Genomic DNA, 144,179 nt, shown 5'->3' on the forward strand with positions numbered 1-144,179 from the left:
TCAGGCTGTACTCTTTGTTGACCGATGTATGAAGAAGTCACATTAGGTGTGACTAAATCTAACTTTCTTCGATAACGTTCTCACATCCCCACAAAACAGGAAAATGATTTGAACCTCTTAAGCCCTAAGAGGTCAGGTTTGTCTAAAAAATATTCCCAAAATAAATGAAGAGCAACTGATCCCAGACTTTGGGCAATATTCTGTCTTTATTTTTAACCTCACTTATTTATTTTTTCTAGATTAAAGAGTGCAAGATACCATGATAGTGATGACCCCATCCACAGAAATACCAGTGAGTCACTTCCTTGACTACAACTGTACCAAACAACAGGAACAATTCAGCGCACTTGGACATTCCAAATGTTTTGGGTTTTTAATTTTAAACTGTTTTACTGCACCTGAGGGTTTTAAAGGTTAAGTCTCATTAATAATGCATTTCAATTTAACTAACTGCTGAGGCGCTTTTTGTTTTTCCAAGTAATTCTTTTTGCTATTCTTTACAAATGCCACACAGAACGGCTATGTAGCTGTCATACAGCAGAGATGCAGTGGGTCGTACTCTGACCCGACAGTTGGCATGTTTGTATATATTTGAATATGTGTGTGTGTGTCTCTCTCTCTCTGTGCGAGTGTCAGTCCGGGGAGTGGTGGCTATCTTCAAGGTAATGAAAATGCAAATAGTCTTCTGGTGTCGAGCTGTGCTGTCAGTCAGCATCACAATACCTCTGCCAGAATGGCCTACAATCAACCTGGGTGTGACTGGGACAAAGCACTCCACCAGGCCATTTCCCTCATTCATTACGGATAAATCAATTTCTTGTATTGCTATGTTCTCTCCTCATGTTCATTCTCTGTTCCTCCATCGATTTCTGTCATTCCTCTATTTGTCTGAGCTGTTTTTGCCTTGTCTGATATTCTGAGCCAGCATTTCTAAGTGGTATAAAACCATTGGGAGGAAAAAAGAAAATCTTACATGTTGCTACGGATGAATGAGACGATTAGTGATTAGTAATTAGCATGCTTTAATTACATTTCAGACACAATTGTTTGTTTTGTTTGTGACCATTTCAAGCTTTCCGATTAGCCAGTCTTTGTGACTCTGGACTGGATGTGAGAGAAAAATCCAACTGGGTCTAAATTGACAAAAGAAGTCAGCGATCAATGGCTGGTCTCGTTTCGTCATCTGTCTTCCTCCTACTGTGTCTTCTGTGCTGCAGTCCAACACGAGCTGCATGTGTAGCCTGTAGAGGTGACAGCTAGTAACACTTGGTCTGCTCGACTCTCAAGAGAAAGCTGGAGTCTGTCACGCAACCAGTTCAGTTTTAGTAATATGATACATATTCGACGCTAAGTGTACTTCCCAAAGAGTTGGCGTGTTAAGGCAGAGTTTTCTTTATGAAATTTTCCTTTTATTTATTTCTTCTTATAAGAGCCGGCGATGTCACATTTTATAACTCCAGAACCAACCAGGAAGAGACAGCTCAAATGAAACTGCAATCTTTTACTGAAAGGAATGAACATTTGCAAGTAACGTCGGCACTCTGGCATCATGAGGGAGACAAGGGGGCGATGACGCGACTCAAAACAGTAAAGGATGTAGCCGTTCGTTCAGTAAGCTGTCAGGAATCATGCTACCCTCTCTTCAGTCCCACTTTGCCCTTTTACATTCAGTTGGAGCATCGGCTGCTAAATCCCGTCCTGGGCTGCAGCCAGCAACCAGGCTTTAAGATTACAGCCCACATGTTGCTTTATGTAATTCAGTAAATTTACTCTTTAAAATAATGAGATGTCGGGACAGATGTTTTTTTAGTCCTTTCACTGAATCCTGGTGTTGCGTGACTTTCGCCATCACGTTACCTTATGCCATACCCTAAGAAATGGAACACGATTGCCCTTTTTTTTCTATTTTTTCCTTTTTCAGTCTCCGCAAGAGAAAACACACGAGACAGCTACCACAGGTACGCGACGCTGATATGCGATTTTTTGTCGTGATCCGAGTTTGGAATTTGATCTCACTCCGATGTCCCCATTTCCACTCCTCCCACCTCCTTGTGGTAGAAACGCACCTGTATAAATAACAGCGTGAATCACTCGATGAGAATCACGTTTTGTTTGGTTGAATGCTTCTCATAGCCAGTGTTCTAGTGAGATGCACTGAGAAATGAGGCCCTTTGGTGGCTCCAAAATCAGAAAATCCATTCATGCTGCAGTCCAATGAACAGCTTCTTCATCGGCTCCAAAAGTGGATCAGCAGCTTTTTGCATTTAGAGGCTTTTTAGATCCACTCTCACTTAGGGGACTGCTAAGTAATGCTACTTTAGCATTATGCCAAATGATTTGAATCACAACTTTAAAAGTTAAATAAGCCTGACTGTCCGACCATATAAGAGTCACCTCTGATCAACTGCATTACAACACAAATTGTGTTTTTCTTGCATAAAAACATCCAGTTGTCAGATTTGTGTGTCTGGTGTTCTCAATATTGTTTAGATATTTCAAAACCAATCACGCTCAAGATAATCCTGTGTGCTTGCATGTACAAACAGATTCCTTAACCCTGATGGACAACATCCTTAGAACCAATCCTGCCGTACATGTGGGGCCTTCATGACCAGCTACAGAAGCTACAGTCCAGCTGTGTAGTTTAATATTGATCAGACACGTGTTAAACGAAATACATGGATCAAGAGCCCTGGAAGTAAAGTTATCGTGTTCTAATAAAGACCAACACACTGGGGCATAAGAACAAAATCTCATATTTTCACGCTACTTATTTTAATTCCTTCTGCACTGTAAGACTTTAGTGATGGGAAGCTCCCGTCTGTCTTTATAGCAAGGCTCTTTATCCAGTTGGAGACCACAGAACTATTTTGCTAACGTTACCTACTTTTCACGAGAAGTTTTGAGGCAGACACCATCTTGCACTTCACGTAGTGCCACACAGTTCTCCCATCTTCAGTCCCAAGCCTCCGTGTGAGATGCTGGAATAGAATCAGTCATGCTGCTGTCTTTGGTTGCCAGAGACTTTCAACAAATGTTTCAGCAGATAATGGTTTGTGTGACAAAACTGAACCAGTTCCACATAACTGATGAGCCTTTGCCTCATTTGGGAACAACATCTTTATTATTAGCTCATGCTGCTGTGTTGATATTTTCCTGTGTTTGAAGAGAACACTTGGGGATTGGATGGAGTCCACTCAGCAGGGGTGTATCACCAAATCCAGGGTCCTTGGTGTTCAGACTGTGACACAAGCTTTCATTCCAGGATTTTTGAGGGCCCTCTGCCACTGGAGTGTTTCTGGATGGACAGCATGGGGAACAGATACGCACACAATAATAATCTTATATCGGTGAATAGCATGCAACAATGAAGTTAAAAACAGATTTCACAAGCTTGTTTTCTTTGCACTTGAATACGAAAGTATTTCAATCAACTTTTAAGCTTTTCAAGGTGCACTTTCATCACCATCTGCCTCGATGATATTCAGTTATAGACTCACAATGTGAGACTGCATCTGAAGATGGATTGGTGCATCATTACAGAAATTACCCTTCAGTTATTTCCCTGCATAGTCAGGGACCTGATAAAAGTTGAGGAGATATGAGATTCAACACGTCACTTATCCTTTTGTTCCTGTCTGCTTCTAGTTGAACTGTGTGGGTTTTTGTTTTAATTCTAGTGTAGTCACTATCCCCCTAGAAAAGTTGTCTCTTGATCTTTATTTCCTGTTTGTGAGAGTTTTTGCCTCATCGTGTGCAGCTCCCTTTGTGTCCTACAGAGCCATCGCTGCATATTCCTCAGTCTGTCTGTTGTGGAGCAGAGCACTTTCCCAGATTTCTCACATGGTTTTATTTTATTTGTGTTTCATTTCCAATTCCACTTGTAATTCTGTAGCTAAACGTTCAGTCTAAAAAGAGTCAGACAAATTTCAAAGAAAGAAAATGGCACGATTATGTGACTACTCAAGAAATTCTTCTTCATCTACGTTCAGTCATGAAAGTAAATTACATTTATCCATTACTGAGTATAGCTCCTCAAACTTGTAGAAGATATTTTGCCAAAATATAAGCTGACTGATCAGAAAACATTTCCATATAAGATATTTGTGAAATCCTTCAGGTCTGCTGGACCTGCCGCTGTCCACGTTACACTCCACTGGTAAACAACAAATGAACATTGTCACATTGCTCCGCTCACCCTCAACTCCAGTGAGCCAGATTACAAGTGACCAACCCCCCAATAAATAAAGCCCATAAACCCATTTAGTAAGATGTACAAGTCAACAGCCTTCTGTCCCTGCAGTGGCTCTACAGATGCTTGTCTGAGGCTGGATGATGTCAGAATGGTGACAACTGCTGCCGGGGGAGGATGACTGGACCTGCTGAAGTAAAAGCTGCATATTACAGCACTAACAGACCTTGTGACACTTCCTCCACTCAAGGGCTGGACTTAACACCTCTGTTGATTCAAGTGAAATAATACCACTCTCTCATGCGGTGCTTGCCATTTCATAAAGACATTTACAATTGCAAAGATGGAGCAACATTTTATAAATGATTCCTTAAAAGTGAGCTAGGGATAATGTCTATATTTGCTTGGTAAGACTGTGAAGTGAGGTAAAGCCTTGTGCCTTTGGGTATTCTGCACCTCTGACAGAATGCTTTTTAGGCTTCAGTGATTTTTTTTCTACTGTGTGTGTGTGTGTGTGTGTCTGTTTATGCATTTTTTTTTTATGGACAAGAATACACCCTGCGCACACACATTCACAAACAAAAAAGGTGTAAAAACCCAATGTTTGCCTCATGGATTCCTGCTGATGGAGCAAAACTATTCCCACAACCAGAGAGGGACAGCTTGCGTGGGCGGTGGGCTGTCAGTCAAATCTGAACATAGCAGGGCAGGCGATGCATGAGGGGAGTTTGAGATTTCACTGTCATCCTCAGTCTGGTGCATGCAGATCTTCCCCTTCTGACTCCATTTCTGCTCTGGCCACAAAGACTGTATAATCAATGCCACAACTGAGTGCAAATCATTTAACTGCACAAATAAGGAGGTACCTGGGTTCCTCTTCCTCCCTTTTCAAGCCATTACTCACTATAATGTTATATTTTGTATTAGGCTAGAAGATGTTTTTTGTGCCAACTGAGGAAGGAAAGAGGTGCTGCACTATATTTAGGCCCACTTCTATGCATCCATCTCCAAAATTACAGTATTTTCAGCTCAGAACATGCAGAAAGGTATCCTCCTCATCCATAAACAGTCTGATAAAACCGTTTAGTCTTGTGACAAATCATAACAAAAATCCTTGTGCCCTCCCTCTTTTCTAGCGAGTCATTCCACCACTGACAGACAGTGAAAAGGGCAAAGAAAATAACAGAACTCACTTACCCAGCACATCATGTTTTCCAGCTTTACCCTCTGGGACACGCCACAGTTCACTGCCCTCAAGTTACTTTTAAAAACGTCTTCCTCCCAACTGCCATATGAGCTCCCACGATACCTTTGTGCTTGTTACATCCATCGCTTTTTATGTATTCAATGTAGTGTTGTGTGTTTTTATTGGATCCTGTGTTGCACCTTTTAAACTTGTATATTAAGTTAGTGTAGCATTTGCGAGCCAGGCTGTGTTGTCATATAACAGCTAATTTAATCTTTACCATCACTGCAAGTGTCCACTACAGTTCCCCTGAAGGCCGCTGGGTGCCGCTGCTGCATCCTGATTACTGAAGCGGATCACAATCGTTGTCCATGGTGCTGAAATCATCAACCTCACTTAAATTGCTCGACCTCAGGTTTCCCACTATTTCCAGTGCACTATAGTTCATAGTTTGTAACAACACACGAAATAGTCCACAATGGTTGGGTGTCCTCTTAACTCAGAGTGTTCACTGATTCCACTTCTAAAGGGTGAAAATGGTTCAATTCTTGTTTTCAGGGGACCCGCTGGGGCCAACCCGGACCCCCCACAAAAGAAGCCCCTTTCACCTGGGACCCAGAGCCCCGTGGAAATAGAAAAGGTCTTTCACTAAGCTGCAAGATAGGTTTACGGTGGAGTACATAGATCCATTTTTTCATTTTGAAATCTGAATATTTATACTTCAAGACTTCTCTCGCCTTAATAGGGACTGGATGATGTGCCATGCGGAGGTTAATGTGACTGCAGAGACTACGGAACCCATCCGGACTCCTGAGCACTCAATCATTTTGCAGCTGGACCGGCGTCAAGACACCCGGAGGAAGGTACAGCCATACAGGGAATGATGGTATTTTGGCTTCCACAATAAAAGCATGCAATGTGCTCGCGGTAGTAGGAGTGTTAGCTTTGTAGCGCTACGATGATAGGCTACAACTGATTTTTTTTTATTTTGTAGACTGTGTCCTGTTGGCAAATTATAATAAAAGAATGTCTTAAATTAACATGATTTACCACTATTTGATGTGATATTTGTAAACTTACCTCATTTAGACATGAATAAAACGCTAAGGTTTTATCACTATTTTGAAAGGACTAACCGGATGCAACCTGCTTTGAAACGTTACCTTGACCATTGAAAGGGAACGGGTGACTGGTTTGAGTTCCCACATTCGCGCTGGCTCCGCTACGAAGTTAAAACGTCCATTAAACCGCTTCTCCTCTGAGTGAAACCGTCCACAGTCTAAACTCAGATGTCACACGACTCGTAACTGAGCCACATGTTTGACAACAGCGACATTTTTTTTTTGTAAATAATTTACGACGGAAATGACTCTTAACGACGCAAACAACCTGCGGAGACTTCACCACAGATGCGGCATGTGTCTTATTGTGGAATAATTTTAAATGTAACGTACCAGCTAGGAGACTTGGTGAAGGAAACTTTCTGCTTTTCCGGAGAACGCTGGTGCAGTGTTCGGGATTGACAGCCGCTGTGGTTACTGGATGGGACGCAGATTAAAAATAAATTAAAAAAAAAAATGATTGGTCTCCTCAAGTTCCAGGTTAGGAGGTTAACAGCGATGTCAGGGGTCGCCCGTTTTGGAAAATGATTACTGGCAGCACCGACGGTAAAATAATGGTCAGAAGATGTCTAGTGACGTTCAAACCGTTCAGGTAAGATGTTTTCTTTTTAGCCTCAAGTATTATTTTTGACAAAATATCATGTAAACGCCTTAAAACTGACAGTGGTGCTGTTTTTTGTGTGTGCGTTGAGCTTTAAAACTGTGCTTTGCACGCTTCCCTGCTGCAACACACCTGATTCAGATTAATCCTAATTTAGAGCAGGTGTTGGAGGAGGAGGAGGAGGAGGAGGAGGAGGAGGGATTGGGTGGGGGGCATCTAAAACATGGGTGGTTCTCCGGGAGTTCTAGGCTCCTCTACAGTATGTCCAACCATAAACACAAACATGCCCCCCACATTTCAGATGTTAATTTACCAGATTAATTGGATTTAGATTAAATCCATACAGATGAAGGGATGACACGCAGCGAGTCATGAAAGAGCCTTTCACTGTGCTGTGAGCCGAGTTCTAACTTAGTTTCTTGCTGCATGGATAGCTTCATTATCCTCATCCGGCTGAGCATTGTTTGTGAAGATATAAAAAGGGGGAACCAGAGGGGATTTATTACACATTTTAACTGCCTGAACTTTTACAGTCCGTTGAGCCGTGTTGTGCCTGCCAACCTGCTTCATTAGAATTTCTCTAAATGGTAAAGATGAATTGCAGATGATTAAAGAGCAGCATCTATCTCCAAATTCAACTTTTATCCACTTTAAAGCTGCAGATATCGCTGGACTTGATAGTTTCTCTCCTAACACGACCATCCGAAGCCTTCAAGCTCAGGTCTACATCACCTTCTCTATCTCAACTCTAGTGTTTATTCCTTTATTTTCATTTCGCCCGATGGCAAAACCCACAAGCTGTGTGACAACTGCTTACAAGTGGGTTGTTTTTTTTTTGCGTGCGCATCTCTGTCTGAGGGCTTGGTTTTCACATTGCTCCCATGAATATTAAGAGGCATGATTTTTAGATCATTCTAAGGTTTTTTTTGATTGGAATATCCTGTTGGTTATCAACAACATTCTTATTATTTCTTTAAGCTCTATGAGATCCAAAGCATCTTCTCAAGTACTCACTAATAGGTGCCATGAGCTCACAAAAGGTTGTGTTTTTACCTCCTGCATCACTTCTTTGTGAGTCCACTATGCAGAAAGAGCCAGCTATGTATGTATTTAGCTTGAGGCTAATGGTGACTGACAGATAACAACAGCTGCAGCAACAAAACAACAGCACAACTGCCTAGAAACAGATGTTTACCACCTCTCAAGTGCACAGTCAGGTATAATCTGTCTTCTCTATCCAGTGGCTCAGTAAACTATTTGATTTAAGCTTAAAAAAACAGAAAAAAAGCTTGAAAAGCTATAACACTTCCTGCCAAGCGCTCTTTCCAATTTCCACATATTTGTCTGTGGTGGAAGCGCTGAACTGGAAGCGCTATTGTTTGTTTGTTTTTAGCTCAAATCAAAGTGTTTGTGGATTACTCATCATAAGGCTGGATAAATCAGATGTGGATTATACTGGATGATGTGTTTGGGAGTTGGTAAACACTTTTTTTGGGGGGGGGGAGTTAGCTGCTTTTAGCTGTAAGACTTTGCTTTAAATTAAATACATGTGGCCAGCTCTTTCCGCATCCTGGAGTCCCAAAGAAGTATTGCGGGGGTGGGGGTGGGTTGGTGCGGGGGCTCTTCCTGAGCTCATCCCACGTATTTGCGAGTACCTGAAAGGCAAGTAAGACTTTTTGAGTGAAGTATTGCTTTAAGTCTTGTCCAGGTGCCAGGAAAAGTTTCTTGGAAAACACCCAAACTACCATCAACACACATGCTCCTCCATGGCTGGCTCAACTCCTCTAGCTTCAAATGATCTACCTCGAGGCAAAATCTGATAAGTCTATATGTGCGAGGAAGCCAATTAGCTGATAGCAGATCTCTCCTTCTGATCCAATTAGAGGGAGCAGAGCATTTACTTTAAGCCTGTTAATTAAAGACTTGTCAGGCAGGACCAAGGCCTAATCCTCTCATATCACCCACCTAACGCCACTTTGGAAAACGACTAAGAGGGGAAACGATCGCCCTAGGACAGCATCGGAGCAGCTTCTGTACACCCACATGAGCTGAATATATTTTCTGCCTCTTTTCTCATTCTATTAACCCCTGTGCTGCTCTTGAATGTTTCCTGTCTATGCCCCCCCCCCCCACACACACACACACACACACTTTTAAACATAACGTGTCGTGAAGATCATTGGTGGACGTGTAGGTAAAGCGGGTGAGGCAACTCGTGGGTTAACTGTCAAATGTGTTCATTTTGCTGTGTGTGTCGTCTATGTGACTGACCTCCGTCTCTGCAGTTAACTGTAGTAATACAAGACCAAAATTGGTGAGGAGAAAAGGGAAAACACTTGTTCTAAATGAGCTCAGAGGTTGTTTTTTTTCATAGCTTCAACCTTCATTGCAGGCTCACCAGGTGGTTGCATATTAAATGCATAATCCATAACTGTATGTTTATCTCTGGATCAAGGCCTCATGGTAAATAATCCCTTTGATGATAATCATCGTTATACTATATCACTGCTCTGTGGTGCTCTGACAATGATTGAGCTATTCCGAGGCACAATATGCCTGGAACAGATGGGGATAGTACATTTTTATTTGATAGTATTGGAGCGTCAGAGGAGAGGTGTAGAGGTACAGTAAATGAGGAAAAATGTGCTAGCTGCATGGATGGTGTGATCCCCATATGATTGCAGGGTTACATTTTAGTTTTCAACTTAAATCCATGAAGAAATAAATCACACAGGAGCAGCCATTGACATGCTGGCATTTCCCTTTGAAGCCTTTTGTTCTACCCCAGCGCTCATCTCCCATACTCTGATGATCATAGTGATCGTCACATGAAAGTGTTTAATCTGCTTCTAACACCAGCATGACGGGAAATAGATCATCAAGAGTCGGAAAGGCTAATTTGAACATGTATTTATGTACAAAGGACTCTTTTTCTTGCCATAAGTGTCAGAAGTGTTATCGTTCATCAGAGTTAGATCGAGCTCACCTTGTAATCGCACTCGTTTGCCCACAATCTGATAGGAATATCAGGAAAATTGACCAATTTAACTGGAATACAGAGATACAGGGATGTATTTTTGGAGGCCAATCCGCAAGTTGGTTTTGCTTTTGGATCCCCCGACCAAGAGCCAATGGAATTCCTACAGTGGAATTTCGACCACTGCTGAAAATAAACTGTGTCGCAAACAAAGGATTGGGAGACTTTAGAATGTAAACGTAAACAGTATAGGTACGAAGCTTTTGTTATGCTACGCACAGACTTCACCGCAGGTGCAGGACTTCATCATCGCCACACCCAGCCTTGAGTCTTGTTTAGCCACTTGTTAGCAGCTGCTGCTTTAAGACACTTTTAAATTATTTACTGATGTGTTTATTCTCCAAAACCAAACCTTTAAATATATTAAGCTAGTGTTGACCACAGACTGCATTTAAAGTACTTAATTGAAAACCTATTGGCTTTGAGGCAAGAGAACCAGTGTTCAACAATGCTAAATTACTTCCACAGTGTAGGACTCATCAATATGCCTCTTTCTAAGTCTAGGTGCTGTACTTTTTGACATGCCCAGGCAGCTTTAATCATGTCCAGTGCCACTTGTTCGACCCATGTCTTGGTAATGCTGAATATTCAACATTCATTTGTGGTCTATGAGTAACAAAAGCAAACTCAAATTACTACATTTCTATTTGTCCTTGTAACCATTTGAGGTTACTACAACAGTCCTGCTTCTGTCTTGAATATAAAGTCAGCTTGGGAGGTTGCCAAACCACCACGCTTGGTATCATCTTGATCTCTGTGGGTCAGTCGGATCAGCCAGGGAAAATTTTCTTCATTGCCATTCTTCATTGTTAATAGAAACTTGTTCCTTAGAGCCTCATCAATATTAAACAGGATTTGTTCCGAACTTTGCGTGACTGCTGCTACTTAGCAATTCCAGCAAGAGCCGTCAGATTCCACGAAGGGCCAAGCACTCAAGCAAACATCTCTGGCCTGCCTTTAAAGAGAAAGCAATAACTATGAATAATTCATTTATTTGTCATGTTGGGATTGATTTTTCTGACCCCTGATGCAGAAGTTTAAAATTTATCTTAAATTATGAATTGTGCTAACTTTACATCCAATAGGTTGCAGTGGGAGCTCTTTACTGTTTGAGAATGCAACAATGCTTTCGCTCATACAGCTGCATATGAATGAAAAGAAATGTATTGTGCAGTGGCCTCTGTTCTTCACAAGTCGTGAAAGTCTTCCAAGAAACTTGTCTGGGGGTTAGCCGTTGTGCTCCCAGCACTTCTGAAGTGGGCCCTGACTAAGGCTGACTGGTATTTTGTCCAAGTGGATGAGAATCACAGACTGCTTTTCTTCTGTAGTTCTCCAGAGAGTTTTTGGGCATAATAAGATAACCTTTGATCCATATCCTGGCACCAGGAGCTTAAGTAGGGCAGGATTTACCCTCACAGATAAATACCTGATTTTGAACACTGATTCTCTCATGGCTGTCTGAGCGGGGAAAACCCACACAGGGTGTCGTTTTATTTTCCCTCCTGAGGTTTGTGAGCGTTTCAAACGTCAAATCTGTGCCACAATGTGTGGTAAAGCAGTTGATGTTTGAGAGCCTGGAGCGTCTTTACGGAGATCACTACGTCTTGTCAGCTAGCTGTATTTGTAAAACAAAAAAAAGAAAAGAAAAAGAAGAAGCAATGACCAGAGAATGATCTTAAATCTGGATGTAATTCATAACCCAGGCTTTCCTTCACAGTAACAGATGCAGCGATGTTTGTATTGTAGAGCCAACTGTTGACCTAGTTTTGTGTGGTTCAGAAAGAAGGGCGTGTGAGTCCAGTGTGTATGTTCAGAGACTTTTAGTAGAAGCATCATCTCGCTCTCATCTTGAAAGATGAGATGCCAGTAGAATATATCCAGGCAGGTCACAGTGCAACACAACAAAACAAACAAATGACAGAGAAACAGTTGAGTACGGGTTCAGGCTAACATTCTCTTCACAGCAACATTCTGTGGATTATATGATATTGTTTCAGACAGAGTGCTGAGGTTTTAGCTGCTTCTGGTCCCTAATATTTCAATGATAATGAGAATAATTGCCTATAAAAGCACCTCCCGAATAGACTGACGCGATGGGAAGGAATGGTCATTCAGGTTGAGAGGGTTGGTGTGACCTATCCAATACGCACTCAAATACGAGGTACAAGCCAAGAACGTATCTGTACTTGCAGGAACACTTTTGAAGATGCTCCCCTGGAGAGAACACAAGTTTCCTCCAAAGGCCCAGATTGGTCTTCCAGAGACCAGAAGGGCATCTTTAGAAAGACTACATTATTGTCTTTCAACTGGCTTGGGTCAATGACAAGTGGCCTAACATGAGTGAGTGACATTGATCTAAACAGATGGGTTACCTAAGCAACCCTGGAACATCCACGAGAGACCAACTTTGGTTCACCGAGTTTTGGGCAACAAGGCAATCTTTGTATATGCAGCTTTACGTTCATCATTAAGAGCCTTGTTTTTGTGCCCCTCTCCCTCCTCTTTACCCCTGCTTCCTTCTGATATGACATGAATAATCATACCTATTTTGCTTGTGCTTAGAGACAAAATCTGCACCCTTGTTTTTGGCATTTGTCCTAGATGTGTGCTAAGCGATAACATCACACTAACACAGACTAAAATCTTCCAACTGAAGTGCCCTTTGGCTTCCACTCTTCTATGTGTGATCATTGCTCTATTTATGCTCTGCCTTCTGGAAGCACTGCCTACTGTTTCTTGACTGTGTCTTTGTTCCTCTCCTCTTTTGCTCTCCTGCACATTTTACCTCATTCCCATTACTTCTATTCTCTCTTCTATTTTTTTCGTGCCTCTCAATGTTTTGTTTTTTCCCATTGGCTGTCACGTTGATCATTTCTTTCAGCCAACTTGACTTTATAACTGTCTTTCCGTTCATCTTCTTCCTTTGTCTGCTTCCAATTTCTCTCTTTCTGCCTCTTTCTACCTCATGTCACCATTCTACTTCCCAAATGATAACCCAAAACACGCTATTTGCTCGCCCTTCCCTGTAAATATGCCCATCTGTCCCAACTCTCTTTTATCTGTTCCCTCCCTCTCTCCTCTGTGTTGCAGGATATTCGTGGTGGGAATAGGCTTCTTCAGCCTATGCTTTCTAATGACCTCTCTGGGGGGGCAGTTTTCAGCCAAGAGACTGGGGGACTCCCCCTTCACCATCCGCACAGAAGGTACTGACATGTGCTTTGTGTGTGTGTGTGTATGTGTGACTGCATGTGCGTATTTGTGTAGAAAAGCTGTAATGCCACAGCATATTGCGACACTCTCTGGTCCTGCTGGTACTCCACTTCCATGTGCTACTTGGTCAAAGCTGCACCACCAGTCACTGAGACCCACATGGACGATTGGGATGATGGGTTGAAAAGTACATTTTAATTTCAGGACTAAGAATGATCATTGGGTTTTGAATGTATTCCATTTGTAGACATGAAAAAAACGATCATTTTCTAATTTTCTGTTCTTGGGGTAAAGTGGTCAGTATAAACCAACGTACCTGCCAGGGATTGGTCTGATCCTGATCACTGATGGAAGGTGACACAAGCACATGGGGCCTCTTTATACGACACAGGCTGATATGTTGTAGGTGAAAAAACATGTGAATAACAGGTAATATTGACTGAGCTGCCAGCGCTTTATAACAAGAGGAAACACAGTAGCCCCCACTGAATTTCTGCTTCTTTGACAAAAACATTTCAGAGCACCGCCGAACCCACTCAAGGTTCTTGGTGACTTTTCCTGTTTTCCAAAATTATGTTTGCCTTCCATTCGCATCGATTTCAGTGAGTTTGTAGCTAAGACTCAACAACAGAAGCAGGATGTGGTTTAGGATGTCTGTGGGACAGCTGAAGTCTTGGGAAGCGAGCGCCGCATCTCATGAGGAAACTGACCACATTTACCATTTTTGTGTTCTTAATGGATGAAAACAGGCTGATTAGAAACATGACTATTAGCAGGTCCACAATTGTCATGAGGGTTTATGATGTCTGCTCTGCTCATTGGTTGTATTTTTTTTTTTTTTGTCATTGCAAAAGAATGGACCACATTTTGAAAAATGAATATGGTACTTTTTCTGTGTGAACGTACTCGTGACGAGTGTAGACCTTCAGACTGTTTTCTAGCGGGGTTCGTTTAGCGACACACACTGTAAACATGACTGCTCATTCTTTGCTGTACCTGTTCCATCTGTGAACCATCAATCACGAGTGAGCTGGTGAGAAGGCTGACTGATTATTGTCGTCTTCAACACAAGGCTTTATTATTGAACGTGGAAACACTGCCAGCTGCTGCTAGAGTTGAAGGAAGATGTCGTGCTCTGAGGGCCATCCCATGTACGTGTTACATGGTGCGCTGCCACCATTTCAGCTTGTGATAGTGTTTGAAAAACAAAGCAGTTGTCACTGTAATTTTAAAGTTGTCTTGTCGTGTGTGCTGACTGAGAAAATGTTAAGCCAGTGAATCTGGAAATAAGGGACAAAGTCGTGGACTTAACAAAGCACAGGGTTGCAGAATCCTATTACAAACCAGGTGCAGTGTGTGAGAGAGATAATGGGGCTGCAAGGATGACTTTTGGATTTACAGTGTTTGTGTGATAAATTGGGATTTGAATGTATAGTACATGCCAGTGTTTCTTGATTAATCAACTACTCACGCGCTGCCACTTGGGAAGAAATTTGGAGCACGCTCATTAAAATTGTATATTGTCCAACCCTTCGTGCCCATAGGAATTGAATATGTGTGTGTTTTTGCTTGTTTGTGCACAAAACATGCATGCAACAGTATCCTCTACTGTGCGCCTGGGTGCATTTGTTAGTGTGCATGCCCTGCCATTTCACCCTCTGTTCTCCCTTTATGCCTATCTCTGTGTTTTACAACCTCACACTGTTTTTGCTACTTTTTCCCTTTGTGTGTGTGTGTGTGTGTGGTGTGTATATGTGTGTGTTCATCTGTGTTTGTGATGAGCTGGCAGGAAACTGGCTGTTAAATGGGGCGACAGCAGCAATGTGGGACAAGATTGAGACCAGAGAGTCTGAGAGACCGTTCCATCTGCTCTCTGCAAATCAGCCCATCAAAACAACTGGCCCTTTCATTAAGCCTCCACTCACCACCTGCAGAGTCTCACACACAGTTGGACTCTTGTGTTTCATTAGGCACTCCTCATCTCTAGCAGACTGAAGAGAAAAGGTCCCCACATCTTTGTGTCTTTCCTCACCTTTGCTGTTTAATTTTGAGGTGACTTGTCATTTTAATTTGACCTGGAGCCAGTTCATTTTGCTTATCTACTATGATATTGCGTACTTGTTGGCATGCTTGTGTGTGTGTGTGTGTGTGTGTGTGTGTGTGTGTGTGTGTGTGTGTGTGTGTGTGTGTGTTTGTTTGTTTTCTGGGCAGTTTTAGACTTTTGTCTCTTTGTAGCCATCTAACAGCTGCCTAGAAACATCTGATTTTTGGTATATTTTCAGAGTAAAGGTCTAAAGAACTGACAGATAATTTGACTGACTATTATCTGTAGATAATGAACGCTAACTCTGTAGTTACGTTGGATGACATACAGAAATTCTTGGCTTTTTGGCTACATATGCTCTATTTTTGTGTATACCCTTGGTGAAAAATGGTTTTACAGCACTTGCTGAGCTGGTAGATAGTTGTGTCAATATAATTTCTTTTACTGATACCATATTTTTGCTTTCGCTTTTTTCCAGACCTTCAGGATTTAGGGTTTTTGAAGCTGTCTTTGTGGTTCGCTGAATAGAGTGCAGAATGTCAGCGTTATGTGTTGAAAAGCATCAAAATCGAAATGCTGAAAATGAACATTTCTTTGACAGCATGACAACCTAAAAGGTATTTGTAACTATCATGAGAATCTGTTGGGCTGTTAATTAACTTCTTGAGTTATGTCCACTGGTGTCCTGTTCTTTTGTTCAGAGGCTGATTTTCCATTTAAATACTGCAAGCCTTTGATTAGAAAAGAAACACATCCTACATCTGAATTAGAAAAATGTCTGTAAGATGTGTTGCCGCTCCAAAATTCCCCTGTATCCGTGTTTAGCTGTCATTGTAGAATAGGACTTGACTTGGCTGAGGATGTCTGATTCATAAGCTGTCTCAGGCTAATCGTAATCCTTGACAGCGAGGTCATCAGGAGACAGTCACACAAGTTGTTTTCCTGTATATACATCAAATTCACAGGATGACAGCTTGTATTATGCCAGAGTTGTTTTTATTCACAAATTCTAACTTGCTGTTTGTACACAATAACAGCCAAATTTGTGTCGAGCTTTGTCACCTCAGTGGGAGTGATACGCTGACAGACCCACCAATTGTCTGGGTATTAACTGAATTTCATCACCACCTCTCGCTTCCTTGGATTATCGGCTTCTATCAGCCTAGCTCGAGTCCCTGCCTCTCCTTAGTGACTCACAAACTCATCAACGGCTGTGAGCCGGAGATGGAGAGGTAGGGGCTCAATGGTGTAAATGAGAAAGTGGAGGAGGAAGCAGGAGGTGGAAGTAGAAAATAGATTGTATGTGTGTTTGTATCTGTGATTAAGCAAGAGGAAGAATTGGATTTCTAGAGGTTACATTTCTCACAAAGAAGACAGATGAAAACCCAAGATAAAAGGTACATAGCTAGATTTTTTATCTTAAGATTAAAGTAAGTCTGACAGACAAGAGATGTTAGCTGATCAAAAGCGCTCCCTATGGAGCTTGATCACACACACACAATTGATAACATTAACAAGGACCTGTGACAGCCCCTTCACCCTAAACATGATTTTCTCTACACGGTTTGTTCTCGCTCAATCTCTAGGTGGGTCCCTGATGCCAAAGACAATATTATTTTATAGTTCTTAGCCCTTTATTTTGCATTTCTAAAAGCCAGTGGCATAAAGTTACTGTCAGAGTGTAATGTATAAAATGGTAAATTCATAATCGCCAAGAGGAGCACATTCTGTTTGTAAAAGCTGCTGTGCTCAGACCCAAGGAACGGCTGTGACAAATGCTGGTTTGACTCACATTAAACTCTGTTCGGTGATGTTTCATCCCAACTTTCCCAAAGACTCATGCCCATGTGTCACACTCCCAAAAGACATTTTCCCTCATGTCCTAGGAGGACCTCAGCCGAGGGTTTACACATATGAATATAGCAGAAATGTCTAATTATGATGCGCGATTCAACACATTCACATCCGTACGTAGCTACCATCTGAGCACACACACCCCTGATCTGTGGCCCCATTTAATGTTTTTTTTATTTCCTCACACTGACTTTTCATCTCTATCATAGATTCCCTGCAGTTATGTTTCCTCCCCATCGCTCCATGCTGAGCAAATGTGCCATGACAATCTTCTCCATGTCACTGGTGCTAGGTGCATCACTCCAGGAGTGCACTTCATTAGTGCACTTACAGCCTTGGGAATTCCAATGGCCTCTGTGTGTGTATGTGTGTCTGGGTGTGCATGTGCATTTGCACTTGTGTGGGTTTATAGGTTTTTTTTAATTGTCGTTGGACAAAAAGCACTGTTTACATGTTTGAATTTGTGTGTTTGTGTGATAGTGTTCTTGATTAAGTGTAATGTACATAAATGACAGAGAGGTGGATAAAAAAAAAGCTCAATTTAGGGTGATTTTGTCAATTTACCAAATTCTTTCTCAGCACATACAGTTTTTAAACATCAACATTTCTCATTTTACAAAATGCAGTGATGGTCGGATCAATTTGACAGCAAAGTTAAGAGGACATCCTTAAGTTGCCTCTAACTTCCTCTTTAATTGTTGATTTTAAAGGTCAGTATAACATTTTATTTGCAGTGTGGAGGGTTGCAGATGATCGCTGAGTCATAGGTTGTTAACTCTCACACTCACTCCATTGCGTGTATTTATGTATGTACATGATGGGTTGAACGGGCTGATGATGAGCAGATGCTGGCAGTGCTGCGTGGCACCACAGATGACGGCAGTTAGCTAATGGTACTCTGAATAATAGTGATGAATCTGCAGGAGAGAAACCGGCTTAAGATTATAACTAACAGACTTTTGACTCATGCCGTCTGACAGAGATGGATTTTTACTCCAAAACGAAAAATAATTGAAACCGACTGAGGTGAGGTTGTTCGCTACCTGTGAGCCCCTCTCACCCATGACTCATTACTGGGTTGCTCAGCAATGCTACAGTAGCTTACCTTTGCACGACTTGTGCCTCTTTGTGAAGTCTTAAAGTGTTCCAATATTTAGACTCATTTCTCTCCTAGTGGCTAGTCTAGCTGCATCTGTTATTGTTCGAATGCCTGCACCCAAAGGAAAACAACATAATTTTCCTGTAATTCCTGACAACAGCAACACAAGGCAGCATTGGCCTGGCTTTAGCCATGGTGTTGTAACAGCGCGCACTGTGCACAGTCCCAACTGATTAGTTGTTGCAGCCCTAAAAAGCACCAAGCATGACATGAAATTATTTCTTTCCTCCAGCCACCTCTTTTCCCACCTCTCCCCCTCTCTTCATTCTCTCTCATTTCATTCTACGTGTGAGATAATATATACACCTCCACCAATTATATATGGTTTTTTTTATGTGCATTCATACATACAGCATATATAAATAGAACACTTGATCTGATGTATTGGTTTTTTTGCATTGATATAAGCACATAATAGGAAACTCACAGGACCGGTGCCAAATTTAAATACAAGATATAAGAGGGAAAGAGAAAGCAAAGCAAAGAGTTTCAGGACTTAATGCGACAAAGGTTGCACATTCATGGAAGGGAAGGATGATTTAATTCGTATTAGAATAATTTATTTTGCATTCTTTACTTTCTTCTCGTCTGCACTTAGAGACATGTCACTTCCCCCTCGAAGCATTTCCTGAAATAGCACCAGTAACCACAAAGGAATTCCATTGCTACATAAGCATCGAATGCAGCAAAGCTCTTCACATACACTGCTTACAATACGTGGAATTAGTTGTGCTATTAATCTAAAAACACTCATGGTAACATCATTTATTTATGTCTGCCCTTGCATGCATTTCTCAAATCAGCTTCTTCTAAAAAAAGAGAGGAGGGAGTCAGCAAATTGTAAGATTTTCTCGGTAATGTTTACTACCTCTGGGTTTATTGCATGTGAAATCAAAATAAATATTACAGTGCGCTGACTCTTTCCTCTTTTTCAGATGCTGATCTTTTGTTCGTCCTGCACCTGTTAACTGGAATGGATGTGCATGCTCCACTTTTCTAGTGAGAGAAAGCCACTACTCATACCTCGAGGCTTATTTATTTTATTTTTGTATTTCAAATAACCAAAGCGTGACATGTCGAATGCCAATTTTATTGAAGTCCCTCCTATAAGACTCACTTTAATGCCTCCCACTTAGACAATGATTGTTGTTTTTAGGGGCTGAAATCATTCATTGACTTTCAGATTCTAGCACACTTTAGTCCGGCAACAGATGTAATTAAATGTAACTGGCAGTTCATATAAATCGTTGTGATTTATTGTGCCTGTATATGAAAAAAAAAAATTATATATATATATTATATAATAATATATATTATTATATTATATATATATATATATATTTATATATATAATAATATGTATTATTATATTATACATATTATATATATTTTTTATATATATATAATATAATAATATATATTATTATATTATATATATATTATATATATATATATATATATATATATATATATATATTTTATATATATATATATATATAAAGCAAGACCATGATTGATGGTATAATTAATGTTAAACTGCAAACTTGAGGCCTTTCTATTTCCTGTAAAGTGGCATTTCAACGCAGTGCTCTGTGTGTAGCCCTGTCCATCAGTCCTTCATTCCGCCATGCGCTATTAACTAAACACTTTATTCATAATGGGAAGATAACTCACATTTTGTTTTGTTGTTTTCCCACAGCTGTTTTCTGATGTCTAAATAAATACAGGTGGGATCTCTACCTGATAAAAGCACTGACTTTATTTGTAGGAAAAAGTGCTCTACAGTTGAATAATACATCATAAGTCCATCACTCCTGTGAGAGCCTCTGCGATCTCCAAACTCTGCAGAACTCCTCCTTATTTTCTTTTTTTTTCATCCTGGAACATGCATGTGATATGTAAAAAAAAGTAAAAATAAAAAATTGAAATTTTTCTTTGGATTTTGGAGACAATGAATGAGTGAACTGTTAAAAACAAAGGTTAATTACGTGCTGGAAAAGCACACAGGCTATCATGTGGAATTGGTTGTGTTTGCCTGTATTGCACCATGTGCATATGGCTGATTGGTGACAGACACTTAAAATTAGTCTCACACCCATGGCTAACAGCTGCATGTGATCTTTCCTCCATCCATTAATAAATGCGGTACCTTGCGTAAAAAATACATCATCGGTATATTTTGCAGATTTATTCACATATGACAAAAGTGTGGCAATGAATGTTTATATTTATCATTGTTATTATTCGTAGTGGTAGTCGTTGTCGTATTTCTTCAAAGAGAACTGGGCTGTAAAGGTACATTCAGAGGAAGGGAACTCTTTTTTTTTTTTTTAAGAGTTCAAGAGAGAAAGAGTAAGCACAGTTCAGGGCAGCAGAGATTTCCTCTGGTTAAGAAGCTAAATGGAGATGTTTGTGCACCCCACAATACAAATGCTTCACACTGTCTCGTGAGCACTTGTCGTGCAGTCAGTTGAAATTACACTCAGCCTCTCTGCATCATTTTTCATCTCTTCGATTCTCTTGATCTGCCAGACTGACACACACAGGCGTCAATTCCTCCAGCGCTTCCAATTACTATGTAATAGCAGTACCAGTAACATTTACATTAGCCGTATGTTACACATCTGCTGGTGCGTGTTGATGTTAACAATTTAATACCAGTCTATCACAAATCTCACTGCCAGTGGTGATTATTATCAATATCAGCGTCCAAATTCTGATTTCTGTTTTCAGCCCTTTGAGTTGAGGAGGGTCTCCTCAAGAAAGCACAACGCAAGAACTCACTGTTTTTCACTTACTGAATTTAAATAAGCTGTATTTTAGGATACCACATGTTCATTGTGTGTGTGTTGACAGTGATTTATACATTGCTTCATCATTTGAGTGCAATCATACCTCAAACACCCTTGTACGTCATGGCCTCATACTGAATAATACATGTAACAGGCACCATGTAGTATTATACAGACATACATGCTACCTGCTTTCACTTATTGTACTATACTGGGGCATTAAGTGTAACAGCTCACTGTGCTAACTAATCTTGAAAGGCGTGTGTTGCACTGTCAAGTGGTGGGCCCTTCCTCTCTCTCTGGGAAAGTTAAAGTGACATTACCTGTCTGCTGCTATGATATGGCCCATCTGTTTTCTGTAAATACGAGATATGCTAAACACAACAAAATGAGCTATATCTCTCATTCCTCTGTCGTGTAACATTTGCTAGATTGTCTGCTGAGAAATGTATCTCGTGTAAATGAGGAGAGCTTTAACTCACTGGCCTTACAATCGATGGTACTGCAGAACATCGGCACTTTCCTGGGATTTACAGGTGATAGCCTGAGTTTAATCTGCTAAATTCCAGTCATTCAAGCTCAGCATGAAACGCATAATAACACACAATAATATGCTTTATCTGAATTTATGCTAACATGTATCTGCACCTGCGTGCTGCATGTAGGTATGATACAATTAAATTTCTTCATCAGTCTTTCGGAGATCAAGTTAGATTAATGTGTTTTGATTGATTACTTCTATTTCATTAATGGACTTGCTCAAGCCAGCGTCAGTCTCTGTGCCTCCCACCAGGCTGTCAGTCTGTGAGGAATGAATCAGACTCAGTCAACCAAAGGGAGGGAACTGGGAATACAGCATTGGACCCATACAAACCAGTGGTCTGATCATATCTAACCATATCTAGGACATCGTGTATGTACAGTAAATTCACCAACAACCACCACGCGCACACACGCATACACACGCACTCAAGCCAAGCTAACTACTGAACACCCACCGGCTTCAGAAACAGCTGAGCTCAGTTTATCAAGTCGATGGAGAAAATTGCCTCAAATCCCTCAGCACAGCTTTGTGCGAATAAAATCCATGCTACACTCAGATCTAGAAATAAGATGTTCACAGCAATTAAAAGTATTTTACATCTACGTGTAAATGTAACCAGCTGTAAAGCAGTTGGCATATGCTTCTGTAATACCGCAAGATTATTTTACCCGTCTAAATTATGGATCTGTTCATGTGCAACCCACCCCCTTCCTTCCATTGAGCTTATTGTTGTATTCCTGCAAGTTAACAGACGCCTCTTAGATTATGAATGTGTGGTTCCGTCTGCAGCCAGGCTACATTTGTCCTCTCTTATAGGAGCAGTGGGGTGCTGCTGTGTTCCAAAATGGTTTCTGTTACCACTGTCGTCCTGGGGAGCTCCTTACCCTCCCCAACCATTTTTGTCAGTACTTTTGTCTCTCCGTGAAGGAAAACCAGCTGTCAGAAAACATGAACCGCTGCGCATACCTTAAATTAAATGTCAGCCGTCTGCAGATGGACTCATTGATGTCGATTGTATGCAGTCATTACTCAACCAATCAGTGCTGTTGGTGTCCAGGCTCGGACAAAATCTGTTGAGGTTAAGCTGCGTTTCAGTGAGCAACATCGGACAAAGGTGGAGGGAACACTCAATGCCAATATATCGACTGCTATTCTCTGAGGCTTTCCTGCTGCACTTTATGGCATTTCTAATGTGTTGGAGCAGAAAGTAAAGGACAACGGCATCACAATCCATTTTGCTTACCCATGCTTTTAAAGAGTCATTTAATACCAGGCTGGAAAGCAGCATTTCACTACGCTCGCGTTTCATAGTGTGGAGCACTTCCATGCAAATCAATATTATAGAAACAATATCAACGGAGTCCATTTGGAACCTTTGTTGTGGTGGATACACCAATGCCATGGTTCAACGATGACATGTAATGGGTGGGGCCTAAAATAGTTGAAATGAGAGAGTGCAGTATGTGCCCGGAGGTTGCTTGGGGTGTTTTAGTCTTTCTTTTTAGTTCACTCTCTCTCTTACTGTAATCTTAATCTGCTCCAGAGCAGGTTCCGTGTACAGCATAAATTACGTATTACGCCGAGAAATAAAACCACCTTCGTTGCACTAGAGCCTGAACCTGCTGCTCCCTTGTTTTAACCTGAACGGTCAATAAAGGAAATACGCTTTGAAGCTGCTTTACTGAACTTCTGGAGTACAGAGCAATACATCCAGCACAGCCATAGCAGCACATCTACTGGTCTGAGCAGGAACCAGGATTTACTCAATAAATGTTCCAGGTGCAGCACATGACAAATGTGGCACTATTTCACTCCAACCCCCCCCCACCCCTGAACCAGCTGTAACTGCATGACATTTCATTTAAAAAAACCTGTTTTGATAGTCTGTGTTTTCTGTGAATGAAGTCAAATCACAATTAAAGGAAGAATAAATTAAAACTGCTGATAAATTGTCTAAACTAGACAAGTCCATCCATCCATCCATCCGTCCATTTCTTCCACTTATTCCTGTTAAGGGTCTCCAGGGGCTGGAGCCTATCCCAGCAGCCTTCAGGCGAGAGGTGGGGTTCACCCTGGACAGGTCACCAGTCCATCACAGGGCCAACACATAGAGACAGACAACCATTCACACTTACAGTCACACCTACGGTCAATTTAGAGTATCCAATTAACCTAGTCCCCTCTTGCATGTCATGAACCTTCTTGCTGTGAGGTGACAGTGCTAACCACTGCACCACTGTGCCACCCAACTATACGAGTCAATTACTGCAAATTGTGTGGCTTTGAGCAGGTTTGCGTATCTACCACAGAAGACGAGCTTCTCTGTGACATAACCCACATTGGACACCCCAGCTTGGTAAACATGCATGACAGCATTTTATCATTATGTAAATGAAAATATCCTTTCCTAACTAGGGGGCTTGATCATTGAAAACCAAGTGTCATAAAGTTCATTTACATTCATATCATCTTTGATGGACACCTCTCACAAATACCGAATTGACAATGTAAGCAAGAATGTTGTAAACTGCCTCATTATAACAAAAGTCAATGGCGACTGGGAAAGTGTTTTTTTTAAACATGTAAAAATTGACAAAAACAAGTCACAAAGCTTTTTTTTCAATGTCTGCCAGAGCAAAATGCCTAAAAAATGGAGAGAGCAGACAACATGCACATATAATTCAGTATAACAGACAAAACTGGTAATATGATTATATATTTATTGGCCTTCACTTTTACACACACTCAGGGACACAGACAAACTACAAGACAAACACTTGGCACTGTCTAGCAGCTTTCATCAATATTTAATAAGAACATCATCCTGAGCATAGGGGAATTAATAAATAATTGATTCACCATTCGCTGTTTTAATAAGCATGTTCTTTTTTGTGCGGGGTGCTGCAATTTGCATGTTATTCATCTGTGTATGTTGGTTTTCCACCAGGTCAACGGTGATTATCAAACTCTCCAAACTTTGAAATGGCAAATACAGAACAAACTTTGAACATGAGCTAACCAACATCTCATCATAAGAAGAATGAAACACAGCAGTCGTGTCTGAGATACCTGAAAGTCCACAGAGCCTAAGCTGTAAACCAGAGGCTCATTGAAGCTGACATCGCTGTCAGATTGAGCTCAGAGGGAGACGAATCAGTCGGAGATTGTTGATGTGTATGTGAGATGTAGTCAGAGCAGGCTGGTGCAGATTAGACCACCGAGCGTCAATTGGAAACAGAGGTCACTTTTGTCTTATTCTCTTGAACACAAACCTATCGGACATTTGGCCTAGTTTCTGTTTCTGTCTCTCTGCTTCGGTTTCAGTGTTGTTGTTTTTTTTTTAATTTCCTGATTCCATTCAGCTGTCGTTATTTTTCAAATCTTTGTGGAATATTAATTTCTCTTTCTAACGAGTTATCATTTCTAAGATTTCAACAGGTTTTCTGTAGGTTAGACGATCAGGTTTTGAAGTGTCATGTGTCAGTATGCACCTTGGTTTTGAAATCACTCCACTTATTATTTCAGTCCAGAAACAGAAGTTAAATCGCTTTTCCTCTTGTTTTTTTATCGCACAGTGGTTTATTTACAGTTCTTCTTCAGTGTGATTCTGAGGATATTGCCGCAGACAGTGAAAACCTAAATATACCTGAAATAAAATTTCCAGCAAAGTTAATATTCTGTCTAGAAAAATACAGTAAAACCGGAGTAATGTTACAAGCAAAAATCCTGTAATTTTGTCACCATACTTAAAGATGATGCCAGATGCTGCACAGAATCCTGCTATCTGACAGCAATCACAGTATTGGAGGAGATATTCAACACGAATTTAGACTGAAATGAAATGAAAAAAAATCATTCAAGGAATTTTCTAAGAGCAATTTTGAGAAAATTGACCAAAACATTGAGCTATCATGTGGATGTTTTCACCTGACTCAGAGTTGGCAAATTAAGAATTGTATCATACCGTTTTCTTCCTAGTGGCTTGTGGTCTCCCTGTGTTTAGCATGTCAGTCATATTAGCTGAGCTAGCTGTCTGCTGCCAATTGTGTTTTCTTATTTACACATCTTGAGTGAAAAAAAAATTGGTACTTTAAAATTTGATCAGCAGCTGAAAGCTTGGCTGTTGCAGGACGACGCTGTTGTTTATCCCTATTCTAGGAGCTGCATAGATGCTGCTCTGACAACAGCTACGCTAGCTACAATACATTTCTTTGACATATGGTGAAATAGTCCTAGTCTGAATAAACTGAACTATTATTCAGACAAATAAAACCCAGTGTTTTCCTGCTAACTGATGTTTTGTTCCTCTAAAGTGCGTTGTTCACATTCTATTTAGCTCTGTAAAACACATGGCACAGTTGTTGCAATTGGCCACAAGCCTTCAGATAAACACCGTTTGCACACCTTAACTGCTTCCAGCCTAGCTGCTCATTTCATCTGTAAACATTTGTACATCCCCAGTTTGCCATATTCAGCCTCCCAGTATCACAATGCCAGATGTCCATGCTGGCTCCAACAGCGGAATGTCATTCCTTTCTCATTTACTGTTTCACCGGCGGTCCGCTTCATTACCTGTGAGTCCGAGTAAATAACAGGATGAGTGAGGGGGCCACTGAGCAGAAAAGATAGCAGCTTCTGGAAAGCTGTCATCGCAGATCGAACCTTGACAGAAGTTAATTTATCTGCAGAGAGCTGAATTATAGAGACAAACACTTGTGGGTTCATAAGGAAAATGAAGGGAAGACGATTAGATAAGATTCCAAGTGAAATATGGCAGCAGGTAAAGTATAAAGAGGTCGGTAATAGACAGGAGAAAGAATCTGTAAGCGCATGAGAGGTGAGAGAGGGAAAATGGAGACAAAGAAAGGACAAAACGATTATTGAGAGGTCACAGAACGGATTGATTTATTCTGAGTGAATGTTCTAAAAGTCCAAATAGCTGCTAGAGTATTTATAGTCAAACATCCAGGATGGATGTGCAGTGTAATAGCTGAAGGAGAGGCACATTGCACACAATGGCCATTAACAGTTTGTCTCCAATTCCTTTGACTCTTTCTTTTCATAATCGTCTTGACATTCCCTGATTGCTATTGCTACAACTTTTTCATGGGATATCACAACAGCGAAACATCCAACTCGCGCTTCAAAAACCTTAAAAATGTGTCTGGCAGAAAGCTTGTGTGAAGCTTACACACTAAGAAGTACCCTATACATAGAATGAGGTTTTAGCATTTGTAACAAGAAGCTGACAGTAAGTGGCTGTTCTTTTGCGCAAAGCTAGCAAGTTCATTGTTTAATCAGCACATTAACCTTCACATGATGAAGTGCAAGTGTGCAGTGGAGGAGATGAGGAGGCAAAAGATAGTGTGGCACTACATTTACATTAATGGCAATTTCAATTATCAGATTGTCTGTCTCTTCTCTGATGCATTGCTATCTGCTAACAGTGGACGTGACGCTGTCCTCTTGGATTTCTTAAGTACAGCAACGGAGGACCGCTAAAAGACACTTGTTTAAACCCAGTTTTACCGCTGTCCTTCTCCTTCTCTTCCCATGTGTCCTTCTCCGTCCCTCGGGGCTGCGGTGCAACCGTGCTTCATTGTGAGGTTGATTGATAGGGGGATCTTGTGGTGATAGATAACAAAGAGGGAAAGAAGATACAGCACATGGGAGGGAGCTCCAGGCTAGACCTTTAACTCACACGTGCACATCAATCTATCCTTGCCACGCGTGTTCAAAGAGGGAGCACCCGCAGAAACATTTTGATAACATTGTTTTTAATAACAAAGTAGCACATGACACAGCGCATGAATATCAGAGGTGTCACTCACGCTGATGAAATCTCAGAGAATGATCACCTGTTTTGCCCTGTGTCTCACTGGGTTGTTTTATGGAGGCTTCTTAAACATGGACTGGCAGCCAAACACGACTCCCTTCAAACGTTGAATCCCAATGACTATGATTGTCGGGAAATAATTGTGAAGTTAATGCCAGATAGGCATCACCTTAGGCCTAAAAAGCTAGATAACACTATTCTTGAGTTTTTAAAAATGTCAGATTTAAAACTTCAGGTTGAAATGTGATCTTCACTTTGATGTTTTTAAAGTAGCAGGGGAACATTCATGGTAAGCCCATGTGTTTGACTTGCTTTTGCACCGTTACCTCCCTGTTACACCAGAGGTCTTTGGTCCACTTCCACCGAACCCCGGTGCGTTCCGGTGAATGGTTTGGTTCTTTATAGTGGTGTAAAAGCTCATCTGTACAATCCGGCCGCACCAAAACCAAAAACAGGCAGCCTACGTCATTGAAGTAGTGCCTGTTGAGTTCACGAGTGATATTTGTTTTGGATGTTGTACATGAATGAAAGCGAACGGGACCGAACTGAAACGGCAAATGTGTTGCAACTTCTCCAACAAACTTAAGGTGTGAAAGCTAGTCTGGTGAAATAGCTCGGTGACTGGGAAGACACAGGCTAGCAATCGCCTGTTAGCCCTGTAGCTTGTATTGTTGGATGCCTTTTTCTAGCGAGCCGCATTTAAGGTTTTTAGAATTGCCAGAACTGTTGTATTCATTCATCGCATTCATTGTCAGAACGTTCCCGAACTAAAAGATACATCATGTGTTAATTACAGTGATTCTTCTTCAAAAATGTTGTTGCCACTCGGCCCTCACTGTAATTGACTGTTCGTGATGCTCATACCTAATGACGATGTTTTTGTCATAGAAAAAGGAACAAACAGTTTGTCTCTTCGTATTGAAAGGCAGAATCAGAAAGTTAGATTGGAAGTCGGTTACAGCGCTTCAAAAAGAAAGGTCCTTGTGTCAATCCAGTGTTAATTGTGTAGTTTTAGTGTGGAAATTAGTGTTTATTTCAGCATAAAATGACAGGGAAATATTTTTTTTTTTGTTAAAAGTTCTGACAAATCCAGCCTGGCACCTTAATTCTGAAGTGCTTGAAAACCAAACAAATACTGACGCCTCATGGCATCACCTTTCCCATTGATCTGCAGCTGAAGCCACAGTTATTTTCTCCCCATTAGCCTGAACCCCATCCGCAGTCTGCTGTAGCTAAAGCTGCGTGCTCATTCAGTCAGGGTGGTGAAAAGGTTATGTCGTGAAATCTAAGGTCTTAACACTACCATTCAGCCCCCACACAAACACACTTTTTAGCCAACCTCTCCATCTTTGCCTGTCACAAACGCAACACAACGCTCCGTCACACTAACGTACATTGATGTGGTTTGTGATGAAAGCGCCCTGCAGCTCTGTCCGTCTGGTCGAGAAAGCAGAGCACAGCTGAACCAGTGAAAGTCAACAGAACAGTAAAAGATGATGACCGCGCTAGATGGTCGAAATAGTGGTGAAGGTCAAGGCTTGTGTCTGTCAAGCTTAAGAAGGATATTTTATGTTTTGCCTTCAAAACTAGCACAGCGTTGCTCCTGTGATCGACTGAGAAATACTAACCGAAACACCCCTTTGTTTTGTATTCTATTTGAAGCGGCGGTTGAACCAGCAGTGGTTATCAGCCCATTTCATCACAGTTTCATCAAGAAACAAACACACCCACTCCTGAAGACACACCACGCTTGTCAACAGATTAGCCTTTCATATATCCAATTTAGTCTCTACTCAAATATTGTTTTTATTTGTCCATCCCAAGTGCTTTGAGTTTATGTGTCTGTACTCTGATACCATTTCTGCATCCTCGGTCATCATCAAAAAACCTACAGTAAAAATGACATTGAGGGAAATTGTAAAAATAACATTTGAATGTAGAGTGTAATATAATACAGATGGAAGAAGGGTCAAACTGTCAAAAGAAGAATGTGAATGTTAAAAGAAGAGAAAGATATAAAAAGATTACTGGATTACTAGTCCTGTGGGATCAAGCCAATCGCTATTACAATCGCCAGAAAATGCCACAGTTGTTCCAAAATATCATCGACACTTCATTGGTAAGAGCAGTTCCAATTTTTTTAATATACTGTATCAGTGTAGCCTCAGTTATACTCAGTCCTCTTCTTTTTTTTATCATCCTCTGTTTACAATGGGGAAACGATGCAGTAAATATAAGATTAATGAGCCCTTCCAAATATTTTACAAATAAAGAAAAACTTAAATTTCTTGAAAGTAACGATGTATATATGAGTTTTCCAGTGTGTGAAAGGAATAAAAAATGTGTTTGTATCGGAGCAATTGCAGTAATTTCTGCGCATTTATGTTGATAACAAGCAAACATACTCATAAATGTAATGTTTTATCATTTAATTCTGAAATGTTGTACATAATGTTGCAAAATGACTTTTTCTCCAAATCGTGCAGCACGACTGTCGACTGTGCCTGACATCTTCAAACTGAAAAACGTGGATCGAATCAATTTTTTGGGGGGGGGGGGGGGGGAATTAGTGGAAATGAAGCAAAAGGGATGCCACGCTAGATAACCGTGGTTTTCCTTCATCCCTTCAATCTCTTTGAAAGAGACGAGGACTCAAAAGACAAGTGAAACTGTCGGTGGAGCTGTACCTCTTTGTGTGGTGATATGCTCTAATCTGTGCCATCTCCCCTTGTGAAATCCCATTTGACTTGTCATCACTGGATGAATGGCGAGAAAATGTCAATCATATGAACAATATACATTTAAAAAGCTTGACTAAGAGGGAGAATTAAGATAGGCTGGAGTCCTTTCTCATTCATCGCCAGCTGCTTCTGTTATATTTTATTCTGTGCGGTACAAAAGTATCAAATATTCCAGCATCCTCTTACTTCTTCTGTTACATCATTGATATTCATTGCATTTACTTTTATTGTCGGCACAATATGTCACTGCCTTCATGCTTCATTTGCTGCGTTTTCATTTCCCTAAAACATGTTCCCTCTGTATACATCCATTCCCCGTGTGCAGCTTTGAAAAAAAGCCACTCCATTCTTTTCTGTGTGTACTCATTCCTGCCGTTCCTTTGCTAATGAACAGCAGAGCTCCTGTGCCGTAATAATTAAACTGCATGTAATTTGTAGTAATTGAATGTGGGTGTGGAAATGAGAGGATGAGATGCCCTGGAGAGTCGTAGTGGGTATTAAGAACCTCCCTGTCTGTCTTTCTGTCTGTCTGTCTGTCTGGCCCGTGAGAGATGATGAAGGGGGTTCTGAAGACTGAATTAGGGGGAAGGAGCACGAAGCAGGGAGGAGACCACAGAGAGAAAAGCATGAGGGTGAGGGAGAAGGAGGAAGGAGGGGTGAGGATGATGTGAGGAAGCGAGCGAGCGAGGGGACACTGTCATGTTGGAGCCAGTCCACCTCACCTAGCAAGAAGCTAAGCACGTGTTGGTTTGTTTTGAAGCTAAACTCTCCTTTGAATACTTGAACTGTCCCCCTCTCTCTCTGTCTCACATGCACATGTGCTGCTGCTGTCTTGACCTCCGTATTTTCCACAAAGTGTACACAGACCAAACATACACCTTGGCATGCTTTTCTTAAAAGTGTGAAGGAGTTGGGCTCCCTCACCTCCACATACATCATCACAGTTTCCTGGGAAGAATGTGGAATACTGCACAGCTTAGTTAATTTCCTTTAATAATACAGGCTGTATTGAATGTGTCAACTTGAAAAAAAAATGGTGTCGCTGGCAGTGAATAATGGAAAACAGACAGAACACCATGGCAGGATGCAGCTGCATTCTCCGATTCACAGCTGAAGTCTTTTATTCAGATTAACTGACTGAGATGAGAATATCAATCAAACATTTATGCGTGATCATGCACTCATACTTTAGTGGCATCTTCAGTTTGAGTTTTAATTCTCCTGTTCTAGTGTAGATCGTTTTAGACATTGACTCGACTGCGCAAGAATAGATTATTTTTCGTGTGTGTGCCTGAGTGAGTATGTGTGTGTAGGTGTGCTCCTGTGACAATAGGAGTTGACACAGCTAAATTAACTGGAGACCATTTTGAGAAGGCACTTCTGTCAGTATTCATCAAACCACAAATGGTTTACTTCTCATGAATATGCAGAAACACCTCCCGCCAATCAAAACACCACCTTCTCCTGACACGCAATATTTCAGGAGGCAAATGTGTGTATTTTGTGTGCTCTCTCTCTCTCTCTCTCTCTCTCTCTCTCTCTCTCTCTCTCTCTCTCTCTCTCTCTCTCTCTCTCTCTCTCTCTCTCTCTCTCTCTCTCTCTCACACACACACACACACAAACTAGCAAGTCACTCTATGGTGCAACTTCGCTTGGAAGGATGATAGTTCAGGGTCGTCTCTCAAGCCCTCTGCACAGCAAATGATAGTTTGCTTCAAGACAGTTTCCTTTTCAAAGATAGACCTCAGTCGTGCCTGAGATGTGTAGATGGGGAAGGTTTGCAGGGCTGCAGGTGAACACTCATTCCTCTTTCAACTGAATTTGCTGCATAAAATTCCACAGTTCAAAATGCTGTTTTTATTAGATCATCTGTATTTGACACATAGTTAGAAACATTAATAGTGCAGTAAACTTTGCCTTTTGCCTTTGTAATTAAATGAATGACATGTTTTTGTAGTTACTTTCCCACAGGATTCATCGATTTAAGTCACATTTTGGAGCACCTAGTCATCCTTTTGAAGAGTACCCCCTCCATGACCTCTGTCCTTTATGTACAGACGTGAACACACACACTCACGAAGGCCAGCAGATCACCTCAGGCCACTGTCACACACCTTTAAGAAAGGAAACCCTGGTGAACTCCTGCTGTTTTTGCTCGACATTCAAGCGCCTCTGTCTTAAACGATGTACACACAAAAACATTACCTGTCCCCTGGTGGGGCACCCTGCTGTGCTGAGATCAGCACTGACAGACAAATGCTGTTCTAGCTTTGGTGGCATCATTTGTCACACACAGGGGTTTAAAGAGTCACAAGGATTTTGTATATTTTTTCATGCGACCCTTTCTGTTGTGTACGTTAGCAGATCCAAACTCACACAGTGTTACAATTGATGAATTTTTGTTGCAAGCACAAATTTGGACTCATCCACACAAATAAGACGCCAAGCAAATTATATAATAATAATAATAATATTCTGCAGGCTAAATCAGGATGTGTGTGTGTGTGTGTGTGTGTGTGTGTGCGTGCGTATTTGAAAAACTGATAGCCACCCAAATAGTACAACTATATCTTGTAAATCCCTTGCAGCACGAGCCTAATTGAAATTAACGCGTCTTTGTTTAGTGCCAGGTTAGAAATTTACATATTTCTCTCAAATAATTTCCATTTTATAATACCTTTAGATAAATGGTGAGATTACAACACAATAACAACTGCAGGGCACTGTTGCATCGCTCTGCTCTTTAATGAATTCATTCATTAAAAGGAGCAATTTTAATATAAAAACATTCATTTGATTGGCAGCACTTAGGAGAAACAAACAAAAACACTTCCTACATCATTCTAAGCTGTCATATGGTCTATCCAGTGTTTTTCTCTCCTGCTCCTGCATTCCTGCATATATATATATATATATATATATATATATATATATATATATATATATATATATATATAGTGTCACTGCTTCAATCCCATCTGATTTCAGTGAATGTTTCATTATGAGCCTTCTGCAGAGCTTGATGACGACCATTGAATCAGATGGTTTGGAGAGGGGTGACATCTAAAACGCCACTCGTCTACTGTACAACAGCTTGATCTGGAAGACTTTCAGGCTAGTTTGAACTACATATTGTGTGTACATTTTCGTCTACAGTTAGATGAATCTCCCTCACCTCTAAAATTAAAATGGCCTCTTGCACATGTATATTCCCCAAAGCCAGCAGGTTAGATCGCGATAACGGAGGAGTTTTGTTACCAAACACCACCAGTTGGGTGCCTTAGGAGGCACGGATAACACTGTTTACTGGTTGTTGTAGATTTTCTACCTTTTGAGCAAAGACAAATATATTTTTACAGTTCTTGTGCACAAACTGCCCACTTATCAATGTATACAACATATGTAACATTGAGGAGGGCTTTGGTGTATTTCCATGAATTCCACAATAACAAAATGATTACAGTGATTATACACGCAAAATCCAGAGGTGATAATAACCAAACTCCTCCCTCCCTCATCATCAGCATCATCATTTTTATAACCATAGCCAACATCGGGTGAGGAGAGAGACAGATGCTGCCCAGCTCCCATCATTGCTACTATCATGACGGGGTGTCAAATCCACATCGGCACAGGTTATTTACAACACCAGCGCTGCATGATTGACAACATTTGAAATAGGCAATCACAGGGAAGAGCAGGGCCGACAGAAACAGGTCACCGTATCTCTTACAGCAGTTGTACAGCAGCGCGTGTTGTTATGCTGCTTAAGAGCAGGTTTCCCTTAATGTCCCTGCCACTTGTACTCCTCCCTCTCCTTTCCGCTAAACCAAGTGTTTGTGGTCACAGTCCTTCATGTGCACAAATCAGAGTCCGGTGGGACACAAATGAGGTTGCACTTCACACAAAAAGCAGTCTTTTTCTTTTTAATGGCATGAATTAAGCAAGTTATTGCTGCTCGTCCTTTGAATTGCTATGGCAAATAACATTTGATTTGCTCAGGTTACAAAGACAGGATGTGGCTTGAATTACACAAAGGATGCGTTTCTCATTTCTTACTGCTGGGCATTGAAGCAGAGAGCAATCGGCCCCTTGACTTCTCATGATATCTGATACATGAGATCATGAGACACTGAAAAGCCCTCCACTTCTGGGTTTGCAGGAAGAAAAAAAAACCTCAGATAATGTTAGTATGATGACCATTTTAATTACCATTCCTTCAGTTTGTTCAACCCTCAACATGGATGCCATTCATTATCAGCCAGTTTCAAAGATGTCACCAGTATGACCCAGCGGAACAATCTGACACAGCAATCCATCACAAGCAAAGGACACGACACTGTCAGTTTCAGACGAATGCATCTGTCGCTGAGAAGATAACTTACTGAACTCAGAATTCCTTCAGCTGCAGGAGGAGATTGAGACAGACAACGACCTTGCACCAGAGCTGTTAGGCACTGGTGCCCGGTGGCTATAATTGCCTGTCAGGCAACAAACATGTGCTTTGACTGAGTGGTCGGACGGCCTAATCCAGGTGTTTGCAGTGTCAGTAAGGGCACTGCTAAGTGTTCTGATGAAGAACACACTCTGGCCATTGTGTCCCGTATTTCAAACTCATCGGCTGGACCCATATTCACTGAACTGCATGTAAATGGACAGATTCTCGTCAGCCCTGTTCATCATGCATCCTCCTTCAGTGCCACATTATTAACTGACAATACATCAGCATAGAAGGTGATGTTCATCAATGATGTTTATTTGTTAATGTGAGAGACGATACTTTAAAGGTTGAAGCATTTAATTACTCCTTACTTTCTTGTTCAAAAAGTGATGAATGATAGATGGCGTTATGGTGATGGAGGTAGAGAACACCATCCAGAAGTCCACGTTCCATGAAGGTTTTAATTTGTTTGAGACTGTAATATCATCTTATATACCCAAGATGTGTGAACTTGAACAAACAAAAAAAAATGTAATTAACTGAAGCTTTCCTGGGAACTCGGCTGCATTAAAACACACTGCAAATGTGAAGGTAATGAAAGATGCAACACATTTCTATTTTTCGTCTCACCTCCTTCATTGGCTTCAAATTCAAAATGTTGCAATATCATTTGCTCCCTTGCCAAAAGTGAGTCTTAAGTCTGTACGCTGACTATGCAGCTGGAAGCAACATGCCGTTTTGTATGTCTCATCGGTTTAATGCACAAATCTTACTGTGGTTTTGCACGGATGTTGTGCTCAGTTGTGTCTCGGCTTGGTGTTGGGATCTCTGGGAGTGTATAGAGCATGCAAGTGGTTGCTGTACTCAGTAGCAAAAAAGTGTCTTTTTATCACTCTAATGAGGACGTTTTAGTGTTCATACTTGAGCTACATATATATTTAAAATATTTGACATGTTGTAAATGATTTCTGAGTTTTCCATTTCCATCTTATATCCTGGAGGTCTTTGTACAGGGTCAGTCCTCTAGTGATGTGAATTATAATAGTAGGTGGTATTTCCACTTATCAAAGCTTCATGCATGTCTCTCTTCAGCTGCTGTGTCTCAGTGAGGCCTTGCTGGTTAACTGAGCGAGGAAGAGAACTGTAAACTCATCTGAAAAAGGAAAAGGCTTCTACTCACCAAATACAGCTCAACCTTCTCTGCCTCCTGCTCTAATCTGAGGTTGTTGCATCATAAGATTATTTTGGAGTGTTACTCTTTTAATGAAGCGGAGCTCTGCAGTGACATTAACGCTCTGACCGACCCTTTCACCTCGCTTGTTCTGGGCCACGATGACTGCATTTATAGACTCTCTGACCCTGGAGGTGGCACACACTTGACATCTGGAACAGTGGACATATGGTCCATCTCGCCCAGTCTCTACCTCGTGTGTCAGCACTTTTATATGCTAGGTGAAGAAATGAATTAACTTTCACACACACACACACACACACACACACACACACACACACTCAACATAATTAATTCCTGGCCCTCCATAAGTCAATCTCGGTGAAGTCTCGTCCTTATATCAAAGAGTATCAAAGGATTTCAAGGTAAGCTCATATTCAGATATCAGACTCCAGAGTGTCTGGGCGTCTGGCCTGAACAAAAGTCAGTTTATGACGAAGTGATTAGAATACAGCCACTGAACAAGGTTCCCCGCTGCAGGCAGAGGAAATGAGAAATCAAGTTGTACATTATGCTACAGGTTAAAGGCAGAGATAAAACTGTTGGCTTTTAGACTTCAGAGGAAGGGCAAGAGGAGAGGAGCTGAGGAGCATTCAAGTGGTGCAAGAGTGAGAGGGGACTTGCTGAAGGTGGGTTCTCTGAACACACTCGATGTTCAGTGTGGTGGCAAAAAAAACAGCACAAGCGGGAGAACAGCAACAGTTTGAAAAAAACCCAGCAACAACAGTACAATAATTAAAATGGATATGTTATCAAAAGGTTAAATCACCAATTCAAAACGTAACAAAACTGTTGGGCTTTATAATGATTTCATTTGAAAAACTAATTTTCGTATTTAAAAAGCACTTTTACAAAGTTCATCGCATGAATTTGCGAAGGTGGCACATTGACTGCCCAAAATATGTTTTTTTTACACAATGGCAATCATCTGAAAATGATTTTAATCGATGAGGGAGCTTCATTAAACTGTGACTCATTCTAAAAGAATAATTGCAGTATTGTGTGTAAGAAGCACCAGCAGTGTGTGAGTGGGACTAACTGATTGTTCCTCATGTGTGACAGTAATGAAAGCTTGCATACTAAAATTGCTGCCGCCAATTAATCCATGCATTTATTGAATAATTGAATTGAGTAATGACCTGCAATTTTAACTTTGCTTTAATTTCACTTTTGAGAAAGAATACATAAAAATTGTAATATAACCTGAATATCTCATGTGTCATAAAAACTTCGAGCTTCACAACAGATACCGCGTTTGGGGCAAGACTTGTGTCAGAGCATTGTCTCTCTGCTGTAAAAAAGACATTTTTAAAAAAAACAATTTTTTATATTTATATATAAGTTAAACATAATAAATGGAAAAAGATGTTAAACGGAATAAAGTTAAGCCCCTCTTTGTCATTTAGACAAAGGCTACAAGGGGAAATCTGTTGGTTTTGTGGACAGAATACGACAGCGTTGGAGTTGAAAAACTGTGGATTTTATATGCTTATGGAGAGCCCAACACTACTAGACAACACAGAGGGAAGGACGGTCTCCAGCTTTTCCTCAGGGGGACTGTTTCCGTGTTTGGCTCACTGCGAGGAACGTGATTTGGATCTACATTGCACCGAAATGCATAAAGACAGGTGCCCCAGTAAAGAACACAGCCAAAATCAGCTGTGGAGAGCCAGAACAGCTGCAGGTGGTGACTTTATGTGCTGCTTGTTTGTTATGTACTTGCTTCCCTTCTTTTCATTCAAGCCCTGTCTCTCCCTGTCTCTCCGCTCAGTGCTGGGTGGTGTGGAGTCACGTGGTGTGCTGAGGAAGATCAGTGACATGCTGGAGGTGATTCTGAAGAGGATGGACAGCCTCTCCAAACTTGACAATACCTCCATAGCTGATGCAAGACGCCTGGATGAGCTCAGCTCTGCCATTAACAAGTAGGCCTTTTATTTTTTTTTCTCTTCTTTTGGCATTTGCTTTGACTGATGCTTACAGGGACAACCCCTCTTTATGGAACTGAACTCGAAAAAGGTGGGAAATTACACGAGACAAAGAAGAGCATGACAATATCTGGACGTTTTGTCTTTAGCAGCAGTAAATCTACTGGATCCTATGTTACACTTATAGGTAGATATACCGTTTGTGTTGGGAGACACTGAATCAAAAAAACAAAACAAAAAAACAAGTGAATCTTATAATTTGAATTTAAATGGTTTAACTTAAATAGCTGCACGAAAACATTCAACCTAACGGTGAAATCTAAAATCGATTCTATTTGATTGTGAATGGATCCCAAACTGTATTCACTTCTCACATTGAATTCTTCAGTATTTTTTACTAGATTACTGAGACACAGTTGTTCAGGACGAAGATTCGCAGAGCTCCTTTTCACAAAGCTTTTTGTAACTTTTTTCATCTCAAGAAGATGAAGAACTAGAGGGAGATACACAGTCCTAAAGTGTTTTCTCCATTCAATGCCAACACTGTAGTTTGATGTCTTGCCACTTCAGAGAAATGTGCATTTCTCTTCACGCTGCTGTTCTTTCAAATGGATCGTTCCTTTCACTTCTCTGGGCATGAAACTCCAACCTGAAGCTGTCAGTTTTGCACGGCTGTCACACCAGTGTTTACTACAAACGTGCATATAACTACACTCTGGACTTTAGATGCGGTGTGAAGGACAGATACTGCTGGCCCTTGCTACCTGCTGCTGTCATATTTTACAATCAACACACCTCACGTACGCTCTGCTAGGATACATTTCCCATAATGCAAACCCTCCCTGACATCTCCTCAAAATCCACATTCAGAAATGACTGTTCACCTTTCTCTCTGTTTCCAAACCACAAATGTAGCAAAATAACTGTGATGATCTTATTTTCCATAACCTCTTTAGTCTTTACTTTCCATCACTTTTGGAAATTCCTGGCTGTTTTCTGCTAAATCATCGATGCAAGCAGACACGTCTGTGTGTTGTGTGACCTTGGTGCTACTGATGCTATCAAACTACTCCTCTCCTTGACCTGCGTGTACCAAAACATCCCATCTGTGTTTTCTATCATCCTGACTCCTTCCATTTCCACATAGACAGACTAAAGCCGGTGTAACAGAAGTGATGTGATGCACACGGACATAATTTCCCTCCCTTCCTCCCTTGTTAAATGATCCTGGATAACATTCAGGTTTAGATCTGCTCAGAGGCACTAGAGCGGAAGGATGGCACAATTAATACGGCCTGGCGTTGCTGTTAACTGCAATCAATGTCTAGTAATGGGCTATTTAATGTGGAGGAAGCTATTCTACTCATAGGCCAAGTTCCCTGCTAAGGATGTAACTGTCTGTTGTTAGGGGCCCCGGTGCCTGCATGTGTTACTGAAACAGAAATCAACATCCAGTTATTGCCTGGAAGAGATTATCATCAGGGTCCGAAAGAATCATTTTCACGTGTCTTTTCTGGTTAAAATATGGCTAACTTTCAATATGAAACGTTCGACTAGCTGTTTCCAATCTAATTTAGAAAGGAAATGAGCATCCTCTTCGGGGGTGCGAACTCTTTGGATTATTCAAGATGTTATTTGACATTTTTGTTGTTAGTTTATATGGTTTGGTGGTTAAATTCATCCTCTTGAACTTGTAATCAGCATCAAAATCTATTAAATATGATATTTTGTACTGAATGCAACGAGAGTCAAAGTATTTCAAGTAAGCACAGATTATTAAAAAGCAATCTACAATAAGGCTTATTATTTTACCGTGGAATAGAAGAATGTAGCAGCATTTAAAAGTACCTCTACTGTTGATCTACATTTGCAAAGATGCATGCAATTAGTGGGTTGAGTGTTGTGATTTTTGTTTGACAAGGGGCGGGTGGATCTGTGTCGATCACTTGGTCACACTCGTTTGTAAGGAGCAGTGATGTAGAAATCAACAGCATCCAAACTGGAGGTAAAGTTTTGATGCTGAAAATGAAGAAGTCATCAAAGATGAAATGACCATCGTACAGTAGGTGATCAATTTATGTCCTGTTGGGGATCCTCCAAATAAGCAAGAGCCACCACCGAGTAAACATTGTGTTCATGGTCAAAATAGTATGATAGGAGGGTTTAGTCAGGGTGCCAGAGGAGCGCAGGGGGAAAGCTCTCAGCCACTAACTCACAGACCCAGAGTTAATCCCCTGCAAGCAGTACTTTCAGCCTGGCTGGTCACCTCATCAAACACAACCGGCATTCAACCATTACTGACATTTTTCATTGCTGTGGTGAGTTTGAGAGTAAATTTATCATTTTAGATTGCTTTTATTGAAGCCTTTCAGTTATATTGCTTCCTCCTTATGTGAAAGGGACATTTAAAATTTTTGTTGCACTACCTGAAAAAGTATGACATTATTTTATCTTCAAGAACATGTAAAAAGCGACTAAAATGTCTAAATGAAGAGTTCAAGGATCTTCGAAGATGGTTGTGAAAAGCAATCGAAGGCCTCTAGTCTCATCAGTGCAGACTTGATGAATGCATCATGAGCAATAAACATCAAACTCACACCCGACATCATTCAGCATCCTACAGAAAGCCTTTCCCAACCTGAGAGATTTGCACACACTACGTTCTGCTCCATGAAGTTCGCCTGACTTTGTTTTTCTCCTTGGAAAGTAGTTCACATCCAGTGCAGTACTCTGAGTAATATGAAACCACAACACATACCAAGACGCAAAGAAAACACATCATTTTCATTTCTTAGTAGTGTTTGGTTATGACTGAATAGATTGTTGGAGCAAAGTAGGCGATGAGTGACAATTTTGATTCAGGAAGTGAAATGAAAATGATATTGGTCAAGGGAAACACACCAGCGCGCGCACACAGACACACACACACACACAACCAATATGTTCTTGATGATGCTCCTTTGATGACTCCTCACTGAAAAAGGAGAGTAATCTGTATTTAACGAGTCTGCGTTTGTGTGTAATAGCTGCAAGTGCATGCGTGCATGTCTGTGTGTGTGTGTGTGCGTGTGTGTGTGCGTGTGTGTGTGTGTGTGTGTTAGTTGACTCAAGGCACACTTGTTAAAACCAGTCTGGGCATGAGACCAGGGCACAGGAGCTTGACTGAGCACATAGCCTACAGGATTAATGGACATTGGACACACACACACACACACACACACACACACACACACATACACACACACACACACACACACACACACACACACACAAGGGATGACGTAGCAGTCTCTTCAGTCCAGTTATTTTCATTCCATCACTAGATCCCTCTTCCTTCCTTCTAGCCTCTATGTCTTACCTCGCTGCGCTATGCTTCTTCTTTCTTTATCCCTGTACTCGTCTTTACTGTTTTTTTCTCTGTACTTTTTCTCTCATTTTCTGTGTTTCTCTTCCCCCAAGCTCTGAGAATGGGTCATAGTGTATTCTCTGACATGTATTTCTTGTGTATGAAAAAACAACTTAAAATGACCTAAATTTACACCCCCTCGCCTGCGCGGTGATGGTGCGTTGGTGCTAGTGGAGGAAACTCAAATTACTTCAGTATATTTGCTCTGTTTGTTGAGAGGTCATTGCAATTTATGGATGTTGTACTTTGTTTTACTAGTTCACTGTTATTCATCCTACTGTATGCTATACTTTTGTTTGCGTGTTCTATGTAAGCTAGCTGCATCTGACCATTTATTCAGTGTAACGAACAAAGCGAGTTCGCTTAATATGAGCCTCTCTTTACTTTCCTCACTCAAAACAAGGAGAAAAAAAAAGACAGAAATCTGAGCGATTGGCCGGAGCTGGGGTGGAGATAGAGGGAGTGAAAAATAGAGAGGTGTCCAGGATGTCACTGAATGCCCCTGCTATCTGATTGGCCGCCTGGATTTCATTTGGTGCCAGTTTTAATTTTGTTTTAATGAACATCTTATTGATTGAGACTTTCTTCAAATCCACCAGCCACAGCTTTGCCAGATTGCTCAGGTTTTTTTTTTTTTTTTTTTTTCCCTATTTTGGCTAATTAAGATCACATTTAATCAGAAGGAACAGTTTTGTGCTGTTCCCTTACTTACTTTTTTTTGTGTGTTATTTTGTGTATTTTATTGATTGATTAATTTTCCGGCAATGCATGTTCTGGGGAGGTTTGATCATGTTTGGGCTGGAAATGAGTCAATTTGACTTCATGATTTGAGCACACTGGCTGGTGAGGAGTAACAGACATAGAGGAGGAGTGGAGAGATGAAAGAGTTTAAAATGGACGGGAAAAATGTGGAGACATAATTTAATGTTGGACGCATGTATGGAGAGAGGAATATAGGAGGGAGACAAAGGAACAGAGAAGAAAAGGAAGCTGACCGCAAGGACAGAGGAGAGGCACGTTTATTTATATAGACCACGTCATACACAGAAGTCATTCAAGGTGTGTTCGAGGTGAAAGATGAATAGGCTCAGTTTCAATTTAAAAATGGCTACAGTTGAGACACATTTTAGTTCTAAATCAGGGAGTAGACAGGATAATGGCTAAATACACTTGAAATGATCAAGAAATGCTCATTAATAAACAGTTTTTTTGTTTTCCTTGACATTCTTGCTCTTAGCATTCCATTGAGCCTGTATATTGCAGCTTTAATCTGATTCATATGCATTACTCTCCAGCAGGAAAATAATTTTAATGTGCACTGAAATGGTTCTTGCTAACCCATTTTTGATCTCATAAAAATGCCAAAATAATTGATTCCTTTTTCTAGGGGTTTGGGGCGAATTGACTCTCATAGTCACTGCAATTCCCTCTTAAATATCAGTAATGAGACAAATGTATTACCCAGATCTCAACATTATAATCACCACCAACAAAAGACTTGGCTGTTGGCTCAGTGCTGTGCCAAGTTGACGGTAAATGATGGAAGTTTCAAAGTTAGGCAGCTGGAGTTTACTGAGGACGGATGAGCAACTGCAAACACATACAACCTGACTGGTTCTCTGTGATTTAAAGAATGCAAAGTTGGAGGGGAATACGGCCGCTCTCAGCCAAAATGCTTTTGGAAGACAAGAGACGTGAGAAATCATATTAATGCTTCCACCGGATACAAAAAGGACGAAGCAGATCCCAGACCTATGCTGGTTGTACCTACAAGGATGCTTCTACAAGCACACTTGTGCTTCTGTTCTTGCTGGCCTCCAAGTTGATTCTTTTTCCCCATTTTGAAATAGATATATCTGTTTATTTTGATAAAAGACAAAATATATTTTTAAATTAGGAAAAAGGCAATAGAATTAAAAACAAAGACGGATCTCTTAGTGGGGTCCATAGCTATTTCTACCCCTAAATTTGTCAGAGCCCCATCCCCTCAACACCAAGCTCATTTTTCAATATAACTGAAACCCTTTGTATGCGGCTTTAGCAGGGAAAGGAACAAATGGAAGAAATCCAGCCGAGGTCAAACATGCATTCACAGAAAATCGTGCGCACACACTGGGTGAGAGTCTCATCTCTGCGTGAGCTTCATTGGTGCTGACATACTCCCGTGTAGCGGCGAATGGGACTTGATGTCTGAGGGCCAGCCTGCAATTCGCCCACAGGGCAGCTACTCATTAGAAAGGAAGATGGGGGGATATAACAAGGGAGGGAGGAAGACAGAGGGAAAACAAAGAGCCTGAGAAAATGAGAGAGGGAGTCAAAGCAGAGGAAAAATGATGATAGTTAATTCACTCCATTGTACTTTGCTGTGGACAAGAGGGGAGATTGGTAAGTCACCCCTCGGGCTAATGCTCTCCCACGATCACTGTGCTAGCCTAGCTTTACCTATTTCTCCTCCCTTAAGCACCCATCTGAGCTCTGTCAATAACAACCTTTATGCCAGGAGGCCTCCCCCTCAGAAGCACTCAAGTCAATGTCAAAGCAAGCATGGGTAGTCATTTGATTTCATTTTACATGCTTGCACTCACTCAATCATTATGAGCAAAGATGGCAATGTTCCCCTAACCTATGTTTGTTTTCCTCTCTCGGGACAAATAATGACTCAGTGTGTGCGTGCGTGTGTGTGAAAATTGGCGGTGGCATTAGCACTGTGGAGTGCGATGTTTTAACACCAGGACATGGGTTGGAATAAATGGACATCAGCCAAATACACATGCTGACACCTTGTCAAGAGTCTCCACTGTGTCTGTTGGTGGGACGCTGCCAGAACGCTCCTCCTCCCTCAAGACGATCAGCCACTTAAGATAAGAGAAGGAGAATATAAGAAGACATTTTCATTTTCTACACTTAGATACCCTCCCACTGCATTATTTTTTTTCTGACCACTTCCCTTTTTCTTCCTTGATCTACTAGTTTTGTCTCACATTGTTTCATTTTGTTTTCCTCATTTGTAAAAGGCGTTTTTCTACATTGTTAAAATGTCAAAAGGTTCATGGTGAGCAGCATGCACCAGACCTATCCAACATGTATATTCTTTTATGTTTATCATAATTTGTTCTTACCATGATAGACTTTTGGATTTTTTTAATGTAAAATGGAAACATGATCAGTTTGAAGTTAATTTCCAGCACCAACGTATTTCACCTCCATATCTCTGTGTTGTACTAAATGTTAATCTGTCACGCTTTGGGACCAATGATGTCGCTCTGCTCTCAACCAGCTGGTGTTCCACTGGGGCTGGGCAAAAAAAAATCAATTCATCAATATATAATGCAATTGTTTCCAATTAAATATTGACTTTTGACATTCTGATATCAAGATGTTTCACTCAACTAAACTGTTTTTTTCATACTTGCCCATTACCTTGATCTTCGGGGAAGGAAGGCTGCTAGTATTTTGAGATAAGACACTTATTCTGTATAATTTCCCATATTATCAAGATTTTGGCTAAATGGAAATAAAGGCCAATTTCTAAGCCAAAGCATCTTTTGGGCATTATAATCTGTAAACTGAAGATGTCGCATCAGTGTCTGCCAATTGAGATATATCTGGAAAGACAGTCAAGCTGTGTTGTTGGCCTCCACATGAAGACACAGAGGACCTTGTTTCGTCTCTCTGTTTCTTAACTGAGTGCCCTGTGGCTCTCTTGCTCTGTTTGCTGTGGATAGTTGATCTCCTTCCCGTCATTCCTTGGCTGCTTTTATGGCCCAACACCCTCTGTATTTGTGTTTCTCTCTCATTTCTGTTGCCCTCTGGAGCTTACAGTGCAATGCTTGCCTCTCCTCAGTCTTTTAACAGTTTATTTGCCTTAGTCTTTTCTTTTCATGCCTTGTTTTACATTTCTCTGTCCCTCTGAAGGTGAGATGAGAAGGTCAGCTTTTATGCGAGCTAACTTGCCCTGCTACCGACACAATCGCCCCCCAAGGAGGTTTACATTAACAGTTTTTACCCCCCTTACCAGGGAAAGGTTTTGTCCTGCAGGCTAAATACATTGCATTTGCATAGGTGCAGTTCTATGGCAGCTATAATCCTTTACAGCCTGCTCCATGTACTTACATTAATATTTAATACAATTTTATGTCCTAATATAATGTTGGCTCATTATCAGAGAAAAAAAGGTAATAACTCTCACTAACATGTAGGCTGTTTTGTCTCTCAAAACGGAAATATAATTAGTTCCTTCATCCTCTTTTATTGAGATAACTATTTCAGGGGGCTGCCATGCTGACTGTTAATTTACACTGTCAGAATTTGTTCATTTGTTCCTCTAAATACACACTAATTCAAATGAGAACTGAGGTCCCTGTTGTGTCATGTAGTTATCACATATGAAATGAAGTGGTTCATTTTAGAAAACAAAAGAGAGGTGCGGGGGGGCAAAAAGTAATGCAGTGGTAGTTGAGGGTCACCACCTATAAAAGGCCACAACTCTCAATCAGAAAGCAAGTTTACTGGCCGTGTGAAAGAGTTTGGACATCTTGGGGAAGTATTTCAAAATCAGGGGGATGTGGAACGCGGCACGGTGGTGCAGTGGTCAGCACTGTCGCCTCACAGCAAGAAGGTTCGGGGTTTGAGTCCCGGCTCCATCACAGGGTCTTTCTGTGTGGAGTCTCCATGTTCTCCCTGTTCCTGTGTGGGTTCTCTCTGGTACTCCAGCTTCCTCCCACAGTCCAAAGACATCAAGAGGGGACGAGGCTGATTGATACTCTAAATTGACCGTAGGTGTGACTGTGAGTGTGAATGGTTGTCTGTCTCTATGTGTTGGTCCTGTGATGGACTGGTGACCCGTCCAGGGTGAACCCCGCCTCTCACCTGAAGGCTGCTGGGATAGGCTCCACCCCCCATGACCCTTAATAGGATAAGTGGTAAAAAATGGATGGATGGTGATATGGAACATCAGACTTATCAGCATATTTAAATTCAAGTTTTTAGTTTATGGGTTCATCTACCTGCCGACACTCCACTGTGGTCCCCAATGGTGGGTAATTACATTTCAAACATTCAAACCAATGAAAAGATAAAGGAGTGAAACATGATGAAAGCATCAGTATGAAGAATTAAAAGCTGCTCTATGCTGAGGTTCTGAGGATGAATTTAAACTACTGTAGCGACTTGTAATGAACCACTTAAGGGCGACACACTGTTCTCCAATGGGTCTGAGAGAACAGTGTGTTTGATAGTATCCAAGGTGGAGCTCAGGGTGAGGAAGCCCAGGCTTCAGCTGCTTGAATTGGCAGCCCCAGGAGGTCTTTGGGGGGGTTCCCTTTCTGGTTATTTTGATGGAGAGAGAAGCGAAAACAGTAAAGCACAGGGAGGAGTTCACCCTTAACTCAGTGTCTCTCATTTAAGCGCAGGGCCTGATATATTCAGGTCCAGTATGCTTAATTGAAACCAAGGGACTGAAAAAAGTTTTTTCTTTCAACCAACACCCAACCATGGAATTTTTCTTTTTGATTTGGCAAATCTTAATTTCATGCTAAAAAAACAAAACAAAAAAGCCCATCCACTTCTAAGTTTGGAGACAGCTGTTGGCTGTGAAATGCACATGCCCGGGAGAATGGTGGCTTCCCTGCTGTAGTAAGCATATTAAAGAGGAAACAAACACACTTAGAGATGCTTACAAGTGACACTTACAAAGCTGTTAATGGAGCATGGAGACAGGCTGTGACTTTGATTGCTGTCTCTGTGTACACGTTGTAAAGTATATAAAAAAGGCACCTTCCTGCCATATTTCTTTAGTCTAGCCTTTTTGTCTTATTACAGGCAGCTGCCGTTGATATCATCCTGCAGACCCACATTGAGTGAATAATTCTTATCACATCAATGATGTGTTAATATGCTCCATATGAGGCTTTAATCAGGTTTAATAGCGTTTGCTGTTAATACAAAAGCGAGAGGACACAAAAAAAGCGTACGTTGAAATCGTGTCATTTCAACAGACATCGTGGACCCACTGTGTTATGTGTGGTATGCAAGCTTTGCTTTGCATGATGCAGAACCATCCAATCAGACGCTCTGAAAATATGCAGAGCTACAGCTCACTCATCAACAGATGCAACCTGAGACGGAAACACACAACAACACAATTCCCTCATATCTTTGTCTATGAAGTCTCTCATTTAGCAGAGGAAGTGGCAGTGCAGGTTCTTTTCTATTTCACGCTCCAACCAAGTGTCTACCAATTTGCATCTCTCACTAACACTTCTACATCTGTTGAGATGCAAAAAAAAAAAAGGGAGGGAGGGAGGAAAAGCAGGGAAGGTGTTGCAAGGGACAGACGTAGAAATGTCAGTGAGACAGAAGTGAAAGAGGACAATGTGTAAGTCGAACTGAAATCAAATTCTCTTTTTTCCTACTTCAACATAAACTCTGTTCTGCCAATTACTCATCCTCTGAGAAAATATCAGAAACAAAAAGTGTGAAAAGTATATATTAGATTTAGCTTGAAGATGGGCAGCCTCTTTGAAATCGCTTCAGGAAATTCCATTCTGCTGATGTGGCTGAAGACCATGTACCAATATATAAACTTAATACAATATTTCAGTATGGAAAATTGAAATGTTGCGTTATCTGATGTCTGACAACAAATTCCTAGATTCATCAGTTTGTGTAAAATGACAAACAATCTCGCTCCTCACTATGGTCTGATAAAGGCAGGCAGATAAGTCATGTGACTTTCTCTACTAGAGCAGCAAATCTTTGAAGCACTAAGTTCCACCATCATGAAACACTGTTTAGCATTCTCTAGTATTTAATCACAACTGAAATCTTGGCTGATATCCAATCATGTTAGCCTTAACCGCAAAGTACTAAAATCTGACCACTTTACTTCCACTCTGTCATGATGCAAGGTTTTAGTTTGTGTAAAAATGTAACATTTGAGGACAAAACTGGAGCAGAGGAATCACTATGACTGTTTATCATGGCGCAGTGACTCGTGTTTTGACACACCGCGTCTTCATCAGAGTCCTTTTGACGTTAGTCGTAATAAACTGTCACAGCGGCTCTCCGGCGTCGTCCTTCCCACACAAATGCTCGGTCTTTTTCTGAGAGCGCCAACCTCCGTCTGAGGAGCAGCTGAAGCAGAATAGTTTTTCCAATAACGTATTTATCCTCGAAGGACAATTTGTGAATATTGAGTCAGAGAGCAGCTGCTGCACAACCGGAGAGCCACAGACTCTGAGGAACCTTCCTGTGTGGTCATTGTTCTTCAGTCTTCTTCTGAACTTCAGCACTGATGATCTAATTATATATTGAGGGTGGATTTGAACTGTGTGCCATTTGTAGTTTTAAACCAACACCTGGTCGTGTCACATATCTTTATCTGATGTTGTTTACTCTGTTTATGTTTCGTGTGTCTGCAGGTTTCAACCAGCTGGCCTGGTGGAGAGGATCCAGGCTATTGCCCAGAATGTCTCTAACATGGCAGTCAGGATGGAGCAGATACTACAAAACAGTGTAATGCAAGGAAGAGGTACGGAATTAACCATCATCGCGGTGACATATTGTTACCCTCTTGTGTAAATCTGTCTCTGCATTGTATATGCACTAAATGAGACATAGTGATCATAAATACTCAGAAAAGATGTCACTCTGACAACATCTCATTTCTTTTTTCCCCAGGAAGATGCTTATTTTATATCACGGTGTAGGTCCCTCTTAGGTACAGCAATATGTAAAACTGTACAGTATAATCAAAATACAACAATAAAAACAGGCAGATCTCAAATAAAGAGGAAATGTAAATAAGTATGTGGGGGGAAAAGACTACTGACAAAATGACAGCTCTCCATCCGTAGGGCAATAAGTGTCACTGAGTGGTGTCGTGAATCTGAAATGTATATGGATCATCTATACTATCACCTTTGTAGTCTCTTTCTAAGCATAAGTTGTTTCTATGATGACAAATTCATTGGAAAAATATGTGTACCTGTTAGCAATTGATCCTTGTGTAAATGCGTTCTGGTGACAGAGATATTGGCAGCAGAAATGTTGAAGCCAGGGAACCGAAGCCAGAGTCTATGACGTCCAAATGAGGGAATATCTTTAGAAAGATTGATGGTGGTGCTCGTCAGCTACGGCAATAAGAAAAAGACTCAATAGAATATTGATTTTATATTAATGAATTGAATGCTAACCGCCATGAAAGCACAAACCACATATGCAATGTTCTTCTGAGTTAACAAGCTCAAAGAATCCTCCCCATGGCTCATCAGCAGCCTATCACATCCCTTCATTGGCAGCCTGGTACGCGACACAAAATAAACATCATTTAATAGGGTTGCTGTTTGGTTGGGCCGTCAGCTTGTGATGATGCAGAAAAGTGTAAATGATCCAATGAAAGCCCACAATTGAAATTTTTTGATCTTGAAAGGACAGTGTCAGCAGACCAGGAATGCAGTTTTTAGAAATCTGTCTGATAAAGTTGATAAATTGAAGCCTTTTCTTCATAGCTTTTATTTAAGTAAGTCACGGACAATTATGGATAATTATTGATGCGAACTTAAATAAAATATTCAGTTATGATATTTTTTCCACTATATTTATTGATAAATAGATTCTACACGTTTTTTGTTTCCTTCTGTTTGTCTTTATATGTATCTCTTTAAAGAACCCCCCCACACACACACACACAGTCTCATTACATTTCATTGATTTAACAAATGGTTTCATCCAGTGCATCTCAGGTGATTAATTAAACAATATGCCTACAATAGTAACCTTCCAATATTGAGTAGCCATGTATGTGAACAATCTATCAATGGGACAAAGCTATTTTAGCAAAACAGACATGATTCAGATACGTGTTTTTTCAACCTGAGACTAATGATTGTGTGCTCTGCACTTGAAGGGGTGGGGAGATCTTTGTGTTTGAGGACATGATTACAGGGGCAGCGTGGTGGTTCAGTGGTCAGCACTGTCACCTCACAGCAAGAAGGGTACGGTTTCGAACCCAAACACAGGATCTTTCTGTGTGAGTCTCCATGTTCTCCCTGTTCCTGTGTGGGTTCTCTCTGGTACTCCAGCTTCCTCCCACAGTCCAAAGACATCAAGAGAAAGCAGTAGAAAATGGATGGATGGATGGATATGATTACATATTGTTTGTCAGTGTGTTGGGTTCGAACTATTCCACCTCTGCTCGTGAGATTGGGAGAGCTTAAATGATTAATGTTGGTCTTGAAGTTTAGATGCACCCATGCAGTCTTTCTGGCTGCGTTGGAACGTAACTTCAGTTTTTGCAGCTGCAGCGGAACTGAAAATATGCAAAGCTTATGCTAATGAAGATGCCTCACTCATTTCCCCCCTTACACAAATCATTCTTGACACATTGCAAGTACAGAAATGATTGATTTTGTTTGACATCTTCCTCAAAAAAAAAGCTAAACTTGGAACTAGAGAGATTGCAGTAATGTTAAGAGGACCGCAAACCCAGTCAAGGCAGACCCTGGATATGTGCAAACTGGAATGTGGTGATTAATAATGTACAGCAATAACTGTGTATTATATGTGTACTAGTGTTGTTTGCTGATCACTTTAAGATGACAGCAAATAAAGGGGAAACAGTGGAGAGATGAATTTGATATTGCTGATGCTAATAATGCTTAAACAAACACTACATTACATTCTGAGTTTGAAAGAAGTCTAAAACAGCATTTCATCATTTCTTTTTTGTTGCTTGTTTGTTGATTTGTTATGATGTTTCATCTGTGCTAATTTTATCTAGTTGACACAATTTGCCTACCTCAAGTTACCTGGTTGGCTGTGAACAGTTTGCTTAAACAGGTCACGGCTGCAGGGGAAAAATAACATGGCACAGCATCCAAATTATAAACCTGTATTGACGAAATTATAGTAAGATGTCGGATTCATTATTTAAAAATAACAAAACAAAAAAAAACCTCAAAGTCATACAGGAAAGATAAATGTGAGCTTGCTTGTCTTAGTCAAAACTAATCTAGGTATCAGTAGTCATGTTATGCTAACGCAGCATCACTGGTCATCACTGCATGACTCGTGTTTTATTACTTTCATGCAACCCTGTTCTCTGTTGCCTTGCACATTTTAATTTTCAAAACTTGGAGAGTATTTAGCTCGTCACAGTTTTAACCGCACGCCAGAGAAGCCACCGTGATGATTTCCCTCTCCCTCTTATTCCCTCTCCTCCTTTTTCACTTGTGGGTAATTGGCCGACTCTTTACACGAGAATAAATGACCCCCCCCCCCCCCCACACACACACACACACACACACACACACACACACACACACACACATTTATCTGCAGGGATGCACACCAAAAATGAAAACATGGTCTCTTTCTCAAATCACAGATGAATCGAAACACTGCCGGCAGACTTCATTATCATACAGCTCGGCAGCAGTTTATTCATCTTGCGGTCAGTCGTGTGAGAGGCTGGTGAAGAGAGAGAGAAGAGGACAGGGGTAGAATTTCCTGCCCTTCAATTTCTGATGGGGCTTCTATGTTCTATCTTGCAGGGACAGGAGTTACATTTTTATCCCGTTAGGTGACCACATTATGTTGCCACCGCCGTTGATTTACAACTGCTCATATTTTTCAGCAGTGTGTGTGTGTGTGTGTGTGTGTGTGTGTGTGTGTGTGTGTGTGTGTGTGTGTGTGTGTGTGTGTGTTTGAGTTGATGAAGAGAAGCCCCGGGGAAGACTTATGTGGAGAAATGTCTTTTTTTCATTAGGCAAATGGAAACAGACGGAATCTAGAGGGAAGACAAATTTGTTGGTCCTGTGAGAGAAGGGGGTGGGGGCGGTTCTAAGAGGGGCGCGAAATGAAGCTGCATTGGTTACATTTTCCAACAATATTGATCCTTCTCTCTCTCTCTCTCTCTCTCTCTCTCTCTCTCTCTCTCTCACATCTTCTCTTCTTTTCCTAACATCAGCAGCAGAGAGGCAGTTAACTAAGTCAGTGGAGCAATTAATGCATTGAGTCCAGCCTAAGTGAGCAAATGTGGATGCTAGCATAACCCAAGGATGGTTGGCAGCAGGTGGAGTCAGGCTGTGCTGCTTTGTCAGGCCCAGTGATTAGTGTGCACTGCAGTAGATAAGATATGGTGCCATGTTGCAAATGGAAACCACAGGGATTTACAACACATATGGCACACACTGGAAACGATGATATTGAGGTAAAAAGTTTATATTGCAATAAAACATCCACAGGCGATTGAGTGAGCGATACTTTACAGCCTGCTACTTCTAAACAGTGAGCCTGTAGGTCAAAGAAATCCATTTGCTGCAATCATTTTGTGAAAATCAATGGATTAAAAAGAATAAAGGTAGAATTTGAGAGAGGTTTTAACATGTGCCATATGTTGCTAAATGAGCTGGTAGGAGTTCAATGAGCTACAGTAATATTACACTGCTGCTAGAATCGTTATCGTCACTGAGGAGTAAATATTCACATAAAAGCCAGCAAGCCAACAGAATGATGTAGCAGCAATGATTATAGGTAAAAGCTTTACGCTTTAGTTTATTGTAACCCAAGTGTATTCACAAACCATGTAGCAAGGCTTCGTAGAACTTTGACTTAATAATGTTCTCAGAGATATCACCGGGCTTAAATATACTTTTATCATAAATGAAAAACCCCACTAACTTACATGTCAATAATAGTCTTTTTCTGCACTATTCTGTTATTTTTAGGGTTAAACAATCATCAAATACTTTTTCAAGAAAGACAAAAAGGATGAGAAAGTTAACTAGAATTAAAATGGACGATGGGGGGGGGGGTAAAAATAGATGGCCTCCTGGTGTGTTGTTAAGCTTTTTTTTTTTCCTTTTTCCTGAAAGATCTGTCCTTTGTTTGTAACTCAAGGTTATATTTCACTCTGTGTGTCTTCCCAGCGGTGAGAGATGGGACATCCAGCCAGTGTGAAGTACCCAGAGACCCTCGCTTTCCAGAATGTCCTGGAAAAGTAGATGTGAGTGTCATATTTTCTATTTGGTGAAGGTTTTATTTTAAGTGTGTGGTGTCAAAGTGGCTGTTGTGTCATCAGAGGGTTGTTGGATGATCCCCCTCACATCACCCGGTGTGAATGTGTTCTCAAGTTAGCACCGTGCACCCCCCCCCCCCCCCACACACACACACACACGCACTTTACCGAACACGAAGGGGTAAATGTAAATGTGGTGCCAGCACTTTGAGAGATCGGCTGTCTGCAAAAGTGTTTGGGTGGAAGGATTATAGGAGCTAAATGTTGAGAAGTTAGGATATTAATCTACTTTATTCTCACAAAAGAAACCTTTAAACCCCGACAGGGTGTAATGAGGTGAAATGTGGTACATATAAACCACAGAGCCCCAAAATTACAACAAAGATATATTCTATTTTTATACTTTGTTTTAGCTGTTCGTGTTGTTTATAATGTATGTTTCCACTCCCTGTAAACCCTCCAGTGGATGCGAGCACGCTGGACCTCAGACCCTTGCTATGCCTTCTACGGTGTCGACGGTTCGGACTGCTCCTTCCTCATCTACCTGAGTGAGGTGGAATGGTTCTGCCCCCCACTGGTCTGGAGGAACCACAGCAGCCCCCCCACTCAGCATGTCCAACAGGCAAAGCCCCCCAAGAGACAGGTGAGTGAGGGAGTTCACGTAGACGTGCACCTTGAGGCAAACCACAAAGTTAATGATCATCAGAGATCAGTTTCTGTGTTTGCTAAAATAAACAAAGGAATCTTCCCAGAGAGCAAAAGCTGAAGATAGAGTGCCGCAGGAATGATGCAATTTTGTTGGCTAACACAGAAGTTAGCATCACTGTGGACTCCCTCAATCAAAAAAAAAGAAGAGTCGTGGTAAACAAAAGATGGAGACTTGCACGTTTTGTTCAGCAAGACAAACTTTTCAACTAAACACCACTGTGATGATTTTAAGCATGAAAGCAATTCGAAGGCTAACTTACAGCTACTCACGAACGTCAGTTTCGCACTTCTTCGGCTTTCAATGTCTAATGCCGACGGCCTCCTCTGGAGTCTCCTTTAGCCGTATGTTTGCAGCTGCTGTCTTTAAGACATATGAAAAGCTTTGAAATTCACAGGTATTGTATCTCTGGACCTGTTTTATGTTGCTTGGGTGAACCACAAAGCTGATTCATAAAAGCTATTAACTTTGAGACGAGGCAACCAGACATTCAGTCATGCCCCACTTATTACTTATTTCCGGGTTTTTGGACTCACCACGGTTTACTGCTTACACACACTATGTAAATGGAACTGAAACGACTGTCCTTCAAAATAAGAATTATTCCAACAAATGCTTTGTAAGGTTTCTCATTTGAATCCACATTATTTAGCATTAGATATACACAGTGTAGCTAACTTAATTTGAATAAATAAAATGCATTGTTCTTTATTATTCCTCTTCCAAAATGTATTGATGCAGAAGTAACGACCTTATATACACAAAACTCAGTCATGTGATCAGGCTAAATTAAAAGATAAATTCAATTTAGGTCCATGTATATATTAAGTAGAATCCGTTGCAGGACCTTTGCTTCTGTGTCTTTGAAAAGAATCGTGGCATTTTCATTTTGCGCCATTATCTGACATTTTTTCCCCATGTGACCCACAAACCAGAGTTTAAAGGCCAGCGAGACATTCCTCTTATAACCAGTCCTGTTGAATATCTTTCAAACGTTTAAGACTGTAAAGGGTAGAAATAAAGGCTAAACAAGATATGGAATTATTCCGAGTCGTCCTTGTTGTCCTCGCATTTGCTTTAGCTGGCGGATATTCAAGAATTAATGTATATACTGTCTCCTTTTGGCCACTGTAGATGAATTGTTGAACCTGTATGACAGAGTGATTGTATATTATGACATGAATAAAACATTTCTTCATAATATTTATGCTCGCTCTTCCTTTAAACCCTTTATTGTTGAGCTTTCCTTTGTTGTTGGGCCCAAAGTGGAAGTCAATTCCATGGTCCATGACCTTGCTTCAGTGTTTAATGCTACTAAGAAAAATGACAGCTCCAGTCTTCAGTGCTGTAATAGATACAGTACAGTGTAGAGATCATAAATAATATAAAGTCAGAGTGAAGACGAGATGAGAAAAATATTTTAGACAAGTAATATAGTTTAAGTGGCTGCAAGAACTGATGCATTTGACATTGTTATGGTTTTAATTGCAGTTTAACAACATCCCCTATAAAATTACACCTTCTGTTACTGTCAAAAATGAATCCCTGCTACTTGAATAACAACAAAGGTACGGAATGGAAAAAGGAAGATAGTGATTATCAGTGGACTTAAAGTTTTCAGCTAGCTGACCACAGTACCGATCAAAAGTTGGAGACTATAGAGAACAGTGTTTTTGCTGTGCAGAGGTTGAGAGTGCGAGCCGTCTGCCCCCATTACTTCATAATAGTTCACTTTCATCTGACCCCATTCAATCTCCTCTAATTAAAACAAGCCTGATCCATCCATCATCATCCTTTACCTTCTATTTTTACCTCAACACTGACTCGGAAGTGGTGGTCAGTTCAATCCTTTAATTCCTACGCACATTAATAGGCTGTAGCATATAGAGTTTGTAAAGAATCTGGTGTTTTATAAATCTTCCGTATGCAGCTTGACATGGATACGTGTTTTATTCCAGAGCAATATTCTGTAATCGCTGACTTAATTTTACAGTTAATGTGGATTTCCAAAGGCCTTGCAGTGATTAGCAATTAAAGTTTTCATACTTTTATTCAGCCTTTTACTGTCCTTTTGTGGACGCATCGCCGTTGTAAATGTTTGAGATTCAAACGTGCACCTCTATTAATTCATTTTGCACTTTGCACTACATATTTTGCGTCAGGAAGCCGGTAAAGCAGAATCTCAACATAAATGAAGCCTGATAACCTTCCTCCTTGACCCAGCTATGAATTAGTCTCCCAGCATCTCACATAAACCTCGCTGAGCTAAGACTGTTCTCAGAGGACAATGTGCTCCTTTTCTTTTGTAGCATTAGTAGAGAAAATGGCTGAATGTGATTGAAACTTTTTTCTATAGCTCTCTTTGGGTAGTTGAAGAGGGAATGTTCAACAAGGACAGATGATTTTTCTCATAGACACATTGGCTTTGGCAACACACAAATATCACATCATGTTTTTCATTGATTTATTCAAAACTTGCATTTGCGGAAGAAAAAAAAGAAACCGTAATACCACCACATATAAAAGTTTTAAAATGTGCAGGTTATACAATCTGATCTGTTTAATCTGAACATGACCTACCTCTGCTTTTAGTTTGCCGACCGTGTGCTACTGGTTAAAAGTCAAATCTCGAGTTTTAAGGATTGATCGGCTGGGTACTGGGAGTATCCACCTCAAATTCCACGGTAATCCATTGAGATAGAGATAGACCTCATTATCTGTTTCTGGGTAGTAGACGGGCGGCGTGCATGGCTTGAACAAGAAAGTGTTCTTTTTTTGTCTGTCTGGACTCCACCTCCGCCCTCCTTTGACTATGGGAATGTTGGAAACCCTCCCGATCTCATCTTTATTTGTAACTGCACCATGTGTCACACCAGCGTGGCTAAATTAATGGGATCAGATGGACTGTAAAAATAATTCCATCCATTTTCTACACTGTTTATCCGTTAAGGGTCCTGGGGGGCTGTAGCCTATCCCAGTTGACATTGGGCGAGAGGAGAGGTTCATCCTGGACGGGTTGCCAGTCCATCACAGGGCCATCAGGAGCGATTAGGGGTTCAGTATCTTGCTCAAGGATACTAGGACATGGTCAATGGGGGAAGTGAGGATCAAACCAGCGACCCTTTGGTTGCGAGACAGCCACTCTACTTCGGAGCCATGTTTAAAACTAATTCAAAAGAAAAACTGCTTTTACAAATAAGAACATTGTTCAGCAATATTGTCAGTGAAAACTTCCATACTGATCATTACTAGCAAAAACCACAAGTTTTAAGCGTCGTTTGATGTAGAGATTGTGTTGTTTTGAAAGAACTTTAAGTGACAGCACATCCCGCCTCCACTGATCTGTCATTCAGTAGAGACTGCAGTGGGCGGGGCTTGGATGATATACCAGCGCATAGATTCGTGAGAAGAACATGAATGTGTGCTCGCTCTCCAGTAATGTTAGTGGCTTGAATTTGCTGTGCATCTTTTAAATTATCTGGATAGCAGAGACATCTGTGGGTATCCATGCTCGTCCCAGCTCATATTCAGTTGCAGGTGCATCCCTGCATGTAGAGTACCTGCAGGATGTTTCAGTCTATTGAGCAGAGTGGTAAACCAAACAAAGACCAACGCTGCCATCCATAGCTGTCTATACCTAATTTACACCCTGTCACACTTTCTTTTCCCTTCTTCCCATCTCTCCATTATCCATCCTCTTCCCAGGCTGCCTTCCGCACGGATCTCTCTGTTCTGCTGGACCAGGTCGGGACAGGAAAAGAATCTCTCAGCTTCATGAAGCGCAGAATCCGTCGTCTTGCGCAGCAATGGGCAACAGCCGCAAACCGCCTGGATTCAAAGCTGAAGCAGCGATGGAGGGACCAAAAGAAGGTGGGAGAGATGGATTGATAGAGAAAAAATAAAACTTCTTCTCCTCCATTCTTTTTCAACCATATGATCAGATTGTCAGTAACACTGTACAGTACAAAATAAAATAGAATGATATGCAGCAATTATTGAGATCTTAAGATGATCTCACAGTAGTCTGCAGTATAATGGAGAATTCAAGATAAGCTAAAATCTATTCATTATAAAGCATGAGAGCACATTTTTGACTCAAGTAGTGAGGCATAAAAATCCTTTAGATGTGTCTTGAAGATTCACTGTTTGAATGATAATGCTGGTAGCAAAGGATAATTGAGGAGGTAATGGTAGGTTGTCATCCATTGCCGCAGTCTACATTTTTCTTCTGTAATTAAAGTGTAACTAACTGCCTTTATGTATCAGCTCACAAATCTGCATATTTAAGAATAAAATGTATTGAGGCAGAATCATTGTAAATCGACATCATGTGATATAGTACATGGCAAAAGCTCAGAATGCGAGGAAGACGGGATTTAAAGACAGAGGTGAGGGATGAGATGAAAGGAATAAAGAAGGACGGACGAAGATGCTGAACGACTGGGACCGTGAGGAGATGCCAAGATGAGGGAGCGGGTCATGAGTCGGTACTGAGATGAGTAGCAAAGAAAGGTCAGACTGCCTATAAATCTCGGGTTCATTAAGAATTGGATACAAGTATAAAAACAAGACTGAAATACCAAGTTCTACTTATTCCATACGCTCACACAAAGTGTGTTGGAGTCCAACAAATTTTCTGTTGCTGAACATGACATTTCAAAATGCTAGGGATGCATGATCACGATTTTATGGAAATACAGATATCCAATATTTACCAACACTGATATATGTACAGAAACTTTTTTTAACCCAAAGTATCTGGAAATGTCCATAAACCACACAATTGATGTATTTGTTTCCTCCTCATCTGTTGTCAAGGAAGAGAAGAGAATTATCAACTCATCGGACTGCTAAGAATATGTTAAACATTTCCTGCCTGCTACATTTTTTGGACTATTTATCATTATTTTCTTGACTAAAACATCACGACCGCATGTGAGAAGGCAGATTAAGCACACATTCTGCCTCTTCTCTACAATATGGATCCCGCTGGCCTCATCTCTCTCTAAAATGAGTTAACTAGGGTAGAAATAGGCCCCTGCCACTGTGATTGATGCTCTCCTTTGTTGGTAACACACTGAAAAGATTTGTTATCCTCAGTCTTGGCTCTGTAGCTGCCTTACAACGGGCTGCTGCAGTCTCCGCATCAGTTGTCCTGTTAGTTTATCACAATATGTGCACGTTTGCGCTTGTTAGACAGAGGTGGACTGTTCGTTATGCCTTATATTTTATTTTCAAATATTAGAAAAATGGCCTTTTTCACAGGAAGTCTAATTTTCACTTTCCCTTTTAAAAAAATGACTCACTTCCCCACTGAAAAGAAGGATACTTTTAATTAACTCTGACCTTGGGAAAACAATGTCTGGTGTAGACTGACTTCATCCTTGTACTTGTCTAACCTTTTGTTTTAGACAAAATCCCCACTTCTTAGCTTCCTACTGGAGTGTGCAGTCATTACAATTCCAGCGGGGTTCTGTTGATTTCAGTTCTGCTTCCTTGTTTGGTTTTCTCTTTGATTGTAAGCAGATGATGTTTACTCTGGAAAAAAAAAAGAATAAATTAATAGAGAGAGAGGGAGGAGAAAGGATCAAGGGGAATAGGAAAACAAGAGTGAAAGCATGAGTCTTTAACTGCCAGCGACAAGGATGGGAGAGTGGGAGGTGTGTGTGTGTGTGTGTGTGTGTGTGTGTGTGTGTGTGTGTGTGTGTGTGTGTGTGTGTGTGTGTGCAAGCATGTAGAGGAGTGTAGAAACCTGAAAAATGTACATGAGAGTCACAGCAGAGGAGATTATCTGTCACGACCTGCCACTTAAATCATGACTAAAGAGAGAGAGAGTAGAGAGAGAGAGAGAGAGAGATACAGGCTTAAGGCGAATAATGAATAATTTATTTAATTAAAGGAAGTAATGAACACAGAAAGTAAACGGCAAATAGGATGTAACTATCAGCAGTTGTGTCAGAACACAATTTTGGATGGAATCAAAATGACGAAACATTCATGGGGGCTGGAGTACTCAGCCCCCATGAATGCGAGAACAGAGCAAAGCCGGAGACTGTTGCATTGTCAAATATATTTCAGAGACTCTGCGTGCAGTCTTAGCTGTGTGGTGAATTAGAATCTTCACCTCAATATTAATGAAAATCTCTTTTATTTATACACTAATCTACCTATTTCCTCAGAGTTTGTGGAGTTGACTACATCAACTTTTTGCTGCACTTCCCTTTCAAAGCTGAAGTGTTCATCTCTTTAGTTTTTTTTTTAAGTGCACCTATCAAACGTAACCAAAAGCAAGAGTCTACCAGTCAGACATTATAGCACATGTAATGGAACAAGAAATTGCTTTCCCTTTCTTTTCCCCCCAAGACATCAACTGAGACATTGAAGTTAGCCGTGGCATAAATGTTTAAGAGATGATAGTTCAGGCTCGGAGACGCTGACCTTATCTTGTTAGCTTGCTGCAGAGATTTCTTTACCTTTCTGGAGTTGGACCAGTTACTTTCTTTATGTCTGTTTCGGCCGCATGTGTTGAGCATGCACATTTATTACGTTTGTCAGCATACAGAAAGCCTGTTCATTTGGCATCTCCCTGTGTCTGGCCTCTGGAGAGTTAATTGACTTCTGACTGATGAATTGCACACCGTGTAGAAAAATAATGGGATGTTGAAGATGAGGTGAGCATGCAGGCTGGAGAGTGAAGAAAATAAGAGAAGCGGGGGGAAGAAGGAAGGAATATGACAACAAGAGAGGAGAAATAAAGAGGGACGAGTATTCCACTGGGGCACGGAAGGTGAAATTAAGGTTAGAGCTGTGATGGTTGACAGCGCCAGCTTGTGGTGCCACCTGTGGCCTTCCATCGGGCTGCTGCGACCTTTATAAGGGCCACAATGCATGAGTGAAGGGTCACGCACGCACACACTCAAACACACACGCATTCATGCAAAATCTAACAAATGCTGAGACAGGTATTAGCATTCTCCGTCCGTTAGAACACAGAAGTGACAGAGGACTCAAGCAGAGCGATGGAGTGGCACGGTGTTCTTGAGAGCTGCCGCTTCTACTCGTGTTCACACAGACGCACCAAGGACATTCCAAGGATCACACTTGCACACACGCACTTGCATTGCACAAAATACTTCATTTTAAATTGTGATAAATCCACACATGAGAGAGAGTAAATCCTTTACTGCAGCTCATCCTGGTCATGTAAGCTCGACAAAGTCAGGTGCTGTGGATTGCACGAACCTTCAGGGGCGAGGCACTTCGAGGTGTCGTAAAGGTGATGAGATCATGATGGTTTGAGAGCGATTGCCATCTGTTTCAGTGAATGTGGCAGGTCTCTGTGTTTAACCCCCGTGAGACACTCATAGTAGAGAAAAAGCTGCAGATCCTTTGGAGAATTCCCTGAGCTCACAAGCGAGAGAGTTAGCATCCAGGGTGAACACGAAAAAATCCGCAGAGTTCATTGATGTATGTCAGCGTGAAACAAATGCACAAAAATAAACCAAAACAAACAAAATTCAAAAATTCCTCTCTACACACCATCTGGGATTACCATAAATCTGCAGTAGAAAGCATTTTATTCTCTTGAGCTGCATCAGTTTCTGGAGCTAGACAGTGAAGTCATGATACAGGGATTCAGGAGGAAGTACAGTTTTAACTTCAGAGGTGAATTCTTATTGTAAACCTTTCAAGTGAGTGCAAAACAAAGTGTGTGTTGTTGGAGATAGTGCGTTGTGATCTGCATGATTAAACACAGTGTGAACCCACCTACACTAGTTCCTCTCTCCTCTCCATTCTGGCTATTGATTCCTAGTCTGTGAAATAAAGATTACTTTTCCTGAGTTCAGATGTGTTTCATTGAAATGAAATACTGCCTATTAGAGAGAAAGCAAAATCCCTCCTCAACACTTTGTTGTAAGATGCCAGGTTTTGTGAAGCACCCATACCCTATTAATTTTGCATTTGTGCATGGTTGCCAGTTTTATAGAATCCAATCTTGTATTTCAGTTCTGCTACCACTGATATTCTTCATATTTATTTAGCAGTGCTACTGTGCTGCTGCCAGTAGCAGAAATCCAGCCCTCTCTGTCCCCAAATTTGTGTGGGTGCCAGTGTTTGTATGATACACCCACACCAGCAACACCACCGAGGGAGTGAACAGTATTGGTGCCATGAATTCTCACTCTTGCCATCTGCCACCCAAACTGTAATTAAATTTCACTTATCTTTTTATGAAGCAGAAGTTAATAGAGCAGGCTTATTAAATCAGGGGATTTTTCACGCCAGCTGGAGTCTCGCTGAAGCCTGACTCTGCTGCAAACACACCATTGTCCAAAGTTCTACACACATTTTGTTCATTTTAACCTCACAACAGGAGTTAAATTACTTCAACAGTTGCACAGGATGCCTACAATGAATAACTTTTGGTAAATGGACTGTTTATCGCTGTATCGATGAATGTAAATATGCAAAATTCCTTGATATCCAGATGGCTAATGCGGCTCTCTGTCTCTGTTATTCAGACATAATATGTTTCCGGATTACATGATGTATTACGTGTCAGAGCGGTGTGTACTTATGTGTGCGTGTGTCTGTGTCAGCTCCTACAGTAAACTTCAAACATTAAGAGCGTTGTTGCTAATGTGGCAGGGTGGAGAGGGAAGGAGGGAAAGGAGAAGGAGAGGCTATTGAAAGTGCCGCACACTAAAAAGCACTTGAAAGCTTTTAATCATTACTTTAGAGAGCTGCAGAGGTGCAGACACAGGACTCACACATTCTGCACAGTACTTACACACAAGCTCAGGGAGACACGGGAGATAGGTGACTTAGGCAGCATTAACTAGCATAAGTTTCTGGCAAACTCCACACAGTTGGCCTTAAGCTCATTATATACGATGCACAGTGAAAGTAGTGGGCTCCATTTGCCTGCAAAAAGCAGTGGGAGGTGTTCATGCTGTGCTAGCTAATCAGGATTACTCAGCGGAGCGTCCTTGGACATGGCTCTGTCTAATCCACTGTGAAAAAGCAACGTGTTGCTCATTACTTGCTAGACTGCACTATTTATGTAGTAGCTACAGTAGGTGGACATGCAGGCCTGAGGTGTGTAAATGCAAAATTATATAGTCACGCAATACAAACAACATGATGATTCTGTCACGTTTGGTGTCAGACAGAGGAGATTGCCCTTATCTAGGTTATCTGCTGCGTATGGCTTACTCTAGAAGGATTTCTAGATGTGTATGCTATTCCATCGAAGCATGAGGGGATAGGTCATTGGGGATTTCTAAGAATTACTTTTCAGTTTCCATAATTTCTTTTTGCAAGAGCCTGAAATTCTAATCATTCTAATCCTCAAACTCATTAAAACAGTTTGCACTGCAGCAGCTTAACTTTCAAGGAGCTTAACTTGATTCAGTTTGAATATATATATATATATATATATATTTGTGTGTGTGTGTATATATATATATATATATATGTGTATATATATATGTATGTATGTATGTATGTATGTATATATATATATATGTATGTATATATGTGTGTGTGTGTGTGTGTAAATATGATTAAATATAATGCAATTCAGAATATACTGTACGTTTTTTACAAAAGGTTTATAAATTACCATCAAGAAAGGTAAAGAATGTTGTTCTTAATAGCTGCTTGTTACGGAACAAGCTAAGAACTACATCCGTGTGTGGAATATTTGTCTTACTACTTTAGATGTTTTAAATGCTTTTTAGTTATCCAACAATTACTGTATGATTTAATTGGAAATATCACATATGGATTTATAGCCTAGTGCATGATAAAACCAGGATACCTAACTGGTGCCAAAAAAAACCATCTGTTCTGCCCAACTAAATCACAAACTGAACCAGAGACAGCTGTTTGTGGCAAGGTTACCGTGTGATATTCAAGGTCTTCTGCAGATGCACAAAGAAACAGTTGATGTCCATCGACAGTCCAACAAGATCTAGCTGGACATCTTTATCGAAGAATTGCAGAAAAGACGCTGTTCCTCCAATTCTGCCTGCCGTGAATCTCCATCTCGTCCATCCCTCCGCATTAAAGTAGAGAGCTCTTCAGTGGTGGCTGGCACCATAAAAAAGAGAATGTCATTATTAATCTAAATGAAGTTGTGTAAATAAATCATTGTAAATTGTAAAACAGTGCCGTCTTTTAATTAATGTGGCAAGTTGTCAGCTCGAAGCTCAACCTCATTTCTGAATAAGCAACAACTTCTTAACATGAATCCAGTCTGATGCTGTAAGAACGACGTCCCGTGGCCGTAGTTAGCCACCGGCTAAATAAACAGTCTGCTGACGACTCCGTGAAATACAGCAGTGAGTGAAGAAACACATGAAGGAAAAAATCTTTTTTTTTTCTGTAGAGGGGAGAGGAAGTAATTTCCAGCCTGTGGCAGGGGAAATATAGCGATTATCCATCCATCCATCCATCCATTTTCTATACCGCTTATCTGTTGCGGGTTGTGGAGCCTACTTAACAATTAATGAAATTAAATTAAAATAACATGCCCATGTAATTTTAACAGATTATTCCTGCATATTATTTAAAAGTTAGAGAGGGTCTTTATATTCTGTTATTACATCAGCTGGAAAAAAAGCTCTTTCACGCCTAGCTGGGCATTTTCAAGCTGATTAAAAAAAAAAAAAAAAATTTTGGTAGATTAACCTCTAATTATCATCCAAAACCATCAGGACACATGTGACTGGTTCCTGCAACATTATAAACCTCAGACAAACATCCAGAGTCATAAAATGTCAAATTCAGTGAAAAGAAAGAAGAGTAGCAGATGTTGTAGTTTGGCTCTGATCCTGATATCATCCAGTCAGTCAGGATCTTATGAAGACAAACTTTGTCAAGTCGTCCAAGACTGAACAACCTGCTGTCCAACTACCAGTCTTTTATTTCACCTCCCTGCCTTCATGTGTTTCTGTCTTTTCTCAGATCCTGGTCCATGTTGGTTTCCTAACAGAGGAGTCAGGAGATGTTTTCAGCCCCAAGGTGCTGAAGGGGGGTCCTTTGGGAGAGATGGTCCAATGGGCTGACATCCTCACGGCCCTCCATGTTCTAGGACACAACCTCAAGATCTCCATGTCCGTCAAGGAGCTCCAAGGGTGAGTTTCCGCCTCAAATATGAATATTTCCTACCTTAAATGTCTCATATGATTTGTTTCCTCCTGTCTGCACTTCAGTCCAAACTGGAAGTGTTCATAGTTTGACTTAAGAAGCAGAAAATATGAGTGGTGCCAAGGATTTCTTTCGCTGAGCAGGTACATCACAACAGTATGGGAATTATTCAGCATCAGAAACATGTTTGCTTCAAGGAAAACAGCAACTTTTGGGGGAAATAGGCTTATTGTCCATCATTTATAGTGATAGACAAACAGAGAGCTACCCCTCTCTCCTCTCTACATGCACTACAGAGTTCCAAACCCCCACCAGACAGCTGAGCACTAGTTAGCTTAGCTGTAACAAATGCTAGCAGTGGGGCAGTAGAGAGAAAGCAGTCTCAAAAACCAAACACACTCCACTCTACTCCAAAGCAGTCTTTTTCTGCATTAACAGAGCTAGACTTGTGCTTGCTGTTAAAAAAAAAAATAAGTTGATGTTCATGAGATGTTATTTTATCAGATACACACCTGGAACAGCCCCAGTGCTAGCATACATTGCAGCTAAGCTAGCTAGCAGCAAGGCATCCAGTGGCGGTCTGGAGCTCCATATCGTGTATAGAGAGGACAGAAAGTTATGTATCCGTTTGTGTAGAACTAAAAATAATAAATAAACATATTTCCAAAAGGCGGTTTGTTCCTTTAATGATAGGTACATTAAGGTTTGGTAGGGTCAAATTTCACAGTTTGAAGATAAGAATAAAAGTGTGTTCTACTTGTTGTATACATTATATACATTTCACTGTCATCCTGCTGCAGTTGCGTTTATCTTGCTTAGAAGAAGAGTTACAAATGTCTGGCCAGAACGACCCCTAACAACAGCTGTGACAACAAACCAATGACCTTTTTACTGTCCTCCTGTTATCGTCCCCTACTCCCACATACTGTATTGTGCTCTAATTACACCCTTCCCTATTTAGCCTATGGATTAGGCATGGGGACCGTAAGGTGCTGGTGATTTATTTGTCACCTTATTGATGCTGCCTGTCACTGACAGCGGTGGTGTGTGTCTTTTTAGCCTCTGTGTCAGCATGCTTATGTGTTTCTGCTGACATTTACAGTTGTAGAGCCAACACACACACACACACACACACACACACACACACACACACACACACACACACAGAATGTAAATCTACCTTGTTAGGATAAATCCCTTCAGGCTCGTTCTGTCCGTTCAATTTGATATCTACTCCATGGCCAATAAATCACTCAGGTTGTCATTCTCCTCCAAATGGTGCTTAGCTGTTCTGAAACAATAAAATTAATAATCACATGAGTGCAGGAATACAAATGAATCCCATTATGGATGGATGACTTCTTTGTTCAGCCTTGATTGCTGCAATAGTGCTTCTGCCATTATTGATTATTGCAATGACACAATTATAGATCAATGTGACATCTCCAGAGACACCCCCCACTGTAGTCTGCAATCTGTTCATATGTGCAGGGTCTTCTGTGAGCCTTCACAAGTCATAGAGGTGTTGTATTGACCTCCAGCCGTTGCCACTCAGCCTTAGATAGATCTCTGCAGGGAGCTGGATGAGCTGAGAAATCTAGAGGAACTTCAGACTTTCAAAATGAGTTGAGTTTAAGACCTGCAGAAAGGCTGAGATCAGTTGACAGGAAATTAATGGCCGTATTGTTTTTTACTGTGTGTGCGTCACTGTCTTAACACCTCTAGTCTCTCAACCCGGATTGTTAAATCCATGCAGAATCATCTACCTCACCAGTGTGAATAGTTTTTCTCATCCAGCTTCCTGCCTGCAATGAATTTGATAGAAAAAAAAGAAGGAAGAGAGGGTTTATATAGTTTATTATTTTCAGATCATTCCTCTCCGTTCCTGCCTTTTATAACAAAACGCTGGCTGAACTTTCTTGTCCTTGTACATGTCCATTAATATGTTCACGACTAAACTGCTGACATGTTTACTGATCCTTGGCCCATCATAAAGTTTAGCAAGTCTTACGGTGAAAATTTCTCTCTGGATCTGATGCTGATATGTTAAAGATGGAATTTGAAGAACAGGAAAAGATTTATTTGAATACTTTATCGATGAGATTACATGTTGCCTGAAGGTGGATCGACTGTTTGCAGCTATGACCGATACATGATGTGTCATTCAGAACCCTCTTTACAGCTCCTGCCTCTCCTCAAAGCTGCCGATTCCTCATTGGAAAATCATGAGTATTGATTTTCTGTTTGTTGATGCTATGAAACACACAGGTGAATATAACCATTACAGAAGCAACTAATTGGACTATTAAGCTTAAAACCCATTTTATTACTTTCTTTTCATCTTCAAAAGATTGGGCTTCCACATACGAGCTGTGTGCAAATGCAATCAGCGCTTTTGTCAATAAACACAAAGGAAGGAGTCAGTTTGGAGAAAATACACATTACATTCATCATCATTCATGGGAGCCCGTATTGCTATGGCTCTCATTGTTCTGTCACAGACGGTGATTCATTGTTGTACTTCAGGTTTTGTATGCTTGTACCCCCCCCCCCCAATCATGTCTATCACTTCCTCCTAACATTTCTGGAGCCATACTTTATCTCACAATGCATTACCTCCGGCTGGATCGATTGAGAAGAACAGACAGCAGACACAGATAAAAAAACAAATAGTCTGAGTACCAAGGCAGCACCAGGAAACACAATCCTTTATTTATTTTAATTGGAAATACTGTTCAATCAGTCAGAGGCATTCCATGAAGCTACTCTCCCTCCTCAATTAAAGATAATTCCAAACCCAAACAATATGCGACACACAGAATCCCATCCTTTAAGATGATATACCCGCTGGCCTCAGTAGCACGCCAGGGCTCAGTGGCTGCTGCTGCAGATGGGCGGCTTATTTAAGAGTGTTGGGATGTGAGTCTGACATGACTGGAGCTAACTGCTACGTCTGTGGCTGACTACACCACACACAGCCAGAAAAGACCTGACCAGAAAGACACACATTTACACACACTCTGGCTAACTTTGCATCAGTGGTGAAGAGCTTGTTGGTTACATACTGAAAGGTCATTGGCTGCTGAGACATCGTGGCCAGTTGTTCTTTTGCAATTGTAATATCAAACTTTTTTTTTTTTTTTTTTTTGGACATTATTGCACTGGTGATCTACACTCATACTTTGTGTTCGTCTGGACTGGTGACCCCAGTGATGCTTGAGCTTCCATCTCTGCTGCCCTTACATGGCATTTTCTTTTCTTTTCTTTTTTGTTCTCCTTTTTTTTTGTCTGAGTTTAACGTGACTTGTCAAATTGCAGCGGCTTGTTGGTTTGCACACAGCACTTGAGTCTGTTGCCCTTGGGGCATTTCATTATGCTAATTGCACATTGCCTGGCACGCACATCCAATTTAAGATCAAACGCAATTCATCAACAGACTCAGGTGGGTAAGAACAAACTCAGCTGTCGACACACGTTTCGTGACTCCCACATAGAATTTTTTATAGTTTCTTCTCATTGATTTTTGCAAGAACAAATATAAAAGAAAAATAAGAAAACATTCACACATGAGGCAAAACGTTCTCATGGCCACATCTGAGAATGTGTGATGCGATCAGCTGAGGAAGATGCAGCACGCGTCTCTATCAGTAATTGGCCCCCGAGGGGACGATGAGCCCCTCGGTTGTGTTCCTGCGTATAACATGGACCCTGTGCAGTCAGATGGCTGGACACGATTCACTCAGGATTCATGAAGAGGGACCCGCTCGTCCCGGGCCGACTCCTATACATCAACTGAGACTGAGAACTGTCGAGTTGTCTGAAGAGCTACAGTGCAGAAAGAGAGCACAAAGTCTGCTTAGGCCGAAGTTTTAAAAATTGAGGTTCTCTGTTAAGGAGAACGCATCTCCTGTGCTCCTCCTTTGCCACTGTTACACTCCTGCACCAAGTGTGCTCATACACACGTGTGTCTGTAGAACCATCCCTGACTGAACAGCGCTGTAAAATTGAAGCAGCTGGAGTAGGAAGCGGCAGCAGGCGGGATCCTGGATGGCTATATACTTAATTGAATTTAACTCAGGGCAGAATGAAGCTTGTGAAGCAAACTAATGAGTTAAAGTGACATTACTAAGCATTTATAACACAACGGAGAGACACCCGGGTGGAGCAGACCATTAACAATGAAGGGAAAATGCAACAAGGGCTCAAACAACCTCAAGGGCTGAGCTTTCAAAATAAAACAAGAAATAACAAAAGTCTGAAACAAAAACAAAATTCCATGTGGCTCTTGTCTTTTATCTGATAGTTCTCCTAATCTCTAACTTGATGTGAATGTGATGATGTCATTGGGCTCTTTTTGTGGTAATACCAAGAATCTTTCACTGGTAATCTCCCTTGTTGGTGACGGAGAGGGGAAAGGTCTCAGGTGCAGTGCTTTATTTGTGAAGGTGGAATGAAGAGAAAATGTTTATAGGGAAGACCGTAGGAAGCAAACGTGCTGAGTCAGACTCTGTGAAGCTGAGTCAAGACCTTTGTTATTGAAATAAGCAAAATATGCTACTTTGTATTGGATTTTTTTTCCCCTTCTGATGAATATCCCTTTATTTTGGGTTTTGGAGTGCCTTTAATTTATGCACAGGAATGTAGTCATCTCGCACCACTGACATGCCTCCATACAACAACACACAAGTCCGTTAAATCCACACAGGCATTTGCATTTTCCTCTTTTCTGCTGACTCTGCATTCCTCGCCATGTGGGATAACTGAGTAGCCTGATGGAAATGAAGCTGAATCTGGTGCAAATTAGATTCCGAGACACCTGAGATGTATTAATGTGAGAGTGAGAAAAGACAGGTTGCTGCCTGCTCTACATTATTCTCCTGCTGTAGCCCCCATCACTCAGGGGGGCCGCTGCAGTCGACGAGGACGTGGATGGTCAGCACCTTTGTGCCTTTATTGAAAGACTACCTTAGAGGCAAACCTGTTTATATACTATACAGCACAAGGATGACCGAAATACTGCACAGAATTACGATAACAGCAGGAAAAACCATTCAGACAATGAACACAGTCGACTCTCATCTCGCCACATGTTTGCAATAGAAGTGAATGTCTGGAGTGTAGATTTAAAATACATTTAAAAGTAGAAAATATGCATTTGATTTTATTATATCAATGGAACACAACCGTTGAAATGTATTTCTTCAGCTTCCATTTAAAAACATGCAGCACTATTTCTTGTGTCAGGTCATATCCCCCTGTCTCCCCCTTTTTTTTTTTTGAGATGCACAGTCCCGAAAAGCAGCTTATCCAGGTTTTGGTTTTAATCCCAGGAGCCACAAGAAATCCAGAGTATTGGTTCTGAATAAGTATCTGGGATTTAAACCACTCAACAGTTTGCTACGGTCTTATTGTTTAGTACCAATGGATCCGGGCTGTATTTCTTTATTTAAGTGGGTTTCGTGCAGTTTTCAGTTGTTATGGAAGACAATATAAAATGCTATCTGTAGTACATCTGTTGCCAGACAAATAGAAAAACTTTTGAGGAAGCCTGAGGTAAGCAAACTAAGGCAGCAGTTGGCGAAATTGAAAATCCAAACTATTTCTTGAAAAGTGAAGTAATGCTATCAGGTTTGAGTGCAAATGTGCTGCAGATTTTAACAAAGTTCAACAGAAACAGCGATGGAACATGCAAATGTCTGCATGTTTTGATCCACTACTCTTACTACCGAGACTACTAGGAGCTGGCTTGAGTTCTTCCAGAACCACATACATTTTTGTATTCCCTCATTCATTAAGTGCTTGTATGGTTGGGGATGGGGGTGGGGTGGGGGGAGGGGGCAAGTAGAGGTTTGCTGTCAGAAAAAAGATCCTGACTGGATATTAATTTAAATGTATTTTTTACATGCACATGCACCAAAGGACCCAGACCGGACTTGAACCCTGGCTGCTGCTGCAATAAAAACTCAGCCTGTGTGGTACTTATATGTGCTGTACCAGCTAAGCTACCAAAGCACCCTGGTGCAGGTTTTTAAGTGCATCACACACCGCCAGTGTGTGTTGACCTTTACATAATGACTTCCCAGGGAGTCACAAAGACTCTAAACCTGGCATTACGGGACAGCCAACCAAGCTGATATCTGGAGTTCTTCAACACAAATCAGAAACCGGCCTGTATTCACAGCCTTATCTGTCTTTCCAAGCTTTCTATTTATTTATTACACTTAATTGATTCTTTTTGAACATTGAAGTTTTTTTTCACTTTTCTGTCTGTCCACTGAAGGGTGCAAAACGTTGGAAGCTTACAGGGTTCAGTGTAAAGTTAGTCATCAATATATTATGATTTGTTTGTCAGGATTGTGCTTTAGACAAGTATCAGTGAAAAACGGTTATTTTTCTTCATTATTCCATAATCTATGTAACATTTGTGCTCACAATGATGGGCAAATGAATTGGACATCCACGCTTTGTAAATCTGGAGCTACCTTGCCCCTCCATCACTTCCTTCAACTTTAGATGTCAAATCTCATCAATATTGCAGATACTATTTGTTTTCATGGTAATCAGATTCTGGGCAAGATGAAATTGGGGATGGAAAGACTGAGATTTACAGCTCTAATACACCAGGGAATCTTGAAGCATCGAGTTTCTTTAGCCAGTTAGATGTGATTTTAATTGGATACTGTGACTCATCAGAACTCCAACAGCAGGGAAGCAAATTAACTTTAAACCCCTTTTAAATGTTGTTTTTTTTTTTTTTTTAGGTCCTGATATATAGAATTATCTTGCTCTCATTATCACATGCCAACATTCATCCATCCACGGCTTTCACTGGCACAGAAGCTTTAAAAATGAACAGAACAATTTGCATTTAAGGGAGAAATCAACTACATGAGATCAGTTACGGTAGCTGCAGAGCTGCATTTCTATATGTAGTACCCCCGCCTTTCGCATTGGCCCAAATCACCTCAACAACTGTGAAGCAGCAGGACACTTGGCATAATTGTCACACTTATCATTTCAGACGGGTATTTTACACTGCCCAGTTTGAACTTAACCTTTTTCCTTCAGTCACAGTTTATCACCTTAAACTCTTAAACGCTCATTCACACCGGAAATTGTCATACAATTCAGAGAGCAAAGCCACATAAAACCTACATTTGAGGCCAGACGATCGCTGATGTTAAAAAAGTTCACCATTAAACACACTTCGGTTCTTCTCCTTCACCTTGTTAAATTTGTAGCTTCTGGCGTCTTCCGTGTTTCTTTATGACTCTCATGTCAAATCTGACCGAAGCCTGAGTGAACACGTTAATCCAGTTTGTCTAAGTTCCGCTGTACCCTCCAGTTCCATGATTTATTTACTCAGAACGTTACACCACAGCAGCGCTCGATTGCCTATCGGGGGCCTCAGGTGCTCATTTGGAAGGTGTATGTTCCACTCCACTCCACCCAGTGGCCCATTTCCTCTGCTCAAATGTGGACCTCCGTTTAGCTGCTGTGACATTGGGAATAAAGTGATCACACCAACCCTCAATGTTGTTTGTTGAACCACCTCCCATGCTTCTTTTGCCACTTGTAGAAACATGTATTACATTACTCTTGTGCATATGGTGCACATGCGTCCTAATCTGTGCGTTCACAAGGCAAAGAAAATGTTGTTTTTTTCCTCTACAACAGTGAGGCAGTCCGCTCCCGCCCGCTCTTTTCTTTGCCGGTGGAACTGCTCAAGCCAACCAGGCACAAAATAAGAGGAACCTCAATCAGCGTCGGCCTGTCGTTCCCTGACTTTAATGGCTGTTTGCTTTAAGCTTTCTTTCACGGGGAGGCTAAGCTGTTGAACAAGCATTTGTTTTATCTACTACAATGATTAAGACTCACTGTTGACACCATACACTTCACACTGACATATGGTGTTTTGGTAATAGAGGTTCTGTTTTTCTTCACCTCCTTTCTTACTCCATATGTGCTCACATCCCAGCAGGAATATCAGGCCTTATTCAGGATATGTTCTTACACTCTATTTAATTCTTTAAACCCTCAGTTTAGTTAGTCTAGTCAAGAAGCGAAGCCTGATCATTAATATAGCTCCTGACATCTGCGGTGCTCCTCTTGTAACGTCAAAGTGATTGACAGTTACAAGAACACAATTAATTTAGGAGCTAAAACTAGCCATCAGGCTTCACTTCCTGTCTGTTAGACTAAATGTTGGGTTGGGAACAGATTTCACCAATGAGGCCACGCCTTCTGAAGTATCTCCATCACCACCTCTGCAGGATAGTCTGGACATTGTTGGGTTGAGGTACATTGAAATGCAATGAACAGACTATAGATGGTTTTGTTTGGGGCAAACATAGGAATTGACAGCGCAATGTGCCATGCTTTCCCTGATTATAGCTGATCGATCATGTGATCTGTTTCTCTCTGCTATCAATTTCAAGAAATTGCTATCCAACTAGATCAAGTAGACAAGTTGAAATTACCTTCAGTTTGTTGGAAATATCAGTTAATCGTAAGATAAAATGATAAAAGGTGATCCTTTATCAGGCCCAGATTCACAGTTTACAGCAGCAAAGTGGATAGTTGAGTTAGAAACATGAATAAATACACAGGAATGAAGTAAGCAAGCAGTATAAAAGGGAAGAAAGAGTAAAAGAGATACAAAAGAACAGACATGCAAAGATATGTAAATATGTCAGTTTTCCACAATGTTTGAAATATGTGAAGTTGTGGTCCAGCCAAACCAAATCAAAAAGTTAACATGACATAGAACCTTATTTCATATTTTCAGTCAATTTCAGGATATACATCCTCATGTCACTGGATAAAACAGAGCAAGAGGCGGTGAGCACAGGTGAACCTGAGCTATTTTTGCTTTGCAAATGTTTCAGAAAAAGGTTTAAAAAGTGTCAACCTGACACGCTAGCGACCTTCCACTGAATGACATCAGCCATCTCCATTTTAGTAAGACTACCGATTGGAAAGCTGTCAAAAAAAAAAAAATTAACGTCTGTAATTATAAGGCTGCAGCCAAAATTATATCTGCCCATCCAAAAATGAAATCCTGGCGCTGCGCCTGGTCCCCAGACTATTCAGCCCTTTGAACCAAGGTCAGGGAAGTTTGATTTGATATAAGACAGGCCATCAATCTGAAAAGCCTATGGCGCCTTTTGTCTGTTGTAGAAAGTATTACGTTTGGGCCTTCATCCACTTCAGGGGCGATATCGTACGCGTGTATAAATTCGACAGTGGGAAGAGGGGAAAAAAAGCAGGATTAATTTGCTGTGCTCAATGCCGAGACAAAGTTCTGGTATTGCACGGTCTCATTTATAAGCCAATCAAGTTTTCTTTTGAATCTCACTGTCATCTCAAGAGCTGATTATTTCAGAAAATAAAGATTGGCACAGTGACAGAAAAAAAAAAGAAAAGACAATATTGGGATCTTAAATTAAATCCAACTGAGAGAGACAGAAGGTTATTTCTCAGCTGTTGAATTTAAAAGACGAAGAAAAATCTCATATTGATGTTAAATGTGAAGAAATAGGATGGACAAAAAAAAAAGATGTTCTCTCCCCTGAGGAAGAGAAATATGTTCTTGTTGCGTGCATGTAAGTCACGTACGATGTCTCCCCTGAAGTGGATGAAGCCCAAAAGGTAATACTTTCTAACACGCCCGCTGCAGAGGGAAGTCAAGTTAGTTTGCATCATATAGTCATTGCTCTAAATCTGCTGCTTTGGCCCAAAGATGGCTTGCATAATCCCAAAGATTATTACAACTGAGGTTACATAATATCCTTTTAAAATTGGATTGGCCTTCAGTGTTGCGCAGTTGCTTGTCTCCTAATCTTGTGCGAGCTCCGTTTGACCATCCCAGCATTACAACTCTCTCTGGATACTTGGCCAGGATTTTATCCATCTTTCTTCTCTGCTGTTGCTTTGGTTTACATCTCACTTTCGTCTGTTTCTGAGCACTCGTCTACTTACTGTTCTGACCTTGTTAAATGATTTGTGTGGCCAGAGTACAAAGCTCAGAGACATTATTGGTCAGAGTTGTAGGTTTGATCATGTCTACAGAAGTGCACTTCGAAGAGTATCTGCTCGTAAAAAAAAAAAAAAAATATATATATATATATATATATATACACACACACACACACAAGGACTTGTATTCCCTCTTAGAAATGTTACTCATGCAGCATGCTGAACAAGTGCTTGAGTGTAAAACTGTCTGCTTGTTGGAGATTTTTTTCCTTTTTTTTTGCTATAAAAGTCTCATTCTGCATGCCTCTCGCTGCCTTCTTCCCTCCGTCTCCTCTCCCTCCTTCAGCTCTCTCTGACTCCCTCACCTTGCGCCATCATTAAAGTAAAGCCTGTGGAGAGACCGGAGTCAGTGACCTCAGTTCTCCTCCTTCTTTCTCTACCAGGCTGACAATGAGCCACCTCATTATACCTTCCCTGAGCAGCTAAGACCACACAAATACTGTCCATACATGAATCCTATTGCTTTCTTTATTGCCTTTCCCTTGCAATTACACTGTTCTCACTCCCCTTAAATCAGGGTTTTGTCCTTATTTTTTCTGTACCTTCGAATTTTGTTCTGTAAGTGAAGAAGTATGCAAGTTTTAGTAGGAACTGACTTGGATAGCAGCTGCCTCAAAATATAATTCATTTGGATGTAAGCGTAGTCCTATTAAAACTATCTCGAGCTTTGAAAAGATTCTGAGGTTCTTCATTTGAACCCACTGAGGAGTGTGAAACCTTTAAGGTAGCTCCCTCTTTAAGGGAGGCTGTAGCACAGCGACTTTAATCAGCTTGTCAACTTGTTCCTTTGTTAAAAACTAGTGCGCACCAGTGAGTATAGTTGCTCAGTCTGCATCATTTTGTCTCCTTCAAGTGTCGGAGTAAGCGGAAACAAACCACTAGCAAACTCCTCTCCTCTAATCGTCTCCTGTCTTGTGTCTCCTCACCTCTCTTTCTCTGTCTCTATTTATTGGTCTGGCTCCCATCCTCTTTGATTCTCTCTTTTCTTTCTCTTTGTCTCTCCAGTTGTTTTTCCCTCCAAGCTCAAATCACTGTGCTTGTTAACGTCGCCAATTTTTACAGCATTTCATCACCCCTACCCTCCTTTCTAACCCCTTACAGACACACACCACAGAAGCGTCGGTAATGACTTCCCTTATCCCTTGCTTCAGATTTGAAGAACTGAGGGGGAAAAAAACTGTTGTGGCTCTAGGGTGACTTTCATCTTTTGTTACTGGTTTTGCTTTGACTCATATCTCTGCATGACATTACCTCTAATTGGTTCATGTGACTGTGGAACTCAGAAATACAAATAGAATAGGATGCTGCCTGTGCGTCTGTAGCTGTTCTAGTGCTAGCCGCAGTTCAGATCCATTATTTTATGTCTGTGCTCTTTCCTTATCTTAACATTTTGATTTGATTTCAGTCAAATTCATTGTGCAAGGATTTTTATGACTAGTTTGTAATGTAAATGGCCTTAAGTATGTTCCATATTCCAAATTAATAAATAACAACATCATGTGCATCAGGCGGCACGGTGGTGCAGTGGTCAGCGCTGTCGCCTCACAGCAAGAAGGTTCCGGGTTTGAGTCCCGGCTCAGGCACAGGATCTTTCTGTGTGAGTCTCCATGTTCTCCCTGTTCCTGTGTGGGTTCTCTCTGGTACTCCAGCTTCCTCCCACAGTCCAAAGACATCAAGAGAGGACGAGGCTGATTGATACTCTAAATTGACTGTAGGTGTGACTCTGAGTGTGAATGGTTGTCTGTCTCTATGTGTTGGCCCTGAGATGGACTGGTGACCTGTCCAGGGTGAACCTCTCTTCTCACCTGAAAGCTACTGGGATAGGCTCCAGCCCCCCCGTGACCCTTAACAGGAATAAGCAGAAGAAAATGGAAGGATGGATGGATCGTGTGCATCATATTTTGCATATTTTGATTTACTCCCAACCCTAAAATTCATCATAACATTTGTTGTCCCTGAGCAGAAATCACATTTATCAAACCAGTTAGAGCAGAGAGGGGGAAGCCTGTCCCAAAATCTGCTAGCTGCAGGGCTGAAACAGCTTGCTCTGACCTGATAAAGTAAAAGAAAAGCAAGACAGACAGGTATCACTTCAAAGATGTGCGGTGGCTCTTATCCAGCAATCAGAGGGTTGCTGGTTCAAACCCAAACCCTCCAGTGTCCTAAAGTATTGGACACTGGTCCCCTATGCCTTTGTTATCAGTGTACCACTCTGTGTTGTTGTGTTAACAAGCTAGCGCCCTCCACTACAAAATATATGTGTGTTTGAATGTGTTGCAAAGTGCTTTGATTGTTCGATAGACTGGAGAAGTGCTGTATAAATGCAGTCCATTTCCATTTACCAGTCAAGTGAATGTGTGATTCGTCAATCTTGACCCAGAAGCTGAGGGCTCTTCACTCTCCTCTCACTGTGGAACGGAAGCAGGAGACTTGTAGCGCTGAGTAGGCTCCAGAGCCTGGGGACACATTAAGCTGAGCTCCAGTAAAACCAGTACTATCAGCCATTCATCACCCTCCTCACCCCTCAGCATGCTTTATTTCTCACAAGAAGATGTCTGAGGGTAACTAGACAGGAAATAAGTTGCAGGACAGAAAAGTGAATTTGAAGGTGATATAATCTTACTTAGCAACACATCTGGGTCAGTCTGAAAAAAAAAAGGAGACAAGATCATAACTCTAAGTGTGTATCTTTTCCCAGGTATAAACTGCTTTATCTCAGTTTTACTTCAGTTCACTTCACCGTTCGTAGCTTGTGTAATTATTAAAGCATTATAGATTTCTCTACAACTTTAAATTAAGCTGTATTTGCCAAACCACGCCCCTTATGAGCAATGTAGCACCTTGGCAGCTTCAGCCAATTGACTCATCTTGTCTGGCCATGACCCTGGCTTGTTAAAAAACTGATTCTCACTGCACATTTATGACTGCTGATTAAAGGGTCGCTTCTCTGAGCCCCAGGTATATTCCGATTTAATACACACTACATTCTCTCATAAAAGAAATAGAAAAATATGTTTTGGATATATTTGGCTGTTACAAGGCCTTGAGGCTGCAGCTGTTTTTGAAAGGCGTGTTTGGGTTCTTTAGGTTGGTGAATGCACATGTCTTCCCAGGAGGGTGGCTGGCATGGCTGGGATAGGCTTGAATAGGCTGGGAAAGGCTGGGACAGGGTGAGAAGTTCCATCGTCCACGAGGGCTTCGGACTAAAGCCGCTCCTACATTGAATAGAAAGGAGCCAGTTGAGTTGGTTTGGGAGTCCAGTAAGGACACCCTGCTGGGCATCTCCCAAGGCAAGTGATCTGGTGTGAAGTGTGAGGAGGCCACGGGGCAGACCAAGGTCTGGGGGAGGAATTGAGGTCACTTTTATACCTGCCACACAGGCCAGGGGAGCACTTACACAAATTTGGATTTTTTTTCTATTTTGGTCTGGTTGCTTTCCCATAGTAAATTTTTCATGAGTTTCAAAATTGCAAATGTGTCATGAGGTTAAATAGAGAGCTGGAATCCCACAGGCTGACCCTGGTCCAGGGTGAACCCCACTTCTCGCCCAATGTCAGCTGGGATAGGCTGTGGTGTCATAAAACTGTCCAACTACAACAGTGTTTAATCGCAACTGAGGCTCAAGTTACAAAAGATCTCACTTGCCCCTCTTCCTCCCCTCTCTCCCTTTTGCTGTGCCCCGCTGGAATTGAGCGTGTCTGAGCCAGTGATATTAATTGTTTTTGGTTCACTTCCTATATTTGGTCTGTTTCCGCTCGCACTTCAAACGAGCTGCACGTTCACTTGGATGCGGAGTGAGACTCCTGGTTTCAGATGAGCTGTTAGACTTCCTCATTGCAGAACATCCGCCCAAACACACCAAAGAGCTCGGATGTTAAAGGAAGGTAATTCTCTGTGCTGGCCTGGAAATCCCTCAAGGGCCCCCAGACAGAAGTGGGTGCTGTGGCCAAGAAAATGGAAGTCTTGGGTCCCTTGATGGAACCGCTACCTTCATTACCTGAGTTTGTGTACCATATGTGGTTGAGAACAAATGGAGGATTAGTGGGAAACTGAATCATGTAGCATTGAAAGTGAGTTAACAAGTGAAGCAATATATCTAGCAAAATGCCATGAACACTGTAGGGAGAAACGATGAGTGTTAGAAGATAGTAAAGCTCTGGCTTGAAAGATTAAAAATATCACATAATGGTTATTAATTGGTTCTCTGTGCAATGGTGCATGACCAGTGAATTAGCATGCAGCTACCATAGGGCAAGCACACAGTCATTAATGTTGATGTTGAAAACGATGCATTCATGCATAAAGAGAAAATATCAATAGATACATTATCGTTTAGGTGGAGGGAGCTCACGGTGTGATGTGTGTGGGTTTGCTATCCTTAATATCCGTGCTTGTTACTTTTTTAGACCTTCAACAGTAATTCATCATGACCCCGGTGGTCCAACCTGTGTAATCGGTCAACATCAGCTGCCTATTCTGTATCTTTGAGAGAAGTTAGTTTTATAGTCTTACAATAAGTTAAAAGACATTTAAACCAAACACGCCAGTTCATCATATATCTACTAACCAAAGCTAAAAATGGGGTCAGAAGCTTCCTATTATCCACATTTCACGCGAGCAAGCATGACAGTGCTTGTTAGTTCTATCAGAGCCCTCGTTATCTCTACGTTCATTGAAAAGGAGCAAGTGAAGTGAGCAAAGTCAAACATAATTGGGTTTGGTGCCTCCACAATAGGGGTCCTCGGAGTTGTAAAGAATTAACGTGAGAACCCAAAACATTTTGGACAATGATATTGTCAGTGTTACCTCCCCCTGATGGATTAATAATGACTCTAACTGATGTCATGACGCCTGATGTTTTCCTGCCCTCTCCGGGAGCGAGTCAAGCCATTTTAGTGCAGCCAGCCTTGAAATTAGGCCGGGCAAAGAAAGGTGTTGGTTTCACTAAATCTGAATAGATTAGTGTCTTTCCTCTCACCTTTACTTTTGACTTGCTCCAATTTGTCTAACTTTAGCTCTCTCCTCTATGAGCGCGTCAGTCCTTGCCATCTCACCCTGCCCTTGCTTTGCTGCAGCAAAAGTAAATAACTCATCTCAAAGAAAAGGATGTCGGTAATGAAACACACCGGCAGTTCTTTTGGTGGGTGCCTATCGGCACCGTCACACACTGCAACTCCAACAGCATCTTTATAGCAAACATTGTGTTTCTGCCGCTTTCATCCAACCTATTAAGCATGAGAAGATATGAGTCCATAAAATCCTGATCCCACAAGAATCATATCGCAACCTTAACACCCGCAGTTAATCTGGAGACCTCTTCACAGGACTCAAGTTTGACCACTACTTCCTCCTTCAAGTGCAGAAGTTTACTAAAGGTGTGAGAGGCGCACAGCAGAATGTGTGTAGTGTACGCTATACAATCAAGGTGTCTCTGCAAGGGTCATAAAATAACCCAACATTCCAGACACCACCCTCAGACCCAAAGATTAGCAGCCTCTTACAGGCGAGCAGAAGTCACTGGTTCAGTTGAGTCCTTGCAACGAGCTGCAACGCCAAACACTCACTCTGACTTTTTTTTTTAACTCAGCTACTTGTCATTGTTTAATCTACCTCGTTATATATAAAGTAATTAAACCGATCCCTTGAATCAGTTGACAATCTTTTGTACACATCTATGTGTGTCTATCCATCCATCCATCCTTCCATTTTCTTCCACTTATTCCTGTTAAGGGTCGTGGGGGGGGGGGGGGGGTGGAGCCTATCCCAGCAGCCTTCGGGCGAGAGGAGGGGTTCACCCTCGACAGGTCTCCAGTCCATCATAGGGCCAACATAGAGACAGACAACCATTCACACTCACAGTCACACCTACAGTCAATTTAGAGTATCAATCAGCCCCGTCCTCTCTTGATGTCTTTGGACTGTGGGAGGAAGCTGGAGTACCAGAGAGAACCCACACAGGAACAGGGAGAACATGCAGACTCACACAGAAAGATCCCGTTCCCGAGCCAGGGCTCAAACCCCGAACCTTCTTGCTGTGAGGCAACAGTGCTGACCACTGAACCACCGTGACGCATATCTGTGTCAATTCCCCCAAAAGATACCACTAAATATTACCATTAATTTAAAGACTTTAAATTGATTGATTAATCATGATTAATCACAGGATGTTCATGACTTCTTTTATTTTTGTTAACTCAACACTCTTTTTTTTTCACAGATCCTACCTGAAGGACTGGTCTCTCATGTGTTCCCTCCTTTAAAGCAAAAAAACACCCCAGCGAGGATTAGGGAAACTCCAGAGCCTCGGTTAACATACAGTACAAGCTTTCATGGATCACAAAGGCGTTCTAGTTGGCTCTCTGTTGGAAAGACTTTCTGGCAGAAAGCTTCTGAGACAAACTTATCCCTTGTGCATCAACGTCTGACATTTTGTCATCCCATCCATTAACCCTGGTATCCTCGCTCCTTGCGGCCCTATAATAACACTGCACTATTGCCCTCTTTGCTCCCAGTGGGCAGCAGTCATAATTCCTTTGGCGGCTGTACTGAGTGTCACTTGATTGTCAACATTTTTTTGAAGCATTTTAAACGAAAGCTGTCTTTTTTCTTTGGTGGGAACAAAGTTTCACCTTAATTCGCTCAACATTTCTTTCCAACTCTGCCGATTTTGCTCTCGTGATGCATTTGCACGGCGGCTCCGGAGTCATTCTCAGCCGTGTGTGTGTGAATAGGCAGCTCATTAATTGACACTTGTCAACAGAAGAAGGGATTAAGCTCTGCCGTGTGACTTCCACGGGAAGCCTCTTTTCTCTGGGTTTTAGAGTTCAATTTCAGGTGTGAACCGGAGCTCTATTCAGGCAGCTGAGTGCAGCTTTAGAAGGTTGATGATCTATAACACACGTTGATACAAATTAGTTCTGGGTTGGTGTTCTGCTCCATCAGCAGGGGTAATACTAATGAATTCCCTCGAATAGCCTCTCTCTATGAATGTGCGGTGGCACTTTAGATGACTTGAGATCCTGAGTGTTTATTCCCACACGCTCATCCATATGTGTTCACTCACCCTCAGCAAAAGGCATCTGTTGCTGCTGCATCACTTAACGTGCACGTGTGCTGCCTGAGTGTCGGTGGCAGGTTGCAAAGTGGATTAATGTGATCTGCACCATGTGTGAGAGCATAATGATATGTACTGATGCCAAAGTATCTATTTACACAACCACATTCGGCCATATGCATTAAAGAAAGTGTGTGTGTGTGTGTGTGCGTGTGTGTGTGTGTGTGTGCGTGCGTGCGTGCAGTCCCACTTGTGTGTATGTGAGTGTGATTTCATTCCCCTTGATTTTCCTGTCTCACAACCACTGCTGACTTTCCATCTTGATTTAGTGGGATTGGCTCAAATGTTGCTGATGAAGAGAAAAAAGCAGACTGCCTGATGTCACGGTAAACAAACAGCGGCCGGCTTTATTAGCAAAGAGCATGTAAGGATTGTGTGTGTGTGTGTGTGTGTGTGTGAGTGAGTGGGTGCAACTAAGTCAGAACTTGCGGTTTATTAGTGTTTAGTTTCTGTTGTACTACATCGGTTAACTTTCTCTCCTTTGACATCCTGCCCACCTTTCTCTTTCTTTTTTTGTCATTTTATCTCCATTACAGTTCCTAATCTGTACCTGTTACCTCTTCATACTTCTGTCCAGTGTCTTCCTTTCTCTTCTTTCCTGGTGAATTTTTTTCCTCTCCTTCTCTCTCTCTCTGTCCGTCTGTCTCTCTCTCATTGACTACTTGCTACTTTTTATTTCTTCTTTCACCTTGCTGCCCCATCAGTTTTTTTCTCTCTCTCCTCCTACATCCCTAAATTTCCTTCAATCCACATTAGCTCTCTGTTGGAGAATTTAATTATCTCTGACAGGAGTGTTGAATTTTTTCCTCTTCCCCACTTTCATCTCAGATTCAGCTCTATCTCCCTCTCTCTGTTTCTCTCTCTCTCTATCTTTCTCTCTCTCTGAATTAGTGTTTATGATGCCTTGCAGCTTCCTGATCTAGTACGCCCTGCCTCGTCTGATATCTGCCTGATATCAGCCTGTCAGCTGCTTCTAGTGTGTGTTTGTGTGTGTGTGTGTGTGTGTGTTTGAGAGAGAGAGAGAGAGAGAGAGAGAGAGAGAGAGAGAGAGAGAGAGAAACAGAGATATGGATCTTGCTTGAGCATTTGCCAAGAGAAACTTTGCCAACATGCATACAGATTGCCATCCCCTGCATATAATCAGAGGAAGATCTGGAAATGGATGATTATATAGATATTTGAATGTGTGATTACTGTGTGTGTGTGTGTGTGTGTGTGTGTGTGTGTGTGTGTGTGTGTGTGTGTGTGTGTGTGCACCCAACTATCATTTGGGTTGATGACAATTAACTGTTGTTGATACTGATCACCAGCAATCTTTACTTTTTTGGACAGATATTTTTATTATTATTCAAGGTAAACACACAACACACAACACACACACACACACACGCACACACACATTACTCAAATAACTTCTTGACCTATAAAGTTGTCTCCCTAAAATGGGTGTATTAAACTCCCACCAGCTGCCTCCAGGGTCCCTACATAAGAGGATTAAGCTGCTGTTGCACAATTTTGTCATCATGTCACGCTGATAAACTTTTAAACCACATTCAACGCTACAAGGAAGAAACTTTCTAATGTTGCCTCATGCAACACTAAGGCAATACCTTCAGGATTTTGGAGGACTAATATTTTTGGTCGTACAACTTGATTTCTCTGTATGCCTTCAACATGTACCCATTTTGTAATTTGTCAAAGAATAGACTTTATCAACAATTGCGATATATTGTTGGCATCTATTTCTTCCTCCTGCAGTTCTCTCCTGGTTTGACCGCTCTCCTCCGGTATTGTTGTCAACACTTACTATCTCTACCCGCAGAGAAAGAGCATTTTATTTAACCGAATGATTAATCTCTTTCAGCGAGACGTCAAAACAAAATTTAAAGATTAACTTGACATAGTTCGTTTGTTTTTCCAAAGCTGAAGACACAGCAAACACAATTCAGCTCTTGTAACACAGAGCTCTATGCACTAGAATATATTTTACTCAATTTTGCCTTGGTAGGGCACAAAGCTCGCGGAATGATAAATGGGCCACATTTAAAAAGCACTTTTCTAGTGTACAGATATAGGCAGAGGCTGCTGTGCAAGGTGCCAACTTGCTAATACATTCACAAACATGATAGCACACTCATTTGGAAGGAATCATGAGCAGTCCCAGATTTAATGTGGCTTAAAGGTGTTTCAACACTGCCCCTGAAAGAGCTGGGGTTAGAGGCCCTCTGATTACTGGTGACCCTGATTACAGCTCCCTATGAGTATGAGCCAGCAAAATCTGGATCTGACATAACCAGCAGTGTGTGACCTCTGTGTGGTTGCGCATGCACACTGACATTGACAAACAATGAACACGAACACGCACAGTTCTTGTTGTCACAGTCTCAGCTATGAACCCTCGGTCTGCTGACCCCGTCTCAGCCAGGACAGGAGGGACAGCATTAGCCAACAGCACTGATTGGAATGCCCTTCAACTCTGTTATTTACACACACACACACACACACACACACACACACACACACACACACACACACACACACACTCATACAAAGGATGTTGTAAGAACTGATACTTTTGTACCAAGTTGATTCTGCGCACTTCTTGTTTTACTATGGTACTGAAAGTGGAGAAGTTTCTGGAAATACCAGACAATAACAACACGGAGAATGACAGCGGCAAAAACAACTGCTTGTGAACTCTTGGAGAAAAACAACCTAACAAGACTATGGAGACGGCAGGTTTTTGACCAGCATGCTTCAGTGTTAGTGGGGGTGTCGTCTAGACAGAGCACGTGTGTGTGTGCTGGTATTTCTGAAGCTGACCTCAGAAGAACGGACTAATAAGTGACATCACCACCATATACGGACCTGGATGTTGACTGTTGAGGTCATTTGTCAGTGACTAAATGCTACCCCCCCCCCCTCCAAGATCAAAGGCAAGTACCAGTGTTTAGAGGTAGTACCAGCATCTAATCCAGGCTCCCTAAAAGTGGGCTGATCTTTAATTTTTACATTGTAGATGTTTCATAAATGTGTGATCTTTAAGCTTTTGGCAGCATCGGCCTTGATGCCCTCATTAGCCAGCTTGAAAAGCTGCTGTGATTTCATTTGTTTACTTCCACTAGACCTCTGAAACACAAGGACGGATCAGCTCGAGGAGGAAGTCAGTCATTACCACCTCACCTGTTTTACTATAACCTATTGACAATTTTGGAATAGTGAAATCTGCAATCAGATGGTCTTTTTTCCCCCCCTGGGTTGGCTCCTCTGGCATTTGCCAAAACTACCAGATGGCCAATCTGAGCCTGGACAATTACATCCAACACACAGTCCATCACACAGGTCGCTGTGGCCAATATGGTTCATCTGTTCTGTGTGTGTTGCCAGCAGAGAGGAGTCTATAGCCTCACTGGCAACGTCACATTACAAGTTATACAATGAGACAAACCAAGGACCAGGAGTGAGACTTACTGAAATATTTCTTTTTTTTTTTTTTTATTTCTGCACCACTGGACCAAGACCAATGCAATATACACCACCCATAAAGTAGTAAAACTATGGGCAAAAGGACATTCATTAGCCATCTACCAGCAACACACTGTGCCTTATTGCTCATTGTGTGCTTTTGTGAGTCCAGTAACACCCTGTGAAATTGCTCCTTAAGGGATCAATACAGTCATGTGGTAATGAAAACCACATCCTCCGGAAAGCATTACTTGTAACACACAAGGACATGTACTAAAAAAAAAACAAAAAACCCCACAACACAATTGCTAACACATCCATTTCATTGATTATTTATCTGCTGCATTTGCAGAGTCAGGAGTTAATGAATCTTTTGCTGATGTCTGAGACTGTTGAACAGAATCAACAACAGAATCATTCTTTGAATAAGAATAGAAATTCACGGATAAAATTTATCAAATTGTTGTCAACATTCCACTGAAGACCCGATGTTTCTCACCTAAAAAAAGAAAAAACATCTTGGTTGAAATTATGATACGCATGAAATTATTCATTCATGTGATACCATTTTGTAGAGTCGTTGCTCCAAACGCAAACCCTAAAACTACATTAGTGTCCACACATGTTGATGGTTGCGCGTTGTCCCTGCGAACAGAGATTTAAATTTACTTTCCAGGGCGATGAGGCTCGATGTGAGCTGTCCATGGTGCTGAAATAGCACAACTTAAGCAGTAACAGAAAGTTCAAAATGGCCACATTTATGAAGGCATTTTGTTGTTAATTGAATTATAAATTGTTGCTTCTGCCAAGGAGGTTGTGTTTTCAGAGGTGTTTGTTTGTTCGTATCTGTCAGCAGAATTAATTAAAAACAATGAGGCCAAGAATGAATCTACACGATTTTGGGGCGAATAAGTCAGCACCACCTGGTGGAAAACTAAAATGACTTCCTTTTCTGCATTTCTCCCCCCCCCCCCCCCCATCCATCCATCTCAAAGTTGTTCAAACAACACCTTAAGAACTTGGTGATGGTCCCACCTCTCAGTCAGGAACAGCACACACACCACCGTGCGTGGGCCTGCTCATCGCTCATACGTTCTCGGAGTAGCCTCCAGTTATATTAGGACTTGTCATCCATTCATTTTGCCATTCATATTCATCTTTTTCACCTGTTCTGTCCGAAGATGTGCTCCCAAGGATCCACAAGGTTCTTCTTTAAAAAAAAAAAGGAGTACCATCAAGCAGCCATGAGCAACATAGTGATCTTGTGGGATAGCTGCTTCTCTAAAGAGTCGGAACCTCTGAAATTAAGTGGTACGCTGCTTTCTGACTGTGTGTGTGTGTGTGTGTGTGTGTGTGTGTGTGTGTGTGTGTGTGTGTGTGTGTGTGTGTGTGTGTGTCCGTGCGTGTGTATGAGTTCATGCTGAGGGCTCATTGACTACATGCCAGCCAGCAGACAAGAGAGCCTTGGGTAATTGGACCCCTGTGTGGCCCTGCATGGCACAGGAATTGTGTCTGGGATAGCTGCCATCTTTAAGTGTGTGAGTGCATGCGTGTGTGTTTTTGTGAATTTTTGCATGTCAAGTTGTGTAGCCACAAGAGATAAGATTTCACACAATTCTAACTTTTACACGTGTTTTCAATATGGTTGAAAATTGATCATTTTTGTTCAATGGTGCTAGCTTCCCAGGGCAGTCCAAATGGATCATTGATTTTTAGGCAGTTTTAAATATCTCTTACATGCCTTGATGGTTTTTGTGTGCTTGGAAATTTGTTGAATTGTTGGCATGTTACACTCAGTGGATAACCCTGGCAGTAGCAGACAGATGCTCACGTCTGCAGTCAAAGTTGCTGGCCTTATTGTCCTGCCTCACTCAGTTATGACGGACGCAAACGTGGCGACAGACCGACTGAGCTGTGTAATGACAACCGATTGTACATCATTTTAACGCTGGCTTTCATGATGAATAACTAGATTTTGTAGCCATCTTTGTTAGTTACAGGGTTGTTTTTGTGACCTAGTCTGAGACATGCAGTGTATTTATTGATCAAATGCAGCAGGTTGGAGTTGCAGGTTGTACATGTTGATATTGCAAGCTGCTGTAATTGGCACATCTTTTCTTGCAATTACATTCAAGAGAGTTGCAGAACATTTTTCTGTTAGTTTCCTAGTGGGTCAGAACGTAATTTTGTGTGTCTGGTTGAGTGTATGATCCATTGCAAGGATTGCAGGACTTATTTTTTTTATGTAAGAGAGAGCTTTAGTCTTTTATTGACTCAATAAAGATAACTTATTGTTTAAAAAAAGGGTTCTGTGTTGCTGGGAATAAACACAAGCCCAAAGCCCAAGAGTAACTTCATAAAGTAATTTATAGTTTTTGAGATCGATTTGCTCAGAGCTGCACCAATGTCACGAATCTCATTTGGATCGGAAAGTTGTCATTTTTTGTTTAAATCTTGTATTTTCACACATGGGGAGACTCAAATTTGAATATGGAATTTAATATAATCACCTTAATCAATAAAAATTAAAGTCTGTCAGACTTGCCAGTGCTCTGAAAGTACGTAACATACTGTTTCTAAAATTCTTTTATCAGTGTTTCCTAGTTCACCTTCCACCTCACCCCCCACCAATCCCCACGTTTGAACACTTCCTGCTTCTCCTTTTCCATTTCAGTGCAATCACTGAATTCATGCTTTTATACAAGTGTTTGGTGGTTTTCAGCTGCCAGCAGAGCTCCTATCAAATGGCCCTTTGGATAAGCACACTGTTGCCCAAAAGAACTCCCATGTAAAAACGAGCACAGTGAGAGGAAATTCACTGGGGTATGAATCACATTACATTCTCCATTAGCCTTTGGCCTCATCCTTCATATGAATATGAGCAAACAGAACATTCACAGGTCTGATGTTCAATAGCAGGTCTGTCAGCATGGTAACAGCCCTCAGAGGATGAATGAGCTGAAAGTGAGACAAATGAGGACATGAGACCAGACGTACCTCGCGTCTCCTCTGCTTTGTTCTGTGCGTGTGTGTCTGTGTGTGCCGTTCAGGGGGTCATTGGTCAAAGGTTTGGACTTTGGGGGGACACATGTAATGATTTGGATTCTGTAAGACAAAACATGCACACGCATACACACACACACACACACACACACACACACACACACACACACACACTCTTCAACATATCAGCTTGCTCTGTCTTCTCTTCATTGACCATCTGTTGTCTTGCTGCTGCTGCTGCTGCTGCTGCGAGGTACAATCCAACCAGGTCATTACAAATTCACATCTTTTCATCCTGTTTGTTTGAATTATGCTTAGCCTCCCTGGTTTCCTCTGGCTCCACTTTGGTTGAACTCACTACTACCCGTGTGATACTATCTTGTGAAAAATACCAAAAACAACAGGCTTTATAAATTCAGCTGTCAATCCAAATGCTATTCCAGGTTATCCTCGAATTCAGGGAATAAGATTTGTAACTTTGATAAGAGCAACTCTACACGGGTGATCACTGGAGTTCCCTTGACTGTGAATGCTATTTGTGATATGTTAGCCCAACTATACTGTCTGTTACGCTACAATAGAAATGTGTACTTTTCATGTTTACGCGTGGCACGAGTCTCACTGCTGTACTGTCTTGCACTGCACTTCTCAGAGGTCAGCTGTCTGTCAAACAGGGTTTTCTGCTGATGAAGTTCAGTCTGGTGCTCTTTGTCTACTCAGCTAACACTGGCTAATGCTAACCTCAGTTTTTTTTTTTAAATGCTGGAAATGTATAATTCAGCAGTTCGACGCTCTTTTCCAGATGCTATCAAGCAACGGTTGTGGCGATTGAAGCACTTCAGTTCCACATAGTTACCCCTCTGCTTGTGTAAAATTGCCTTGTCCACCAGAAATGTGCAGTAAAAACAACAAAGTGTGTTCTTGTCTTATTAGTTTCTAACTTAGTAGCTGCTGGTGATGTGATGGTCATCAAATTCCAGAGAAAACTAATTACAGCAGTAAAAGAGGACAAGCTACAGCAGAAAAGTGCAGTTATTAGAACGATAGAGAGGCAAAAGGAGAATATAGGAGTATTACGGTGTTATCCCAGTTATTGTGTAAATACAACTAGGATATATACAGTATATAGAGGTCTGTTTATTAATCCATAAAGCAGTGCCTCACTCTAAGTGTATTTTGCCTTCAAATATTCACAAATGAGTGTCTTGAGCTTATTGTCACTGCTGCATCCCTTCTTTGTGACTCCTGCTAGTCCTGTAGCATACAGCTGAATAAACAAGACGTGCTTTATACCAGACAATGTGCTTGAGGACTTTGTAAATGGACATTAGCTTCATATTAGACATACGTGGCTGGCTGTTCCTGCATTCCGGAGTCGCACAGAAGTGATGCAGTGTTGAGAAAACCTCCTCATAAGCTTAGGACGCATATTTGTGCTTGAAAGGCCAAATAAACTTTTTTTGAATGAGGTGTCACATAAATGTAACATGGTGTAAAAGGTCTTTATGCTCCCCTTCTTTTTTAATACAAGCTGTTGTCAAACCTCATTACAGGAGGTATTACATCCCCATTTCTCCTGATGATGAATGTGCTTGACTTGCTGCTACACAGGGCGGGGGAGTTACCTTCTCTTGACCTTTCCTTTCCGTTACAAAAGCAAAACCAGTTTTTGTCTGGGTTAATAATGAATGCTCGGATGCCCCTGTGGCTGGGTGAGCTGAAGTGCAGTGTGCACGTGCGCTTGTTTTCTGTCCATCATGTTTTTCTCCATGTATAAACTGAATGTTTTATTTGTATGCGTTGCAGCTTCCTTGGTGTGCCCCCAGGCAGAGGCAGTTGCCCACTAACTGGCCCACTGCCTTTTGACCTCATCTACACTGACTACCACGGCCTGCAGCAGATGAAGCAACACATGGGACTCTCACTGAAGAAACACAAGTTAGTGGGTGTGCATTGTGTTTGTGCGCAGCTGTGTTTGTGCATTGGATAGCTTGTGTAGACGATGAAGAATTACTGCGAGTAATCAGATGCCTCCTCCCAGATGTCAGGGACTAACTCATTTAGCTCGTTCTCTCTGCCACACAAAAATGTCCGTGCGCACAAATACTGTATGTATATATATATACACACTTTATCTCTCTTTGTGATGTGGAGCAACCTCATGACACACTCGCATGCACAGTACAAATATTAATTGGCACTGCACCACCTGTCACACATCATTACTCTGCACAGCAAGAATAAGATAAATATCTTATGTCCCCAAACATTCTAGCCATGTGAGATAGTGACACCTCAGCATGCACACTTACGACCCACTCAACCCTCACGCAAATTCACACTTTTCAGTAGTTCATTTATGCACCACTCTCTAATTCTCATTGTTTGGATGCACTCAGAGGTTCACCAGCGATGGGACGGTGGTGTTTAAATAAAGGGGAAAAAAGACAGGAAAACAAGAAGGAAAAAAAACACAAGTTATCATCCCTGACTGTTACAAAAGTGCACCTAATGGATTCTGGCAATGCTACAAAATGGAGCAACTGGGAAAGTAGGCCATGACAGTCATGTGGCCAAGGCAACAAAACACTAATGTAATTCCCAAAACAGGATTTTAAAGTGCCATTGTGCATGTGAAACGATTTCAGCTGCACAAGCCAGCAGAACACAGCAGTAGCAAGCCCTATTATATTTTCAGAAGTCTTCCCTGTTGTAACCTAAGAAACACATTAGATTGAAAGTCCAGTCAGAGTCTTGTCCTTGCCAGATCCTCAAAAAACAGCGTGCAGCCACCCCCCTTTGTCTAAGTTTCATCCTCCCTGGTCCAATAAATAAGAATCTTTGTCCACCGCCTGTATATAATGGCAGCAATTGACATTTTTCTTTCCTTGTTCTGGCTCCCAGCAAAAAGAAGCCACAATAAAAGATTGAAAAAAAGGGGGGCAGATTTGTGAGCAGGAGTGCAAATGAAAGTGAAATAGAGATAAAAAACTATGTGTGCAAAGATGGCCACAAAGGAGCGAAGAGAGGAAGAGAGAATCCACAAAACAGACGAGTGGAAGATATCTGGAATCAACCAACAAGACACATGAAGGGCCACTCCATGTATTTTTAAAATCCTATTATGAGCAAGAGAAAGGCATTATGGGTGGGCTGGGGGAGCTACTCTTAGCTCTCTTTGCACACAACCCATTTTGCTGTTTCTATCTATTTGTCTCTCTCTCACAAAACATGTCAGTCCACCAGCAGTCTGCACCTAATTGCTTGCAGAGGTCAGCAGCCCCCCCCCCCCCCCCCCCCCCCCCGCTTGCTCCATCATTACTATGTGGAGTCTTAATTTCTGCTTTTCCTAACAGGATGTGGCTGCCGCTGTTTGTAAGACATAGCATTTTGTTTGCCAGCAGTTTTCTTAAGGACGGATCAGCACCACTGGTAGAACGATGAACATCTATTCTCACTCCGACAAGCAGATGCTCTTCACTGATTTTAAATACATAAAGAACTCCTGAGGGTTGTTGATTCTTCGTGGACCTGAGAGCTCAGCCAAAGATTTGTGAAAATAAGCAATGAAGAAGGTGTTTATATTTACTGTTGAGAGCGTGATGTGTGACACGTACCATCATTTTCAATCGATCTACTATAAAGCAAAAAAACTATTCCTTTTTTTTAGCTCCTCTCTCTAATGTTTCCCGACCAGGCATTTGGGCCTACTGCTTAATCAATTTCTCTTTACCAACAATTCCACAATCCCCCAAAGGTTCAGGATAGGTCAATGACATACCTTTTCAAACCCCCACCTTGCTCTCTCTCTCTTCTCTCTCTCTCTCTCTCTCTCTTCGTCAGGTTAGACCAGTGCAGCTGAGCCTCGTGTGCTGAAAGGCATCGTTAATCAAGTGCTCTGAGCTTTGGGGCCCTTCGGCTCCCTTTAATTACTTTTGTTTTATGTCCCCAACGACATCCACATTCATTTATTATGTCTGGACAACACAGTGCTGACTGCTCACCCCGTCCAGTGTGTTGTTGTGTTAGCATGTATATATGTGTGCGCGTGTGTGCGTGCGTGTGCGTGTGTGTGAGTGCGTGCTGCGTCAGTGTATGTGTGCTGCTGTTAAGAGTCTGAAAGCTGATAGGATAATAGGGCTTGCATATTGATTTCCTGTGCATACAGATATAGGTGGATATGATATATTCAAGGAAAAGTCTGCAAAATAAGACACAAGCATGGCGGGTCCAGCAATGCTGTGGGGGCACATCGATAACGTAAAAATGTGGATCAATTCCAGTGAAGTCTAAATTTCCCACAGCACAGTTCCATGCCGTTGTGAGTTGAGCTGTGAGCATGATCACAAGCTATCTGGCTGAGTGAGCAAATTAAGTTGGACTATGGGAAAGTGTTAAAATCAGTCAGCACATTCTGCTGCATAATGCTCTCGCTCAAGCTGCATATCACTGCTGTGTTTAGAGTGAGTTGATGTGGGTTTGCATCACTATCCTGCTCACAAGCCTCACCTGAATTTGCGCATCGCCAAAGCCACTTGAGAACTCTTGTGAACCTCTGGATCGGAGGAACCTTGAAAGGCTTTGAAGTGATACTTCACCCTCAAAGTGTTTTTTGCTACTCAAGCATGTTTTCAATTCACAATGTTTTTTTTTTTTTGTTTGTTTTTCTGTATAATTTCTTTTTCAGTTAGAAAGCAGTAACAGCCGGTTGCATACATTTAGCTTCAAGCCAATTGCGATAGCTAACAAAAGCTACAGCAACAAAAAAGGAAAAGCATCTGTTTACAACTCACGAGTTGTAAACAGATGCTTTTGGGCATTTTTTTATACCTACAGTAACAGTTGTTAGGTATAATCCAGGAGGATTGGCATGAATGAGCCCGAGTGAAGTGGCACAAGTGGAATACTGCAGCTGGTCACGCTTAGCATTACCGTAAAAGAACGCCAGACCAGAAGTGGTTGTAGTTTTTTGTTGTTTTTGTTTTGTTTTTTTAGATCAAATCAGATTTTTTTCCCCTGGTCATTCGGCATACAGCTGGATAAAAATAAAATAAATTAAATCCAATGATGCCAAAGAGAGTTTGTAAATGCGCATTTTTACTTTTGTTAGTCATTAGACGACATTAGCTTTGAGCTAATTTTACATGTTTATCTCCCGCCGCTTTTTCAGTCACAAAGAATTATGCAAAACAAACAACAAAAACAAATTAAAGCTGCAAGCAGCGTTGTTAGGACCTGAGCCCCCGCGCGGCCTACGGCCGCGTCCTTCACACCGGCCCGAATCCAACGGTGTAATCGGCAAATCCCTAGGCCTTGTAGTTTAGGAGATACGAGCCTCAGTGCGCTGCACAGTGTGAGTGCAGAGCTGAGAGCCGGCCCTTTAAGAGCCCCTCCCTTCTCTGCTCGCTCTCTGCCATCTGTGTCAGAGTGGAGAGCAGAGCTGAGAGCAGAGCTGCCAGCTGGCCCTTTAAGAACCCCTCCCCCGCTGCACTGTCTCTGATCTGTGCTGGAGTGGAGAGAGTGGAGGATTCAGAGAAATGTAGTGTGGAAAAGCTGAATAAGTCGGCATACGTTGGTCAAAAGTCACACAAAATACCATATTTTTGTAGGGATTTTTGTCAGGAATACAGTGGTGTGTTTTTAAAAGCTGTGGAATGTATGGTGTAGACGTGAGCAGCGTTTGTTTGAGAGTATGTACCCTGAGAGGACACGCTCTCCCCATAGACTACCATTGTAAGGCGAAAAGTGTCTCCCCCACTTTGACGGCTCATAAAATCCAAACCGAGCGCGTAGTATATTAACCTTGAACAACTTTTAATCAGCACAGTTGGGAGAGTAATGTGTGAAAGTTTGGAAGCCCTGGCATTTACGGTTTAGGAGGAGATAGATTTTGTTCGGGGCGCAAAATTGTCCAAAATTAGACATTCGTGTCCAAATTGTGGACATCCTGTTACAGTTAGGTCAGGGGTGTGAGTGTATGATTTATCCGTCTTGATGAGACGAGTTCAATGGTGTTCGTCCCATGTCTGTAGGACATTCCTACAGGCTGTGGCGTGGTTTTTTGTGTATGTAGGTGGCACTATTGAGTAGAGCGCCTCTTTTTTTTTTAATTATCGAATTTTTCGCCGCACCCGATGTGCGTACCAAATTTGGTGAGTTTTCATGCATGTTTAGGGGGTCAAATTTACTTTTGAAGTGGCGAGTGTGCCTTCGAAACATAATAGGGTCTTCGCCAGGGACTGGCTCAGGCCCTAAAAAAACACGAGCAAACACGAGGGTTAACCCAACCCTACATATCAAATAAGGGGCAAGACTTTAAAATAAAATCCCCAAATATTCTTTGCTTCCAAATTGTATTTGTCAATTTGGCATTTTGGTCATGATTCCTTCCACTTCTTAACTGGTCAGGTAAAGCATACTAACAAACACAGCTTTTAATTTAAACGTTTTAAGGAAAGTTTTTTTTTTTAACCTGCCAAAGCCAAGTTCTTCCATCTCTCCACGGTTAAAGACGAAGTCTGTGGGTGACAATGCACCACCCTGCCATATTCCCCTCACCTCAGAGGACTGTTGAGCCTTACTGAGCAGCCGTTTAACCCAGATTAGCCCCATACTCTGATCTCCTGTAAGATATTCAGCTCAGCTACTCCCCGTTCATCCCGTCTTCCTTTACTCTTTGTGTTTCCCTGCCTTTGGGACCTCTTATCTATGAGCAGGAACATTTTCAGTTTCAGAATTGGTGATATGTGATATTGCAGGCCTGAGAAGGAGGCAGAACACAGTATGAGACAAATGAAACATCTCTCATTAATAATTCATTGTTAGCTGCCTGTGACCCTTACAAATAGAAACGCAACGATTTTTTTAAAAACAGAATGTCATCCTTGATGCCTCAGTCAGACTGTGCAGATAAATGTGTTTTTTTCCATCTCTCCTGCAGATAAGCCTGTATTTATAAGCCCTTCTCCAATTCACAGAACTCTGTTTATTGGTTGGCCATGCTGCAGTGACAAAAATATCCGAGTGGCGCCAAACATGATGGGGGCGTCACCTTGTTTCGTATAAAACTGCTACATCCTCTGATTTTATTTCAGGTTTTCTGCAGTAGAAACCTGAATGTTGAAGGTTAGAGAGCCATCAATTTTGACCTTGTTTGTTGCGTACTCGGTAAGCTCACTCTGTTTAGCTTGGTGATTCGCAAAACCAGTAATACAACAAAAACTGCAGAACCTTTTGAGCAAAGTCAAGATGGTATTTCTTATTTGAGTGGATAAGTGCCCACAATCTTATCTTTCCTCGCTGTCAATTTGGTAGAATCAGAGACTTTTTTTTCCTGGAAGAAATACATGAATACTGAAAGTAGTCTAATACAAAAATTCAGGAAGAAATCCATCTCTGAAGAGGCAGGAAAACCAATTTCTCCACTGTGAGCAGCTTCAATAGACCATAAAACAGAATAGCAATAAGATAAGTTGTATTTTTGTAAAGTGTGTGCATTGTTGCAAAAGTGTTTTATCAGCCAACTCTTGAGACATGAAAAGGAAAGTGACAGACACAGTTGAGGACATCAGATTACTTTTTTGTTGTTGCCTATATATACAGATCCTACTTTTACTGCAATACTTGAGCTGTAAAATGTGTATTATTATGTTGCTTATCGTCTTGTTAACACTGATTTTTTTTTTTTCTGTCTAGAGAAGCCTGGGTAAGTCCCAACCAGAATGCGAGAAAAGTGTCTGATCGTGACAGTGTAGACTTGAACTGCAGCCATACTAATATGTTAAAAATTACCACAGTCCACTTTCTACTGCTTATCCTATTACAGGTTGCCGGGGGGGGGGGGGGGGGGGGGCTGGAGCCTATCCCAGCAGCCTTCAGGCTCACACAGCTTTTTGCTTGTAAATGTGATCAGACAGGTGTAACTACAGCTGCTAGTAATTCAGGTTACCATCCTATTAGTTTTTACTTAGCCAGCTTCACCAGCTCCCTTATTCTGCTCACTGGCAGCATGAACTTAGTTGGTGTGGTGGCGTTTCTGTCTCTATAGATGGCTGGAGGAGCTCAGCCTTGTGTGATGAGTGAAGAAAACTGACCAGACATCTGTTGTGCGGTTCCATTCATTAAATAGTCATGGATAATCAATGGAAGCATGTCTAACATGTAAAAACACGCACACACACACACACACACACACACACACACACACACACACACACACACACACACAGAGTTATCTGCCAGTAAAAAAAATCTCAGAGCTGAGGAAGTGGGTTTGTTAATCCCCCTGAGCCCGTACACAGGCAAGACTGAGTGATTTTGCTGTTACAGACAAGGTAGTGAGTTTTCTGTTTTTGTGTGTGTGTGTGTGTGTGTGTGTGTGTGTGTGTGTGTGTGTGTGTGTGTGAGATAACCACTCACATAGACACCATATCAGTGTACATATCTATAACTGTAAACCCCAGAAGTGACTTTTGTTTTTCTACCATTTCCATGTTTCCATTTTGTTTGTGCTGACAATATATGCACACTAACTTTCACAAGTAATTTGAAACTGTTTATGAATTCATTGAATTCATTGAACGGTAGAGAAGAAGAATTAAAAGGGATTACGTCTATGTTACATCATCAGTATTATCCATCAGTCACTGTTGCTGGCATTTACTTCAAATATCCGTATCGCTGCTTCAAATTCCCTTATAAACTTTAACTCCATTTTAAATGTTTCTTCTTACAAGTTAAGGGCAGTGAATTTCACCCTGACATTTTTATTGTATTGAAAAAATAGAATATTATGTGAATATTAAGTGTCCTTACTGTGTTTTTATAGGTGTCATATTCGAGTGATTGACACATTTGGTACGGAGCCAGCCTACAATCACGAGGAGTACGCAACGCTTCATGGCTACCGGACCAACTGGGGCTACTGGAACCTCAACGCCAGGCAGTACATGACCATGTTCCGTAAGACCTGAACCATTTCTTTGAGTTCCACCGTTTCTCCTGTTTTAGCCACTTGAATCATCCATCACTCTGTCAGTCTATTGATTTTGTTGCACAGAGACTTAAACTTAAAATTGGTTAAATCGGATATTTGTCAACATTTATTTGGAATTTCGTAATCCGCCCCATCCTTGAACTTTTGAATTGTTATATAATTATTTGTATTTAACAGCTCAAGCATTTGTGTTTATAACCTCAAAATGTTAGATCTAGAGTACTAAATTTAAAACTCTCTCTTTCTCTTTCGCTCTCCATCTCTCTCTCTCTCTCTCTCTCTCTCTCTCTCTCTCTCTCAAATACACACACGCACACACACAAACAGATCTGACATCAGTTTTGGCAGTTATTCCACAAATGATGAAACGACTCCCAATTCAATGTCTTCACGTTGTCTGACAGGTCTGGCTGCTTGCTCACATTAATTCGGAGTCATGTGTTTAATGCAGCTATTTTCAGCAGCAACACAGTTTGCCAGCTGCATCTGCTCTTCATCTGCTTTTCCTCCTCTATATTTCTTGCTGCACAATATGCCCGATGCCTTCAAAGACCTGATTGTTCTCTTACTCCTTGCAGCTACTGACTGAAACTTTGGTCTGTTCTCACATGCGGTTCTTAACAGTGTCATTCAGCTGTAGAGGAATAACAGGACCATTATAATGTCAATATGAGCCCGAAAATATAGAGGCACGTCATCAATTATAATGACAAACCAACTAATAATGGCTGACTCAACCTTTACCCGCAGATTCATGGTCCTGAGACAAGAGCTGAAAATACGATTTAACACACTTATGAAGATTCATGGTAGGAACGCTGGCAGTAAATGCGAGGAAGCAGTAGATAATTGATTTATTCGAGTAATTATTGTTGCTGAGAAATTATGAGTGTAGTTGATAAAGATAAAATACTGGTCAGCTCTCCATTTCAGTACACCTTCATACCACCAAAGCCAGTTTATAATACTTAGGGATGTAGTATTCCCACTGACCTGCCCATTGCAATGAAGCAAACAAGGATATGGTGCTCTTCAACTGTCTTGCTTCTTTTGCTAACAATGAAACTGTCTTACCTTTCTCTTCTCTTTGTGTATAATTTTTCTCTCTCTTTACTATCTTCCTGCTTTACCGGGCCACACACACACAAACACACAAACACACATTTAGCTCACACACCAGATAACTCCTTTATGGGCTTCGTTTCGGAGGAGCTGAATGAGACAGAGAAAAGGAGCATCCAGCAGAACAAAGTCAACAACATGGCAGTGGTGTATGGGAAAGAGGCCAGCATGTGGAAGGTACAAACGAACACACACACACACACACACACACACACACACACACACACACACACACACACACACACACACACACACACACACACCCTATCATTCAGTAGATGAAGCTACAGATCCAGATCCAGAAGCTTGATTTGGCAGGATCTGTTTAGTCCCCACAGTCATGGCGAAAACAAACTGAAACTGTCCTACAATATCTGTGTTATTGTGTCGTCTGTGTGCTGCTGTTTCCATTCACAGATTAGAAGAAGCCAACAAATTAGAAGAAGCCAACAAATTAGATGAAGCCAACAAATTAGAAGGAGCCAGCAAAGTGCATGCGCTTAAATCCGCAGATATACAATGTATACTCGCTCAAGAGCAACTGCATACGTACAAAAATGAACAAATATCACACTTGCAGGTACATGAAAGTTGCACTTTATCCTGCTTTGTCTGAACTCTGAATTATACATGCATGCATGCTCACACAAACAAACAATCCTCACCCCGCCATGCCAGAGCCCCCCAGACCAGCCAAGTGCAGAAAATGTAATCATTTTTTTCTCCTCTCATTTGCTCTCATCATCCTACCATTTTTGTGGACTACTTTACCTACATGCTCAGCTTCAGGTAGGAACCTCTTACTTTCTTATTCCCATTATGTCCATCTCACAAACTATCCAGCCACTCTCACCTACTAAAGGTTTTATTGGGTTTAGAACATTAATGTAGCAACAGCTATTTTCTAAGTAAGGATATAATGGAATAATGGTGTTCTGAGCAGTGAAGTACGTCACACTCAAGATTCTGAGGTCCACAGATCTGCTGTCCAAATGAAGGTAGCTGCTCCAGAGGTTTCTAGTTCCGAGGGAACGTTTGAGATTGCTGGTATGCGTGGATGTGAGTGCCTCATACTGAAACAGATTGAAACAATCAAACTTCAGCTACCTAAAACATCTTTTATTTGATTTTTATCTCGCCAGCATCAAACTGTTACTTTTTTCTTTTGGGATGAACCAGTGCATCTGTATTTTGCAGACCAAAAAAAACCCCAAAAAAACCTCTCCTGTAACTTCCTCTTTGAATCTGTCGAATGACATTAACTTTATTCTGTTTGCGCTCTAGTTAAACTTCTAATGGCTGTGAATGTCGTATATAGAACCTTTAACATGTCAACAGGTGCACAAACTCATGCCAATACACAATTACAAGCAAGTAAGGGATGTAAGAAAAGGTTATTTATGGGGAGCTGCTTGTCCTAAAGTTCACTCAAGTGCACTCCAGAGGGATGTTTCATCACTCATCAAGAGTTTGTTATGCTTTTATCCTCCAGGAAGCTCAAGGAGAGGTCAACCAATCATTAGAAGAATTTAAGTGTTGTTTTTAACATGGTGGTTGTAAATGAAAAACTTTAAAGGAGACAGCTGGGCTAGAGATGCCAGTGCAGTGCAAACGAACAACGGCAGGGTTCCTAGTAGCACCCACGCATTTTTATGGTCGTCTGATCAGTATGCTCGTCTTATTTCCTTAGATGTTTCACCGATGAGATGTAAATGAGGCTCCCCATCTGTCAGTAGAAAATATTAAGCTTGAATGAGCATTGAAGCCAAATTATTGCAATACACATGATGCCACTGGTAAAGTATGTTCTCATCGTTGCTCTTTAAGAGTTCGTTATTGTCTGCTGGCAAAGTCTCTGGAATACCAGTTAATTAAATAAATGTAAATAAAGCATGCTTTCCTTTTTATCTGCGCTGTGGAAAATTGTAAAGAACACGAATTAGCACAGCAGAGCATGTTATGATTGATTTATGCACACACGTTATGGAATCTTCACTCTTCTGTGTATGTGTGTAATTGTGCGTGCGTGTGTGCGCGCGTGCGTGCGCACACGTGCATGTGTCCCAACCAATCGTGATGTTTGCTACACTTAGCACTTGAGGTAATCTCCTAATTGGCTGGGAAAACCTTTATAGAGGAAGCTATCGATCACTATATCCTCCAATTATGACAGGGGAGGTCACGCTATGGCACAAGGATACAGTAAGCTTCTTAACATCAGGTCGCCTGTCAATACTCTGTCACAGCGTTACGCTCCATTCACAGGATTCAGTTTTTTTGCTGCTAACTGGCAATGGTTTGTTTTCGTGCTCTTGTCATCACGCTGAGCCATGAATTTGAAAGTGTTTTCCAAGCTCTCCTTCAAAACAAAATGTCATTTTGATATTCTTTGGGAGAATTATCTGGGAGCACAGTATGTGACTCCACAGCTTTGTATAAGTGCAATACTTTTGCAACATTTTGCTTCAGCATAATAGTTCAGTAAAACACTCTTCACCTTCCTGGTAAACCCGTCACACTTCATTGATGTTTTAGTCTTGTATTTAAGCAAATGTTCCTAGGATACGCACCCAGGACCACCTACACTGAGGGGATTGTCTTTGCTCAAGCAGTCAGATGCTTTCAAGCATGAATTAGCTTTGGTTCAATCGTATGTATGAGACAGGTCAGATCTCTTATTATTTGTTTGCTGTTCCCCAAACAGAACAGATGTCTACTGTAAGTTTACTGTATCTTTAGTGAAGTAGTATTACTGAAATGCTACAGTCTACATCACCAAAGTGTCATCACCTTGAATGATGACTATATGACAGCAGTTGGTTGTTTTCCAGCTGTAAAAGGAGAAAGTCAAAATGATAAGAATTTCCTGCTGAAATTTCCAGTTGAAAGAAATATTTTAAAATGGTTCTCTTTATTGTGAGGTTTTAGGTTTGCCTTCACATGAGCCAAAGCCTTAAAATGGAAGCATTCTATTTTCAGGCTACACATCCATACATTCATCCTATTCTTGTTAATACAACACCTCTGGAATGCATTGACATTCAAATTTCCCCCAAATGTCCGCTGGGACTCAAGAATGAACTGCAAAGATTTTGGAGGGTCGAAGGTCAAGGTCACTGTGACAAGCACACAGCGCAGAGGGATACCATCATGTAGGCTCAGGGTTCATAACTACTACAACCTACAACTGACAGTGACGCACCAACAGCAGACAGTTCCCTCTGTATAATCCGTGCTGTTCATTTCCTCCACCCTCCTCTTTTAACCTTTCACCTTTGATCTCGCCAACCCGTCTTTTTCTCGTTTTCTCCCAGCAGGGTAAAGAAGGATTCCTGCAGATTCTCCACAAGTACATGGAGGTGCACGGCACAGTGTATTATGAGACCCAGAGACCTCCCGAGGTCCCGCCCTTCGTGAAGAACCACGGCCTCCTACCCCAGCATGAGCTGCAGCAACTGTTACGCAAGGCAAAGGCAAGATACTCAATAAAATATCTGCTGGATTCTCATCTGCCTGCCGCTGGACTTTTGTTTATTGTGGTATTACACATTCTATGTCTCCTCCAATTTACTGAGAGACAGATTTTGATGGAGAATTTAAGTGGAATTTTTTGCAAATTCATACAGTGTTGATTTTAAACACGTACAATAGCTTTTTAAAAACTGGTTCACATTTGCTGTCACAATGAATAACTAACATTCTCAATTTCTTCTCTGCTAGCTTTTCATCGGCTTTGGTTTCCCCTACGAAGGCCCGGCCCCTCTTGAAGCAATAGCAAATGGATGCGTCTTCCTGCAGCCAAAGTTTCACCCACCTCATAGCTCACTCAATCATGAGTTTTTCAGAGGCAAGCCCACGTCTAGAGAGGTAAACACATTAGATTCATTACTTCCCTCCACCTGCCACTGAGCAGAACATTATATAATATCGGTGTAGTTTTCACTGGTAGCCGTGTTGCTAATAACGTCCATCATCAGCTGAGCCTTTTAAAAAAAATCTAGAACACATTTTGGATTAAGACAACTCATACTTGATAAGAAGTTGGAACATGGAGTTCCTGGAGCAGTTTGACCTTTATTGATATGAATAATTATACTTACAATATTGTAGTAATTCCTGCACTGCATTCTCCAGGTCCAGCATGGTCTTAACGGTGCTGAAAACCACACCTCACAAATGTAACAGTCAGTAAATGAGCATCGCTTTTATCATAATGAAATTCCCCAAATAAAGAGGCTTTAATGACAGCGCTGTCATTATGGTGTGTGATCTTTTAGTTAGATCCAACAATTTAACATTGAATGCTTCCAAACCAAAGGAACTGGTTATTGTTTTAGATGTGACAAAGTGTCCCGCCTCATTAACCCCATAAAACAATACCAAGGTTGGGATGGTGAAAGCTTTAAATTTCTTGGTGTCACCGTCACCGATGATCTCAGCTGGCTTCTCAACACCCGTCCTATCAAAAATTACTGCCGCGGTTGGTCTTTCCATGTACATTCAAGGAATTCACCATAATTTGTGTGGTTTTATCAAACTTTCATCTTTCTGGTTTAGAGAGCATTCTCCCCAGCTCGCTCATTGTGTGGTTTGGTAATCCTGAAGTCCAGGACTGTAATTCTCTGTAGAGGATGTGCGCCTTGCTCAGACTATTGTTGATCTTCCAGATCTGGGTGACTTTTCCAGCGCTAGGCTTCTGTCCCGTGCCTTGAATATTATAAAGGACCCTACAGGTCATCCTGCTCCCGTCTGTCTCCCTTCAGGCAGACGATTCTGGTCTATAAAATGCTCTACTTCTCATTTTGCTAACAGCTTCTTTCCTGTGCTGTGTGAAGCTTGAACCACTCAAAATCATCTCGCTATAATCATGCACTTTATAGAAGAACATGCACTCTATATTCTTTCCTCACAATTTTTGCCTCAGGTGACTGTCAGTCTCTCCACGTATGGGCACTTATTTAATCATTTTTCATTTTGTCTAATTACTTCATGTGTTTGTACGTTGTATGTTGAGCTCTTGCGATGTTTTTTTGTTTGTTTTTTTTAACTGCAAACTGTAAATTAAGTGACTCCAACTCTGTCCTCTGCAGGTTTCCTCCCAGCACCCGTACGCAGAGCAGTACATCGGCAGGCCTCATGTCATGACCGTGGACTACAACAACTCGCTGGAGTTTGACTCTGCCATCAAGGAAATTATGAGAACCAAGGTACTCTCAACCCTGTACGGATGTTAGACAGGGGTTGGTAATTGAATCAGGCATCTCTAAGTAGAAAAGTGCTTTCACATTCATTGTATGAATATGAAGCACTGAAATAATTACGCTCAGCGTTGCACACCTTAAAGGTATAATTTGATCTGAACAAGCTAGCACTTCATGTTCCACACTCTAGATTAATACAGGACACTATATTACCTGGTAGCTGAGGTTGCTACATTGGTTTTAACGAACAAGGAAATGCTACCTTCTCCATCAGATGTTGCTACTGCTCCCTCTTGTCCTGTAATGCTAGGTTAGTGCTCCTGAGAGATTACTGGTTATCTAATGTAACTCAGGTTCTATGAGCGCACAGGGTACAGCCGCTCCTCCTTCAGTGAATGAAGCTGAAGCTTGTTAAGGCACATATGATTTATCTCTTTAAATTAAGATGTAACACGAACACAAACCTTTAAGCTGTAAGTACTAAATATAATTTCCAGGTTACAGGTTTGTTTGTTTTTTAATTCTTGGAATTAATGGGATGTTTTGAGTTCAAGTGTCTGTGTTGTTTTAGGGGTTGCAAAAATTAAGAATGTATTCTTTGATCTCAGTACTACATGCAGTATCACAACTCAAAATCCTCTCAGATGGATGCGGCATGTGAGGAAATGGTCATTTTCAGTGTCACCAGTCCTTAAATATCCCAGGTATCATCTTCAAATACAGAACAGGTCCTTAATTTTATTCATCTGGATCTGATGCGTTTTCAAAAAAATGCAGATGCACCCAACTGCAGTGCCTGCATGTCTTCAGATGAGAATGTTCTACGGTGGCGGCACCTTAACAGACTTATATGATGATATTTCAAGCTTGGCAGTGACAGCAAGAAGTGCAGGAGTTGCCTGGAATTTAGTGAACACGTGTCATCACTATTTGGAAGTACGACTCCTGCTTTTCCAATCTCTGCCTGGAACAAACGCTTGTTTAACGCTACCGATGTATCTTGGAGCTCCTCAGCCAGTGTCCTCTTATATCATTACCCATGTATCTCTGGCATCATTCCTGTTCCTGTCTCAGTGTTTTCTCAATCATTTATCAGGACGATACAAATTGTGAAAAACATCACTTTTAAATTTACTAAGAAACTGCAAATGTTAGCTGAGTAATCATAGAACAGTGAGATTAATTACTGAACTATTACAGTGATCTCTTTCCCTCTGTCCTCTACTGAGGAATACAATTGATTAATAATTCTGCACAAGTGCTAAGTAAGCGTAGAGGAGAGCACACATTCCAGCTATCTTAAATATTTTACACGGTTCTTAGTTTTTGTATTGGTTTTGGTTTTCTACGCAGGTGGACTGGAGTACCTGTCTGTGGTTTTTGAACCAGGAAGGTCTCTGGGATCCTCTGGTTCTGCTCTTCTAGATATTCCACAAAGTAGGACAAAAGCAGCTGGTGATGCTGCATTCAGCCGTTATGCTCCAAGACGTGTGAACATCCCTCCAGAGGGGCTGAAAGTATTTATATTTATAAATACAACCTTCCATAGACCCACTATGTAAGGTTGTGCTGCTCCAACAAAAGTTCTTTCATTTGTGACAATGACAATAAGGGATGATTGATTGAAATGCAAACCAAAAACCCATCTGAATATTATGGTTTTAATATAGAGTTTAATCACTTTGTGTTTTTATTGTTTATTTTGTTCCAACAACGCTTAAACTTGATTTATTTGTATCCTGTTTTTATTTTATTAACATTTTAATCTTCACAGTTTTATTATAGCTTGTAAGATCTTAAATTGTTTAACTTTATTATTCCAACTACCCATCTGTTACTGTTCTTTTTAAATTAGCTTTGCTCACTTCGGTCTCTAAAACCACTTTGTATTTTTTGAACCATTCAAACAAGAAAAATCTATATTTATGACATGTTTATGTTCAGCCAGCCCATAACCTTCTCTGGAAAAAGGAGGTGGATGCCACGGCGCTGGAAACACATGATAGTGTCAGCCTTTGACTCTGTGTTCTCGACAGACTGGTTTGAAATATCTCCCTCGACGCGCCCCAGCTGGTGGGAAGCTGGCGATTATTCTTTACTCTCAGTAATGCACATTTCAGGTGAGGATTCATCACACGTGAAAGCATGAGGGAATGAGGGAGCTGCACCGGCACTGTAAATGTGTGTGGTGGCCGCCGCTGTGTGAGGATAAAAACGATGTGTGTGTCTTTGTGGAAGCAGCCACAAAGTACTCAATGAAGGCAAAAGTGGACAGCTGAGATGAAACAGCTCTGCAGAGGAAAGAGGTTGGCTTCTATAATGATGTGAAATATATCATTATAATGTATAAATTATATATATGCATACATACATAGACACACACACACACACACATATATATATATATATATATATATATATATATATATATATAATTTCATTTTGTTACTACGGACTTGAAGGATTATTAAAGATGCTTGTACATCTCTGCTTGAGTTAGTTACACGGACCTCAGGAAGCAAACAGCAGGCTCAATGCTGGGCTTACAGAGCAGGTTTAGCACGAGTGGCAGGTTCACATCACCGGGCCCCGATTCACCTGATGAGTTTCAAGATAGGATGATAACTTATCTCTCTGATCGGAGAGGTTTGACGTATTCTGTTTCTATTTTCCAGTCATTTGTGTTTTTCCCTTTTTCATCTGGAAGCTCACATGACATGCAAGTCATTTTATTTAGGTGTGTTGTGGAGGTGAGCCTGAGCTCAGTAGCTTCACCACGGTGAAGACGTCCACAGACTGTCAGTGTAGGGAGCAGTCTGGTACTGCCGACTACTGAAATAATGCTGGATACATGTGGGCTGATACAGTATGAAGGTGCCAAGAGTGGGAGCGAGTTTAATTAAAGAGTCGATTGAGGAGATTAAAACTGCCTGGAAAGCTTGCAAAAAGTAGAGAGGAGAAATTGGAGAAAGAGAGAGAAAGAATTGAGACATAGAAACGGTCATTAGAGAGGCTCACAGACTGAACTTGCAGCCACAAAGTCTTTCAAATGTTTACAAGTTGGCACATTGTGCACTTGAATATAAACCTTATACTGTATCTCTCAACCAAAGCAATTTTAAACAATGTTAAGATGTAAAATGTATTTTTAAATCTTTATTTCATCCCCTTATCTTCAAAATTGAATGCAACAAGTGCAAACTCACTCTCTGAATTGAAGGGATTGAGCAGTTCATTTTATCTTGCAGTGCCAATCTGATAAAGTTGCATATTTACAGCTAAAAAAAAAAAAATCTGACTGAATAAAATATTGCCTGCAACATTTATGGCACTGACATGAATTTGATTGAGTATCATTTACTTCTTTTCAACCCATCTAATGAATTCATCGTAGTATTTTCCATAGCACCAACAAAGGATCAGTCTCAGACTTCATCGTGGACTTTTAAATATGCTTTAGTAGTTTAGTCCTTCAGCAAACTCTTACAGCAGTGATGATTAAATCCTTTTTCCACTGAAAGCAGGACTATGGGCTTTGTCTTTACATTAATTTGGTGATGATAAAGTATTTCTGTCTTTCACAGCAATGGTCGGGGTGAATTTCTTCAATCACGTTTCCCTCAGTACTCTTAAATTGAGTTTCTTTCAGAGCTGCGGTTTAAACCGGCCCTGCTTAAGTGCATGTTACATTCAGAACGAATGACAGAAGCACATTCAGCTGTTCGGCTCGTCTTTGTAGCTATTTGAGGGTCTCGCTGTTTGCTCTTTATGGGGACACGTTGACTGGATTCTCTGTGGCAGGAACCCACTGTTGCATTCTCAAATCTTGAAAATTGTCCATCATAAGCTGTGGCAGTCATTTACATTTTACGCAGGCTTTATTCTCCGTCCTTCCATCACGTTTGCCTTGACGTACCTTCCACACTGCACCTGGGAGACAGTTGATAACATTTGGTGATGCTACATAAGGATACTGCGTTTTATTCTGAAGGACATTAATCGAACCACGTTGATGCCCCTCCAACTGGGAGACTGGATCGGTCTGGAATGTTACAAATCTGATAGAGAGAGATACCTGAACTGATATCAAAGAAGCTACAGTTCGGCAGCACTGGCTGTCTTTGTCTGTGCTGTCATTGAAAGAGAGTTGATAGACACCTCCATTCCTCACTGCAATCCCAGAAAACACACTAATGTACACACACACACACACACACACACACACACACACACACGCACACACACTCATGTACACACACACACACACACACACACATTTACTGATATCCTTGCTCATATCTAAACCCGTGAACACACAATCACAATTGAATTTTAGAAAGTCCCAGACAATGAAATCGCTCAAATTCAGTATATCAGCACACACAGCTGTACTCGTGCATTAACTACAACACACACACACACACACACACACACAAACACACACACACGTACATACATGCACGCACACACATACATACACACACAAGCACACAGAAACACACACACACACACAGGCTCATGTTCAGTCATGCAGGACAAAGCAATCTGGCAAGCTGACAAGTCCTCATGTTCCAATAAATCCTTTCTTCGCATCTTTCTTTCTTTCTTTCTTTCTTTCATTCTTTCTTTCTTTCTTTCATTCTTTCTTTCTTTCATTCATTCATTCTTTCTTGCTTTCTTTCTTTCTTCATCCTTCATTGTTCTGTCAACACACTTCAGATCTTTGAGCCCCAAACTGGCCAGCTGTTGTATTGTTACTCATTGCTTGACCCTCATTCTAGTATTTTGTTTGTAAGTTATAAGTTGTACTTTACATTTACCTGGGACAAATTCCCTTACATACACAACCTCTAATTCTTTAAAGAAAATTGTGCAAATACAAACTAGTTGAAAATACAAAAATGTTATGAGTAAACTCCAACAACAAGTATCATCAGGTTTGTCTGTTTGTGGAATTGGATTAATGTGGACAACTAAATCTCTCTCTGTTTATAATGGGATTGAACTATTTCAGGCTGAAGGTGTAGGCCATATTTCCTCTTCTTCTATTATTAGAATACATGTCATTTTGCGAAAGGAACACATGCAGCTATAATTACAACAGCTTTGCACGACTAGTCTGTTGGAAGTCACCTTGACTGTCTAGGTGAAGAGAAACCAGAGATGGAGGGAAACGAGAATCTCTGTTAGAAAGATTGTCATTGCAGGGACCTTGTTTGTCTCCTCCTGTTTACTTTGTACTCCGGCTTACAAAGTAGATTAACATGAGGCTTTGATCTGATTTGCAGTATGCGTAACTTTTTAAATTGCATCATCCCTGCATACTTGCTTCTCAGTGTTTTTCACTTAAAATGGGCCAAGTCTGATTTCACACATGGTTGAACATTAGACTGCTTTGATTTTTGGATTGGAAATGCAATATAGTGAGTCGTGTATCATTTACAAAGGCAGGTCTGGCATTAGCGCATAAAGACATGGCTCTTTGATCTCTCTGAGGTCGGCCGCTTGCCGTTGAAAGCTGAGAGGAGCCTTTCTACTTGTTCTGCTTCTGTTTAAGTTGATGTCAAATATGAACCTTTAATCCACGTCTTCATACCCAACGGTTAAAGCACAGTGTTCAATACACATCAAGAAACACAAAAGAATATGTATAGCATTTCCAACAGTCCCTAAAAAAGTGTTTTAATCATAAAGCTGCCACATCACAGCGGGCTATGATCTATTGGTATGCAAATAGAGCCTAATGACTCAGGGACGTATCATGACTAGACCACACAGAAATCATTCATCTGGGAGAAGAAACACTGAATTGCAATTAGCAATAGTGTTAACGAAGATTTAGCACCTAACCAAGTGTCTCACAGAAATACAGTTAAAAACAGGAAGTACACAGCAGAATTAAAGTTGCAACAAGTACAGTATTTGAAGTGTACAAAGCTGTGAGGAGGCCATAGAGTGATTTAATTTTGGGGGGTATAAAGAGAAAAAAATGTATTATTCTGATGCCACAATTTCTAATTTGTTCCCTAAATTGAGGCCACGAAATATCACTTGTTCCTTAAATGTATTGTTTTATAGTTAAGTTCTATCTTGTGCCCTCAAATTAACTAAACTGAGGGAACAAGTTATATCTTGTGCCCCCCCCTTCCCCCCCAAAAAACTCCTTTCAAAAAAAGAAAAAAAAACCCAAATGTACACATGAATAAATGTGGAAGAAGAAGAAGAACTGTGTTTCTAAATGAGGGTACCAGCTGGTCTGAATCTCAGTAGAAGCTTCATTTCACGGTTGTGGAGCCCGTATGGTAAGTGCCCTCCTACCCTCTGGCTCAAGCCTCACCCTGGGGACCGCGAGCAGCAACTGGCCTGCAGATCTGAGAGTGCAAGCAGGGCTGTAAGGGGTTGGAAGGTCGATAACACAAGATGGAGCAAGGACGCTAGGTGATCTTTAAAAAACAACAACAACAACAACAACAAAACCAAGCAATTCAATTTCGAAGTCCATTCTGAACATTACAGTCAACCAGAGCAATGAGGTGAGAATAGAGGAAAATGCGCTCATGTTGTAGAGTTCTTTTAAGGATACTTGCAGCCGTATTTTGTTTTTTTGTAGGTTAGAGGCATTTTTGTGGCAGTCTGGCAAATTATGAACTCAGGTAATGATGACTATGGCAAGAGAAAAATCATGAAGGAGAGTTTGTGCAGCACTGAATGAAAGAAAGGATCTAATCTTGACATCTGTTGCGATCTGACTTGGTTAGTTACTACAATGTTTAGATAAACCCTGGAAAAAATGAAGTGTACTTCCACCAGCAGCTCTGTTTATCATTGTTCAGCAGATGGAATTTACTAGACCTGATGGCTGCAAGACAAACTGTTAGTGGTAACTGAGGTGAGGTCTGATGGAGTTATGGACTAATGTATTCGTGTATCTTCACCTAAAAATGGAAAGACATTTTAGAGATTCAGCTAAATTGACCCTGTGGTAACATGTAGGTACTGAGCAGTAAAGGTGCAGGTGATAAGTGCATAGCAGAGAAGTTCCCACTTGATACAGAGGCAGTTATTAAAGTGATACCTCACCAGAAAGAAAGTGTATTTTTTTTATTAAGTACTCAAAAATAGATGCCTGCAGTTCAACGAGATGTTTTTTTACACTGCTGTATCTTTGATTTATGACTCCAGGAGTCAGAAAGAGCCAGCCAGGTATGTTTAGCTAGTGACACCCCATGGCCAGCAGCTACTAACAGCAGCAAAACTGTCCCAAATTGACCATCTGTACATTCACAAGCACATCCGCGCCTTCTTTATCTAGCCGTACGGTCAGTAATCCACAAACGCATTAGCTTAGATCCGTCAGCTTCAAGATGAATGCACTGTACGTGGCTGGTTCTTTCTGCACTCTGGAGTCAAAAAGAAGTGATGCACGAGGCGTGAAAAAAATCCTCTCTGTGAATTCAAGTCACCTTTATGTGAATACTTGAAAGATAGATGATACTTTCCTGGGAAATATAGCTTTAACCAATTCAATAAATCTAACTGGAATAGTGGAAAAGATGAATTAAACATCAGATGCATCTCACCGTGTGACAGAATAAACAGACACACTAACGACAGAAAAACACACCAAATGTGTCACAGCTCTCAATAGAAAACGACTACACTGGAATGTGACGCTCACCAATGGCAGGGTCTATGCCAGTTTGGAAATTTTCTGTCGGCTTGTTTGTTCCGAGCATTGAGTGGTTGCATGCCAGGCTAGTTGTAAATGTTCTTTTCAGTGAAATGGCGGTGGCGTACCACTCAGCCACACCCAGTGACACACTAATAACAGGGTGCCAACTGTGTTTCTGTGTGCTCCTTTCAGGTCGAGCCGTATCTGCCTTATGAGTACACGTGTGAGGGGATGCTGGAGAGAGTACACGCCTACATACAGCATCAGGTGAGAAGCCTGGATACAACAAACACACACAGAGCATCTCTCACTTATTCATGCTTACAGCACATACACATTTGAAAGTCCCGTGCTGCTCCATGTTTTAATACCGTGTGATCTCAACACTCAGAAAATCGTGTATCTGTGTGTGTGCATGTCTGCTCTCGATGGATGCAGACATACATGTGCACATATGCCCTCTGGCTCACAATTCAGAGTGTACTGATATTAATGAGGAGGGATGAGCAAGTGGTCGTGGAGAATGACGACGATTACAAAGAACTGGGATTAAAGACTTTTAACAATAACACTAGCTGTCAGACACATATCAAAGGGCCTCTGCACCATTTTCTTCTCATGAATAACAACGTGTTATTAAAGTAAAACTACTACACCAAGGAATTAGACCATCAAAACAGGTGAGAGTAAAACAGGATTTTTTTTTTCTTTGATCACAACAGTTTTACAGAGAAACTTCTGCTGTTGGTCAGCTGTTTGCTATCTCAGGTGTTTTATCTGTAATGATGCGCTAACCTGCCGCAGCATCATTTGTCTCACACTTTCTCTGCCAGGTTTTTTTTTTATATCATCCAATCAACAGTGTACATAACAGCACTCCATCCGTCCTGTTCAGGGAATGTAGGCTAGAGAAACTTCCTTCATAATATTCCAGGGTGAGAACACCCTGCAACGTTACCAGTGCCTCCTAACGTTACCGTGGTGACCATGATTACACTTCAGATCCCTGTTACAGCTAACCCTGCCGCTACCTGTCGAAATATTGACAGAAGTGCGTGCCACAAAATGTCTCTAAAAAGTCTGCTGTCTTCATGTCCCACCTCATTCTGACGAGGAGTCAAACTTTGCACAGTAAAGCTTCGTGTGGATATGAACAACATCCATTTCTTAATTTATTTTTTTTAACCAATGATGCATCAAATTGACACACAAACAGGTCTGTAAACAAATAAATGCAGTTAATTATGTAATGACTTGGCAGAAAAAAAAAAACAGTGGTTATTGTTTGAGTCCATTAAAATTTAGTAGGTAAACATGCAGATAATCAGCACCTCATTGTAAACCCTGGACACTCAATATAATGATACTATCCTACCAAACACCTCTATGTCCTTCCCCTCCAGAACTTCTGTGCCCAAGAGACTCCCTTCCTCCCAGCCAACCTCTCCAGACCAGGGTCTGCTGGTGGCAGTAGGATTTCAGGACCTCTGTTTGTGCCCCTGGCCAATTCCACAAGCCTTGGCTGGTCATCCAATGTAACAGCGCCCCCTGCCTGGCCTCCTCTCAGCTCCCTTAGGCTACTCGTATCTCAAGAGGGCCAGTCGTGTGTGGAGGCCTGCCAGTCGGAGGGTTTCATCTGTGAACCTGCTCACTTTCGCTTCATCAACAACAAAGAGGCCCTGCACGGGTATGTCTTAAGCCTCAGCGCTTTTCCATTTGCAATGCACGTTGCATACAAACTTTAATGGTGTATGTCTGTTTAGTCTTGACAAGCCACCTTTCTTCTTTACCCAGGTAGTCCACTCCTACAATTTATCATCCTCTCAGGCAGGAGTAGGGGCTAATTCTGCCATCAAAGCTTTCATGTTTAATGGGAAAAACTCCTAATAGCTCAGTCAAAGCCTTCCCTCTTGTGTTGTTCAGTGACGATGATGATGTGCTTATACTCTCAGCTTCTCTTGAAGACGACCATCTGTGGTACAAACATGTCAATCATGTTAAATAAAAGAACAGCTAGAAATAACAGGCAGCTGAAGGTTCTTTCTCTGTGGCTGCACCGCAATTTATTGCTGTGACAAAAGTGTCACATTGAAAAAAGCAACATCTAGAGCAGGCCAGGAAAACGCGTGGTCCATCCGCAACGTGCTACGTGAGTGTAGTCACGGTCGTTGCAGTCAATAATGTTAATGACAGTGTGACAGAATGCTTTTTTTTTATCCTTATCGTGCAGTAGCCATCCTCCAGAGAACCAGCTCTTTGTGCTCCGGGGAAAACAAATAAAGAAAAACAGAGTTAGGGGAGTAAGTAAAAAACACTGCTAGTGTTACACATCATGGATGGACTGTGTGTAGTTCAGGCATAAGGTGTGAAATCCATTTTAACACTCCTCTCGAGCTCAGACGGTCCCACTGTTCCTTAGAACGACACCCTCTCCCAGAAAGAAACAAGCTTCTGTTGTTTTGGATCCTTTTTAGATTTTTACTTTTATCACAAACACTGATGTTCTTCATTACCAGTTTCTGTCATCTTCGCCGTCTTCCCTCCGAATATTTTCATCTCATCTCTTCTGACTTGTCTGTATCATCTCTTTTTAGTGTGCACGTTTCATTTCTCTACAACTAATCGTGTAACGATGACGGTACCTTTACAGTAGCTGTCGTGCATATTAAAGAAACTTCCAGAAGTGCCCAGTGCTTGGTGTGTAATATGAGTTTGTAAGCAACATCTGTCCGAGGTCGTCTTCACACCGGAAGGTCCGTTTTCTGATTCGAACTAAAGCGAGGATGATACATTGTTGCGATCCGGACCAGTTGAGCGATTGCAACAATGTATCATCCTCGCTTTAGTTCGAATCAGAAAACGGACAAAGGCCAAACTCAAACGGTCCAAAAGTTGTCACGTGGCAGCAAAGCCGTTCAGTGATTGCTTACACAGTTTAGGCGGGTAGATGACAAATCCCTCGTAATTTTTATGAGCATCGTCTGCTTATTTTCATGTTGGTGCTGATCTGGACTGCATGTCATCCGACTTTAACGGACGGCGCATATGAACAGCTGGGAAGACTGCGGCAATTAAATAATGTACTAATACACGCACGTCACAGAAGCTCTGCAATTGGACGGTCGTGTCACAGAAGACAACAGGCAATATTAAAGTCAATGTTAAAATCACAAAGTTGGCTCATCATACAAACAGAATATGACGCGTAAAACGACGTGCTTCCTGTGATTGGTGCGGATGGGGTTCACACCAGAAGTAGACCACTCTAGAGTTCACTTGATAGCGGTTTGAGACCACGCCTACCAGGTGGACCAGAGAGCGGTTGACTGGTCCGCACCAGAGTTCGAGGCCAGCGTTCACACCAACCAAAACGAACCGCACCAAGGGGGTAAACGCTCCAGGGTTCAGTTCAACCGGACTAAACAAGGCTGGTGTGAACGCGACCTAAGGCGGCGAGTAAATCAATCACTTCTTCCAAGCTGCATGAATCATCAAGTCTGGTGTGGTAAATGCTGCAGTCTGTTTTCACAACCAAAGATTTGTTTCATTCCAGATAGAAAACATTTCTCTGTTTTGTGTTAAACTTATTTGTATTTTTGGGTTGGTTTTATTTTTATTACTTTTAATCTTTCTGGTATAAAAGGATCCAAAAACGGAGCAATGATTTGTTGTACAACCTGATTAACTGTTACCTTCGAGACTGGAGGAGGATGAGGATATAGATATATATGGTATACTGTAGTGTATATGAACAGATTGTTTACTCACAGGCTATGCCAGGCAAAGTCTGCTCAGGTATTTAAGTAGTTTACTGTACCAGCTCCAGGCGGGTGCACCAGGAACTTGGCTTCAGACGTTTCCTTTTCTGGAACTCTGAGACTTAAAACCTGCTGTGGTGTGTGTGTGTGTGTGTGTGTGTGTGTGTGTGTGTGTGTGTGTGTGTGTGTGTGTGTGTGTGTGTGTGTGTGTGCGCGTGTGTGTTTGTGTGTGTGTGTGTGTGTGCGTGTGTGTCGTCTCCAAACTCCCCTCCTGCTGGCTTTCAGCTCCAACTTTTATTCTTTGCTCTTGTTTCATCCTCCAAGTATCTTTCTTTGTTCACTTCTCTTTTTTTCAGCCTTGGTTTACAGCGCCGCTCTTCTTTGTTTCTGTTCTGTCCTGGTCCTTGTAGCTCAAAGTCTATTCTCTGTTTCTCACAATGACGCCTCATACCTGCCTCAAAGCTCTCCAACTTCATTGTTGCCTCTCTACTAAAATCTCTCTTCTTTATCAAATTGCCATTTGTTGTGAGATGAAAGGGTTGACATCTTACTTTATTCTTGTCTCTTCATCCCATTTTTTGAGGTTATTACAATTCTACTCTCCTCTCTCAAATAAAAATAACATTTCTCACTTGATTTATTCTTTGAAGAACACGGCAAAAACATTTTGCCCGTGAAGTGTTATTTTGGTGCGTGCTAAGACCTCCGCTCCTGTGTTTGCCCGCCAGGTTGGAGGTGCAGTGCGAGGTGGTGGACTCAGAAATCAACCACATCCTTCCAGCCTTCTCAGTGGTGCGGAGGGAATGCGGACTTCAGCGAGAACCCCTCCTCTTCAGCTGTGCAGGACACTCCCCCAAATATAGACGTCTGTGCCCCTGCAGGGACTTCCGCCATGGCCAGGTGGCGCTATGCAGAGACTGTCTATAATGACAGCAAGCATACAAGGCAAACACAAAAGAATTGTCAAAGGAGAGAGGAGACTGGATGGCAGCCGCGGGCCAGAACAGGTGTAGATCTGTGACAAATTACCTGATGGGGCAGAGAAGCCATGAAAGGGTGACTGCAGGATGATTAGGAACAGGAATGCATGGATTTCTAGCGGTTGAAGTGTAGAAACTTGAATAGTGGCCAGGTGCCAGCTCCTGTAGGAGGAATGTGGTTGTGAGGATGTATCGTGGTGTATAACGGTGAGACGTCTTAGACAGTCTTACCGCGACACCAGGTGTCTTTACAACCGTGGGTACCACTCGCCTAGCAACAGACAACGGACAGCCACCAGAGGTCTGAGATGAAGAAATGTAAGTTACGACTTTAAAAAGACTGTGGTGGTATTCCAAGACGGAGCCTTCAAATAACTTGACTTGAAGAAGGCAACCTCGGTTCAATATCCAATCTCCTCTGTGCACATGGACAAAGGATGATGGACAACCAGGTTATCTCCCTCCCTTTCTCTCTCATCCTTCATTGATGGACGGAGTTATTTATCAGACCGAGCCAAAAGTCTGCAGCAACATCAGTCAATGCAATCATCCCTGGTTACCACAAAAACGAAGGACAAAGAAAAAGAGGGTTCAAAATTATTTTTCAATTAATACATCATTGAACAATCAAGTTGTTTTGTATAGAGTCCTCTGGGCTTTATGATGGAAACAAATCAATAAATAAAAGAATCAGAATGGATCAAAGTGTTGAGGTATTTTTGTGTTGCATTTACGCTTCAATCTTTATTTCTTTTTTTCACTTAACAACCCTCCTGCTGTCCACATTCATCAATGAATCCAGCCAGCTGAGGGGAGAGATACTCTCATGAGGTCAACAGCCCACACAGGTCACGGCTGTCAATAAGAACCCAGACTATGCCTTTTTTTGAATGTCTTTTTTGAAAATGTTCTTTTACTTTCTCGACTTTGTATAAATAGAAAACACTGGCAAGTCCAGTGGCCTTCAGGAAACAGGAAATTACTGATGCAGCTCGAAATGCGCGGTGAAATAAGTGAGTTCAGAGCCAAATTATAACACGTTATTACAGAATAGCTAAAAGAATAAATGGCTCATCACCAGCAGGTCAAGTGAGCTTAACATTTGTCTCACGTATGTTGTCTTACGTATGCACCAATCATGACCAGAGAGAGGCGGGACACTTGGGTCAGGCAGTCTATTACTGCCCCCGAAGATGGGAATGGGAATGAACCAATTATAAATGGAGAGGAGGAGTCATGGTGTCAGGGTCTCTTCTCGGCATCTTATTGGTTGGTGTGAGTCACATGGGCTCCAGTGTGCATGAAGACACAGTAAAGGACGTGCTGACTCCACCGATATACAAACCATATTCCTATGCCGTTTTATTACAGAGGTACTAATAATAACATTGTCAAACCGCCTAGGTGGACCTGTTACATTCTTTTTTGGCCACATGGGGGCCGCAAAACCCCACGTCACAACAACAGTGACATATTATCATTTTACAACGCGGGTATGACAACCTTGAGAGCAAGCAGTCACCTGTGTGCAGTCACCCTGCAAAAAAGAGCAGCGTTATCATTCGTGTCTAGGTTTAAAATCACTTGATTAATATTCTCTCAGCTTTTAGCTCTGTTTTGCATTCCTGCAACTCCTGAGGGATACAAATAACCGGCTAAATTCTCTGCTGTTAATCCATAATGTCAGTATTTGTGCAGTAGATGTGACTTTTCCCTCTAAGAGTAGCTGTTTGATGCTGCTAGGATTAAAGCGGGGGATGTTGAGAGTGGACCAAAACACCGGGGGATGCTAAAGCCCTCTAGACCTGACAGGGACCGCAGAAAATGCTGTTAACCATGCACGGTGTTGCTTCCACCACCACCTTTGACATCTCAACAGTCATTTGATGCATTTTAATATAAAAAACATTGATTTGTGCAGGTTTAATCGATACTGCTGTTTTTGAATCCCCTAACCATAAGAAAAGCTGTAACAAGCGGGATTATGGTTCTGTGACAATGCATTTGAAGAGTGCACAAGTGTGGGAATGTAGTTAAAGGCTTATATGAAGTCCGCTTTGCATCGGAAGTTCTTTTTTACACTTTACATGGGCATTAGAGCTTAATTGTGCCAAAAGAGATAAACATAAAAAGAGTTCCACATGAGATGAACTAGTTAAGCGCTTGGTTTTCATGTATATTAAACCATGTGTAGAGAAAGAACTGAAGATATGCGGCTGTAGCACATAGTTTTTGTGCACAGTTGAACAATAGGAGGCCAGACATGGATAGAAGATGAAAACTCGGCCTGACAACTCTGGAAAAAGTTTGAAGTGTTTTGTTTTTGTTCTTTAATAAAAAGTTTGAAAAGAACAAAAAATACTTTCAACACAACTACCGGTTCTCAAAGTACATGAGACTTGGTGGAGAGGTGCATCATGGGTCATGGAAGAATCCCTGGTTTTTAAATGATGGACGCACTTTTTCTTTTCTTTTCGGGTTAAAAGATAAGAAGAGCTCAAGAGGAGTCTTTCAGCTGTGTCGCTAAGCAGTGAGCATCACCGTGGCAACCTCTAACTGCAGCTGGAACCTCCCAGCCGATTAGGCTTTTTCTCGGATGTCTGTGCCGTTGAACAAACGCTAACGGATTTTCTCTCAGCCAAAACGTATATTTGGCATTATGTAATAACTGAAACAGCTTGTTTCGTCATGTGATGGATGAACAAACTGTTAACGCTCACGTTTACAACCAAATTCTCAAACACAGATACATCAATCATATGTATACATTATAATGTCACCGGCAAAAACTTTGGAGACAGGATCTAGAAGTCATTTTAGGGTGGTGCGTGGTAAACTGTTTTCTCACCAGATGAACCAGAATAATAGCGAAGGCCATTCTGCAGATCAATACACAGCTCTTTGATGAAGCATTCAAGGATGACCGTTCTGTCATACTTATAAAGCATACAGTGGGTATGTGTGTGTGTGTGTGTGTGTGTGTGTGTGTGTGTGTGTGTGTGTGTGTGTGTGTGTGTGTGTGTGTGTGTGTGTGTGTGTTGGAGAAATACTCTCATGGTGTGAATGCTAGTGACTGAAGCAGAATTCAATGAATAATAAATCACAAGTGTGAATGCCAAATTAGATTCATCAATTCCTCATTGACCTGCACTGGCATGGAGGAAAAATGTCACCCCATTCAGCAGCTCACTGTGAATTCAATTTAACACCAGAGGCAGTTCAAATTGCAATGAATACGATTCGCCTCTTCAAATCATTCATCTTACCGAGTGAAATATTTACAGTGATCATAAAAAAGCACTTAGACCTCCTCCAGTAAATCAGTTCTTTCTCTTCATGCCTATGAGAGCCGCCTACAGCCAGCAGAGGGCTTTGAATATCAAGATCAAGAGGATCATGTGTGGTGGTTTCACAGAAGTTATTCAGTTATACCACTCCAATCTGATCATATTTTACTTTAGAAAGCTACTCTGTGAGGGGAAAGCAATTCTACATATGTCAGGACATGATCAGAAAAAAAACAACGAATATGATCTAATTTTAGAATCCTCTCAGTATCAGCAACAGAAAATGTGGCAATGTCAAAACAAATTAAACATGCTGGATGCGGTACGTCTGCACGTTCTCCCCTGTGCACCACTAAAACAAACTTGTAGTTTTAATTTCAGTTCTCTGTTCACAGTATCAGTGTGGAAACATCAAGACAAATCACAACCAACACAGCTCGATGACAGAGGAGACAAACACTTGGTGACCGTCATCTACATCTAAACCGTCCTTAAGTCTTAACTAGACCTCAAGTGTGTTCTCTAGCAGAACAAAGGCGACTGTTTTCTGGTTCTGTTGCTGGAACTGGTGCACACTTGAGGAAATTTAATTTTATGTTTGATGTATTGTTATTTTTTCTTTTATATTCTTTTGAGTAAAATTCAAAACAAGAACTTAATTCTTTTTTATCCTTTTAAAATCCCATGCGATTCAGTTAGCTTCGCACCAAAACCACAAAATGTCCTTCAATAGCTACTTTTTCAGTTTTATTTTCTGAATGAATTTCAGAGCCAACACTATATCGGCCCAACTTTTTGTGTTTGTTTGTTTCTACACTTTTTACTAAACTTATTCCTAAAGTAAAGAATATCTGTGTTTCAGCCATTTTGACCGCCGATGTCTCATTACTTGACAATACGAGGTTAGCAGTATGAGGTTAGCTTCTGTGTTGGGTTCTGTCAGTGCCTCTGTCTCATTCAGCCTCTGGATATCTGGAAATTGTCCAATGGAGGTCTTTTCATTTGCAGAATGTGTGTGAAGTTTCTACGAACGTGTATTTTCAGCTCAGTATTTCCCCTGAGTGCATTTGAAAATGTGTAATTATAAACAGAGTAAGGACAATGTGCTAGCTAACATGCTAACAAGCTATGAGTAAGCTAAACAACAGGCTTTTGGTACACTTCTTTCATCTTTTAGGGTCATACTCTGTGTGTAATATAAAATGAGTGACTCCAGACCTTCTTATGTGGAAATGAGTCTTACGTACTATAAGTGACGCTCAGTTACCTGCTCACACACTCACACAGATATTCACAAGCTCAACATGTGAGACAGTGACTTTAAATAATTACCAAGGCAAAGCTGGATGCATCATGTTACAGAGATAAAATAATGATTCATTCTGTATGGTGATTTAAAAAAAAAAGAAATCAGACTAAAAATCCCATTACCTCCCCAAATACTGGTACGACCTTACACAAACATGAACACCGACCTTTTATGTCTTTTCTCATGAGGCAGAACCAGTGACAGCTGAGCACTGAAGTGAAGCACATGAAGTCACAGCTTTGCCACTGGGAGAGTCTTCATCCACGCTCAAGGTGACTTTCAAACTTCATACTCAGCTGCCTGGTGACCAGATGGTGACCCCCCCCCCCCCCACACACACACACACACACACACCTCTCACACCCCTTTCAGCTGCTTTCCTGTTTGTAAGGATTCCCGTAAAAAAAAAAAAAAATCCTATTTGCAACCAAAGGATATATATATATATAGTGTGTGTGTGTGTGTGTGTGTGTGTGTGTGTGTGTGTGTGTGTGTGTGTGTGTGTGTACACTGCACAGCTTGACACTTAATAGTCCTCAAAATGCCTTCAGGCCACAATTCCACCAAAATGTTTTCTGCTGCGAGTTTCCAGAATTCACTTTGACCAAGAACTTCACCTCGACTGAAAATACATGAATGGAATATTTCAGCTGGTAAAGTAAAAGAAACCATAAACGCACAATCCATATGACCTATTGAAATACAAATGTCAAAGTCACACATCTTTTTGGTTCGTATTTGTTCTTATCGTTTTTTTTTTAAACGTCCCCATCTTTCCCAAGGAGTCTTTCAAACCTGAAGAGTACCCCGCAGCAGCAGCAGCAGCAGCAGCAGCAGCGTCAGCTATCAGTTTTAAAATGGCAACAATCACAGCTCAGTACAAAGACTGGAATCCAGCACGAACCCACAATGGGAAACATCTATATAGAGAATGGCTGATCAGAGAGAGCAGCGCTGCACTGACAACAGCTCGCCTGCTGTCTGTTTGAGCTCGTGAGTGACTCACCAAACATTTACTCTGATGCTGCTTTTTGTTTCCTGACAGAGGAGGAGGATGTATGCTAATTCCAAATTTCTATAATTTACTTCCTCAGTCGTGATTATCCTTCTCATGAATGAACAACAAAGAAGCACAGAGGAAAAAGATGAATATATTACATTCAGAGTCAGTAAAACTTTATCGTCTCATCCCTGACGTGGCTCTAACATACGATTCAGCAGGCAACACTCACTAAAAGACCTTCAGTGCAAAATGCCAAAAACACATATTCCTGAAAAGAAGTAGTAAAACCAGCATTTTGAAAAATACCAAGATAAAAAGGTATGGTTACTGCCTGATAAAATGTTCAAAGTGCCATAACGCATTCGATATTCAATCCTTCAATGTTTATTGAAAATGTTTATGGCAGCTGGCGATGAATGAGTTCTTTTAAGGGTTTTCTTGTCCAGAGGGTCTAATGGAAGGGGCTGGGAGCTCATGCAGGTGCTGGTGGGGTCCTCTCTGATGAGGTCATCTTTCCTTTTGACTGTTTGTGTGTTGAGTGCTGATAATTGAGATTGGATTTTTGGTTATTTCACTTGCTTGATTGATAATCTGGGAAAGCTGCGACCCATTCCCGACAGAGACGGAGGTGAACCGAGGTGTTAAAGGTAGGATCGGCTCCTATCAGTGATTTGTGCACAGCTGTTAACAATGTCCTGCTTGACATGGGAGCTCCTGTTTCCAACAGGGGTTGTCGTGCCTCCCTATTCACTGAGTGACCACATCAGGAGAAGATCAGGCAGGCGTCGCTCTCTGAAGGCCTCTATGACGGCTCCGCTGCCCGCATGTTAAGCCTCAGGGGTTCAAAGAGAGGGTGGGTTAGTATCAGAAAGAGAGAGAACGCACCAGGCGAGAAAAAACTGAGAAGGAGAACGTGGAGAAACAAATAGGCACTGATATGGAGCTCATGTGTCAAACCGGGTAGAGGACGATCCAAAGAACACCAGGAGGCTTTGGCTGCAAGCTGACACTGAAGTCTTCAAAAATAAGTTTAATTTATGTGAAACATGAGTATTGTAACATTCAAATATAAAAACTGTCGCTATGAGATTCAGTCCAATTGACCTCTTTTACACTGAGACGTCTGTTGTGTCACATGGCGCTGATGGAACTGTCGCTTGATTTAAAGGCGCGTGTGATCATTTGTCACTGCGAGCGCTTCTAGCCGTGCTTCATGGCTGAGTGGAATGGCAGCAATGTCAACAATGCAAGTCATGTGCTCACCTATTTTGGTTCCGTCTTGCAACTGATGGTTTCAGTCACAGCTTTAGTTATTTTCACTTACAACGCCGCTCAAAGAAAAATAGCTGTCGTCCTCTCGGCCCGTGCCACCATCACTCCAGTGCGTCACCTGATGAAATGATTTATTCTCTGCTGTGATTTATGTGGAAAATTAGCTAACAAGTGGTTTATTAGCCATGTATTTGTATATTTGCATAAGAATATGCAAATATCTTTCTATTACACCGCATGTTAAACAGACCCGGGACCTGAGTGACTGTATGAGATGTGGATCCAAACCAGGGTGAAGGCGCAGGTCCCATGAAGTACATTCATCTCATTGAAGATAACAAGAACGCATTCAAATAACAGATGTAGACAAAACTATTGGCTTGAATTGTTTATCGGAAAATATGTCAGAATACAGATCACATTTGAATACAAACATCTGCACTATTTTGTGGTCAAAACAATAAATACTCAATAAATTAAAAGAAGTCATATATGGAAATGACCAGTGGATGAATCAACAATTAAAATAGTCCAAGAGTTGCAGCCCTAAGTTCATGTATGTGTATTTGTGTATTTCACATGTACGATGAACATGAATTCCCGATTTAAAATAAACATAAATGAAGCCAAAATATCCTGAAAATATTGTACAAATAAAGCAAGACACAAACAGCACAGTGCTGATAGAAATGTATTCGTGTGCATGCATGTGTGTGACGTGTGTGTTTCAGTTGTGTTTTTGTCCGTTTTCAGGGATTCCCAGCTGTGTGAGTGACTTTATCTGCAGAGCAGCATTAATGAGCTTATTACCAGTCCTATTTGGTCTGTCAGCTGTTTGGGAATTTGAATTAGAGGCATATTATTTCTGCTGTTTAAACAATAATTAATCAGCGCAGGAATAGATTGATGTACACAGCCAAATAATTGCTGAGTTAATAAAGATCATGAATATGAAACTCAGAGGAAACATGTTTGTCAGAACCTGCCATTCTTCAGCTTCAGCGAGATTGACAAATGAATTGATGCACACACACACACACACACACACACACACACACACACACACACACACACACACACACACACACACACACACACAGTCTGAGTGTAAATACAAAAAGACAGCTTTCAATTAACAATCCAATCGTGTTCTTTTATCTGTTTCCAGCCTCGTTCCTCACTCTTTTGTTCCTTTTTTCCTTTCTATAAGGGTTCTCAGAGGTCCAATTTGCCCGCCAAAGTTTTGGCACAACAGTGTTGATGACACACACTTTGTTTGTTAGTTGCCAAAAAATTAGCGGCTACAGTTTGTGTCTTTCTCTAATTATTTCTCAGCCTGATTTTTACCTCAGTGCACTGCGCTGTCCCCAGTCGGCCTCTGATTATACAACACTACGTGTGTACGGTCGAGTGCGGTTTTCCTTCATACCTACATGCATGCACACAAGGCTGTCGTGCTGTCAAGAAGCTTTTGGGTGAATATGTGTGTTTGCGTTCACCTACAGACGACATGTCTTTGTATTTCTTTCCTGGGTTTCTTGGCTCTTAAATGAAGTCAAGGTTCCTTTGAAGTAGAATAGGAGGAAGAATCCAGCTCCTTTGGTCACATGATCAGAACCCCGCAGGGTTTTTTTTCACATCACGCTTGAGGATGCTTGTTTGGTGTTGTGCTGCTGCCTCTGCTTCTCTCTGGGAAGAAATCTCCCCGAGGTGTGCAAATACTCAATAGCACTGTGACTGAAAACAATATGAATATCCAAGTATGTGTGTTTGTGAGTGCATGTGTGTAAAATTGAGCTACTGCACACCATTGTTTCCAATTGAAATGCCTCCACTTCTAGCAGGAGAGTACTACAAAAACAACAAAAATATATCTAAAATATGCACGCGCACTTGGACAGGATACACACATTTCTATCAGGGCTGTGCTTCTAGTATGATTTTGAAATATGGTACTTTACTTGAGTGTTCCCATTTCCTGAAGAAGAGGAAAATAGAAGTGGGTGGAGATAAGGTGCAAGGAAATGTAAGTAAAAGTGGTAATAAGAAAGAAAGAATGAGGAAGGTGACGAAGAACATCAAATGGGAGGAGAGAGAGCGGGAGAGGAGGAGAGGTGGAGATGGCAGCCACGAGAGGTTGACAGAATCCTTGTCAATAATGCATGGATAATTGGCTGACTCCTCCTGAGCGTCAACATGAGCCTGAATAAATAAAGTTATGTGTAAATAAAAGAGCCGCTCAAATATTTAAAGAGAAGCAAATCAATGACAGACACCCCAGGTGAGAGAGACAGAGACAGAGAATCCCTCTCTCCACCCATCACACGCTCCTGTTGTTTCTTTCGTTCAATATGCATTCAATAAGAAAGCTGTGTGGCTTAAAGGAAAACATAAGAATCTGTGCTAATAATGCTTAGGAGGAGTGTGTGTATGTGTGCGCGCGTGTGTGTGTGCGTGCAGAATCATTTATTTGCATGTGCTCTCTGTGCATGTTCCTGTTTCACCTCTGTCATTCTCTCTCTCCATTTCATGTCATCTTTCCAGCTCTTCTTCCATCGCCTGTCCTCCATCCCTGATCTCTGTCATAGCTGGTGTAGGTGAGGTCGGCTAAAACTGATAAGAATCCCCTCAGGGAGCTGCTGTAATGAGGTAGAGAACAAGAGAGTGTGACAGAAAGAAGCCTGATTTGAAAAAAAGAGAAGGTATTTCAACAGTTCAGTTCATGCTGATCATGTGATGTGATTGTATGTGAAACTGAGACACGCCTGCATGCTACCTATGTTTACGTTTCTGGCACGCTTTTTGTTTCTAGATTTTATTTTAGTAGCACTGAGGAAGAAAACACACAGGAGGCAGATGTATCAGTTAGTATTCAGTTTGAATGCAGAGAAAACCTAAACAGCAGAAGACACAAGAGGCTGTTAAATGCATGTGTAACCTAAACTGGTCCCAGTAAGAGTCATGATTCTTGAACTTCAGCATTCAGATAAACTGGGAGGGGCTAATCATGCTGAGAGAGTCAACAATACAACAGACTGTCAAATAAGTGTTCCAGAAAGCTAATACTTCTGTCAAAAATGTGTATTTTGCCTTTCCAGTTCTCACATATAGGTGTCTGGAGCTCCCAAAGACATTTTCATTGCGGCTGCGTGACTTCTTTTTTTATACCAGGATGCAGATAGAACCAGCCTCTATTTAGCTTTAAGCTAACAGTGACCATCCTCACCATCCAGTTAGACTGGAAACACACTCATGCACATTTGTAGTAGCCTTGGGCAGCATGGCTCGGAGGTAGAGTGGCTGTCTAGCAACCGAAGGGTCACTGGTTCAGTCCTCACTTCCCCCGCTGACCATGTTAAAGTGTCCTTGAGCAAGATACTGAATCCCTAATTGCTCCTGATGAGTAGGGTGGCACCTTACATGGCAGCTTCCGCCATCAGTGTGAAAGTGTGTGTGTGAATGGGTGAATGAGACGACTCCATAAAGCGCTTTGAGTGCCGCTAAAGTAGGAAGGTGCTATATAAAAATGAGTCCACTCTACCATTTTCTTATCCAGCCATATGCTTATTCATCCAAAGAAACTGTAGTTGGTCACAATTAGCTTCAAGCTAATTATATAGACTGGCTCTTCCTGCATATTGGAGTCACAAAGAAATGATGCATGGGGAATAAACGTCTTTGTGATGTGTGTTATCTGACCCATTTTTGTTGATGTTTGACTCCACAACTTTTAACCTTTTGCAGCTAATATTATTAATAAGCCTCAACTTTACAATGATGGTGCATTTCTTCAAAATGCTACATCTGGAATGGTTATGGCTTTTATGGTTCAGAGTCAGTGTTTGGCAAAATATTCAATGAAGGCTTTAGCGTAGAAAACAGCTAATGTTATTTCTAAAACAACACAAGAGACAGATGCTAATGTTAGCTTGCTGTAAGCCATGTAGACATCTTAAAATGCGGTGTTCCATGTTTTTTGTTCTCCAATCAGGACTACATAGATGTCAGGACAACTACATGTCAGCATCCAAGGGCTACTGATGTTTTCAGTCAGCGGCTGTTGAATCTTCCTTTTACTCAAGTTGGTAATTGATTCAATGTGTTTTGCAGCTCTCTCTTCAGCCTGACTGAGGGGTTGTGTCCTTGGAGAAATGGCATTAGTACTTACCCTCTATTCAACTTATAAAAAAAACCCAAAACACTTTATATATTGGATTTAAGAAGGTAAAGCTCAGCATTCTACTCCATGTAACACTTGTGGTACATATACCTCAATTAATACACACAGCAGCAGTGAAGGAGCAACAGTCCAAAAACAATCAATGTCCTTTTCTTGTGATCTGCTGCAGAGAAATTGCAGCAATTTGTCACAACACATCTGAAGAGAGGGATGCCTTAGTCTTTATCCCTGTTGAGGTTGACAAGCATCCAAAATAATACATCACCAGTATAAAACATAAGGTCGAGGCAACAAATGATTTCACTAATTTTCTCCTTCCTCTCATCTCATTTCAAGTTGGAAAAAGGCAGTAAAACAGAGAGGATACTGACAGAAGAAGGAGGAGGAGGAGAGGCTGAGAGCTGGAGGAGAGGCTGGCCTTGAGCTTCCCTTCACCCAGTGAGGGGTCTCAGCAGGCGGGCTGAGGCGATGAAGAGGCCCCTTTGAAAAGGATGCAAGTGAGAGCGTCTTTTAACATTCGGCCAATTCTTTCTGTCTGATGTCTGAATCAACTGCGAATGCTAGTTGCTTCACAGACAACAGAACAAGATAGCAAACAAGCAAGAAAGCTAGTACAGAGACAAAATAACCCAACGTGACGGCTGACTACTGCGACCTCCAATGTGAGGAATAGTAAACATCTTCGTCAAGTCAATACTTGTTTCAGGATTTGTAGAAGTAAACACAAACCGTGAAAGACTGATTAGGCCAACAGGTTCTATTTATGTTGGAAAGGCAATTTAAATTTCTCTTTAACAAAAGTCTCATTTGAACTCGTTAATGGCAGCTTTGTCCTCCAGCTGGCTGATGTATTATCACACTTTAAGGTAACACAGATGGATAATTGTGTCAGTTAATCCAAACAGTTGCTGGGGTCCAGACCTTTAAATCCGCCCACTCCACTGAGCTGTCGGATTCATCTGCCATCATGGCATGAAGCAGGTTTCTCTGTAGACAAAGCGATCGATTCAGTGAGCGCCGCGGGAGGGAGGACTAGCGATTAGTCAATCAGCACCGCTGGCAGGGCTAACGCCATTGTCAAGCTGTTGTGATGGGTTAGGGTAAATCAAATTCATGTCCCCCCGCAGTAAAGACTGGAAACAATGTCAACCTGCAGATGACTTGACGATTCTGTGTGGTACCAGGCCATCCTTGAGGTTTTCAGTTGATTATTATGGTATGGAGTTAGTCCCTTTTGCCTTTTCACTGTCCTGATGATTCAATCAATACAGATTAAAGGCTCTGCAAAGCCTCTGTACACTCACACAAGGGACTGAAATTCTTTTTTGATGATTAGATCTCCACTCCGTCAGTACAATCCCTTTCACTACACACATTTTGACCTTCCACTGCAGAAAAAGCACAAGTGCTACTAAAAACATGAACAATGGCTCCGTTCTGGTGATGCATCCAAGCAAGTCATGACAGTCTGACAGGGGGCCGACGTACGCTAGGACTCAACCTGAAGCAAATGAAGTGAATTAAACTTCTATTTTAGGTGCTTTTTTTCCCCCAGTCGCAACATGACACTGTGTGTTCTTGGACTTTATGAGTTAAGTTGCCCACTTTGTTGCATCTGAAGATTTTACCACTAACGCACGAGGGTTAGAAACAGTTTTGTGTCTCAGTAGTCTCTGTTCTTTCATACATGAATAGGTATGAATAGTCCTATATGGTTGTGATACACTGAGTGATAATGTTTATCACATCACTGTGTTGAAAAATCCCGTAAATGTTCAGCCAATGTCATACTAATTACTACACATCACGTACAATCCCTGAGTGTAAGTGAACGTGTCTTTTCTAAGCTGTTTCAGGTTGGAGTCCATGCTTGTGATTGGAAGAGAGCAGATGTGATTTTTGTTTGTGTTCTTGTGTTTTTTTGTTTTAGATTATTTCCTCTTGGATCTGATTCTGAAGCTCCCTTCCAGCGGGCCTGAAGCAGGCAGTGTGATCTGCAGGAACCTGCAGCAGCTTGTCTGTGGGGACTATTACAGTATCAAGGCAAGAGCCTCCTCCTTTTGGGTGAGTCAGATGCGGATCCAGATCTCAGATCCATGCAGCAGCACGCTTGAATTGCTGGCTGTGAAGTAGGCAGCAACATTTAATTGCAGATGAGCATCTAATTCACCAAATCTGTGCCCATGTGGAGAAACACGGCGACACCATTTGTTGTCATACTCTAAAGTGGGTTCCCTCCGTATCCACCTTCAGAGGAGTACACAGCTGCTCCCAGATCTGCTTTGCATTCATCTGCTGTTTCACCACTGTATACACGCGATAAACGCTGCTTTGAGGTTTCAGCTTCTATTGACGGGTTTATCATCGCTTTTCACAGGGTTCCAGCCTACACTCCTTCTCCTGTGAATGTGACCGTGGCAGGAGCCTCCACAGGACAGACACGATCCTCCAGCCACAGATGCCTGGGCCTGGTTGGTGCGTGAATGTCTACAAGCATCAGTACAAAAAGTAAAACACAAAGTTTTTGTCCTTTAGAATCAATTTCAACATCCAAACCATCAACTCATTCATAGATTTTGACCAAATGATCCTGATGGGCACAACCACGCAATGCTGTCAACTAACTCGCTTCAGTCTGAGGTTGGTTTTGTTTGTCAATTTGTTTTCTCTTTAAACAATTAAAAACGTTCAAAAATTGGATCATCTTATAGTTGTAGAATTGTTATATTCGTCTTGTATGCAATTATTTGCAACATGTCATTTCTTAAACTTGTTTAATCTCACGCTACAATTTAAAGAATAATCCCTTGCGATTAAATTGTACACATTCAAAAAAAAAAACATGCTGTTGCCTTCTTAAACTAATCACCTAAGTCATTTTTACAAGTTTTTCAGAAAATACAAAAAAACAAAAACAAAACAACAAAATAACAACTGAAGACAGAACATCATAAGGAGTTAAAAAAAAAAAGCTAAAAAAAGCTAAAAGCTAAAAAAAAAAAAAAAAAAAGACTCAGGCAATCATTTCAAAAAGGTGACAATATTCATGACATATTCCAGTGCTGACCTCTGGTTTAGGAAACACTGCAGTAAGCCATGTCTGCATGTGTGCTGCCTGCATGTGTGTGTGTGTATGAACAGTATTACCGTATTCATGTGTGGACCTTGGGGACTCTTCTGCAGCAGAAAGGAACTCTGATCAGCCCAAGGCAAAGAGAAACACAATGTTTGGGGTGGGTGGGTAGTACAGTTAGCCTGGAAACGCACACACGCACATTTATAGTAGCCTCAGTTTCTCGACATCTCTTATGAGATGCAGGACTCCAACCTCTCTTTTCCTTATTGAACACTCTCCATATACACTGTAAATTCAGCTCAGTAATGCTGAAAATAAAAGCATGAAAACCCCAGGAGACGCGTGACAGACTTTGAAGGTGCTGACAGAATGAGACACAAATAGCTCTGCTATACATCCCGACATGACAGTACAGTACAGATGGAGACGGGGAGATCGCTCAGAGGACTGCCACTGGGGACGCAATAATCCAGTTTGAATGATAGCAAATAGATTTCCTGACTGTGCTGCGTTCTCACCAGGGTATTTAAGAAAGTACTTGAAGAGAATCTCTTTCTTCCTTACAAACTGAGGGAAATTAAACGATGACAGGATAATTGGGGAGTTTTACTGAAGTCTATATCTGTTGTTTACACAATTTATGTTTTTCATATTCTCTTCATACAATTTTTTAAATAACTGACATTTGAAATGTCACCACATGAAACATTTCCTCGTTGACGGAGCTGCCAGAGTTACTGACAGCGTCGCAATTCTTCAAGTCATTTTTTAGATGTGTTTGTTTGCAGTGATGTTTGGTAAATGTTCCTTTACATGCTACTGCCCGGGACAAAATACTGGATAAGAAAACTACCGTAAATGGGTTTCCACAACCCTTTTACAGTTTAATCGAATCGGTGAATGGCTGGGATGCAGCAATCTGCCTTTTTAAGTACTGACACCTATGCCTGGAGTTTTGGAGAACTAGTGAGGTACCTGATGTTTGAGCAACAGACTGTGCGCCTCACTGTGCAGAGAAGAGAGGGATCATTCTTTTAGTCGTAGGTAAATAAGTGTCATGATTGAGTTAAACATTGCTTTCCTCGCTTTGCCTCTTTACTCATGGCTCGAATTTGCTGACATTATTGATTAAAAGCAAATCAAAAGGCCACTGAAAGCTGTTTCATTTGGAGTCTCATTTGAAAGGTAACAACCTGACAATCTGTTTTGTTTGTCCAACAGCCAGAACCGGTGTCAGTGCGGATGGCAATTATGAGCAGAGTCCGAGCACAGAGAAATAACAGGTTTTTATTCTTGCCTGTGTTTTTTAAACAGGCACCTGCAGATGAGAACGGATGGAGATATTAGCTGAAAGGCACAATAGAGCCAGAGAATCAAGACTGACCTAATTCAGCCTCCGATTTCATGAATATCACAGAGAAAATGATGATTATTTCAGCTTTGGTGGTGAATAGCATCATGAGCAATTTTATCATACTGCTTGTTCACTTGCTAATAGCTGATAAATGGGTTTGTTGTTCCTGCTGTAGTGCCTGTATTTCTTTCTCAGGAACATTCGTTTCCACTCTCCTGAAGTGCTCTTTCTCATATAATCCACTTCTTCTTTATCCAGCCATCAAGCCAACACTGATCTGAGATTTCTGGCTGAGTGAACATGGATGAGCATGACTAGCCGACACATTCAGGTGAACAATTTGCTCTCGCTCCTTCCCGATGTGCTTGAGAGTTTGTAAACTCATGTTTTTGGGCAGTTTGAATTTTGTTTTGTTTTGTTTTTGTTGCTGTCACAGTTGATAGTTTCAAACATTACATGACTGGGCTTTTTCTGCAAAATGGAGTCACAAAGGGGGGGAAAAAATCTTCACGACACCTGTTTGTAAGTACTTGAATGGCAAAAACCACTTTCATTAGTGACCGTGACCATGAAATCAATATTTTACAACGCACGGAACTCAATTTAGTTGGTGTTTTTCCATTTTCCAAAAATCCATTCAACTCCATGACCAGCTCCTACCTTTGCCCGTAACCACAGTCTGGGATTTGCTTTAACTTTTAATATCACAGCGGGGGGGGGGGGGGGCTCCGGATCATCAATACTCCCGTCTGTTTTAACATGACTTGATAGTCACTGGCAAGAATTTCTTAAAAAGACATAGATGTTCATATCAAGGTCACTTTCTTATTGATTCAGGTTATTGATCCAAGTCAGAGCTGTGAAGGCCCTGAGTTTTATGAACTCAAAAGCTGACATTATACATTCATCTGAGGCGACCTCCCTCATGAAAAAGCCGCAGGCACCGAATCATTGTAAGTGATGCAAGCAGTAATGAAACTCATTGTAGGTGATATCAACACAAGTGTTTAATTAGCTAGTTTATGTATTAGGCCTCAGGTTATTTATCTGTACAGTCCGTCAGTAGAAAGCAGGACAGCTGGTTGCTTTGAATTAGCATTTTCTTCATTAAAAGCTCCTGTACTAAATGTCAACACTGAAAATTGAATTGGACAATGTGACCACGAGCTAACAACACAGATGGTGGGGAATAACACCACAACACTCTACTTAAATTTGTCGTTATAAGTTTCACATTTTGAAGTCTGCTGCAGAAAGTACCTGCTAACTGCATGACATATAGAAACATGCCATTTTTTAGTTGGAAGTATATATTTACCAAAGTATCCATGACTCATCCCTAATATAAATGTATATTCACTTTGCCTCTAACTGTAGCTCTTTGCATTTATTAAGAGTGAGAACAGCATGAGCAGCATAATAAGTAGCTTTGATTTTATTCAGTTTCATTCTGATCAATTGTTATTCAGATTTAACCAAAATTATATCAGGATGGGAGGGGTAGAGGGACCCAGGGTTCATCTTCACATTTTCAACGAGTTCAGTGGAAAAGCATAAAGTTTGAGAGAAATATTTGAAATGTCACTGAAAAGTTTTTATCCTCAGCGACGGTGAAAATATTTGCATATCAATAGAGAAAATGTTAGAAAATGCAATGGAGGTAAATCTCCAGGACTAGAGGCAAAACATAGCAGCAGATGGGAATATCGCATATGTTTGCAAGGTTTATTTTATACTCATCAGTGCTCCTCTGATTAATATAGGAAGCAAACGTGAATGTCATATCCATACACATCAATGAATCTGTTTAACGGCAAATGGATGAATTGCAATCACAGCTTTTCTAGTTGCCCACGAAGCTGAAATAAAGTTATGATTTGCACTTCGGCAAAGGTGTACGACAGGGACACCTGGTGTTCAGGAGAGGAAGAGCAGGGCCTGAAGTTGACTGTGACAAGGAAAAGTCAGAGCACAACAGTTGTTTTTTTTGTTTCGAAAGAAGAATTTGAAGAATAAATTCACAGACTGAACAATCTAGAATGTTCTGATAGTTTTCTGATGGAAAATATGACTTTTTTTTGTCTGGCAGTGAGAAAGATGGGATGTTTATGATTGTAAGATATTAAAAGGAGTCCAGAGACATCAGGTTTATGGGCATTCATATCAACCAGCAAAGCCCATTTAGTAATTCTTTGGTTCTCTGGGTTAATGTAGACCAAATCTGGACCTGGTGTCTGGACCTGGGGGTCTTGATGTAAATAAAGCAGCGATGTCTACATCTTTAAAGTAAAATCAATTCAACCAACAGATTTCAGAGTATTCAAGAAACCAGCCTGCTCCATAGGATGTGCACCTCTTGTCCATCATTTTAAGTGTCAGACCAGCACATATCATTCTCTGGTCCCTGAGGGCATCATGGAGCTGCAGATCTCCAGCAGACCACAAGGTATTCCAGAGAAGCAGCGTTTGTATGAGGAAACTTTGACCTTTGACCTCTAGAATGAAAGTCCCTCTGTAGGCATTCCAGACATATCGCGTTCTGGAAACATCGCTTTAACAAAAAGTGGATTGAACTGATGGACAACCAGAAAACATAATGCCACCATTTCTGCGTTCTGTTTTGGAGGCCAGACTGTACCATTCTTGGTGAGTAGCCTGTAGCCTTCCACGGGCCGATCCAATAATGCCATCACTGTCACAACCCGACCTGCTGTATGTTTGTTTGTTTTTCCCTTTGTTTCAGCCATTATGTCCTGTTATATTTGGAATATTTAACCATTCACCTCTTATCTTGTTTCAGGTAGCCGACCTCCTGCTCTTGTGATTTTTTTTTGTTTATACGTTTGTTTGTTTTTGGAATAACCTGTGTAGTGAATAATGATATTCAATAAACATCCATTTGATTTAATGTCCTTAAGTCATTCATTTTGAGTCTCAGTCTGATAATTATGTACAAAACCTTACAGCACATCACACGTCATACATACGTAATACAAAAAAACATTTGTTTAATAATCATTTGTTTTATTTCAATAAAACTTTTAAACCATAAGCCTACATGTGAGTCTACAGATTCTACTTACAAAGTTCAGTCATTCCCATTAATTCAGGTTGGAATCTCAAAAACTACTCCAAGTCGGGGCGTGGCTGTGGAGGGTGGTGCATGTAGTGCTGCACCAACATTTCCAGCTCCTCTTCCAGGGTCATTTCCTGAGGCTGGTTCACCTCCTCCTTCATCTTTGCCCTCTTGGCTGGTTTGGGTGAGGTGACAGGAGCTGCTTCAATAAAAACAGTGAGTTAACCACATTCACAACAAGATGCTACGTTTTACAACTGCAAGCAACATCTTTTATGACTATTGAATCAAAACATATTTCCTTTGACAACTTCTAATTCCTGTAATGTATTTTAATCATCAATGTTAGTGTTTCAGACAAAGTCCTTAAAAAATCAAATTAATTTTCAACTTCCTATCAAAAGTCTATGTCAAGCATCTGCAGTTAGATGCAATTTAATTATGCAATGCAAAAATGTCTTCAGGAAATTTCTGTATTTGAACAGTTATGACGTCATCTACTTGGGTATGATTCTATGAGGTTTGCAGCACATTTTATGACTGGAGTGTGTTTCACCAACTCGAGTGCCATGACGTGAATGTGTGTGTTGGACTCACATAACTATCCTTGGCGGTCCAGTGCTGGTACTGCTCAGAATGCAGTTGTTTCTCCTCTTTGGCTAGGCTGTAATATTTAGGCAGCCCAAAATCAGGTGACAAGGGCAGTTGTTCATAAGAGTCTCTATGATGACATCCTTCTGGCTGAGAGTTAAACTCAAAACACTGCCCTGCTGGGTCAAAAGTGGAGAATAGATGGAAGGGTTTAGGGCCATGTCCCACATGTCAGTCTCCATTTCCTCAGGTCCAAATGGCCCAAAATCAGGTGAAAAGAGCATGTGGTCAGTAAGGCTTCCATTGTGAGAGCCTGCTGGCAGAGAGTTTCTGTCAAAACCCTGCCAGAAGGGGTCAATTGGTGGAGTATAGATGGATGAGTTTAATATGGTGTCCCACGTGCAAGTTTGAATTTCTTCATGTCCGGGCAGCCAAGAATCGGGTGACAATAGCACATGATTATCAATGCTTTCATGATGACATCCCTCTGGCTGAGGGTGGACATCAAAATCCTGCCAAGCTGGGTCAACATGTGGAGGACAGATGGAGAATTTTGTTGAGGTGTCCACAAAGCCAGTCTGCATTTCCTCAGGTCCGGGCAGTTCAAAATCAGGCAACAAGGGAATTTGATTTTCAAAGTCTCTATTAAGACTGGTTTCCGGCTGAGAGTTAACACCAAAATACTGCCCTGCTGGGTAAATAGGTGGAGGATAGATGGAAGGGTTTAGGGTGGTGTCCCATATGCCAGTTGGCATCACCTCAGGTAAGAGTGGCCCAAAATTGGGTGAAAAGAGCATGTGGTCAGCAAGGCCTCCATTGTGAGATCCGACTGGAAGTTTGTGTGAAAACCCTGCCAGGAAGGGTCAATGGCTGGGGGATAGATGGAAGAATTTAATGCGGTGTCCCAGGTGCAGGTTTGCATTCCCTCAGGTCCCAGCAGCTCAAAATCGAGTAAAAAAAGCATTTGGTCATCGTAGCTTTCATTGTGAAATCCGTCTCGTTGAAGGTGGATGTCACAACCCTGCCAGGCAGGGTCAGAAGGTGGAGGATGGATGGGAGAGGTTGGTGTGGGGTCCCACGTGCCAGTCTGCATTCTCTCAGGAGTAGGAGTCTTCGCCCAGATTGAGTTCATTTTCTCAAACTAAATTTATTTCAACCGCTTGAGGTAATGCCCGACTAGGTTGAAGATCCTGTTTGTGGATGAAGGGTGAACAAATGCGAATGCGAATTTCGTGTTGCGTTATTTGCGCGAATTTGACACCGGATCATTTGAGTGTTCATTTGTGTCATTCGCGCGAATACGCGAATTCGCTCACATGCCTGAGTAGCGAGTATTGCCGGCAACGTTTCTTTCCGCCATTTCACCATGGATATACAAAGACCTGTTGCGTTTTACCTGCGGTGGAAGGCTGAAATACGTCGGAAAACTAAACGCCGTCATATGAGGATTAACAACACCATGTAGAGGCGAGCTCAGCTCGGTGAATTTCACCGCTCGGTGAATCGAGCTCCTCCAGAGGTTCCGTCTGGATAACAGCCGCTTCCAGCGGTATTTTCGGATGACGACTGGCCAGTTTAACGACCTGCTAGCTAGGATCGGTGACAGGATTGAATGGACACCAATTTATTCAATCGGTTCTTGTAATTTTGACACATAATGTCATATAGAACCGGGTTCCCACACATAGTCACAATCAACTTGTCCTCCATCTTGCAATACAGTCAGCCGTGACATTGGGACATCCTCAGCGCTGATTGGCTGTCTTGATGCGAATTTGCCAAAGTTGAATATTTTCAACTTGCGCGAATGGCGAAATTTCGCCTCGCACATTCACCTCAATTGCACTGCTCAACTGAAAATTCCCCTCATTCGCACGTTTGCATAGACTTTGAATGGAAACTGTTGGTGCGAATGTGCGAATTCATGTTTGGTGTGAACACACAGTGAGGCTTCTACCTCCTAAGTCTTACCAGTTTCATACCTGCATTGTTGGCTTGAGGACAACTTCCGCAAGGAGGCTAAGGCCCTAATAATAAACAAGCAGCGTTGTTATGGGCCTTAGCCTCCTCCCTGTTGTTCTTTTAATGTTTCTTTTTTTTTTCTTTCTTTCTTCCACCACCACTTTGAACCTTAATTTGACCTCCTAAACATGCTCAAAAACTCACCAAATTTGACACACACATCCGGTCCAGCAAAAAATTGGAAAAAAATGTTCTTAACGCTCTGCTCAATAGTGCCACCTAGGTAGAGAAAAAAGAGCCACCACGGCCCGCTGGAATGTCGACATGGGACCAACACCAATTTAATCATCTCATCAAGACCCACAAATCACTGACACCCTTGACCAAAATCCAACTGGAAGTCAACAATATGGACACAAATTTCTAGTTTTGGACAATATCGGTCAATTTTGGACCCCGAACAAACGCAAGCTCCTCCTAAGGCATTAGTGGTATCGCTTCCAAAATTTAATAGAGGAGTCATGAACCTGTGCTGATCAAAAGTTTGTAATAACTCAAATGGTTTATATTTCATAAGCCCTCAAAGTCGGGGAGACACATATCACCTACAACAGAAACCAATGGGGAGGCCGTCTCCTCAAAAACACCTTAGTGTGAAACAGACACTTCTCACGTCCAAACTAACTCACACAACTTCCCACATCACATCCTTCGATTCAAAATTTATTCCATTCCACTTTTGACAAAATCTGAGTATTCTTGAGCTTATTTCACACGACAAACACAATTCCTCCTCTCGTCTCCACTCAGACACAGGTGGCAGAGAGCAGCTGGAGAGTTCTTAAAGGCACAGCTCTCACTGACACTTTGTGTCAGACTGAAGGTGTGTTCACGCCAAATGAGACGTGAATTTTCGCGTCGCTTTATTCACGCGAATTTGATCGCTGGATCATATGTGTATATTTGCACCAACTTTTTTCCCCTGCGAGGAGAATTTATTTCCGTCATTGCTTTCCATCATCAACCATGGCTGACCTAACAACCGTTGCTGGCCTGTATCTGTTGTGGAAGTCCCAGATACAGCGGAAAACCAAACGCCGCTGTATCTGCATCCATGACATAATCCGGAGGAGCACACAGCTGGGTGAATTTCACCACTTTCTCCGGGAACTGCGCCTGGACGACGGCCGTTTCCAGTGGTACGTCAGGCTAACGAGGGCCGAGTTCAATGACCTGTTCGGATCGTGCCAGGATATCACAGTCGGACACCAACCACAGCCAGGACCGTTGACGTGACTTCACTGACGCCAGGGGAATCTCAATGCTGATAAGCTCCTACGCAAATTTGAAGTTGAAAATATTCAACTTGCACAAAGACGTGAAATTCTCGCCGCGAAATTCACGTCGCCCGGCAAGGATACACGCAAATTTGTGTCCAATCGCCTCTCTACATAGACTTTACATGTAAACTCGTCGTGCAAAAAATTTGCGTCGTGTTCGGTGTGAACACACCTTAAGGCTTCCATCTCTTAAACTACAGGTCTCACCACTTCCCAACCTGGATCACTGGATTCCAGACAAATTCTCCCAATAAAATGTGTATTCTCATGTCAGACTACACCAAACACATGGGATTTATGAGGATAATTCAGCACAACAGCAGTCTGTTGTCCCTGTTTTGCTACCAGAACAATCGCGATTGCCTCCTAGGGCATTAATGGCATCACTTTCACAATATCATACATGACTCATTAACCTGTGCTGAACAAAATTTATTAAAAATGTTGTAATAACTCAAATGGTTTGGATTTTCAGAAGCCCTCAAAGTCAGGGAGACACATTGCACCTACAATGTAAACCAATGGGGAGACTGTCTCCTCAAAAAAAAAAACATACGTACAACATACATCTCAAACAGACGCTTCTCATGTCAAAACTACATTGCACCACTTCACAAATAACATCACTGGATTCCTGACAAAATATGAAATTACAATGCATTTTTAGCCACAATCTGGGGATTTATGAGCATACGTCCCACGACACGCACTCAAAAACTCCTGTCTTCTCCACTGAGCACAGGTGGCAAAGAGCAGCGGGGGAGGGGTGCTTAAAGGCACAGCTCTCAGCGCTGCACTCACGCTGTATGTCACACTGAGGCTTTTATCTCCCAAACTACAAGTCTCACCACTTCCCAACCTGTATCACTGGATTCAGGACACATTTTCCTATGATAATTTGTATTATTATATCACACTTCACCAAACACATGGGATTTGTGAGCGCAACAGCTCTCTAAAAGCCTCATCTAACTCACAGGGCACAGGTGGTTACCAAGACAGCAAGCAGTTATTGAATTTATGTTGAATCAATGTTATTTTTTCAACTATAAGTTATGAAATCTACGTTGAAATCTGATGTTGATTCAACATCATGTTGCACCATTTTTTAATATTGAAACAACATTGAGAACAATGGAATTTCAATGGTATTTCAACCATCAGGAACATTGAAACAACCTTGACATTTCTACTCAGCTTTGAATCAACTTGGTTTCAATTAAATTTCAACGGTAAAATGCTACTTTATCTACAGCCAGGATGGTGATGAAAACATTTTACTGTATAGTGAAATGATTACAGCAGATGACTTTAAGATACAAAATTTGTATTCCAATTTATGCAAATCGAATGGTTTTTTTTTAAACAAAACAAACAAAAAAGGAAAGGAAAAAAGGAATAACTTCAGGAAGTGTGTGTGTGTGTGTGTGTGTGTGTGTCATAGGAGGAGGGTACGGTGGGCTGCATTCGGTTGCAGAGGAAATGTGGAGCGTCCAGTCCCCCCCTGCCCTATCCGGTGTGTAGCAAAGCCACTTCTGCAAAACCTGTGCAAAATCGAATTGTGTGGCTGTTCCCTCCTCCAGAACAAGAGCATCTAAACAGAAAAGAAACAGAAAGTGCAAAGTTAGCCCCTGAAAAACGAAAGGTGGTGGTGACTGCAAATTTCTGTCTGTCCCTGAGGTGCGGTTACATGAGGTGAGTCCAGTTGCTTTATCAGGCTTTTCTGAAAGCCTCAAAACTGCCCAAAGTGCCTCCAGAATGAAATTAACAGTTCTGGAGCAAAATCAATTGTCTGTTTTGATGACTGTCTAGACAACAGTAGATGCATGGCCACCGAAAACAACATAAAATTGTTGTACTGTACATTGCGAGGGGAATTATGCCTCTCAGTACTACTGGGCCAGCGTAAAGCATGAAGTACCGCAGCTCTGTTGCCTTCCACCGATCTTTTTCCGACAGTTGCCTGGGTTTGCGAGAAAATTCAGCAGGTGTGTAAGATTTTAGTCCCATCAGCTTTAGGGAAATATCTTCAATTGTTTTACTGGGCAGCCTAGTTGCTGGTGACCTGCCTTTAATCCAAATGTACAGCAACTTCCGAGCTACCCCCAGACAGCATAAATGCATGTAGTCTATTGGGAACATTGTCACCATCTTCACCAGCAAGTGGGGGCAGTGTTTGACTCAGGTGGTGGTCTTCATCAATCAGAGAATTAAAGTCTGTGTCCGTTCTCAACAAATGGGCCCAGGAATTCAAAGACACTTTTTGGCTTGCTAAAGCCACAGAGGAGGCCGACAAGGAATGGGGATCTACTCCAATGCAGGTCAACGGTTGCCAGGATGGGCCAGAACTGAGTTTTGCTGCTTTTGAATGGTGGCAGACCATGAATGTTTAACTGGAGCTTAATTTTGGACAAATTATCAGGCAGCTTCAGAGAATTTAGTCTTGACATCAATCCTGTGGTTAGGCCAAAATGATAATATTCTCCCCTCCTTATTTTTAAAGTTTCTATTTCACTTTGTGTCCTTAAAATTGTGCGAGCATCTTTCGGCAACTCGGGATGAAATGCACGCAAAATGCTCAAGAGAGCAGTCAGTGCCACTCGTGATCGTGAAAATGTTGAGGCCCAAAATCTCAGGCTTGTGATTAAGACTTCTATTGTTGGGGCATCATCATCCACATGATCCATCATCATCCACATGATCCATCATCATCCGCATGATCCTCATCGACATCATGTTGACGATGATCATGATGATGAGTAAAATTATCATTGTCATGATCATCATCACGATCAAGATGATGCTTGGAATTTGTTGTGCACTCAGGAGCAGCATGCAGCGATGCATGGCTCTCACCCACTGTTGAGCTCACAGCTCCTATAGCTGGCTGGCCCTTTGCTACTGGGGCAATTTTCTCCGGCATGTTGACTTTCTCAAAGTTATGAAGTATCTTTGACTCTCAAGCCCTTACCATAGACAAAACTCTACATCTTCTTTGTCCACCATGATTCCATTTTGCTTTTGGTTACCTTTTTTTTTTTTGTGCGCTCTCTTTTAAAGTGAACTTTCGTTTCTTTTTTGGATCTGTAAGAGAAAGGAAAAAGCAAACATTAGTGTTGCTAAACATTTCTTGTCAGAATGTGTACCTGTATTCAACCCAAACCCAAATTTTCACCTTAACTTCAAACAAGGCTTTGTAAAACATATGTACTGTCTAAAAGTAATAATAATAATAATACTACAAAAAGAAACCAATCAAAGATAAACTCTTCAATTTATCTTGTGGGGGGGGGGGGGGGGCTGCTTTTCCAGATTTGCTCACCTGCCATCTCTTATCTCCCTGAGCTCCCGCCCACCCATGTCAATCTGCAAGCCTTTAGTTATTATTATTCTATCTCTCTGTCTGTCTGTCTATCTGAATGCTGAATAATTTATTTAATTTTAGAAAAAAATAATCATCAATTCTTTCACGATTCTTTTGAAATTCCGGTCTCAGCATTCACACGCACATTCCACAGGAATTGCAACTTTCTATGTTAATGTATGTAGGCCTGTTCATAAGTATATCTGGTTCACACGCCATTGTTGCACAGGGGCCAATAATGCACCTTAAGGCTAGGCGCCACTCGCCGTGACAAAAAAAAAGAAGAGGAGGAGGAAATGTGTTTGGTGTATGGTTTGTGTTACTTCCCAAACCGTAATGCCTACCAAGTTTGTACTGCGCATGTGCCAAACCGGCGTCACTTACTCTCCTCGCTAAAGGCGACAGAAGGCGACCGTGACGGCAGTGTAGATATAGACATGTTGTAGACAATATATTGTCCAAAGGTTCTAGGTTTTTCCTTCTGATGCGGCAAAATTGGAGACACTGGAGACATAAACATCGATAACGAGAGAGACCAAGTGAGTGAAGATGTTCTATGCACATGAAGTACAGCAGGTATCAAGTTTTTTATTGACTCGGCTCTATCGGGGACCAAAACGCCATCAGGTGATCATAGCTAGAAAATCTAATCATAAAGGAGACAGACATGACGTGTTAAAATCGCAATTATGACGAACCTTTAACCAATAATGTGTCAGGTGAGATAGAAAATAGCTTTACCTGGTGTAAAAATGGATGTCGGCATCAGAGCCGGCAAACCGCTGGAGCCCAAACTCTCTCTGGATCCGCAGTTCCTCTAGCTCAGGGGTCACAACGTGGTGCCCGCGAGCACCGGGTCGCCCCAAGAACCACATGAGTGGCCCGCGGGCCTGTTCTAAAAATAGCTCACCACAGCGCCACTCACCAGTGAGCTGCATCTATTTTTTTTGTTTCTATTTTTTAATCACACTTGCATTGGTGTGAATTTGAAAATGGAAACAGGCCTGTCCTAGATTTATCTATGTATGAACGGGTTTTTATATAAAGAGGTAAAAAAACAAATTTTGTATGTATGCAATCTCTATATGTGTGTCAAAATGGTAGCCCTTCGCATTAATTGGTACCCAAGGAGCAGCTCTCCGCTTCACAAAGGTTGGTGACCCCTGCTCGAGCTCTTTCCTGAGCTCCTCTATTTCTTTAGACATGTCCTCCATAGCAGATAAAGACATGTCCATGGGTTTTGAGCAGTAATCATGGTCCATCGAGATATCGACGTTGCGCTCATGTTCGTCGCCGGGGTCTTCCCCACTCGGCCGCTCAGCTCTCTCCCACACACTATGACGCGGTGTTTCGTCTGTATGTAGGTATTTATTTACCTTGCTGGGTAAATAGGTGGAGGATAGATGGAAGGGTTTAGGGTGGTGTCCCACATGCCAGTCGGCATCACCTCAGGTACAAGTGGCCCAATATCGGGTGAAAAAAGCATGTGGTCAGCAAGGCCTCCATTGTGAGATCCGGCTGGCTGAGAGTTTGTGTCAAAACCCTGGCAGGAAGGGTCAATGGCTGGAGGATAGATGGAAGAATTTAATGCGGTGTCCCAGGTGCAGGTTTGCATTTCCTCAGGTCCCAGCAGCTCAAAATCGAGTAAAAAAAGCATTTGGTCATCGTAGCTTTCATTGTGAAATCTGTCTTGTTGAAGGTGGATGTCACAACCCTGCCCCTGATCCACGACAGTAATCTCTGACTTTTGATGTCAGACTTTTAAGATTAGAATTTTTACTTTGCTCTCACACCCCTGACTTTAATCTTTGACTTTGG

General features: G+C 41.4%; 1 protein-coding gene across 2 annotated transcripts; it reads left to right on the top strand.

Annotated features, from left to right (window-relative positions):
- Window positions 1-6,572: 6,572 nt before the first annotated feature.
- Window positions 6,573-117,243, top strand: LOC147257391 (alpha-1,6-mannosylglycoprotein 6-beta-N-acetylglucosaminyltransferase B-like). 2 transcript variants are annotated; one of them, XM_086211298.1, is made up of 17 exons: window positions 6,573-7,091; window positions 13,228-13,340; window positions 37,761-37,911; window positions 48,742-48,851; window positions 53,251-53,327; window positions 53,803-53,982; window positions 57,751-57,915; window positions 65,017-65,186; window positions 90,626-90,757; window positions 97,647-97,780; window positions 98,983-99,113; window positions 102,251-102,409; window positions 102,657-102,803; window positions 104,027-104,143; window positions 112,002-112,076; window positions 113,213-113,496; window positions 116,296-117,243. In XM_086211298.1, exons 1-17 carry the CDS (start codon window positions 7,024-7,026, stop codon window positions 116,492-116,494), a joined length of 2,412 nt encoding a protein of 803 aa, XP_086067424.1. In that variant the 5' UTR covers window positions 6,573-7,023; the 3' UTR covers window positions 116,495-117,243. The 2 variants fall into 2 exon arrangements, with proteins under 2 accessions (XP_086067424.1, XP_086067425.1); XM_086211299.1 differs by having other exon boundaries at window positions 102,254-102,409.
- The last annotated feature ends 26,936 nt before the right edge of the window (window positions 117,244-144,179 follow it).

Source organism: Aulostomus chinensis, chromosome 8 (genome assembly GCF_037954235.1).
Source record: "Aulostomus chinensis isolate RoL2024-O1b breed Wild chromosome 8, RoL_Achi_v1.0, whole genome shotgun sequence".
Classification (NCBI taxonomy): Eukaryota; Metazoa; Chordata; class Actinopteri; order Syngnathiformes; family Aulostomidae; genus Aulostomus; species Aulostomus chinensis.

What these genes read in the sequence shown, in the direction of transcription:
- LOC147257391 (XM_086211298.1), top strand. Translation starts at nt 7,024, where the DNA reads ATGATTACTGGCAGCACCGACGGTAAAATAATGGTCAGAAGATGTCTA. An exon ending in CAGTGTAATGCAAGGAAGAG is followed by an intron (nt 48,852 to 53,250) that starts GTACGGAATTAA and finishes GTGTCTTCCCAG; the next exon opens with CGGTGAGAGATGGGACATCC. An exon ending in ACGCCTACATACAGCATCAG is followed by an intron (nt 112,077 to 113,212) that starts GTGAGAAGCCTG and finishes CTTCCCCTCCAG; the next exon opens with AACTTCTGTGCCCAAGAGAC.